Source organism: Staurois parvus, unplaced genomic scaffold (assembly GCF_062004578.1).
Source record: "Staurois parvus isolate SC_StPar_1 unplaced genomic scaffold, SC_StPar_1.0 ptg001598c, whole genome shotgun sequence".
Taxonomy (NCBI): Eukaryota; Metazoa; Chordata; class Amphibia; order Anura; family Ranidae; genus Staurois; species Staurois parvus.
The window spans coordinates 267,599-374,764 of NW_028319394.1; the positions used below are offsets into that span (position 1 = coordinate 267,599).

The following is a 107,166-nucleotide window of genomic DNA, read 5'->3' on the forward strand; positions in this document are numbered from 1 at the left end:
TTTTTTCAAAATTGTCGATCAAAAATGCACAGGCGATCAAATACCACTGAAAGAAAGCTCAATTTGTGGGGAACAAAAGGACATAAATTTCATTTGGGTGCAGCGTTGTGTGACTGTGCAATTGTCAGTTAAAGTAACGCAGCGCCGCAACACAAAAAATTGCCTGGTCAGGATGAAGGGGGGATCCTCAGGAGGGCAAGTGGTTAAAGTCAAGATCTTTCCTGAACCTGGACCAGCTGAGTGATGTCAGCTGACGGGGTTTCAGAAAATGGGTCATAGGAGTGCTGAACGAACTGCACTACTGTGATTCCCAGGAGAAGTAGAGCCAAACGAGCTTTACTCCTTTAATAAACCCTTAAAAAGAAAAAAATATGACACTCACCTCAGTGACAATGTAGACCAAATAAGGGAGAGCTTTGTTCATTTTGCGTTCTGTCTCTTTCCATTTTCTCCTTCACTGATTCTACCTCAAGTGCGACTCACAAATCCTTGCTCTTCATCATCTGAAATGCAATCAAATAATTCATTACTTGGATAACTTAGTAAAACATGTCATCTGTACAACAGAAGACCCCATTTCTGTGTGGAAGAGGGATAAAAATAAAATTAAATCTGCAGCCTATTGGTTCCTTTCCCCTGCATTAGTGGCCAAAGTAGTGAAAGTTACCCCGCTGCATTGGGGATCACCTACCTGATTACAAGACTTTATTTACATAGTTACATTGTTAGTCTGGCTGAAAAAAGACAAAAGTCCATCCAGTTAACCATTAAAAAAAAAGTTAAAATCCTATACCCACAGTTGATCCAGAGGAAAGCAAAAAACTCAGCAAAGCATGATCGAATTTTGCTCCTGCAGGGAAAAAAGTTGCTTCCTGATCCCCCGAGAGGCAATCGGATATTCCCTGGATCAACTTTACCTATAACTGTTAGTATCCAGTTATATTCTGTGTATCTAGGAAAGAATCCAGGCTTTTTTTTAAAGAAATCCACCGAGCTGGCCAGAACCAACTCTTGAGGGAGTCTATTCCACCTTTTCACAGCTCTCACTGTGAAGAAACTTTTCTGTGTTTGGAGATTAAATTTCTTTTCCTCCAGACATAAAGAGTTCCTCCTTGTCCTCTGTGATGACCTCAGGGGGAATAGCTCTACACCCAGTTCACTATATGAACCACTGATGTATTTATACATGTTGATCATATCGCCCCTAATCTCCTCTTCTCTAGAGAGAATAAATTCAGTTCCTCTAATATTTCCTCATAGCTGAGCTCCCCCATGCCTTTTATCAGTTTAGTTGCCCTTCTCTGTACTTTCTTCAGTTCCCCAATGTTCTTTTTGTGAATTGGTGCCCAAAATTGAACTGCATATTCCAGATGAGGTCTTACTAATGATGTGTACAGGGGTAATATGATATCTCTCTCTGGAGCCTATACCTCTTTTAATACAAGCGAGGATTTGGTCGCTTTAGAAACCGCAGCTTGGCATTGCATCCATTATTAAGCTTGTGATCTACCAGAACTCCCAGAACCTTCTCCACCATTGATTCCCACAGTTGTACCGCCCCCTAGTATGTATGATGCATGCATATTCTTAGTCCCCAAGTGCTAACCTACATTTATCAACATTAAACCTCATTTGCCACATAGCTGCTCAATTAAACAGTGCATTGAGGTCAGCTTGTAAATTGGAGACATCCTGTAAGGACGTTATTCCTCTGCACAGCTTGGTGTCATCTGCAAAGACTGAAATGGTATTTTTAATCCCAGACCCTATATTGTTTATAATTATATTAAAAAGTAAGGGTCCCATCACTGAACCTTGGGGTACACCACTAACAAAGCTAGACCATTCAGAGTATCTCTCCCTTTCTACTGGCGCATTCCCCTTCCCCCTAAAGCACGCACACATCACTCCCATACTCAAAAAACCCTCCCTGGACCCCACTGACCTGAACAACCTTAGACCCATCTCCCTGCTGCTATTCACATCCAAGCTCCTTGAGCGCTTAGTCTACAATCGCCTAAGCGCCCACCTCACTGACAACAACCTCCTTGATCCACTACAGTCTGGCTTCCGTCCCATACACTCCACCGAAACCGCCCTACTCAAAATCACTAATGACCTGCTAACCGCCAAAGCTAATGGCCACTACTCAGTCCTCTTACTCCTTGACCTTTCCACGGCCTTCGACACAGTTGACCACCCCCTCCTCCTTGATAAACTACACTCCCTCGGCATCAGAGACTCCACTCTCTCCTGGCTCTCCTCCTATCTCTCCCAATGCTCCTTCAGCATAACCTATAACGCTACCACCTCCCCCTCTCTCCCCCTCTCTGTTGGGGTCCCCCAAGGCTCTGTCCTCGGGCCCCTTCTCTTCTCCATCTACACCTCCTTCCTCGGCAAACTGATACACTCCCATGGCTTTAACTATCACCTCTACGCCGATGACATGCAAACTTACCTCTCCACCCCTCAACTCACCCCTTCAGTCTCCACCCGTATCACCCACCTGCTGAATGACATATCAGACTGGATGTCGCTCCACTTCCTCATACAGAACCTTTCCAAAACCGAGCTCCTAATTTTCCCCCCAGCCCGCGCCCCCCCCCACCCTCTCCATAACGACCAACAATGCCACCATCAGTCCCACCCCGCAAGCCAAAGTCCTAGGTGTCACTCTAGATTCAAACCTGTCCTTCCAACCCCATGTCCAATCATTAGCAAGCTCATGCAGGCTCCACCTCCGCAACATCTCCAAAATACATACGTTCCTAACCCCAGACACTACTAAACAACTCGTTTACTCCCTTATTATCTCACGTCTGGACTACTGCAACTCCCTCCTCACCGGCCTACCTCATCACAGACTATCCCTGCTTCAGTCTATCCTGAACTCAGCAGACAGACTCATCCACCTTACCAACCGCTCCTCTTCTGCTACCCCCCTCTGTCATTCTCTCCATTGGCTCCCGATAGCCCAACGCATCAAATTCAAACTACTAACACTGACATACAAAGCCATTCACAGCGCTGCCCCAAAGTACCTCACCGACTTGATACCCAAATACCACCCAACCCGTAATCTTTGCTCCTCACAAGACCTCCTACTTTCTAGCTCCCTGGTCTCCACCTCCCACGCCCAACTGCAGGACTCCCCTATCCTCTGGAACTCACTACCCCAATCCATCAGACTGTCACCTTCCCTCCTCACCTTTAGGCGCACCCTGAAAACCCATCTCCTCAGGGAAGCCTACCCCACTCTCACCTAACTGCCGATCTCCTCCACTCCTCCTACCACTCCATCCCCCACAGCCACTTCCTCCTGTGCCACTATCCCCTCCCTCCTAGATTGCAAGCTCGAAAGAGCAGGGCCCTCGAACCCCTCGTGTATTGTTTGTTGCTGTATTGTCTCATGTTCTGTCCCCCACTATAATGTACAGCGCTGAGCAAACCTTTTTGGCGCTATATAAATACTGTATAATAATAATAATAATAATAATTAACAGCTACTCTCTGAATACGATCTTTTAGCCAGTTTTCTATCCATTTAGATACAGATTTTTCCAAGCCTGTAGACTTTACCTTACACATTAGCCATATTATTATTATATTATTATACAGGATTTATATAGCGCCAACAGTTTGCTCAGCGCTTTACAATATAACGGGAGACAATACAGTAACAATACAGTTCAATACAAGAGCGATTTTAGGGCCCTGCTCCTTGGAGCTTACAATCTAGGAGGGAGGGGCTAGTGGTGCAAAAGGTAGTAACTGTGGGGGATGGACTGGTTGGAAGAGTAGAAGATTCCAGTATTAGCTGAGGGCAGGATAGGCTTCCCTGAAGAGATAGGTTTTCAGAGCTCGCCTAAAAGTGAGCAGAGAAGGTGATAGTCTGATAAATTGGGGTAGAGAGTTCCAGAGGATGGGGAAAGCTCTGGAGAAGTCCTGGAGACGAGCATGGGAGGAGGAGACAAGGGAGCTAGAGAGTAGGAGGTCTTGTGAGGAGCGGAGAGTACAGTTTGGGTGATATTTAGAGACAAGATTGGTGATGTAATTTGGGGCAGAGTTATAAATGGCTTTATACGTTATTGTTAGTGCTTTGAATTTTATTCGTTGGGCAACTGGAAGGCAGTGGAGGGATAGGCAGTGTAGTGCCTTTTGAAGTTATTTATCAAAAACATAACTTTATTTCAACAGCCAACCAGCCTAGCCATCTGTTAAGGGTTAACTCTTTTTGGTCGAAATTCAAAGGACCCTCTAATGAAGTTACATGCAGACAATGGGTGGAAGGAGCTCTTTCCAGAGACAATAGACTGTTTGACTATCTACAGGTGGCCCAAGATAGACAATCCTGAGAAGTTTAAGTTGGCGACTATGAGACTAGTTAAAATGTATATTCTCAACAAATGCTATTTATCCATTGGGGTTGGGGAAAGTGCATCTACAAAAGTTAATCAGACAGTCAAATAAGACGTTGGACCTCTAAACATTGAGTCACCACACCGACAGTTAACAATATATGAGACCATACTTGCAAGTCTGAGAAGAGTAAACAAAGCCTTGAAAAGAGTGATGAGTCAACAGTCTTTTCAAACTGTTTTTTTTCAAACTACAAGGACAACTGGTTGTTGCCCTATTATCTTTACAATGGACGTAAACATCAGTATTGTGTCATTCTTAAGACTAAAAGTTAAAGCTTGGAACTTATATTTTACCCACAAAGACATTAACAAAAAGAGACATTATTCCTACTCTTTCTGAAACAAAAATACATTCAGCAATGGGGATTGTATATCACTAAATTGAGTATGAAATGATGAAAAGTAAGATATATTGTGAATTAGTATCAGTTGTATGTTTTATCAGAAAACAAATGCTTTCACACAAGTTTGTATCTCAGGGAAATGAATAACTGAATACACATATATCTTCTATAGTTCCTATCCAGGACATTATAGGTATAATCAAATATATATATCTGGATGAGACGTATATTTAATACCTGAAATCACCTTGAATTCCACCCGAGGTGTGAGTCATCATCAATACTCAAATTGTTCTATGGTACCTGACTGTCACCTCGCGGACAGGTGAGAGATAGCTTAGGTACATACACTTCTCGACCGGCCAATCAAAAGCCTGTTGGGAGGGTCTTTTAGAACAATAGTTTAGATGGTATAAAAAGCCATGCACCTGATTTAGAAAAAAAAAAAAACCTGAAAAAAAAACCTCACTAAAAAAAAAGACTGACTGAAAGACTCACTGAAAAATCTCACTGGAGCCAAAGAAAAACAAGCTGAAGAAATCAGACGAGGCTGAAATCCATCCCTGCTGAATAACCACTCTTTCATCCTTTCAAACTTTTAAAAACTTTTTACTAAACTTCTACACTCTCTAAATTTCTCCCATCCTACATTTTCCAACACTGCCTATCTATCACTTGCCCTGTGGCCATTATTCTGAAGGCGTTTCCATTGCCAGCTGAATCCACTGGGAAGGTGTCATAGTCCAAGTTCTGGGTGTGGTGAGACTGTCTATATTTAATATTGTATTGCATATTTCCTATGTGTTTAGAGTGATAAGAATTACCTTAGAGTGATAACAACTGCAGTGGGTATTCACATATATATAGAGAGATCCTGTATTACTGTTAGATATTGTTGGTGTCATATTGCAAATTTACATATTTCATAAATTATTAAATATTAGTAGTTAGAGTATAATTTATCAGGGAATATCTTCTCCCATTCCTATGGCCACGTTATGAGAGAAAATAACCTCTGAGATACTCTAAATTATCAGTTATTATTAAATTTAATTTTTAATCATTATCATCTAGAAAAATTGTTATCTTGTTTATCATTATTTAGAAATATTGTATTGTGTATGATATTGGTATAGTATATCTTTGATCGTGTGTACCAGTATTCATTCATCACCAGTCTTTTGCGTTTTGTGTTAATATATATATAATTTTTGTACATAAATAAATTTATATATTTATCTATTATAAGGCAAATTTTGTGTGTATGGTACGAAATCACACTGGCTAAAAGAATTCAAGGTATAATAATAAGTGGTGATCAAATTATCAAGGTGTCCAAATTATTGGTTCACTAAATATTTGCCGTATTTTAACGGCTGGAGGCACTGTAACATTTCATCTAAGGGAAATGGACACCGCCCTTCATAAATAGAATAAATCCTTACATAAACCACCACAGCAGATAGGGGTGGCAGATACAGAATGGTTAGTTAGGTGGATGAGTCTGGCATCAGCATTCATGATAGACTGAAGAGGGGATAGCCTGCGAAGAGGTCGGCCAATGAGGAGGGAGTTACAATAGTCAAGGAGAGATATAACAAGGGAGTGAATAAGTTGCTTAGTAGTTTCCGAGGTTAGGAATGGTCGTATCTTGGAGATGTTGCGGAGGTGAAGTCTACATGATTTGGACAGCGATTGGATTTGGGGCTGAAAGGACAGATGGGAGTCTAGGATTACACCTAGTACCCTGGCATGAGGGGAGGAACTGATGACTGTGTTATTGATCTTGATGGAGAAGTCAGGGGAGGGGGCACGGGCTGGGGGGAATACTAAGAGCTCAGTTTTGGAAAGATTGAGTTTGAGGATGTGGAGTGACATCCATGCCGATATGTCACTTAGTAGGTTAGTAATGCGAGTGGAGACTGAAGGGGTGAGGTGAGGAGTAGAAAGATAGATTTGTGTGTCATCAGCATAGAGATGGTACTTAAAGTCATGGGAGTTTATCAAGTGACCAAGGGAGGAGGTGTAGATGGAAAAGAGAAGAGGTCCAAGGACAGAACCTTGAGGGACCCCTACAGAAAGAGGGAGTGAAGAGGAGGAGGCAGCGTTATAGGTAACACTGAAGGAGCCCTGCGATAGGTAGGAGAACCAGGAGAGAGCAGAGTCTCTGAGGCCAAGAGAGTGGAGTTTTTTGAGGAGGAGGGGATGGTCAACTGTATCAAAAGCCTCTGAGACGTCAAGTAGTAAGAGTACGGAGTAATGGCCATTGGTTTTAGCAGTTAGTAGATCATTAGTGAGTTTTAGTAAAGCAGTTTCAGTGGAGTGTAGAGAGCGAAAGCCAGACTGTAAAGGGTCAAGAAGGTTGTTGTCGGTGAGGTGGGAGCTCAGGTGATTGTAGACTAAGCGTTCTAGGAGTTTAGAGGTAAATGGCAGCAGGGAGATGGGTCTTAAGTTGTTCAGGTTGGTGGGGTCCAGGAAGGGCTTTTTAAGTATGGGAGTGACAGTCACATGCTTTAGAGGGGAGGGGAAGGCACCGTTAGAGAGGAAGAGATTGAAGATGTGAGTGAGGGAGCATAGGATGGAAGAAGAGGGTAACTGTAGTAGTTGTGAGGGGACAGGATCCAGGGGGCAGGTAGTGAGACGGGCTTCTGAGAAAACCTTAGTGACCTCTTCGGTAGTAGTGAGGTCAAAAGAGGAAAGTGTTGAGGGAGGTTTAGTATAACGTATGCTAAGTGGGATGGATGTCTGTGCAGTGGCGATGCCCCTATAAATTGCGTCAATCTTGTTTTTGAAATGATTTGCAATCTTGTGAGCAGTGAGTGAGGTACTGGGTGGAGGTGGAGAAAGTAGAGCGTTAAAAGTAGAGAAGAGACGACGAGGACTGGATGAGAAGGTATTAATAAGAGTGACAAAGTAGGCTTGTTTGGCAGCATGAAGGGAGGAATTGTATGTTAAGAAAGCAGATTTATATCGGGTGAATGCTTGGTGGGATTTGGATTTACACCACAATCGCTCCAGCGCATGACTATGTCGTTTAAGATTTTTGGTGTGGTCAGTCTGCCAAGGTTGTAATGGTCGGGGCCTGATGCTTTGTGTTGTTAGAGGAGCAACCGAGTCTAATGCGGATGAAAGCAAACTGTTGTAGACAGCAGTGGCCAGGTCAGGGCAGGACAGGGGAGAGATTCTGTCATAGAGTTGGTCAGTGGCAGAGTGGAAAGGAGCAGGGTTCAAGTTGTGAAGGTTTCTGCGGGTAATTGCCGTTTGGAGGGATAGGTGTGTGAAGGTGATGAGATTGTGATCAGAGAGAGGAAAGGGGGTGTTTGTGAGGTTGTAGGGAGTGCAAAGATGGAAGAAAACAAGGTCTAATGTATTCCCATTAAAGTGAGTGGAGGACTGTATACACTGTGCTAATGCAAAAGATGAGGTTATGTTGAAGAGTTGGGATGTTGCCGGGTTGTTGACATTAATAGGGATGTTAAAATCTCCAAGAATGATAGCGGGTAGTTCAGAGGAGAGAAAGTAGGGTAGCCAGGCGGAGAAATTGTCCAGAAAGCTGGACACCTGTCCAGGAGGCCGATAGATCACTGCGATCCTCAGAGAAATGGGAGAAAACAGCCGGATGCAGTGAGTCTCGAAAGAAGAGAAGGATAGAGAGAGAGCGTTAGGGAAGACTTGAAAGGTGCTCAGTGGGGATAGAAGCAAACCAACCCCACCACCTTTCTGACCACTGGGTCTGGGTAGTGTGTGGGGAACTGTGTAAAATGCTTCTGCAAAATCCAAGTACTGTATACCACAGCCACCCCTCTGTACAAGGTTTTGCTTACCTCCTCATAAAAAGAAATCAGATTTGTTTGACAACTTCTGTCTTTCATGAATCCATGCTGTCTGTTGCTTAAAATATTTTTTTCCAGCAAGAACTCATCTATGTGGTCTTTTAATAAACTCTCCATTATCTTCCCAACTATAGAAGTTAAACTAACAGGTCTATAATTACTTGTTAAAGATTTTGTCCCCTTTTTAAATATAGGCACCACATTGGCCTTACGCCAATCCAGTGGTACTATGTCAGTCATTAAAGAGTCCCTAAAAATGAGAAACAATGGCTTTGAAATGACAGAGCTCAATTCTTTAAGGACCCGTGGGTGTATGCCATCTAGTCCAGGTGCTTTATTTACCTTTATTCTGTCTAAATATTTTTGGATCATATCAATTGTAAGCCAATGTGGATCATCTGGAGCTGTGTCAATACCATGTCCATTATGGACAAGAGCTCCCCCATGCTCCTTTGTATACACAGAGCTTAAGCAGGTATTTAATAAATTTGCTTTCTCTTTGTCCCCAGTCACCCACTCTCATTATTTTATAAAGGGCCTACATGCTCGGACCGAACCTTTTTTCTATTAATATATTTTGAAGAATTTTTCGGGTTTATCCTGCTATCTTTTGCAATCTGTCGTTTTTTTTTTCAATTTTTTGCGGCCTTGATTTTCTTTTTTGTATATTCTGTTATATTCTTTGTAATGTTTAAACGATGATAGCGTTCCTTCATTTTAACATTTCATAAAAGCTCTTTTCTTATTATTTATTGCTTTTTTAACTTTGGCCGTAAGCCACATAGGTTTGATTTTTAGCCTTTTAAACTTGTTGCTCATGGGAATATATTTTGCAGTCTGTTCACATGCAGTCTTTTTGAAGAACTCCCATGTCTGTGTTGTGTTCATCGATGCTAATATTCCCTCCCAGTCTAATTCTTGGAGAGCAGCTCTTAGCCTTGGAAAAATTAGCTTTCTTAAAGTTGAGTGTTTTTATTTTCCCATATATGCTTGTTGTTTACAGCTAACAATAAATGAAATCATGAAAATGTTGAACTAGATAGTGTGGGATTTTCAGGGTGCAAATTTACAATGATAAACACATTTAAAAACCACAATAAATTTTATTTAATCTTACAAAAAAAGGGGAAAGAAAAAGAGAAAATAATTACAATACTGTAAAAACAAAAATTGAAGCTTGGCTGTATTGTTGCAGTAATTCCCTACATGTTTCGCCGAACAAGGGCTTCTTCAGGGGAGAGAGAGAAAATCTTCAATCGCAATACAGTCTACAATATATCAAAAAGAATATACATAAACAACGGAGTTATGACATACATCCACACAATGAACATGTTTTTTGTGATTTTACAATTTCTTTTATCCTGCCTATCCATCACCCCACAGTAAGGACCGATTAAAAAAAGTTGTTATATTTTAATACTATGCTTATGAAATGATAAACATAAATGCTATAATATTTTGCTTAGTCTGTACATTTTTTATCTATTGTAATAAAATTAAAGAATAAATGCTATTATTTGCTAGAAAATTATTCTGATTTAGGAACCCACCTTGCTCACTCGGATGTTACTTACAATCTCTAGTGTTTGTAACTTATGCCATAATGCGTCCCTAGGTGCAATTGTACGGACGCCCAGGGCGTAGCTGCACCTGAAGATTCCTTTTCCGATGTGCTCGCCTAAACACAACTTGCAAACCATAATTCCGGCCCCCTTTTACTTAGATTTGGAATTGTTGTCTTTTAGGCTTAATTATTTTTTGTTTGGATTGGACCAAAACAGGCTTATATAGAAATGATTGGATGTCTTCCTTACATGGTATAAATGGATTTGTTTTTTTTGTTTGTATTTCTTTTCTTCAGCTGTCCTGCTTAGGTGTTGCTCCTATTAAGAGATCTGGCTGTGTTTTTGTCGGCTTCAGTTTGTGCATGCGCAATAGAGACCTCACGCATGCACAGTTGTATGTCTGACTTCTGCACCCGGCCTGTGACGTCACAAGTCGGCCGGCGTGGAAGGTATAAATTATGGCGGGAATAAAGATATGGTACTTTGGCTAATCAACTGTGCACATGTAGGATCTCTTGAGACGTTTTGAGACCCCCTGGAGGTAATTTGAGAGACTTGTGTTGAGGGGAGGGCTTCAGGAAAATGGTGACTGCTCAGTCACCTGGGTGATTCTGTACACTGCATTGTTTCGAGTACGGTTTGATTTTTACAGCTAATATTCTATGAACTTGTGACCTCTCCTGACATCTAGTGGCTGAATTGTATATTAACAATTTGAGTCAAAAACTGTTTTTTTGCTTCCTCTATTGCCTGAATTGTGATAATTTAAAGGTAAATTCATTTTTCATTTATTTTTTAATTATTTCAATGACTTGACATCACACCTGGTGTTCTCTCTCCCTCTATCTGATTCTTTTTTTGCCCCATCTGGTAGAAATGTAATTATTAATTTTCGCTTATTTATACCTATGTTTGGATGGATATTTGATCCCTATTATATCCTCTACAATTGCACGGATGCATAGGCCAACTAAGTTCTTTGATAGTGCATTTTCATATGCGGTAGTAGCTCCGTGAACCTGACATCTAGGGTGACCCGGCGTGTTCTTTTATACTTTTGATTATTATGTTCATTGTGTGGATGTATGTCATAACTCCGTTGTTTATGTATATTCTTTTTGATATATTGTAGACTGTATCGTGGTTGAAGCTTTTCTCTCTCTCTCACACCTGAAGAAGCCCTTGTTGGGTGAAACATGTAGGGAATTACTGCAACAATACAGACAAGCTTCAATTTTTGTTTTTTACAGTATTGTAATTATTTACTCTTCTTCTTTTCCCTTTTTTTTGTAAGATTAAATAAAATTTATTGTGGTTTTTAAATGTGTTTATCATTGTAAATTTGCACCCTGAAAATCCCACACTATCTAGTTCAACGTTTTCAAATTCCAGGGATGTGGTGCAATTTATTATCTTGTCACTCACTCACCACATCCTAACAATAAATGAAATCATGTTATAGTCACTGCTGCCCAGATGTTCTTTTATATGGACATTAGTAATAAGCTCTGCATGGTTTGAGATTACCAGGTCCAGCAGAGCACCATTCCAAGTTGGGGCTTCTATGAATTGTACCATAAAATTGTCCTGTAGTAGGATGATAAATGTTTGCCCTTTTACTGTTCCTGCAGTACCATTACTCCAGTCAATTTCCGGGTAGTTAAAATCCCCCATTATTATCACTGTCCCAGCCCTTGCAGCCCTTTCAATCTGTGCAAGGAGCTGAGTCTCCACCTCCTCATTAACATTGGGAGGCCTATAACAAACTCCAATGATTACCTTTGTAGTACACACCCCCATATGCAGTTCCACCCATGATGCTTCAGCCTCATCACACTCTCCATCAACTAGGTCCTCTTTCACACTCGCTCTGAGATCACTTCGCACATAGAGACAGACACCACCACCTTTCCTTTTTACCATCTCTCCCCGAAAGAGAACATCGTCAGGAATATTAATGGCCCAGTCATGTAAAGAATGAAGCCAGGATTCAGCAATACCAATCAAATCATAGTTCTCTTCATGTACCAAAGCTTACAGCCAGGGCTGCTGATAAGGGGGTACCACCGGGCCTCCTGTAGGGGGCCTGGGCTCTGCCACAGAAAAGGGGGGCCCAGACAGCAGCTTCAGGCTTCATGTAGGATCACATGTACAGTCAGTGCATACACACTGTTCCCCTGTGTACATGGCTCCCGGGTGGTGGTAACATTATTCCTGGGCTGAGGGGGCTCCATCAGTTCATCCTGAGGGTTGGGAGACAAGGGGGACTTTTATTTCTTTTTCGGGCACCTGCGGACCCAGCAGCAGCAGAAGTCACAGGAACGGTACAGTAATTACATGACACAATACACACCTTTCCCTGTGCCCTGACCATTGCCTAGACTATGTTCAATTATACAGCAGGGAGCAGCCAAATGAGATCATCATTGTCATGATGATAGTCACACAGTACAGGTGCTTTGAGCCACAGCACCTGTACTATGATTATCATGATAATCGTGATGATTGATGAGCCCTGGTTTACACTGGAACCGTTCAAATCACTGCGACTCATGTCACAGCGACTTTGAAAAAGGTTCCTGCACTAATTTTTTCCGATTTCATTGCGACTTGCATTGACTGGTAAATGGAGTCGCAAGCCGCAGTAAAATCCTAGGTACAAATCTCTCTGATCTGTGGCTTTGAAATCACACTGAAGTAGCACAATTTCAAAGCCACAGTGGTGTGAGTCACATGCATCCTTAAGCCAGCCATAGATGTTGATCGGGGAATTGATCGATTTTTGCAAAATTTGCATCATGTATGGCCTGCCTATAACAGGCTGGGGAAAATAACTATCCTTAAAGACAAAGCTGCATATTTTTTTAGGTGGGTAGGCGGGGTAAGGGGGGTGGGGCAGGGTTGGGGTTTTGGGGCCCCATCAGGTAGGCTGTATGGAGCCCCATGATTGCTAACAGCAGCCCTGCTTCCAACTCACCTATTTTGCTTGGCAGACTTCTGGCATTGGTGAACAAATACTTTAATTCTTTTAAACCTTTTGCACGCGTATGTTGCATGTTTTTTATTTTTCTACAAATGGTACCAGTTCCAATGGTTGTTTGCAACATGGGAACCTTCTTATCATCTGCCATAGCCCTCCCCTCATCTTTCAACATTCCACCCACCAATAAGGACTGACCCCTGCCTGATCTGTCTACCCCATTCTAATCCAATTCTCCCTCCCCCCTCGATCCTAGTTTATATACTCCTCCAGCCTTCCCATAAGCCTCTCCCCCAGCACAGCAGACCCCCTTACATTTAGGTGCAAACCATCTCTAGCATATAGGTTGCACCCCAATGAAAAGGTTGTTTGTAACATTGGAATCTTCCTACTTCACAAAAGTACATAAAATGTCAATTTGCAGTGAACAACAGTGCAAATATCAATATTTAAGCTATAAACATATAGCTAGTGCAATTAGCAATCTGTTTAAGTTATATGAAAAGTGAAAAAAACATATTTTTCCATTTCCATGAAGGTCAGGTTGATATAACACAGCAGTGTTGTCACCTTCATCCATCTGGAGAAATTTTCCTTCAATTTCAGTCCCATAGCCAATTAGCCATCACCACAGAAATAGAAGGGAAATCCCAGGATGAAGAGAGCAAAAATCCCCTCAATTTCTGTTCTGAACTTGGTGGAAAAGTGAACAGGGCAAATGGAGGGTATTTCTCCCCAGCAGGAGCACAGAGACAACATTAAAAACTGACATATCAGTTACCAAAGAGACAGTAATGCTAATGCTTGGTTAAAAAAAAATGTGTTCAAAGAGCTTGCTGCAGTTTTCAGTATGACAGGTGTCCTCGTGTGATGGTTTCCCCTCACCACCCGTTCCAGTAAAAACTGCTGCAATAGACCAATTTCCACAGAACTAATTAATTAAGGTGCGGGGGGGGGGGGGGGGTTATTGATATAACAGGGAACCTGTATATCAGTGCACCCCTTACTAGTGGTTCACCAAAATTAAAATTCTGGTGCCGAAACCAAAACTTCATAATGCACTTGGCCGAAAACCGAAATGCGCAGTTTTAAAATATGAATATATATATATATTTTTAAAATACACTTTGGTTAAAAAAAAAATTCAAAAAAAAAAAACAATATATGCCCCAATTTCTTGTAAAATAAGAAAGAGGATGTTATGGCAAGTAACTAGATACCCAACATGTCACGCTTTAAAATTGTGCACGCTCGTGGAATGGTGTGAAACTGCAGTACTTAAAAATCTTGATGGGTGATGCTTTAAAAATTTGTACAGGTTAGCAGTGTAAAGTTACAGAGGAGGTCTGGTGTGAGTATTATTGCTCTTGCTCTGACGTAAGTGGCAATACCTCACATGTGTGGTTTGAACACCATTTACATACGTGGGCATGGCCTATGTATGCGTTCACCACTACATGTAAGCACGGGGGATGGGGGCACTTTAAACTTTTTTTTAAAATTAATTTAATGGGGGTCAATAAGACTCCACATCTCTCCTCTGCAATGTAAAGCATTCGATAAAAAAAAAGCATTGATCTAGTGCCTTAGAAAAAAAAAAATGGCTGGAAAGGGAAGTGACATCGCTGCGGACCTCCAAGGGCATAGAGATGCGTGGCAGCCATTTCTCCTTTCTCCTTCACTCATCTCTATGCCCAGCGCTGAGATCGATGGTTTCTCAGGTAAGGCTGAGAACTACCGAGCGGCAGCGGGCGGCGGCGAGAGGCAGGGTTTTTTCGGCACCTGTATCGGTGCTTATTTTTCATTTCGGCCAACAGCCGAAAGGAGTGTTTTCGGCTGAAACGTTTCGGCCACCGAAATTTTGGTGCATCCCTACCCCTTACCTAACTCAATTCAGTCCCTCCTTACATCAGTGACCCCCCTCAGACTGGACTGGTAGCACTGTCAATGACCTCCTCTCAGATGCTCAAAGTAGGGTTCAGTGAGATGATCCTCTCCGGACTCCAGCTTGGCAGCTCTGGTTCTCTGGTTCCATTGGATATTCTCTCCACAGTCAACATATATCTGACTCCTCCTGTGACCCCTGTGCTAGCAACGTTCTCGCTCTTGACTCCTCTCCAGGCTCCTCTTCAGAGATTGCAGACATCATACAAGAATTGGTCAGAGATTGCAGACATGATACAAGAGATATTCGAAAACTGTGGACATGATACAAGAGATGGTCAGAGATTATGGACATGATACAGAAGACGGTTAGTGAATGTGGACACGATACAAGAAATAGTTAGAGATTGTGGACATGAAACAGGACATGGTTAAAGGCTGCAGATAGGATACAAGAGATCATAGAAACATGTGCAAAAATATATATACTTTGAAATGTAAGGGCACCTACGTCCAAAGCCTGTTATACAAAGGACATTTTTTGGTTGAGGCCGAAAGTACTTTATTACAATGTTAAAATACAAGCATTTACAAACATGTACCAATAATATGCCCACACAATTTTCATAATTCTTTCATAACGGGACTAATGTTACTGAAAACGAATACAAAACGCCAGAGAGTACAATCTAGAGCATAAAAATTACCCACTTCTTCTCAACATGTTTTGCAGTTATTCCATTTTTTCAGGAGAAAACAGAGAGCAGAACATCTGAAAAATGAATGAATACAACATAATACATGCATATAATACTATATCTACAATATACACATGAACCCAGTTTTCAAGTGGGGCACCTAGGCTTTCCCAGACAGGAAACCAGCTACTGAAGAGCTGGGGCATAGATAAGGGGGGGTCATGGTGGTCTGAACCCCCCCAGAGCAGTGTTACTGACTGTCATATCAGAGGGGTGAAACCTAGGGCCGGACGCCAGATTGACTCCACCGCTGTCACTAACATAACAGAGCAAAGCCAGCAGCGCTGAATAGAGGGTGGGATCTGCCTGGGTTAACTTTCCAGGTTAGCCATCAAGTGACCGTTTACTACAATATGCCTGACAACACCTTGACATGGGTCACTAACCTTTTTTGTCGCATTGCCGCAGTAAAGGCTTCTTTCTGGCAACTTGACCATGCACCTAATTTTTTCAAGTATTGTCATATTGTGCTCCATCAAACACACCATCTTTTCCAAGAGCAGCCTGTATTTGAGGTTGCTTGTGGGTTTTTCTTTGTATCCCAAATAATGCTTCTGACAGTTGTGGCTGCAATTTTTCTTGGTCTACCTGACCTTGGCTTAGTATCAAGTGATCCTCAAACTTTCCACTTCTTAATAAGTGATTGAACAGTACTGATTTGCATATCCAAGGCTTTGGATATCTTTTAATATCCTTTTCCATCTTTATAAAGTGTCTTTACCTTGTTATGCTGGTTTTTTGACAGTTCTGTTCTGCTTCCCATGACTTAGTATCTCGCCTGCTCAGTGCTTCCACATAAGAGCTAACAAACTCAGTGACTATTATACACAGACACTAACTGCAATTTAAAAAGTCACAGATATGGGAAATGAACCTTTATTTGCCATTTTAACCAGTGTGTGTCACCTCGTGTGTCTATACAAAGGCCATTCCATGGTATGTAAACTTTTGATCAGGGCAACTTGGGTGATTTCTGTTATCATTATGATTTAAAAATGAACCAAACAACTATGTGATAACTAGAAAAGCTACAATTTCTGGGGAAATTGTGTGAAGTGTTCTTGCCTCCACCAGTAGTCTACAACTGGAGTGGACGGAGTAACTGGGTGGAGTGGCTTGTCACTCTGCTGCCTGCTCACACACCTGGGTTCCTATGGCAACTCACTCTACAGCAAGGGCAGAGAAGAGCGGTAAAAAACAAACTGCTCCAACTTGCTCACTTCACTGGCGGTTGCCATCTTCAAATGCATCTTTGATGCATAGTATGTCTCTGAAATATGAAATATTAAAAATGAAGGCACAGTCGCAGTTTAGAAATTGCCCTTCAAATTTGAGGTGGTTAGAGTGGAGTTTCAATGAATGTCAATGGGCGGCGTGAGTTGCAAACAAATGGTCATATTGTAAAAACTATCAGGACTATGGCTTAGCCGTGGACATTTTTAGTGGCAGCAGTGATAGCTGAACGTTTTGATATAAGATTTGTGTAGGTGGGCTTGAAAATGAGGGAGTGATGGCAGTTTAGAAATCATGTCCTGATTTTTCAGCTCACACTCTAGCTTTTGTCAGCTCCCACTCTAGTTTTGAACATTCCGCCATTCATTCCTATGGGACCAATTTCACCACAAAAACGCCGATATTTCGTGAACCATTTGGCGAATCGTTCCACAAAGTAATAGCACACCAATCGGGAACAATTCGCACGTTTCGGTATATTACTGTCTATGTAGTGTAAAAACTGTGGGAGGAGTTAGGGTGGTAAATTTGGCTATTATAATAATAGGAATATATATGTGAGATAACAGTAAGTGGTCTTGCCATGCAAGAACACTTAATAAATGGCTTCATATGATTACTATCCTTAAATAAAAGACTTCTTTTGGCATGATCAGTCATATTTTCAATATCAATTCAAAAATTTCACGATGTCTGCCAGGGTATGCAAACTTTTGAGCACAATTGTATATGTTTTAGCATCTAGATCAGGACAACCTGCAGATCTCCAGCTACCAAAGTACCAGCTTGTCCACTTCACCCACACATTTGGTCTCCTGGTCATAGTGGGTACATCCCACATCAGAGACCAATGTCTATAGTTAGTGTCATCGTAAACATTCAATGACACTTAAGGTGACTAATGGATTAGTGATTTCTGTTATCATTATGATTTAAAAAGGAGCCAAATAACTATGAGAAAATAAATGGCTTCATATGATCACTATCCTTAAATAGAAGACAATTATTTGGCATAATCAGTCATATTTTCAATATCAATGCCCAAATTTCACAATTTCTGCCAGGGGATGCAAACTTTTGAGCACAACCGTATATAATAATACTCAATCTGTGGCTACAAAAAATTTAGGAACTCTTGAAAGAGGAACTGCAGCCTATCTAGCTAAAGTTTTTTTATTTCTAGTCTATATGACCTGGCAGAGGCCCATGGCACGTCTATGCATGTGCAAAACTCTGCAAGACTCCATTGTATGCATGGAAATACCTGTATGTCTCTGTCTGGCCCCAGAGACTGGCAAGGACCTACTGCTTTCCAGACATGAATTTGGGTTTTGTGGGATTGCACAAATGTGTACACACGCTGCAGCTCTCTGCCATGCGTTATAGACCTGACAGAGATCCCCATCATATCTTCGCCCATGTAAACTATATGTAGATATCCTACTTCATATGTCATCCTCGCCTAGGTGAGCATACAAGCTTTGAAAGGACGGGTTTCTCCCATTTAGTTTGCTCTTTTAATTAGGCTGGCCATACATTATACAATTTTCTTGAGAATTTTGCTTTAGATTTACCAAAAACCATAGAATATGAGGTCAAACCTGAACAACACTTTCAACTGTATCCAATTAGGCAGGCCCTTGCTTTACATAGTGGAAGTTAAATCTAAAGGAAAATGGGCAGAAATTGGACAGAAAATTGTATAGTGTATGGCCAGCCTTATAATGTCCTCCAAAAAGCCAGCAATATATCCAGAGCATATATTGAGAGATACCTGAACCCAGATGTCTGTTCACGTCTGAATGATGTGTCCTGCATTTACTGACAGTCGCATCCACCAGAATACAGCTATTGGGTTTCTAGGGGACATGTTTGAACACAAGTTTCCAGTGGTACATTAGGATTTTTAAAAAGGTCTTTGGACCAAAATATTTCTTAAATCTGGTGGACATAAAGTTACTTGCAAAGGAGTCGTGTGGGTACACACATGTGCGTTGCAGATTGAAGCTCAGATATCACAGCTAAGTGACACAGTAGTTGTTCAGCGGTTCAGGTTAGTTTTAGATCAGGTTCAGGTCAAGATTTTATCCTGTTCACAACTGATGACGTGTGGTTTAGAAACAGTTCCCATAGAATTCAATAGCCTGTTAATCCGCACCTGAACCAGACTGCACTGCTCAGAAATCGGACAGGACTCTTTTTCAATCCGCATTGAATCAGCACTGCCAGTGTACAGGACATACAGTATGTGAACAGGCACCATAGGAAGCAATGTTATTTCACTTGTCATGCAGATTGGATGTGGTTCAAACCGCATCCAATCTGCATATATGTGAACCAGTACAGTACATAAACAGTTGGGGACTGGGGATTGTAATTACCAAGAGCCCTTATGGAGCAGACCAATATAGAGTGCTGTTGGGACGTTTAATATGGGAGTAGTGTAATGCACTAACATCACACTTCATTACTGTTCTGTTAACTATGATCCTGTTTTTTCCTCCTATGTGCCCAGCCCTTTCTATTAGTGTTGTCTTGGGTATTGACCTACTACATTTCAGCCATCTGTGCTATGTAAGGATTGCCCTGTGTACCTCCCTTCCCTTGAGCAATTTCCTTCCCCTTTAACCCACAGCTCCTTGCCTCTGGGTGCTGGGATTGCATCACTGCTCAAGCCTCTCTCTTGCTGACCTTCATTCATGCATTTCACCATATTCCTTTGAATAAGTATTTTGTTTCCTGTAGATGACACTGAAAATCTGTATAAATTGCCCTTCATACGCACGTGTGTGTGTATATATATATATATATATATATATATTTATTTATTTTTTTAAATACCAATCAGCAATAGGTAGGCAGCAAGTAAATCTGTTGTCCCTGAAATTGTTGTGTCGAAAGCAGAATAAACGGGCAGTGCAGTCTGTGGTGTGTGCAGCTGTGTATCCGCAGACCATCCAGAGTGCCCATGCTGACCCATGTCCACTGGCAAAAGCTCCTACAATGGGCAAAACAGCATCAGAACTGGATCACGGAGTAATGGAAGAAGGTGGCCTGTCTGATGAATCGCGTTTCCTTTTACATAGTAATGGGCTGTAAGTTCGACTCGAACATCGGCCATTCATGTGTTCTGCGAACACATGAATGGTAAGGGCATTTGGCAGGCTGTTCACCTGCCAGGTCCCACAATGCACTGCACTTTCACAGTGTATTGTGATTGGCCAAACAATGCAACTGACCACAGGTCGTCAGGTGCAATGTTTTGGCCAATCACATCACAATAGTTACCCCTAGCTCCGCCCGATTGTTCACATTTGACCGGCAAAGGACTTATTACAAACGTTTGTTTTTTTTATGTTAAAGGAATTTTTAAAAAGTCTGGTCTCTTTATTTTTTACTCAATTTAACCCTTTAGTGAATGGGTAGGGGTACAAGTACCCCTTACTCACTCACAAGGAGGGGGGCAGAATCATTATTTAAAGGGGTACCCTGATGGTAATGAGCTCCCCTGCCTGCAGACCCCCACAACCACTGGGTCAGGGTTGTGGGGAAGAGGCCCTTGTCCCCATCGGCATGGGGACACTGTCCTAATTTAAAAGGCATGTGGCCTAAAGGGCCTGGTATGGCTTTTAGGGGGAACCCCACGCACTTTTTAAAATATCTTTTACTGTAGAGTCCCTCCAAACCATCCTACCAGACGTAAAGGATTAGGTTTTTTTTCTAAATATTACATTTCACTTTTTTTTTGCTAAAGCAGGTTCTATACATTGTACAGATGTGAAAGTTTGCAGATAGTTTAAGAGAACCCCCCAGGCATGATATTTAAAGGTTTTTTTTTTTTTTTAACTGTAGGCAATGAAAAATGACTACCCCTTTAAAAATAATACTTTTGTAAGTTTTTTTTTTCACTGATTTATGTACCTCAGGACCGTACCCGAGTCCCCACACCCCTTTCATGGCCAATAACTTGTATATAAGCCTTCAAAATGGGCACTTTTGAATTTACAAGTTCGAGTCCCATAGACTTGCAATGAGTTCGAAATTCAGGGGGGGGTGTTCGGCCCATCACTATTTTTACATTGTGTGGATGGTTGGGTGCATGAATATAAACAAATAATACGGCGCTATATTAAAACAGGCGACTCAGTGATATATATCCCAAGTATGCAAATAGACTTGAACACAAATAACTGACATCAATGTGGGGTGAAGCGGACAACTAGGAAAATGACATACATAGAGGTGACATGAATAAATTGGTGAAATAGTGTCCTTATGTGTCACACAAACTCCATGCAGATGTGAATTGCAGTGTGCCAATCCTCTATAGCTGGGGTGCCCCCTCACCTTCCTGCCCAGGCCCCCAGGGACCAAAGAGCCTTGTGTAATAGATGGAATATTCCTCCAGATAGTAGATGGATCCCTCTTGCAATGGTGCAAATCCCTCCTCTTGGCTATAACATAAGCGGTGGATGAAGTCCGTGGTGTCTCTCCAGTGTATGGCCCTCCAGTATGGTCCCCAGTGAGGCAAAAGAGACTCGTATAGTGTAAAACCTTTTATTATAAAACAAAGAAGACTAAAAACTACTCACATAGACCTGAAAGCAAGCAAGCCTTTACACCACTCCAGGGGTGTACTGTGATTCGGAAACCGGAGCACCAAGATGGCGCCCGCGCCGGATATGACGTCAAGCCGTCGATCGTCAAAAGCTCCTCCCGCTGGCGTATCTACGCGTTACGTCACTCTCGCACGTGACTTGGTTGGGTGCATGTGTGTGTTGCATACCTGGGGAAGAAATGGCATCAGGATGCATTATGGGAAGAAGGCAAGCCAGCGGTGGCAGTGTGATGTTTTGGAAAATGTTATGGGAAGCCTTGGGTGCTGCCTTTTCATGTGGATATTACTTGACACATACCAGATAGAGAGAAAACATGTGGCGCACACACCTAGTGCATTATCCAAGGTTTATTGTAGGAATGAAATAATAAAAATATACTCACAGACGAAGCATGTATCTAAAAAGCATAGAAAAATGACAATGGCCACAACGGCGGGCAAGGTGTTCTCACTGTCAGTGCGGTCAAATGGCTGACGCGTTTCGGGGACGAATCCCTTTCCTCAGAGCTGATGACCAACCTGTATGGAGGTCAAGTAGTAAATAACCAGGGCTAGATGCCTTGGGAGCAAAGCTCAACCTCCTCTACTTGTTATAAGATGAGGGGTTGGAGGGGGTTATTTAAAGTGCAATCTTTTGTAGTTTTTATAAACGCATATACATACATATATATATACGTATATATACCACCTTTCTAAGCATTGTTGCTGACCAAGTACACCCCTTCAGGGAAACTGTATTTTATAATGGCAGTGGCCTCTTTCAGCAGGATAATGTGCCCTGCCCCACTGCAAAAATGGTTCAAGAATGCTTTGAGGAATGCAATCAGTTAAAGGTGCTGATTTGGCTTCCACATTCTACATATCTCGATCCAATCTAGCATATGTAGAATGTGCTGGAAAAATAAGTCTAATCCATTGAGGCCTCACCTCACAATTTACATAACTTAAAGGCTGTTACTGATGGCTTGGTGACAGATACCAAACTGTATTTTATAATGGCAGTGGCCTCTTTCAGCAGAATAAAGCGCCCCGCCCCACTGCAAAAATGGTTCAAGAAAGCTTTGAGGAATGCAATGAGTTCAAGGTGTTGATTTGGCTTCCAAATTCTGCAGATCTCGATCCAATCTAGCATCTGCAGGATGTGCTGGAAAACTAAGTATGATCCATGGAGGCCTCACCTCACAATGGGTCAGGGCTGTTTTGGTGACAAAAGGGGGAGCTATTCAACATTAGGTGGGTGGCCATCGAGATATACTTAAATAGACCATGCAAAATGAGCCACTTATCTAGTTTGCAGTACTGACATTTTACATGTTTAACCTGTCACATTAAGATTTAAAAATTTTGCTCTCATGAGATGACATACAAAACAGGGAAGTGGAAATTCCAGTAATTTGTGTTAGGTGCAGAATTTCAGTGCTGTTTTTAGTGCTCAAGGTGACTTTCGTTTTTTATCACATGCTGTATATATGTGCTACTATATGTGTGTTCTGCCTGACACACCCTCACACTTGTCATCTATTGTCTGTGCAGGTTTAAAAAATGTGGTCTTTGATATACAGTTGTGTTCAAATGTTTGTATACCCTGTCAGAAACTGAAATATTGGAATTGATATTGAAAATATGACTGATCATTCCAAAAAACAGTCTTTTATTAAAGGATAGTAATCATATGAAGCCATTTATTTTCACATAGTTGTTTGGCTCCTTTTTAAATCGTAATAACAGAAATCTAACAAATAGCCATGATTAAAAGTTTCCATCCCTTGGAATGTTTGGCCTTGGTACAGACACACAAGGTGACACACACAGGTTAAAATGGCAATTAAAGGTTAATTTCCTACATCTGTGGCTTTTAAATTGCAATTATTATTATTATACAGTATTTATAAAGCGCCAATAGTTCGCTCAGCGCTGTACATTACAAAGGGGGACAGAACATGTGACAGAACAACAACAATACAATGCAAAACATGAGGGGATCAAGGGCCCTGCTCTTTCGAGCTTACAATCTAGGAGGGAGGGGATGGTGGCACAGGAGGAGATAGCTGTGGGGGATGGGGTGGTAGGAAGAGTGGAGGAGGTTGGCAAGTTAGCAGGGGGTGGGGTAGGCTTCCCTGAAGAGGTGGGTTTTCAGGGTGCGCATAAAGGAGAGGAGAGTAGGTGATAATCTGATGGGTTGGGGCAGGGAGTTCCAGAGGATGGGTGAAACTCTGGAGAAGTCCTGGAGGTGGGCATGGAAGGAGGAGACCAGGGAACTAGAGAGAAGGAGGTCTTGTGAGGAGCGGAGTGTGCGCGCTGGGTGGTACTTGGATAGTAGGTCAGTGATGTAGTTCGGGGCAGTATGGTGGGCAGCTTTGTACGTCAGTGTTAGGATTTTGAATTTGATCTGTTGCGCAATCGGAAGCCAGTGGAGGGATCGGCAGAGGGGGGTGGCGGAAATGGAGCGGTTGGAAAGGTGAATGAGTCTGGCAGCCGTATTCAGGATCGACTGAAGCGGGGATAGCCAGCGACGAGGCAGGCCAGTAAGGAGGGAGTTGCAGTAGTCGAGTCGTGATATGATGAGGGAGTGGATGAGCTGTTTAGTGGTTTCTGGGGTTAGGAACGTGCGTATTTTGGCGATGTTGCGGAGGTGGAGTCTGCACGAGCTTGGTAAAGATTGGACTTGGGGCTGGAAGAATAGGTTGGAGTCCAGAATGACACCAAGTACTCTGGCCTGCGGGGCGGGTTTGATGGTGGCGTTGTTGGATGTGATGAAGAAGTCAATGGGGGGTGGTGTCAGGGCTGGGGGGAAGACAAGAAACTCTGTTTTGGAGAGGTTCAGTTTCAGGAAGTGGAGCGACATCCGGTCTGATATGTCGCTCAGTAGGTGTGTGATTCGGGCAGAGACTGAGGTGGTGAGGTGGGGGGTTGAGAGATAGATTTGTGTGTCGTCGGCATATAGGTGGTAGTTGAAGCCGTGAGAGTGTATGAGTTGGCCAAGGGAGGAGGTGTAGATGGAGAAGAGAAGGGGCCCGAGGACGGAGCCTTGAGGGACCCGAACAGAGAGGGGGAGTGAGGGGGAGGTGGTAGCATTATAGGTAACGCTGAAAGAGCATTGTGACAGGTAGGATGAGAGCCAGGAGGGAGCAGAATCTCTGAGGCCAAGAGAGTGTAGTTTTTTGAGGAGGAGGGGGTGGTCGACTGTGTCGAAGGCCGCAGAGAGGTCAAGGAGTAGGAGCACTGAATAGTGGCCATTAGCTTTGGCGGTTAGCAGGTCGTTGGAGAGTTTAAGTAGGGCAGTTTCGGTGGAGTGTAGGGGACAGAAGCCGGACTGTAGGGGATCGAGGAGGTTGTTGTTGTTGTTAGTTTCTGTTTATAAATAGTATTAGAGTTTGTAAGCTCTCACATGAATGCACTGAGCAGGCTAGATATTGAGCCATGGGGAGCAGAAAAGAACTGTCAAAAGACCTGCATAACAAGGTAATGGAACTTTATAAAGATGGAAAAAGATATAAAAGATATCCAAAGCCTTGAATATGACAGTCAGTACTGTTCAATCATTTATTAAGAAGTGGAAAATTCAGGGATCCCTTGATACCAAGCCAAGGTCAGGTAGACCAAAAAAAGATTGCAGACACAAGTGCCAGAAAAATTGTTTGGGATACAAAGAAAAACCCACAGGTAACCTCAGGAGGAATACAGGCTGCTTTGGAAAATTACGGCATGGTTGTTTTGGAGGAGCACACTACAATACTTGCACAAAAATTAGCTACATGGTCGAGTGGCCAGAAAGAAGCCATTACTGTATCAATGCCTCAAAAATGCCTGGTTACAATATCCCGACAACACCTTGATATGCCTCACCAGCCTTTTTTGTGGCATTGGCGCAGTACAGGCTTCTTTCTGGCCACTTGACAATGCAGCTCATTTTTGTCCAAGTATCTGTGTATTGTGCTCCTTCAAAACAACCACACCATCTTTTTCCAGATAAGCGTGTATTTCTCTTGAGGTTACTTGTAGGTTTTCCTTTAGAACTTGAACAATTCTTCCGGAAGCTGTGACTGCAATCTTTCTTGGTCTACTTGACCTTGGCTTGGTTTCAAAAGATCCCAAAACTTTTCAGTTCTTAATAAGTGATTGGACAGTACTGATAGGCATATTCAAGGCTTTGGATATCTTTTTATATCATTTTCCAGCATTATAAAGTTCCATTACCTTGTTACACAGGTCTTTTGACAGTTCTTTTCTGATCCCCATGGCTCAGTATCTAGCCTTCATCCACGTGAGAGCTAACAAACTCAGTGACATTTTATAAATAGGCATTAATTGCAATGTAAAAAGCCACGGATGTGGGAAATTAACCTTTAATTGCCATTTTTAACCTGTGTGTGTCACCTTTTGTGTCTGTACCAAGGGCAAACATTCCAGGGTATGTAAACTTCTGGTCAGGGCTATTTGGGTGATTTCTCATATCAATATGATTTAAAAAGGAGCCAAAACAACTATGTGATAATAAATGGCTTCATATGATCACTATCTTTAAATAAAAGACCGTTTAATAGCATGATTAGTCATATTTTCAATATCAATTCCAAAATTTCATGATTTTTGCCAGGGTATGCAAACTTTTGAGCACAACTATATATGGATTTCCTTTTGGCTACCTATACCTTGTATACTAGTTTCTGTGTTCTATGAAAGTGTTGCCAAACTGGAATGTAACTCCAGGCAATTTTATTTGTTTTCTGAAAGCAGAACTGGTGCATTTTTTTTTAACTTCAATGCTTTCTGGCATAATGTTTTGTTTAGATTTTTCAAATTATATTATACTATGGAAGGGTTTAAAATGTTGGATCCAGCATCATCATCTCATATATTTTCACTGCAATCCTGGTTTCTGCAGAATTAGTTATTTAACATTGTAAAAATACTGAATTAGTTAAAACTTCTCCTATAAAAGTGTTTTATAGTAATGTATGCAGTGAAAAGAAGTACCTTTATCAAAACTGGGGTTAATTTACTAAAGGCAGATATAATGGGCACTGCAAGTGCAGTTGCTCCAGAGCTTAGTAAATGAGGTACAGCTTGACTTAGCAAAGACTACCCAATCACAAGCAAGGAAAATTTAAAAAAAAAACTGCATTTTTGCTTTCACATGCTTGGATGATAGAAGTTTCCTCTCGTTTCAGAGCTTCCCCTCGGGTCTAGAGCAACTGCACTTGCAGGGCACAGTATATTTGCCTTTAGTAAATCAACCGCTTAAATCTCTATGGCCGCATAATAAAAAGAATATGAATGTTCTTGAATATTCTTTGTCCACCAACCCCTCCCCACCCGTAATTACTGCCAAATACATTTTTATATGGTGAACACCGGTGCCAGTACATATTGACCGTTTGGTGACCACTGAATGCACCTTGAAGGTATCTTTAAAATTTTTTTACCAATCCATTAGTCACCTTAAGCGTCATTGAATGTTCATGATGACACCAACTATAGACAGCATTGGTCTCTAATGTGGAATGGACCCACTATGACCAGGAGACCAAATGTGTGGGTGAAGTGGACAAGCTGGGACTTTGGTAGCTGGAGATCTGCAGGTTGTCCTGATCTAGATGCTAAAACATATACAGTTGTAATCAAAAGTTTGCATACCCTGGCAGACATCGTGACATTTTTTAATTGACTAATATGCCAAAAAGACAGTCTTTTATTTAACCTCCCTAGCGGTATTCCCAAGTGTAGCTCGGGGTAAAATGTCAGTACCAAAAGCGGAAACCCCGAGCTACACTCGGGCTTACCATGCGGCGCTGCATAGGGAGTCCCTGCAGAGCTTACCTTGTCCTTCGCTCCCACGATGTGTCCCCTGCAGCATCCCCGGCCATCTCCTCTGGCCGATGCCGGCATCCGGCTTCTGTGTTCCGGTCCCTGTGACGTCGGGACGTACGGGTGCCGGCGGGAAATTTGAAAATTTTTAAAAATGTCATTTTTTTCCAAACAAATTTTACATAGTAAAACATTGCTGTTTCAACCCATTTCACATACATATTGTCCCTAGTGCTTTGTCCTGTGCCCTGCTTGCATTTTGTCTGTTCTTTCTGCCTGGAAACTGAGAAACGTCCATGGCGTCCAAAAAGCGTCCTTTTAGGTCAAAAGCGGGTTTAGATCAGCTAGAGAACAGCGATAGTAAATCAGAACCACTTGCAAAATTGAGTGATGATTCGTGGGGAAATTCGTCATCAGACACTGAAAACGATTTTGCGACTTTGCTCAGCAATGTGCAAACTTGGCGCTTTATTTCAAATTTCAGTGTTTTCGGTTTGATTATATTATTGAATTAAATGTATTATTATTATATTATTATTTTTTATGATTATTTATTAAATTATAATTTATGATTTCGTGTTTCAAATTTTATCCTACCCGGGATGTTTAATAGACTCTTGTTCGGACAGATTTCAGTGAGTTATTCCTAAAAATTACAGCCTAAAATAAAAAAAACGACATATTTCCATGCAAAATAATGGTACCGCTTTCAGCACCAAAATCTGAAATAATCATACCGCTAGGGAGGTTAAGGATAGTGATCATATGAAGCCATTTATTATCACATAGTTGTTTGGATCCTTTTTAAATCATAATAACATAAATCACCCAAATAGCCATGATCAAAAGTTTACATACCCTGGAATGTTTGGTCTTGGTACAGACACACAAAGTGACACACACAGGTTAGAATGGCAATTAAATTTAATTTCCTACATCTGTGTCTTTTTAAATTGCAATTAGGCTAGGTTCACATATGTGCGGGTGGTGCCGCTGCGGATCTGCACAAAAATCCGTGCAGCCGCACTACCCACACAGAAGAATGGGGACCCACGGGCGGATACCATTAATTCTAATGGCACGCAGCCCGCACTGGAAATCGCAACCGCACTGGGAACCGAGGTTCCCATGCGGGCTGCGGTTTCCAAAGAAGTACAGGGACTTCTTCCCTGCGTGTCCCAGGGCACGGGATTCCATTCAAATGAATGGGCTCTCGAGCCCGTGCAAAAGACAGCCCACAGGAACGTGGATTTGTGAACCAAGGGTAAGTGTCTGTGTATAAATAATCAGTTTGTTAGCTCTTATGTGGATGACCTGAGCAAGCTAGATACTGAGCCATGGGGATCAGAAAAGATCTGTTAAAAGACCTGCATAACAAGGTAATGGAATGTTATAAAGATGGAAAAGGAAATAAAAAGAAGTCCAAAGCCTTGAATATGCCCCATCATCTTCTGGGACCTGTCACGTGCCACACAAGACTTCGGGGAGGGAGGACAACTACCGCTTACGATCGCCTAGGCAATCGCAGTGGAAGTGGGTACCTGTCAAATTCGGGTACCCATTCCACTGACCCCCCCCTCTCCCCAAAGGTGTCAATCCTTAATGGGAAGTGGGGGACCAATCTTTAAAGCGGAACTTCCCCTTAAGATGCTGGATCTTATATTTCTTTCTCTAAATTCATATTAAGAGACAGACCTTATATGCTTACTGCCTTCATATCCAGCGGACTACACAATAGCAGCACTTTTTCGTGGATTGAAGTGCATTGCATCAAGTTAGGCAGAGCACTCATTGGCTGTAAAACACCTCAACACCTGAAAATGTTGGTCCTGCTGTATTTTATACTGCAGTGCACACTGAGGAGAAAGTGGGGGTAAAACAAGCCTCATCATTGGTGTTCATAGCAGTAATAGTAATTGCCCACATTGATGTCAATTGATAAAGTAATGTCCCCCTGCATTGCTGTCTGTGACTGCAATAATTACACCTATATTGGTGATCAGTATTGTGCTATTTAAACCCCCTTCATTGGTGGTCAGTGGCAGTTTTACTTAACTTGTTTCCTCCTTGTTCATTGTCATTCAATTTAGCCATTAGCCGCCCGGCCTATAGCCATTTGGCGGTCGCAAAAATGCTGCAGCCTTCCGGGTGCACGCCATTTGGCGTGCTCCCGCACATGCGCAGTTCGCGCGGTTGCAGAGCCGCGCAGCAGTGCGATCTGTCACCGGCCGTGTGCCTCGGACACGGCCGATGACAGATCTGAGTACCGGCCCCCGTTGCCGGTACCATGTGACCTGCTGTGACTAATCACAGCAGGTCACATGACAGTTGTATACAATGGATGGCTTCATTCATGCCATCCATTGTATACTAGTGCCTAGCTGTGAATGGTCACAGCAGGTCACATGCACATGTCATGCGATTAGCTGTGGCCAAATCACAGCTAAGCACAAAAAAAAAAACCTGAATGAATCGATTTCATTCAGGTAAATGCTTGCTTATAGCAAAGTAATTCTTTGCTATAAGCAAATTGTATAAAAAAAAAAAAAAAAATCTGATCACTTCCCCAAAGTAGTACAATGTTACTTTGGTAACATTGTACTACTTTGGTCATAGTAAAATATGAAAAAAAAATCTTAAAAAAAAAAAAAAAAAAAATGTAATTAAAAATAATAAAAAAATAAAAAAAAAACATATATTTTTTTTTTTCATACTGTCACCAGTCAGTGTCCCTGTTCACCGCCATGTCAGTTATATGATGACGCTGTACTGCACTGGTGACAGTATGTAAAAAAAAAAAAATAGTGAAAATAATTTTTTCATTTTTCAAAAAATTATGAAAATAAAATACAACTTCAAAAAACTCGCCATTCCTCTTATGAAGTACGTCGGACTGTCTACTCTGCAAAAAGGGGTCATTTGGGGGATATCTGTACTATTATGACATTCTTGGACCTCAAGAAATTAGATTGGCTGTCAGTACTTCAGGACTGATCAATTTTCAGATCTATACCGTAGTTTGTGAACGCTATAACTTTCCTACAAACTAAATAATACATCTTAATTTGGGTTATTTTCACCAAAGACATGTAGCAGAATACATCTCGGCCTAAATTTATGAAGAACAATTATTTATTTGTAAACTTTTATAACAGAAACAAAGAAAAACGTGGGTTTTTTTTCAAAATTTGTGGTCTTTTTTTGTTAATTTAGCAAAAAATAAAAACCCCAGCGGTGATTAAATACCACCAAAAGAAAGCTCTAGTTGTGTGAAGAAAATGATAACATTTTAGTTTGGGTAAAATGTTGTATGACCGCGCAATTGTCATTCAAAGTGTGAGAGAGCGCTGAAAATGGCCTGGGCAGGAAGGTGTAAAATTGCTCGGTATTGAAATGGTTAAGAGGGCACTTCAATGCCCACCAATGTATGGAGGCACGTCATAGTGACTGCCAATTTGGTGTTCAGTGGTTAGGTGACCCCCTCACATTGGTTAGGCATGGTCAGTCGTCACAAAGCGGAAGATTGTCACAGGTTCCAACTGAGTTTTCAAACTGCCTTCTTCCCACCTGTATACAGCCCTGCCCTATCACTGATTCAGTGGGCAATGCGCTGACAATTGCAAGCTAGGGGTGGGAATAATGGTTGGGAAAGGGTGGGACCAGCAGGTACAGTTGGCACTAGGAATGTTGGTGGGCAGGCGGCAAGGCTAGTGGGCAACACTACGGTTGATACTGCTTAAACCCTCTAGTCTCCAACTGGTGATGGACCCAGCCCAAAACATGGCTGGCCTCACATAGGAACCACCAGGCTGTGCATTGGGCACCAGGGATATTTACAATGTGAGGAATAGTATATGATCATGTAAGGCACTTAGTGCAGAAGATAAACCAGAAATTTTATGTTTAAAACGAAAAAGGCAGAAAACTTTACTGAACATGTATGCAATAAATAAATCTGTCCTGAATTTTAATTAAAAGCTTGCTGTGCTTTCTACTTCAGGAGATTTGTAATCAAAGGCCATACCGACAAAGGAGAAAGGCTGAACTGGTGAAGCTGCAGCAGACTCATTCTGCTCTGAACTCCAAGGCTCTGTTTTATGAAGAACAAGTAGACTATTACAAGAGTTACATCAAGACTTGCCTGGACAACCTGGCAAGCAAGGGCAAGTGAGTACCAAAGATATTCTTTCTGTGATTTGGGCGGGCTTGGTTTGACTTGTGTTTTCAACACAAATAGACTTATTTTTTTTAATTATATTTAAAAAGTGATGTTTCGTTACCAATATCAAGCAATCAGATTTTAGAATTGGTCACTTTCAGAACTTAGATGATTTGAAATTTGGTTGCTGCTGACTGCTTTTTTTTTTTTGCTTTTTAAATATTAGATACTTTCTCCTTTTCTATAAAAAAAAACACAGAATTGGGAAACATTCAGTTTATTTTTTTATTTCTTAAATTCAGAGTTTCCAAGAAACCAGGAGGGGTGAAAAAGAGCAAGAAGATATCTCTGAAATATACGGCAGCCCGGCTCCATGAGAAAGGTGTGCTACTGGAGATTGAGGATCTACAAGCAAACCAGTAAGTGTATACCAGCCTGAGTGACTTTATACATAAAACCGTGCCCTTCATTCAAAGATATTAGACTGCAAATGGAAGATGTGCACACGTACCCGAACTTCATGCTGACAAGCAATCTACTTGATGTTTTTTTTTATGGAAACTAGAATAAGTTAAATTGCAGAGGTCAGTCCATCCATGGGATAGACATGTGGCAGGACAAAGATTTTGAAGTGGAATATCTGTGTTTTCAAGAGCCACTGAGGCACGTTCCATTGAAAAAAAAACAAAACAAACACTCTCTCCAACCCAGTTGGTGCACTAACGAAGTACTTTGAGCCCGGGTTCACACTGATGCAGTGCGGGATTTGCACTGGTTTGTGTGCAAATTCTACACCTCATCATATTCGCACCCCGTTCATACAAAACGCTGTGGGTGTGTATGGTAACAGCACCCCGAAATCGGTTTGCAAAACATGGTGAGATGTGCAGAATCAGATTGCATAGGTGTGAATACCCATGAAATCCAATTCTAGTGCGAACAAAAAAAAAGGGTCCTGCAGCTTGCCCAGGAATGCAGTGCGGTTTCTGTGTGAATCACATGTGATATACCACACCGCATAAGTGTGAGGGCTCAAGGGGAAAAGTAAAGGACCAGTCTGTCTTGAGTATGTTTTTCATCAATCACTATAATGTAACTTTTATGCAGTTAATGCAAAAATACTTTATTAGCCAAAAGGGTTTTTTTTAGCATTGCCTCTTCCAATAAAAAGCAGTTGTAAGAAAACTGTAGCTGTCTTTATTAGGCCAGCCTCTGTATTTGTCAGTCTTTTTTGAAGTCCCTTGTTCATCTATCATCTCCCTGCTGCTATGCTGTTGACTGTACCTTACCCTGCCCGACATTCCAAAATACACTGACTAAAAAGCATGCGGGAGGTATAAGTGAAAATAAGTATCATACATAAGACTGTTAGCAGTTTGATTTTGTACTATTGGGCAATTACTGAGTAGTTCCATTTCCTTATGCCCGGTCAAACCGGTGCGATTTCAGGTGCAATTTGTGAATTGAAATCGCATCTAATGAATGTGAATTTCAGTGTCTTAACATGTGCGATTTGCTACAGCGTGATTTCTAAAGTAGTTCTTGCATTACCTTTTCTTCAGTTTTGTTGCAATTTCACATACATAGAATATAATGGAAATCACACTGCAAATTGCAAGAAATTGCTGAAAATCTTTACAAGTAGCAATAAAGTCTTCAGAAATCAGACCTGAAATTACACACAAATCGCACGATTTTAAATTGCAGTGGTGTGATTAGAAAGTATTCAGACTCTCATTTACTTTTCTCAATTTTGTCATGTTGCAACCTGATACTACAGTTTAAATAATTTTTTTCATTAATCTACACTCAGTACCCCATAATAACAAAATGAAAACAGGATTTTAGAAATGTCTGTGAATTTATTAAAAATAAAAAACTGAAATATCACATTGGCATAAGTATTCAGACCCTTTGCAGCAACACTTGAAATTTAGCTCAGGTGCCTCCCATTTCTCTTGATCATTGCTGAGATGTTTCTACACCTTGATTGGAGTCCACCTGTGGTAAGATGAATTGATTAGATGTGATTTGGAAAGGCACACACCTCTCTATAATGCAGGCCATAGACGGGTCGAAAATCGGCCGATTTTTCAGCCGAAAAAAGAAAAAAAATCAGCCGATTTTCACACCGTTAGTGGGTTAATTGGTCGGCCATTTTTCGGGGTTTTGGCACTTTTTTTATCGGTAAAGTTAGGAAAAAATCAGCCGATTTTCCCGGCAATGATGGGCAAATCGGCCGATTGTTTTACCAATAAAAAATCTGCACATGAGCCGTGACCTGCAAGAAGAAGAAAAAATAAGAAAAAGAAGAATTCCAGTCCGCTATTATATTTTATATGAAAAGTATTGCGGTTGCAACAATGTATCTATTTGTATCCGAATAAAAAACAGCTGTATCCGAAATGGATACATTGTTGCAACCGCAATATGTTTTCATGTCAAATATAATAGCTGTGCTCTCTGCAAGGAACAGAAATAATTAAATGCCGGCCGTAGACGGGACGAAAATCGGCCGATTTTTTTATTTTTTACCATTGGTGGTAACGGCGGCCTATTAAACGACCGATTTTTCGTTTTTTTAAAAATGGCCGGTTTTCGACCCGTCTATGGCCTGCATAAGGAGGGTGGTGCGGCTGCGGATCCGCACGAAAATCCGTGCAGCTGTACCACCCGCACTGAGGAATGCGGACCCGGGGGCTGGTGCCATTAGTTCTAATGGCACGCTGCCCGCACTGGAAGACGCAGCCGTAATGCGAACCGAGGCTCCCATGCGGGCTGTGTATTCAGAAGAAGTGCAGGGACTTCCCTGCATGTCACAGGAGTCCATTCAAATGAATTGGCTCTTGTGCCCGCGCAAAACGAAGCCCGCACGGCTGCATATATGTGAACCGGGGGTAAAAGGCCTCACAGTTTACAATGCATACTGTATCAGAAAAAAAAGCCATGATTCAAAGAAACGGTCTGTAGAGCTCCGGGATAGGACTATTGCAAGGCACAGATCTGGGGAAGGCGATAAATCATTTCTGCTGCGCTGAAGGTTGCCAAGAGCACAGAGGCCTCCATAATTCTGAATTGAAAGAAGTTTGGCACAGCCAGGACTCTTCAATGATCTGGTTGCCCGGCCAAACTGAGCAATCGGGGAAGAAGGACTTCTGTAAGAGAGGTGACCAAGAACCTGATGGTCACTCTGATTGCTCTCCAGAGATCCCATTACTGCAGCCTTCCACTGATCTGGGCTTTATGGCAGAGTGTCTAGACGGAAGCCCCTTCTTCCACACTAAAATTACACTTCATTACTCTGTTAACTAGGATCCTGTTTCTCTCTTGTTTACACACCTAGCCCATTCTGCTAGTGTTGTCTTGTGTATCTACCCACTGGATTTCAGCCATTTGTGTTATGAGAGGATTGCCCTGTGTACCTCCCTTCCCTTGAACAATTCCCTTCCCCTTTAACCCACAGCTGCTTCCCCTCTGGGTGCTGGGATTGCATCACTTCTCAAGCCTGTCTTTTGCTCACCTTCCTTCTTGTATTTCACCAGATCAACAAAATGTTTCCTAATAAGCATAAGTTAGTATACATTTCACCTTTTACATTAAAAATTAAGTTTACTCTCCTGAGATAACAAGACAGGGAAGCAGAAATTCCAGATTTTGTGTAATGCAAGCCACACACAGGTCGAATTCTGTAAGAATTTTCTTTCGAAAATTGGAACGAAGAATTTTCATTCGAATTTCGCACCATTAGTTTCTAATCATTGATGGAAGAATCATGCGAGAAACTTAATCGAAAAAGAAGCATGAGCTGTGGCCTGGAAAGAAAAGAAGATTCCCAGCCACGAAAATTCTTTTCTTTAGCAACTTGAGGTGAAATTGAAGGCTTGGTTGGTCAAATTTCAAAATCACTGGTGGCACCATTGGATTACAAAATGCACAAAATTTCCGATTTTCTAAAGAAGGTGCAGAATTTCATTGCTGGTTTCAGTGTTGAAGATGAATTTCTTTTTTTTATCTCATGCTGTATATATGTGTTGCAACACTGTCTGTCTGACACACCCCTCACACTTGTCATCTGTTGTCTATGCAGATTTAAAAATGTGATCTTTGAAATATCTCCTATGGAAGAAGTTGGTGATTTTGAAGTGAAAGCCAAGTTCATGGGTGTTCAAATGGAAACATATATGTTGCATTATCAGGTAATCTCATTGGAGTTTTGTTAACCCATTATCTGTACTATTTGCTCATGGTCTGCCAAAAAATGAAAGACTGCACATTTCCAATATAGCAGAGAGATGTCTAGGTTATTATAACTCTGAAGTTACGATTCATGTGCTTACTGAAAAATTAAACCAGACTTAATTGCTTTTTTTTCTTTTTTAAATTAAGTCGCAATACTACTATATAACTTTTATAAAGATAAATTATGATTTATAGAAAGGGGAAGGGACACTTTTCATGCCTTTACTATTCATTACTGCATGCCTGTATGTGTGTAGAGGTAAGAAAGATCATTCATTTGATATGGGCTGCCAAAGCACCATAGCAGACCTTTGTAATGCACATGCAACGGTTTTTTTTTTTTTAATTTGCAGCACACCACAGGACCCTAATAACATTTGTGCACTGTAGCGCCTAAAATGTAGGTCTTTTATGCATTGGGAATGTGCATTTCAAATTTAAAATGTGTTTTACCGCAAAGCAAAGATGTGAATCTTTGAAAGTGTTTTTTTTTCTCCTCACAAGAATGACCATTGAAGTGTTTGTGTAGGGGTAGTGTGAAAATATATATTATTTTCTTAAAGTGATTTTAAAGATAAGTTTCTCTATTTTATTTTTAAATCAAAAAACTTGTTATACTTACCTGCTCTGTGCAATGCCTTTGCACAGAGTAGCCCCAACCATCCTCTTCTCAGGTCCCCCGCCGACGCTCCTGGTCCCTCTCTCCTGCCAAGTGCCTGCATGACAGCAGTGAGAGCCGAAGGCTTCCAATGCTTTCTCAGGTGTAGGGAAATATCGGCTGAAGCCTATGCTTCTTTCATCTACTTCTGCCCCCAGGCCCACTTAGGCAGTCCACAAACTCTATTTAAAAAGTTTCAGTATGAAGATGCAGCAAGCACTTTGGGGGGGGGGGTTGATTGTGAACCCCAGGGGTCCTTGGGTAGTTTGTGTCTCAGGAATTCAGGTTCAGAGAATGCCTCTTTCTACTCACAGGCTAATCCTTTTTTCCTGTGGCACCCCCTTCCCCTATATGGTTTTGCTCACTGGAGAGCCACTATTCCTGGGGCTACTGTCTTGCCCTTCAAAACAGTTTGGGCATCATCTGCTGCCACGTCTTCAACAAGAAGGAGTAGGGAGTCCTTTCTGCGTGAAGGAAAATAGTCTGGTTCTTTCACTGCAGCAGGTATCCTCTGAAAAGAACAGAGTATATCCTGATGACTTTGTGAGACCTGTGCACCTGCAGATAGGTCCCCTTCCTTTGACTGATCATCAGCTTCTTAAGAAAGGTTCTTCAGATGCTTTGTTTTGTTCTGCCCTCAATGTATTGCTTTTAGCTGTACTACAAAGATATCTGTCCCTTGCTCCATGATGTCCGATACTTCTCTAGATCTGAAGGATCGGGGGCTTTCCTTTTTTTTTTTTTTTTCTCCTCCATATCTTTATTTAACAATAAAACAGAGTACAGAGATCATACACAACAATGGTAAAAAGAAAAGTATACAGGGATTTCCGTGTACAACATCATAATTATAATGTCCATAATACAAATAGTAGACTTTGTAAAACACAGCAAATAAAATTATGAGCTTATTTAATCCCCCGGCTCAGCAGAAAAATAAAACATGGCACCTGCCCCGGTCTATAACTGGCTTATGAAGCAAGGACTAAGTGAACCGGGCAACGCATATCCGTAATAAAGGAAAAATGGTTCAAAAATCAACTCGCCAGCCAGCTTGCTCAGCAGAGCTGTACAGACTGAAGAGAGGAAATCCGATACCATATGTGCCATGTTACACGTGGCTCTCTGCACTCATTAACATTTTTAAAAATGGGTGGGGGTAAACTCACCTGAACAGCGTGGGAAAGGATACAATAGCGTGGGAAAGGATAGATGCCGTGCTCTTACTTTCGGGTCCCATAAGACAAGTTGTGTTCTGCTAACATTACAGGGTTTAGATCCAAGTTTAGTAGGGCTGAATAATCAGAGCAGACATTTTTTTCAAACATGTATCTCTTGTGCTCTCTGTTGCAACCAAGTCTTCCATTTCATTGATTTCCCTGATTTTTGCTAGCCATACAACATTCAAGGAGGCATACCATTGTTTCCTTGGGAGCTTTCATAGATCCAGCGCTTGAGGTCAGGGATAGACAAGGCAGTTTCTCAACAGGATCCTCTGAAATGTAACAACAGCACCTGTGCATGCCAGGGAGCATGTATGAGCGCCAGTGGTCCCCTTCTCACCAGTATATGGGGCTATGCTTTCGATTCCATTTCCTGCCTACCCTTGTGGGGGGTGCCTTCTCTTCAGTCAAACCCTTGAGTCACATTGACTTTGTGGAATCTATCCCTTGGATTCTCTGGTCTCACTCTTTTTCACACCCGATGGCTGTTTGTTTTTGCTGCTCAAGTTTTCCCTGGTAAGTGTCACATAGCCAGTTTGGTTGTCTAGCCAGACCTCTTCTTTAATGCTTGACTTTGTGTCGTTTTGATTCTAGACAGCTTAGTCCTTCCCATGAAGATTGGCTAGTCTTTCTCACCTGGACCTGGTTTGTCCTAATTACTTCTTGGGACTTTTTCCTTCCAGGGTTTGTCCCCATTTTCTGTTGATCACATCCAGTTGTGTTTTTATTTTCTTTTGTTACTATAGTTGTTCCATCTGTTTTAGTGGGTAGTGGTTGATCAGCTTTTAGATCCATGTTTAGCATTCCTTTCTGTTTGGTGCAACTCTCTGGCAGTGATCTCCAAACTGTGGCCCTTTGCTTGCCTTTATCTGGCCCTTGGGGCACTATTCCACCAACTGAAACCAATGATGGAGCACCATTCCCCCTACTGACACCATCAATGGGGCACTGTTCTTTTTGTTATCAACAATGTGGCACTATTCCTCCTATTAACCACTTGTCCTCCAGAGGATTTACCCCACTTAATGACCAGGCCTCTTTTTGCTACTCGGCGCTGCACTAATTCAACTGATAATTGCGCGGTCATGCAATGCTGCACCCAAACAAAATTTACGTCCTATTTTTCACACAAATAGAGCTTTCTTTCGGTGGTATTTGATCACCTGTGCGCTTTTTATCTTTCACGCTATAAACAAAAAAAGACCAACAATTTTGAAGAAAAACTATATTTTTTACTTTCAGCTATAAAAAATATATAGTAAACTCAAAGTTAGTTATAAATTTAAGCCAAAATGTATTCTTCTACATGTTTTTGGTAAAAAAAAATCCCAATGAGTGTATATTGATTGCTTTGTGTGAAAGTTATAGCGTCTACAAACTATGGTATAGATACTGCAATTTACGCCATTTTTTTGCTATACAGCGCTGCGCTAGTTTAACGGACAATTGTGCGGTCATGCAATCGATACATAAATGAAATTTATGTCCTTTTTTTCACACAAATAGAGCTTTCTTTCGGTGGTATTTGATCGCCTGTGCGGGTTTTTATTTTTTGCGCTATAAAAAAAAAAAAGCTGACAATTTTGAGAAAAAAAAACAATATTCTAGAGTTACTGCAGCCCTGCTCTCTGTCAGTGATTGCCGCTAATCGGTGGGACACAGCCGGTAACTGACACCCGTGGCCGTGATCGGCGGGACAGGTAGGGCGGTGGCGCGCCCCCTACCTGTTTTGCAAACACGTTTTAAAACGTGGTTTTGCCCAGCCATGCCGCCCTGCCAACGTATTTCTACAGTGGCTGGGCGGCATGTGGTTAAAGCCAATGATAGGGCACTGTTGCCAGGGCATTTTCTACTCCCACTGGCCACAGTCCAGCACCCCTAAAGGCGGAAGGACAGCAACCTGGCCCTTTGCTTAAAAAGTTTGGAGACCCCTGGTCTTGAGCATCAGGCTGATTCTGTGTCCTTCCTTGGTTGTCTGGCAGGTTACTCTATCGGGTAAGAGGCTTAGCCTAATCAAGTGTCAGATGTTGGTCCTTCAAGCATCTCTTCCCCAGTCCTGTTGGGCTTGTTAGAGGTTGTTCCTCTGTAGCACACCACATTTGGGTGTCCCAGCAGCATCTAAATTGTGTGTCTCTCAATGGGCAAGAAAAGAAGTAGGAATGCAGAGTATCTAGCAGCCAATTGAGGGACACAGGTCCTACCATTCTGTGTTAATGTTCAGGTACTGCTTGCTACCATCTGAGGCATGCTTTTGTAGATGAAGGGTTATCATGAGGTTGGTTTACAATTTGTTGGTTTTCCAATGTTTAATCTTCCTGCGGATAATAGTAGAACCTGACAGCATCTGAATTTCTGTGTTCATCAATCAATTCCAAGAAATAGATTTTAGCAGTTTGCAAAAAGATCATATTAACAAGAGAAGAGAACAGAAATGTAGAACTGAAGGGTTTTTTTTTTTATATATATATAGTTTGCAGAGATTTCCACACCATTCTACCAGTGGGCTCAACTATTGCTAGTTTTGTTACTGACAATGATACCCTGTAACATAGCTCAATGAATGTGCCAGTACGTGTCCAGATCATCCATGTAAAGGTCTGCGTGTGTATCCTAAATTTGTATGAAAACAAGACATGTATTATGTGTTCTCCAATCAACTTTGCAGATTGAATGCAGGCTTTTATACCAAGTGTTCACCTTCCTGATTTTCCCCATTTGCACTTTCAGGACCTTCTCCAGCTGCAGTATGAGGGTGTTGCGGTTATGAAGATGATTGACCGAGCAAAGGTCAATGTAAACCTTCTCATCTTCCTTCTAAACAAGAAGTTCTATGGAAAGTAAAGTCAGAAGAGCCTTCAGAGCTGGTGGCGCTAGTGGAAGAGGCACCACATTGCCTTCCTGTCATCAATAAAGACACAATGGCTGCAAAACTGCGCAAAATGCTTTTGTACACATTAGGAGCTGTATGCCTACACTCTGCCAGGACTGTATTTTACTCTGTGATGCCATCTGTGGTGACTACAGTGTTAATGAAAATTTCTCTTGGAGGTAACTTAGAATAGAAGAGGACTGTTCTAGTGAATCACTTGCTGAGGAGGAGCCTAATCGTGGCGGTGTGAGAGAGAGCGATGTGAGCGCTCTCCGCAGGATAACCGCCCTCCTTCCCTTGACGTTCCCCATGGAAGCTGCTAAACTCCCCGCCTGAGATCTTACGGCAGAGGGGGGGTCCTGAGAGTGAAGTGGAGGAGACGGAGCTGCGGGAGTTCTGGACGGTGAGACGGCTGAGAATCTCTCACCTCTGACTGCTGGGAGTGCGGGTGACGGGAGGTGGTCACGTGACCCGCCGAAGGGCAGTACTGGGAGACGGAGAAGCCGGCCGGCTTCCTGAAGCAGAGGGAGACCCTGGCTTTCCGACCCAACAGAAGAGGAGGGAGAGAGAAACGGCTGGCTTCCTTTGAAACTGAAGCCGCTCGGGCAGAGAGATTTACATGACCGTCGGTACCCACGAGAGAAACGGAGAGAGAGAGAAGAAAAGAGCCTCGGAAAACCCCCCCTTCACCTCTCCCCCCCCTCCTCTTCTAACCCCTCTCCCCCCCCTCCCCTCCTGAGCTGAAGGGAAAAGGAGCAGAGCCACACCAGAATGCTGACAGCCTCACTGGAACGAAGCAGCGGGAAGGAGGGTGAGTGAGACTATCTGGATTATATATTAAATCTGTTTATGGATAGCTTCTTGGTGTGGCAGAAGAAATATATATAGAGAAAAAGGGGGAACCACCAAATAGCTTGAAGAAAGTAGAATTTACCTAAAGGACTTATTATCAGTATATATCTTAAAGTTTAAAAAGAGAACTCGGATACAGTTAAAAATATGAAGAGCAAAAATAGTAAAGGGAATGCCCCTAAACACGCCCAATCAGGAACAATTAGAAAATTTACATCTCAAGGTAATGTGACCCCAGAAAGAACTCAGGGGGCAGGTGAAAAAAGTATAATGGAGAACAGTATGGATAAAAGCGCCAGATCTCCAGTAGAAATGGATAATAATCAACAAATATTAGGAGAAATAGAGTCAAAGGAAAATGAAGGAGAACTACAAATCCCAAATAAAAAGGAAATGGCGGAAATGTTTAAAAATTTGGAAAAATCAATTAAACAGGAAATGGGAATTATTCGGAAAGATCTGGGACATCTCTTGACTAGAGTAGAAGATACAGAAGAAAAAATCAATAAACATGCTCAAACTCTTTCTGAACTGAATAATCAGATACTAGAGATTAGGCAAGAACAAAAAAAACTGGGATATAAACTGGAGATACAAGGTAACATACACAGGAAAAAAAATCTCAGGATAAAAGGAATTCCGGAGCTCATACAAGATAAAGAATTAAGAGAGACGATACAAAAAATCTTAAACTCCATTATGGGTAGACCTAGAACAGAGACATGCATATTGGACAATATATATAGATCAGGAAAGGCCCAACGAGATCGGGCGGAAGAGAGACCGAGAGATGTAGTGGTTCAATTTAATAAAATTGGAGAGAGAGAAGAAATATGGAAGAAGACAAAAGGAAGATATAATATTGAGTATGAAGGGAAAAATATACAAATCTTTGCAGACTTGACACCTGAGACATTATGGAGAAAGAGATCACTGAGACCCTTAATAGAACAGATGAAAAAACAAAACATACAGTATAGATGGAGCGGCTCAATGTGTCTAATCGGATGGAAGAATGGAGTTACTGCATACCTGAGATTTCCTGAGGATTTGAGAGACTTTTTTGACAAACTTAACATTCAAAAAGTAGAGGTTCCAGGTTGGGAGGTTGAGGGAGGGGAAAACGTCGAGGGAAAAGAGCAATGGCAGCAAATTAGAAGAAAGAATAAAGAAGGGATAGAAAGGGGAACATTGAGGGAAATGGAGGGACGGTGAACCGTACAAGGTTAGAGTTCAACCTCAGGGCCAAGATCCAAATGTGACAGTAAGCTCACAAAGGATTAGATGGTAAAAAATAGGCCTGATGGGAGGGGGGGGTTCGAGGGGGGAGGGAGGAGGGAGGGGCAGGGGAGGGGGGAGGTGAAGAGGGAGGGTAGGGGGGGGGGAGGAGGTAAAAGATGGTATAGGGGGAAGGTTTTAAAAATACTCTGCATAGGGACGAGATGTACTCAAGAATTATGGAAGATATAAAATTTATAACATATAATGTAAAAGGGTTGAATAGTCCTGGGAAGAGATTTAAGCTATTTAAGGAGTTACAACACAGAGAAGCCTCGGTAGTTTTTTTACAGGAGACGCATTTTGAGATTAAGTCAAATATCAAATTAAATACTAGAAACTATCCAACATGGTTTTATGCAGACTCCCCAATTAAGAGAGCCAAAGGGGTGGCAATTGGGTTCGCTAAAAACGTAAGGTGGGAGGTGGAAGAGAGAGAGACAGATCCTGAGGGGAGATTCTTGTTTCTGAGGGGCAGATTACAGGAAATAGAGTGTACAGTGGCGAATATTTATTGCCCAAATAAGAGACCGGAGGTATACCTGAAAGGGATATTAAGAAAATTGAGGGACTTTAAAAAGGGAAGACTGATAATGGCGGGAGACTTGAATTTATGTCTAGATCCACAGATGGATACAACATCTCGTGTGCAACGAGAGGGAGGTAGGTCTATGAAGACTTTGAAGAAGGAGATATATGAAGGGCAACTAGTGGATATATGGAGGATAATGCATGGAAAGGAAAAAGACTATACTTTCTTCTCTAATGCACACGAGATTTATTCAAGACTGGACTATATAATGGTAGAACATCAACTTATCGAGAGGGTGGCCAAAGTAGAAATAGAGACAATGACTCTCTCAGACCATGCCCCAGTTATAATGAAGGTGAGATGGGGGAGACAACTGACAAGGGGGGTGGGATGGAGATTAAACGAGGCCCTTCTATTAGATCAAGAGATCGATCAGCAGATCAGACGGGAAATGGAAAGATATTTTCAGGAGAATGAAACAGGAGATGTTTCAATGGCCACTGTCTGGGAGTCCCATAAGGTATATATTAGGGGTATATTGATTGCGTTAGGAGCAAAAAAGAAAAGAGAAAGGAGTAAGAAAATGACAGGGCTCTTAAAAGATATAAATGACCTGGAACAGATCCATAAAAACAGAATAACATGTGAGATAAGACAGAAGATAATAGGAAAGAAGAAAGAATTGGAGATATTAATGGAAGAAGAGATGAGGAGAGTACTTAATAAAGTTGCAGTGGAGAGGTACAGATGGGGAGATCGTCCAGGAAAATATATAATGAAGGCCCTGAGAAAAAAGAAAACTAGAAATTACATAGAAAAAATAAGAAACCCCAAGGGAGAAATGGCTCACTCTACTAAAGAGATTGGGAAGGTGTTTGAGGAGTATTACAATAAGTTGTATAATATTAAGTCTCAAAACTTAGTAAATAATAGTGAAAATGAGAACAGAGAAAAAAGAAAGGCATATCTAAAAAATGCAGAACTACCAAGGATAGATAAAGATCTATTGAAATCCCTGGAATTAGAAATCACACAGGAGGAAATAAAAATAGCACTAAAAGACACTAAGGTGGGGAAAAGTCCTGGCCCGGACGGATACACCGTGAGGTACTATAAAAAATATAGTGAACTATTGATACCAAAGTTGAAGGAATATATGAATGCCCTGGGGGGAGAAATGGAGATTAGACAGGAATCCCTACAAGCTCATGTAACACTTATACACAAGGAAGGGAAGGATCCTACTCAATGTTCAAGTTATAGGCCAATTGCACTCCTAAATGTAGATACAAAGTTATATGCGAAGGTCTTAGCAAATAGGATCAAAGACTTAATGCCAGAATGGATCCAGGGAGATCAGGTTGGCTTTGTGTCAGGGAGGGAGGGTAGAGATAACGGAATTAGAACTCTGTTGTTGATCCAGAAAGCTAAGAAAGGGAAAACCCCGGCAGTGATTCTCTCGATCGACGCTGAAAAAGCTTTTGATAGAGTAAACTGGAGCTTTATGATGGACACCCTAGAGATCATGGGGGTAGGTAGTAGAATGAGGGAATGGATAGGAAAATTGTATAAAATGCCATCCGCGGTTATTTTGGTCAATGGTGAAAAATCGGCACCTATAAGGATGTCAAATGGCACTAGACAGGGATGTCCACTGTCCCCTTTGTTGTATGTGTTAACATTGGAACCCTTACTAGAAACAATTAGGAGGAATGTAGATATAAAGGGAATACAAATAGGGGAAACGGAACATAAGGTGGCAGCTTTTGCAGACGATCTGTTGTTCTATGTGGGTAATCCTAGGATAACACTCCCGAATTTAATGAAAAGCTTAAAGGAATATGGAGAAATATCAAACCTAAAAATCAACCCGACAAAAACTGAGATCTTGAATATAAATCTCCCGAATGGTGAGAAAGAAAAGATAAAAAAAGAATTCCCTTTTACATGGAGAGATAGAGAGATAAAATATTTAGGAGTCAAACTTTCTGCTTCATATTCAAAATTGTATAAATTAAATTATATTTCCCTTTTAAACGAGATTAAGGAGGAACTGAAGAAATTGGGAGGAGGAATCCCCTCCTGGTTAGGACGAATAAATCTGATAAAAATGATAATTGTACCCAAAGTTTTGTATAAATATCAAATGATCCCAATAAAACTCCCAGAAGCATTTTTTAAAGAAATTAAAAGGATGATAACAAAATTTATATGGAAAAATAAAAAACCTAGAATATCGTATGATTTGATAAGTAGACGAAAAGAGAGAGGGGGACTGGGAGTGCCAGACTTTGGGAGATACTATAATGCTGTAGTTTTAGCAAGAATTTATGATTGGACACACAATAAAAGGGGGAAAAGATGGGTAAAGATAGAGAATGACTTGAGCGGAGTTGACCTGAGTAGAAACATATGGGCACCAACACAATATAGAGGTTTAAAAGAAACCACGAGCGTGTTTACATTGAACGTTTTAAGGGTTTGGGATAATTTACACAAGTATATGCACTGGGATTTTAATTCACAATTAATGTCACTAAGGAATATAGAATACTTCCCACCAGGTATTGAAGGGAGTATGGGAAAATGGATTAAAAAGGAAGACATTCAACTAAGGGATATTATGGACGGAAAGAAGTTGAAAACATTGAAAGACTTAAAAAAGAGTGGAAGGGAACTTTTTATTAAGATTGATGAGTGGAAATATCACCAATTAAATCACTTTGTTGAGAGTCTTCCGAAACCCATAAGAGGGAGAAAGGAGTGGAACATGTTTGAGAGGTTACTGGAATCACGGGGAGACGGAAAACGGGGCACGGCAAAAATTTATAAAATTCTTACCGAGTTAGCTACGGAATTAAAACCAAGCTATATAGAAAAATGGGAAAGGGATTTAGGAGTGGAGATAGATGAGGATAAACAGAGGAAGATATATAGACTCACGCATGAGAACACTAGTATGAGAGAGGTGGAGGTAAACTATAAAAGTTTAGTAAGATGGCACATTACACCAATTCTAGAGCACAAAATAGATATAGAGAAAACACAAGAGTGTTGGCGTGGTTGTGGAAAGATTGGTACATGGTTTCACATCTGGTGGGAGTGCCCAAGGATACAAAATTTTTGGAAGATAACAGTCAACTTAATTGAGAAAATCTCAGGAATAAAGATAGGATTAGACCCACAAGTGTGTTTACTACATAAAACAGATTTACCAGTGAATAAATATAAAAACTCGGGTATATGGTACTTTGTGAACGCAGCGAAGGGGTTGATACCCAAATTCTGGCATAGCTTGGAAGTTCCGAAAGAGAAGGATTGGGTAGAAAGAGTAAATCAGATTAGTAGGATGGAGAAACTATACTATACCCAGGAAGATAAGATGGAGATATATAACAGGAGATGGGAAAAATGGGAAGATTTTGTACACCATAGGAATATATATGAAGAAATGCCAGGAGAAGATTCTTAATTTTATATAGATGGAAGTAAGAGAAAAATGCAGAGTGGGAGGGAGGAGGGATGGGGTAGGGCATAAGGGTAGAGGGAAGGGAAAGGAAGAAAAAGGAGGTAACAGAAAGAAAATAAGAGTAAAAATATTATATGAGAATGTAGATGAAATGCATTATGCTCTTCTTTCATGTTCCCCTGATTTTTTTTTCTTTTTTTTTTTTTTTCCTTTCTCTTTTTATATGTAATTATAAATGTGAAAATTTAATAAATATTTGAATAAAAAAAAAAAGAAGAGGACTGTTCTAGCAGAGTCGCAATAACTGCATATTTAGATACATATTATAAAATGTATTGTTTAATGTAGTTTACAGTGATTGTTCTAGTATCTTCCAGGGTCACTATTTGTTGACTGTTTTTAAACATGGAATTGTATGATCCATATTGAATAGTGCAGGCACTTTTTTGCTTTATGGGCTGTGATGTTCTAGGCACAGATATTTTTATACCTAAGGTATCCATATACAGTAGCCTATTTATACATAATCCTTTTTTTTTTCTGTTTAGCCTGTGCTCCCACTGTTCTCAAACGTCTAGTCATTGGCTACTGTTAAACATCAGCTTTTGCTTTTTCTGGTGTAGGCCAAATTGTCATGTAAAATCAGTTGTCAAAACTCTTAGCCAGACGATGGTTTATTTTATTCATGTTCCTTTTCAACACAATGATGATGATTGCACTATTCCTTGTAATGGAATATATCCAGTTCTAAGGATTTCCTTTGGCTACCTGTACCTCATATACTAATTTGTGTTCTATGAAAGTGTTGCCAAACTGGAATGTAACTCCAGGCAATGTTCTTTCTGAAAGCTGAACTGGTGCATGTTTTCATTTTGGTTTACCTTCAATGCATTCCTTACTTTCTTGCCCCCTAACCACAAATGCAAAAAAAAAAATGGAATTTTGTGCAGAGTGGCCACCTTGGAGTAGTAAAACTGCTATAGGGTGGCTGGGAAGTGGTTATTCCTTTTTTTTTTTTTTTTTAAATACACCACTTAGAATTCTCATTTTACCCTACAATGAAAGGTGCAATTAGGTTGGTTAAACCCCAGTGTGGTTGTATGAGTGCATGTAACTACAAACGTGGTTGTAAGCTCAGCTGGAACAGCGGTTAACTAGGTGGCAAGCCACTGATCTGCGGTGCCTTGAAAAAGTATTTTTACCCCTTGAAATTTTCCACATAATTTTCATCATGACCAAAAACGAAATGTATTTTTCACATAAAATCCCAATAAAATACATTTAAGTTTTTGGCTGTAAAATGACACAAATGTGGAAAATTTCAAGGGGAATGAAGACTTTTTCAAGGCACTGTATGTAAAATGTTTTAGAATACACTGATAATATAAACAAAAGGAAATAATAGAATTTTTCTAATTAAGTGAATGTGACTTTTTCATTATAAACCTTCCCACTTGCATCTTTTGTATTTTACCTGGATCAGATGTGCATTGATTGTGTAGCTTCATGGTGTCATTTGTTGCCACATATGCGCACACTATAGTAGAGTTAGTGCCGGTTCACATACAGTTGTGTTCAAAATAATAGCAGTCAGACATCACTAACCTGATCAATCACTGTTTTTGGTAGAAATGATATTTCTACATGGCAAATAATTTACTAGCAGGTGTAGTAGAGTAATAGAAATCCAACAGACCCAACAGTCATGACATGCATGCTGCTGATTCTGTGTAACTGAATCACTAATTGAAAGGGGCATTTTCAAAATAATAGCAGTGTGGAGTTCTATTAGTGAGGTCATTCATTCTTTGAAAAACAGGTGGCAGTTATTGCCCTTATTTAAGGAAGGAAGGCAGCAAATGTACATGCTGGTTACAGTGCATTTCTCTCTGAAATTCTGAGGAAAATGGGTCGTTCCAGACATTTTCCTTGATTAAAAAGTTGATTGGAGAGGGGAAAACATATAAAGAAGTGCAGAAAATGATAGGCTGCTCAGCTAAAATGATCGCAAATGCTTTAAAATGGCAACCAAAACCTGAAAGTCGTGGAAGAAAGCAAAAAACTACCATTCAAATGGATAGAATAGTCAAAATGGCAAGGACTCAGCCAACAATCAGCTCCAGGAAGATCAAAGAAGGTCTAAAGTTACCTGTGAGTACTGTTACAATTAGAAGACGCCTATGTGAAGCCAAGCTATCTGCAAGAAGCCCCCGCAAAGTCCCACTGTTGAAAAAAAAGACGCGCTGAAGAGGCTACAATTTGCCAAAGAGCACATTGACTGGCCTAAAGAGAAATGGCGCAACATTTTGTGGACTAATGAAAGTAAGATTGTTCTTTTTGGGTCTAGTGGCCGGAGACAGTTTGTCAGACGACCCCCAAACACTGAATTCAAGCCACAGTACACTGTGAAGAGAGTGAAGCATGGTGGTGCAAGCATCATGATATGGGGATGTTTCTCATACTACGGTGTTGGGCCTATTTATCGCATACCAGGGATCATGGATCAGTTTGAATACATCAGAATACTTGAAGAGGTCATGCTGCCTTATGCTGAAGAGGAAATGCCCTTGAAATGGGTGTTCCAACAAGACAACGACCCCAAACACACCAGTATACGTGCAACATCTTGGTTCCAGACCAACAAGAGTGACGTTATGGAGTGGTCAGCCCAATCCCCGGATCTTAATCCAATAGAAAACTTGTGGGGTGACATTAAAAATGCAGTTTCTGAGGCAAAACCAAGAAATAGAGAAGAACTGTGGAATGTAGTCCAATCATCCTGGGCTGGAATACCTGTTCACAGGTGCCAGAAGTTGGTTGACTCCATGCAACACAGATGTACAGCAGTTCTCAGAAACAGTGTTTATACAACTAAATATTCATTAAGTGATTCAAAGGAAAGCAAAATCGTCAAACATTTTTCATTTTATATAGTGAATGTTTGAGTTTGTAAAGAAGAACACAAACACTGCTATTTTTTTGAACAGTCTAATATTCACTTTTCTTCAATTTTTTTTAGAGGAACAACACAAATTTGATATTTTTCTTCATGTTTTGATTTGGAATAGAATGTGTAGTGTTCCCAATGCATTTGTGTGTATGGAAATAAAAGCTATTAGAAGGATTTTGAGCTTTATTCACTTTTTTCAACACACTGCTATTATTTTGAACACAACTGTATATATGGATTGCAGGTGGTTTGAACCGCATCCAATCCGCATGACATGTGAAAAAACATTGCTTCCTATTGTGCCTGTTCACATATGTCCAATGCGGATTCAGTGCGGTGTGGAAAAGTCCGTTCCGATTTCTGAGCAGTGCCTGCAGGTGCAGATTACAGGCTATTACCTTCTGGGGAACCATTTCTAAGCCACAGATGGGTGAATAGGATAAGATCCTGAGCTAATCCTGTCCTGAACCTGATGTAAACCTGACATGAACCGCTGAACAACTACTGTGTCAATTAGCAGTGAAACCTGAGCTTCAATCCGCTCTACACGTGTGAATCAGCTCTAAATCTTGACATTTTTGTGTCAGAATTTTCTGTTGTGTTCAAACATGAGGCATGCAGCCTGGCACTGCACCAAATAGTGCATGGCCTCTGTCTGTAACCTGAAAACTGAACCATCCTGTGAAGAAACTATATATCCCACAGTCCCTGGGTATCTCAGTCTGGTGCTGTGCAAAGGAGACCTACACAGTAATTAGATCTGACACAGACACAAGCAGGCAAACCAAACAACAGATCACCATGCCGAAGGATGTGTTTTATCACATTAGCACTTCCACATTTGTGATACAACAGGAATAAAAAAAACGAGGGCTCTAACATATGAGCCTGAAAGCATGGGCATGCGGACGCCATCCCTAATTTAATAAAAAAGAAAAAAAAAAAAACTTCTCCTCAGGAATAGGTAGGAATTAGGTTAGGGCCCCTTTAAGAAATCTGACAGAGAAAAACGCAAGAAGAGAATAACCACGTGACCTTAGAAAAAGCGGGAAAAATCATGTGACCTGGAACATTCTGGAATTGTTTGGGGCTCATTATATACAGGGCACTTCGTAACAGAATTCTCACAGTTGGTCAGAGTTGGCCAACAGGTTGCAAGGAGCTATAATATTAAGGAGCCGGTTTGTGCTAATTCTGACCATGAAGACCCTCATGAGGCAAGTTTTGGAGCAAGCCAGGAGCAGCGGAGGAGAAGAATGGCTGTGGCGCTGCCTTGATATGGCAGCCGAAGGGGAAGAGGGGAAGGAGCGGGAAGACACAGAACAGGGGTTGGAGAACTCACCGAAGCGCTGTCAGAGGAAGAGCGGCCGAATAGAGCCTGTCACAGAAGAGCGAGTCTCGGCACGGTTCCAGTGGTTGACCAGCATCATCAGCAGGGCAAGAGGAGTCCGGCTGGGCATCGGAAGAAACGGTGGTCGGAAGAGCAAGCCAGCATGAGAGGAGGAAGAGACAGGTTCCTTCGCTGCCAGGAAGAGTAAGTATTCATGGAAGTCGAGCATCCCTCGGAGCTGAAAGTGAGGCTGCGGCCTCCGAAGTGGTTGCTAGGCAACAACCTCAACTGAAGCTGAGTCAGGAAAGCCCGAAGAGAAACGAGCCTGTGCATGCAATACCGACTTTATCCAGTGGTGGCAACAGAGGTCAGCACAGGGATCCAGAAATCGAAACAGCGACATCTTGTGGAAATGATGAGATTAACAGCTTATTAAAAAATATTAGATTTCATTACAACACTTACTAATAATTTAAACAAAAATGTTAATAGTGATAATTTGTTAAAAATAGTAGTCATGCTAATGTGTGGGTTAATAAGGATAGTAATGTTAATATTAATGATAAATTGTCCAGTAATTTAGGTAGCATGAGTATAGAAAAAAATAATACGGGAATGAATATTAATTCGCCAATACCAGAAACATGTTTAAAAGAAGTTTTGCTATGTGAAATATCCCCGCTAGGATATCATTTATCAACGCAATTAAAAGAAAAAATATGGAAAGGAGAATTTGTGGTTATTCTGTCATTGTTACCCTCAGCAAAAGATTTCACAGGCAAAACTGATAGAAAACCCGACGATGAAGACAGGCGTAGACCAATAGCGAGATCATTTCATAATTGGCTGCAAGCTTTTGCAATATATTCTAGCGTGCTAGGGGAAAAACACCCAGAGCATTGCAGTGGTTTATTCCAACATTTGGAACAAGTTTTAGAGGCCTATAAAAATTTTGGAGGATTAGGATGGTATCATTACGACAAATCTTTCCGGCAAAAACTATCTATATATCCATCACTAAAATGGGGTATGAAGAATGTAGGCTTGTGGCTAAACTTAATATTACCTCAAAAACAGACATTTCAAAAACCACAATCTTCCATCACAGTATTCCCTTATATAAAAGGGATATGGTTACGCATTCAATGAAAGTCAATGTAAGTGGGCAGGGTCATGTAGGTACAAAACACGAATGTTCGCATTGTTCAGGCCCACATTCATTTCTTAAAGGTTTCAAAAGAAACATGGCTTTTCAAGGACAAAAGAGAGAATGTATCAAAAGGCAGCACACCAGTGAATTTGGAAAACATGCGTCAAAGTTGGAAATATATCCAAACAAGGAGACAGTTAAGTTTTTAAACGGATGGTTTTTTGAATGGTTTTTGTTACCAATATTTTCAGGTTATGGATGTAATATTGTTGATAATTTAAAGTCGGTAGATCAATTTCACATTGTTAGAAAAAAATTAGAAACAGAAATAAAAGAAGGACGCCTGGCTGGTCCTTTTAACCTCTTCACACTGGCCGAACGCAAATGTGCGGCCTCCCGGCGTCTGGGCCTAGACGCCGAGCGGTCGCACATTTGCATTCTATTAAAAAAGGACATATGTGACGAGAGCGCACACCCTGCCGTGCTCCCAGCACACATGTCCGATACTCACGGAAAGGTCCCGATCTCCTCTTTCGATTGGGACCTTTCCCGATCATGTGACCGCCGCATCACAGCGGTCACATGACCCTGAACCCCGCCTCCCGGCTTCTGAAACTCTTAAAAGGGCCGGGAGGCGCCGGCGCAAAGGGGTTAAGGAACCACCTTTTCATAATTTTAGGATATCGCCACTGGGTAATATTCCTAAATAAGAACCGAATACGTATCGGCTTATTCACCACCTATCATTCCCAAAAGGCTTTTCTTTAAACGACAAAATAGATGAAGGATCAGCATCAGTATCATGTTGCACGTTTGAAGGAGCCATTCATAAAATAAGAAAGTTTGGAAAAGGAGCATTGCTAGCCAAGGCAGATATAAAGGCAGCATTTAGGCTATTACCTATTAACCCAGAAGCATTTAACTCATTGGGTATCCATTATGAAGGTCAACTTTACTACGATAGATGTTTACCAATGGGTTGTTCACTGTCTTGTGCGTATTTCGAAACATTTTCAAAATTCTTACAATGGGCTATTGAAAAAGAATCAGGCCAGAATGGGAGAACTCATTATCTGGATGATTTTTTGTTTATAGGCCCAGCATTTTCGACAATATGTGTAGACATGCTGCAAATGTTCAGTAAGGTAACGCAGCATTTCGGTATACCATTAGCAAATGAAAACGATTTATCCAACCACAAAATTGGAATTTTTAGGAATACTGATAGACACAGAAAAATTTGAATTTCGACTGCCAAGAGGAAAAAATTGACAACAATAAGAGGGTAAAAAAAAGTATTATTAATAGAATTACAGTCATTATTAGGCCTACTGGCATTTGCATCCAGAATAATGCCAGTGGGAAAAATATTTTCGTGTACGCTTTATTTAGCGATTTCGGGTTTAAATCTCCTTTCTCACATGTAAGATTAACCTGTGAATTAAAGGAGGATTTAGTAGTGTGGTTAAAATTTTTTGAGGAATATAAAGGTTGTTCGTTTTTTCAGGATGAATTTATCTTTGCAACGGATTTTGAATTGTTCACTGATTCAGCTGGCTCATTTGGTTTTGCGGAAATATGGAAATCACATTGGAGTTGTGGTAAATGGCCATCAAAATGGATTCGAATGAATGCAACAAAGAACATACCGTATTTTCCGGCATATAAGACGACTTTTTACCCCATGGAAATCTTCTACAAAGTTGGGGGTCGTCTTATATGCCGGGTGTTGTGTTGAATCCATACCGGTACTTCCGAGCTGACGCTTCTGCGCATGTCTTCGGTAGCAGTAGACGATCGCCGATCACCATTCCTAGCAGAACTGCATGAAACTTCAACAAGGTCGGATGCAGCAGTTGAGTGCTCGATTGAGCTGGACTGAAACTGTGACATGCAGAAAAGGGATACACATCGGCTAGCAGCAAGATGAGTATGCCCATGAAGATGTGTATCCCTGACGCTTCTGCGCATGTCACAGTTTCAGTCACAATCAATCGAGCACTCAACTGCTGCATCCGACCTTGTTGAATTGACCCCTTCATGGCAATATCTTAATGAAATACGGTAATTAGCTAAGCATTATAATCATAATAATAATGTCTTCACTGTGGCAGTTCTGTGCAAACTACGGTACCGCTCGGATCATCTTGGAGACAGGGAGGGCTGGGCAGGGAGAGCTGACCCACCCAATCCAAGCAGGCTTTGTATGCAGTGTGCACAAAAAATACATCGCTTGCCGTGATTTGTTGGTTGTTGTATACTGGGTTGGATTGGCGATTCTGAGGGAAGGCAGGGGGAAGCAGGAGCATCTGCACTTCAACCAATTCGAATGTTGGAACAGCGCATCTCTAATGAAGTTTGGTGTGCATCTTATATGTGGTGAAAAAACAGAGTCTATCTGGTGAGCAGATACATGTGGTGGTGAATACAGTACAGCACCAGTATCTGTACCGGTTCATACAGTACAGCACCAGTATCTGTACCGGTTCATACAGTACAGCACCAGTATCTGTACCGGTTCATACAGTACAGCACCAGTATCTGTACCGGTTCATACAGTACAGCACCAGTATCTGTACCGGTTCATACAGTACAGCACCAGTATCTGTACCGGTTCATACAGTACAGCACCAGTATCTGTACCGGTTCATACAGTACAGCACCAGTATCTGTACCGGTTCATACAGTACAGCACCAGTATCTTTACCGGTTCATACAGTACAGCACCAGTACATACAGTACAGTATACAAATGGATAACAGTCAAGACCCCATCATGGCTCCACCAGCAAGAAGAAAGAAATATGAAGCCAGTTTCAAACTTAAAGTTGTAAACTTTGCCATGGAACAGAATAACTGTGCTGCTGCAAGACAATATGGAGTAACAGAAAAGATGGTTCGGGACTGGAAAGCAAATGAAAAAGCATTAAAGTGTATGCCAAGGGGTAAGTGTGCATTAAGAAGAGGCACCCCACATTGGCCAGAACTCGAAAAACATGTAGCAGACATGGTGAATAAGCATCGCCAAAACGGTTATATAGTGACCCGAAATAAAATACGTTTGTTTGCACTTCAGTGGGCCAAATCTAACCCAGATCACAGCAACAGATTTAAGGCCACTGTATCCTGGTGTACTAGATTCTTGGAAAGGCATAATATGACACTTAGGCAAAAGATGAAAATTGCACAAGAATTACCTGCAGATCTTGATGCCAAAGTAAATAGTTTCCATCGATACGTAATACAACAGCGCAATAAACATGGCTATGCGTTAAGTAGTATCGGAAATATGGATGAAACTCCAATGAATTTTGATATGGTTGGAAATAAAGCTGTCCATCCAAAAGGTGAAAAAACAATTTTAATTAAAAACAACAGGACATGAGAAGTCCAGTTTTACAGTGGTACTAGCATGCACAGCTGATGGTGCCAAACTGAGACCAACGATTATTTTTAAAAGAAAAACAATGCCGAAACTCAAGTTCCCTGTTGGTTGTTTTGTACACGTGAATGAAAAAGGCTGGATGGATGAAGAAGGGGTAAAGCTATGGCTTGATAATGTATGGAGCAGGCGACCAGGTGGACTTATTCAAAAACGTAGTCTACTGGTGTGGGATATGTTCAGGGCTCATTTAACTCCCAGCACCAAGCAAAGGCTTGCAAGAATAAACACAGATGCGGCAGTTATTCCTGCAGGATTGACATCGTTGGTACACCCACTGGATGTGTGCCTAAACAAGCCATTTAAAGATCGCATTTGAGAACAGTGGAATGAGTGGATGGTTAGCGGCGGAAAGTCATTCACAAAAGGAGGAAACATGCGGGCTCCACAGCTGGATGTTTTGTGCAAGTTTGTCATAAAAGCCTGGAATGATATTGATGCAGAAACAGTAATCAAGTCTTTCAAGAAGTGTGGCATATCAAATTCATTAGATGGTATGGAGGATGACTACTTGTGGCAAGATGAAGAGGAAGCCGAAGCTGAGACCACACCATCTGATACGGAATTAGATCCATACGATGACTGCCTTACAAATGTATCACAAGATGTCATTGATGTACTTATGATATCAGATGACAAACAGGAGGATTTTGAAGGCTTTTAAAGGGAAACTGTCACACCAGCAAAACCTTGCAGTTATGATGGGCGTTGCTGACTCGCCAGGAACTTGCTCTCTCTCTATTGTTTGTTATCTTCCTCCTATCATCATCAGTTCCAGTTTGGTTGACTGCTTAGAAAACAAACAGCATGGCAGCTCCCATGGGTTTATTGTCTTATCCTTCCTTTCAGCTTTAGAGTGAATTAGGAAAAGTTTAATCCACTTGCACTGTTTTATGTTTACATGTTTGATGACAAACAGCCTTTGTTTATAAGTGACAGTTTTCCTGCTAGGTATCTGCATGTCATAAGCATTTGAATTAAAATGACCATATTGAAATCAAATCTGATGTTTTTTAATTTTTATTTGGTGTGCGTTGGAAGAGGGGTAGTCTTCCATGGCGAGTATAGCCCAAACCCTATATTTTAACAGGAAAAGTAGGAGGTCTTCTTATACGCCCAGTCGTCTTATACGCCGGAAAATACGGTAGTTTTGCTAGAACTATTTCCTCTAATAGTAGCGTTGGAATTATGGGGAGAGCACTTTTCCAACAAAAGGCTGTTAGTACAGACAGATAATAAAGGGGTTATGTATGCAGTATATTGTTTATCATCTAGGTCAATTTTGGTGGTAAAATTGCTTAGATATTTAGTTTTGAAATGTTTAAAACTTAATATTTGGATTAAAGCAAGATATGTCCCAGGTAAAGAAAATCAAATAGCTGACGCCTTATCTCGATTCCAGATATCAAGATTCAGACAATTATTTCCAACAGCAGATTTAAAAGGGTTTCGAGTGCCCAGATCACCTGTGCAACCGGATTTAAACGTACTGATAAAGGCCATAAAAAATTCGGTATCCAACAGCACATGGGTTGAATATTCATCTTCATGGAATAAATGGAAGCAGTTTTCCAGAGAATTGGGTTATCAGTTCAATTGCCCATCTGAGAATACAATTCTTTCTTTTTTGTGCTCATTCATGCACATGAATTTTGCTTATAGCCATATAGTTAAAATTCTAGCAGGAGTTTCCTTTTTCCTCAAGTAATTTTCCAGCATGTACATCATTCTTTTCGGTGAAACAAGCGCTCAATGGATATAAAAAACAGCATTATTCTCCAGACACAAGACATCCCATATCTATCGAATTATTAAAAAAGTTATGTAGGATTACCAAAGAAATTTGTTTTTCAGACTCCAAATCTATACTGTTTAACGTGGCATTTATTCTAGCATTTTTTGGAGCATTACGCATATCAGAACTATTGCCCCCAAATAAAAAAAGAAATGTCTGGTCTACTACTACAAAATGTGACGGTTTTGGAAAATGGAATTAGTTTGTTTATTCCATTTTCAAAAACAGATCAGGCTGGAAGAGGAAAATGGATCAATCTTTATACTTACTGTATAATAATAATAATACTTGGGGAGACATGGATATTTGCCCTTTTGTCATGGTAAAAAAGTATTTGAATATTAGACCGGTCAGCCTGGGTCTTTTTCTGGTGCATGCTGATGCATCAGCTGTAAGTAAGTCTCAATTTAATGCCATTTTAAACAGCTTCCCGCCCTGCCACTGTATATATACGTGTGCAGGGCGGCACTCAGGCGCAAAACCACGTTTTAAAACGGGTTCCGCGCTCCCGATGTTTTCACCAGCAGGGGGCGCGTGCGCTCCCGCCGACCCGCGGGTGACACCATTCGATCCCGGAGGGATCAATCATTAGATTTCAGCCAGTGATGTCTGGCTGAAATCAGATGATTGGTCCCTGTCCTATCCTGTCCTTTGTTGAAGTTTACACAGGACAGGATATGATGTCATTCTTCTCTGCCTGGACACATTCCGTTCCAGACAGAGAAGACGACACAGTAAAAATGAGTAAAACAGCACATACCCACAGTTAGAACACACCTAGGACACATTCAACCCCCTGATCGCCCCGCCCCCCCCCCCCCAGTTAACCCCTTCACTGCCCTGTCACCAGTGTCACTGATCAGTGAATCGATTTTTACTCATCACTGTATCAGTGTCGCTGGCGACTTCCGATAGTGTTAGCGTCCCTCCCAGATAGCGCCAGATTGCCCGCCAGTACACCAGTAATCCCGTTTAACCCCTTGATCGCCCCCCCCAGTTAACCCCTTCACTGCCCTGTCACCAGTGTCATTGATTACAGTGAACAGATTTTTACTGATCACTGTATTAGTGTCACTGGTGACTTCCGATAGTGTTAGCGCCCCTCCCATATAGCGCCAGTTTGCCCGCTAATGCACGGGATTTTTTTTTACCAAAAACATGTAGCAGAATACATTTTGGCTTAAATTTATGACTAACTTTGAGTTTACGATATATTTTTTATAGCTGAAAGTAGAAAATATTGTTTTTTTTTCAAAATTTTTGTGATTTTTTTGTTTATAGCGCAAAAAATAAAAAGCGCACAGATGATAAAATACCATCAAAAGAAAGCTCTATTTGTGTGAAAAAAAGGACGTAAATTTCGTTTGGGTACAGCATTGCATGACCGCACAATTATTTGAATTAGTGCAGCGCCAAAACAGCAAAAAAAGGCCTGGTCATTAAGGGGGGTAAATCCTCAGGCGCTCAAGTGGTTAAAGAAGGCATTAACAAACTAGGTCTTATACAATTTAAATTCACATCTCATTCGTTTAGAATAGGCGCAGCTACGCAAACTGCAAAAATGGGCTTGGATGATGAAATAATAAAAAAATTAGGTAGATAGGAGTCACAACGTTTCCAATTATATGTTAGACCTAACCTGTCTGTTTATTTCTTCAGGTGATAGAAGATATATATGGATACTGGGACATTCATTTGTCTACTGGGCTTTGAAAAGAGCGGCTCAGCGTTCATATTCAGCTAATTTAACAACGGATCCTGCAAAATCTCTAATTTTATGGAAAGGAATACGTGGTCTTAAATGGTTTAACTTGTTTTTTCATCTTTCTAAGTTGTTTGAAGTTTGGCCTGCACCTCAGATATTAATCATACACCTTGGGGGAAATGCCATAGACAATGAGAAAACTCTAGAACTAATGTTCATGACGTAACGGGACTTACACCGTTGCCACTTACCATCCCCGAATACTACCATTATCTTTTCAGAAGTAGTCCCTAGACTTGTATGGTTAGTTAATCCTCAATTAAAAAAGACGACTAAACAAGTCTATGGAAAAATTCATGCCTCTGATAGGTGGAATTTCATACCATCACACGGATCTAGAAGGAGGAGTTAGTGGCATTTATCGTTCAGACGGTGTGCATCTATCAAACGTAGGTATAGATATCTTTCATTTAGCATTACAAAATAGTATAGAATTGGCCTGCGGCTCTTGGGTAGGCCGGACGTTGTAAATAGTTTGGCTGGTGGGGTCTTATTGATAGAATTATTTCAGATAGCTCGAGTCCTAAAAGACTGAGCAAGTTTATTCCTGGTTGATAATTAAAATGTAAAAGTTTTGAATAAACGATATTGCAAATTTAATTTATGTTGTGTGTAATTACCAATAAAAGTGCCGCAGCCAAAATTTTATGCCAAAAGAAGAAATATTGTGTATGTGTCATTATTTAAATAAGTGTAGTTATTTCGGGGATGAGGAATAACGTGCAGCCTGCATTTCCATGCACAGGACCCTGTGTGACCCAAAACAAGTAGTTGCCTGTCCTAAGGGACAAGTTAGGTGTATGAATACATAGACACAGGAGAACTGATCAGCCTATCATTACAAGCAGGGGCGGACTGACCATTTGGAAACTTGGGCACTGCCCGAGGGCCCGGGGTCAGTAGGGGGGCCCCATGAGATGCCCGTGGTACCTTTTTCATAGGCTTTTTTGAGTTTGGGCAAAGACACAGGGGCCCCATGATCCCCTATTGCCCGGGGACCCCATGAGTTGTCAGTCCGCCCCTGATTACAAGGTGAGATAAACAGAAAACACAAGGTGTAGAATTACACGAATAACTATTTGAAAGCGTACAACATATTTAACAAAGAATAAAGTATGTTTAGGTATGTAGTTGCACGTGTACCTGGCTACAGCAAGTGTCATGGCCCTCTATGCTTCAATGTCAGGCCAATCTGACAATTCCGGTAACTGTTGAAACTTGCCTGCTCTCTGCTGCCTGGAGGATGATGAAGACGAGGTGTTACTCTTAAAAACTAATTTCTCATAATCCTTTCGTGACTCCTTGCAAGTGGAAAACTAGCAGGAACAGTCTTGGCTCCCCATCTGATGCGGAGGCATCTATCCTGGCTCCAGAAATCCCTATGCATGGCCCTTTTCACAGCAGCTCCAGCCTGATCACCTGAAGCTCTGACACCTGTGACTGGTCCTGCTCGGATATATTCCTGCCATCCTATTTTACACTTGTGAGCGCATATAAATGTGTTGACCACTTGCCCTCCTGAGGATTTACCTCCCTTCCTGACCAGGCTTTTTTTTGCTATTCGGCGCTGCACTATTTCAACTGATAATTGGGTGCAGCATTGCATGACCGCATAAACAAAATTTATGTACTTTTTCACACAAATAGAGCTTTCTTTCGGTGGTATTTGATCACCTGTGTGCTTTTTTATATCATGTGTGAGACTTTTTGGGAGCCTAGCCACATACAGGAGCCTGAAATCCAATGACCACTTTGAAAGCCTGAAGGTGCGTAACTTCCTCATTTCACCTCCTAACTACCTAGCACAGTTTTGGAGGCCCTGACATGCCAGGACAGCACCAACCCCCCCAAAATGACCCCTTTTTGGAAACTAGACACCTCAAGGAATTTGAAAGAGGCATGGTGAGTATTTTTCAGATCTCATTTTTTCCTCACAAGGTTTTGAAATATAAAAAAAAAAAAGTTTCTAAAAACGCGTGGCAACAAACAAGATCTGCAAAGCACTCACCATGCCTCTTGTAAATTCCTTGAGGTGTCTACTTTCCAAAAAGGGATCATTTGGGGGGGTTGGTGCTATCTTGGCATTTCAGGGTCTCCGAAACTGTGATAGGTAGTCAGGAAGTGTAATGAGGAAATAAAGCCCTTTAAAAGCCTGAAGGAGCATATTGGATTTTGGGGTCCTGTACTTGGCTAGACTGCCAAGACGTCTCTCACATATGGTATCCCCATACACGGGAGCAAATAGTTTGGGGTGTCTACTTTCCAAAAAGGGGTCGTTTTGGGGGTGGGGGCATTTTATGCCCAGCATTAGAAGTTTATGCCACACATCATTCACTCTTCTAACCACCTGAAGACTAAGCCTTTTCCGACACTTCTCTGTTCACATGAAAAAAAATCAGTATTTTGTTCTAGGAAATTACTTTGAACCCGCCAACATCATATATTTTTTAAAGCAGACACGCTAGTGAATAAAATGGTGGGTGCTGCAATTTATGGCACATAGTACTCGAGCAGCGATTTGTTTTTTTAAAAATACACTTTCTTTACTTTTAATGCACAAAAACACAATATATTGGCCAATTATTTGGTAAAATATAAAAGATGATGGTATGCCGAGTAAATTGATACCAAACATGACATGCTTTAAAACTGCGCATGCCCTGTGCAATGGCGACAAACTGCATACATTTTTAATATCCATAGGTAATGCTTTAAAAGCCTTTACAAGCTACCATTTTAGATTTACAGAGGTCTAGTGCTAGAATTACTGACCTTAATCTGACTTTTGCAACGATACCTCACATGCATGGTGCAACCGATGTTAACATACTGGCACGGGATCAATGTGGGGGGGGGGGGCGAGGGTGCTTTATTTTTTAAGTTATTTTGATTTTTTACATTATTTTTACACTGTCCTTTTCATTTTTTTGATCACTTTTAATGCTATCACAGGGAATGCAAATATCCCTTATAACTTCAATGGATATTGTCATACATTCATTTTTGAGAAATCTGGGGTCTATGAGACTCTAGATATCTCCTCTACTCTTACATTATCTAATCTCACCAAGATCGGTGTGATCAGATGCTTTCCCAATTTACAAATGGCGCTGTTTATATCCTGCGAAACTGAAGTGATGAAATGCTCGTAGCTTCTGATTTCTTAGACTATAGAGATGATTGTCACCATTCTGGTCTCCAATCAGCTCTATGGTCAGCTGGCAGAAACACCCGCTGCATTCTCAGGTTCCCCCGAGAAGGCCGTGGAAGGCAGCGGGGGAGGGGGGCATCGTCTCTCGCTGCTTGTAAAAGCAATCTTGCAGCTAATTAGCCACTAGGATTGCTTTTACATGAAAGCTGATCACTGGCTGAAAAACATTATACCAGGATGATGCCTGCAGCACCAGCTTGTACTACACTTGTGGGACTTGCCACATCACCAAGTGATACTGCAGTGCTAGTATGTGAAAGACCAGGATGTACTAGGCTGCTGGTGCTCGCCAGTTCACCAAAAGGTAGAGTGGCACTAGTACTGGCACTCTGCTGCATATGAGAGTCATCATGCAATTGTAACATCTCAGCAACCTGGGATTGGGGTTGGGTACGCCTGATCTTAGCAGAGACCTCTTCTCCATCATCTGAGCTATCTGTCAGGATGCAGCTGTTGTCTATAGGTTCGTATTTTGAGGCTGATTGTGTCAGGGAGTCTTCCCCTTCGTTCTCACCTGACATACTCAGAATCCTGTAGGCCTCTTCACTAGAGTACCTTTCCATTGGCATTTTGGCCACTACATTTATAGGTACCTAGTGCGCCCCACGGTAAAAGGAGCACCTAGCTGTCAGGGACTGCTTGAACCACTACAAAAAAATGTACCAGCAAGTGCTAACAGAGATCAGGCCTGATTCTACAAACACTGCGGTTTTGTGTGCAATGTATCAAGTGACAGTGACCTACTGACACTGCACTTGCTGGGGGAGAAGGGGGCGGTAAGCGTAGGGGCCAAACGCAGGTGCTGGCAGGTATCGGGGCTGATCCCGCTAATACTGCGTTTTTGGGGACGCTATACTAATGTGAACACTGGTATAGTGCTGATCTGATCAAAGATATTGATCCATTCAAAGACTATACTAGCAATGGAGGTTTATAGTGTATGTGAGTGTGCTCCTGGCAAACAAGGGGTTAAATGGGATTACTGGTGTACTGTCAGGAAATCTGACGCTATCTGGGAGGGGCACGAAAACCGTGGGAGTGCAAATCACATACATATATGTGATTTTATGCACCCGTGCCGCCCTGTATTTCTACTATAGGGTGGCGCGGAAGCGATTAAACATGTCCAGTAAAAAAAAAAAAAAATTAAAAAGTAAAATTTGGTCATAAATTTAGTCCAAAATGTATTCTGCTCCATGTCTTTGCTAAAATAAAATCCCAATAAGAGTAAATTAATTGGTTTACGTGAAAGTTATAGCGTCTAGAAATGGCGGTATAGATACTGGAATTTATTTTCTTTTTTCTATAAATAATGACGGCGATCAGCGACTTATAGCGGGACTGTGGTGGGCATTCTGACACTGGGAGGAACTGACTTGGTGTCACTGATATCCCCAGTGACACCAATAGAGTGATCAGTGCTAAAAAAAAAAAAAAAGCACTGACACTGTACTAATGGCACTGGGCAAAAAAGGGTTAACATAAGGGGTGATCAAAGGGTTAACTGTGCGCTGTTTTACTATGGGGGCGTGCTTACACCCGGAGCAGTGTGCCCGAGCCGACGGGGAGGACGACTGTTAGTAAACAAAGTAGCCCTCCTCCCCGTCAGTGATTGTCGGTAATCACCGGGTGCTGGCAGGTAATCATCGGCCTGGGCCCGCTGATTGACAGCCGTGGCCGCGAATGGCGGCGTGGGTAGGGCATGAACGCGGCCTGCGCGCACCCCCTACTTGGAAATGCAAAATCACGTGTACATACGTGTTTTTATGCACCCGTGCTGCCCTTTGGCAGCATTTCTGCTATAGGGCGGTAAGGAAGTGGTTAATTGGTGTTTATAAGTGGACTTGCAGTCCAAGTTACCTTCTTTGTGTGTCTTTCATACAATATGGAAATGTAAGAACCGCAGTCATATCATTATGGCTAACTGTGCTCTTATTTCTAACAATAACCCTAAATATCCCAAAAAATTAAAAGTCTGCAGCCCCTGCGGAGCAGGCACCTTTCGCTGAAAAAGAAAGTAAAAGTCTCCTAAACAAGATACAGAAAAAAAATCTGAAAGCTAAACCCTGGAATAACCAAATCTTGTCTAATTACCAGAGGCGTGTGTATTCTTCCTTCAATCTTTGTGTGCTTTGTGTATCTCTGCCACATCTGTGCAGCAATCCAGTGTGAAATGTTATCTCTGTACAGCAGCTTTCTGTAAAATCTTTAGTGGGAGAGGCCTTCTGGGTACCTCTCACAGCTCTAGACTCCACACAGCCTAGCGATGGGACTGCTACTTTTGCAAGGTAATAACCAAGTTTGCAAAGACATTTGGTGCACACAAAGTGAACTTATATCCTTTGTGACTATTGAAGAATAAAGAAAACAAATATAGGTTTATGTGTAGCTTTATGACCTACAGGTTATACCAGGGGTCCTCAAACTATTTAAACAGGGGGCCAGTTCACAGACCTTCACACTGTTGGGGGGCCGGACTCTAGTTTGAAGAAGAAAAAAAAAAAAGAACAAATTCATATGCGCACCACACACATCTTATTTGTAGTGGAAAAAAACTGGAAAAAAACAATACAATATTTAAAATACACTGTACTCTAACGCACTGGACACCACAATGCACAGTACACTGTGATGCACTGGACACCGCCATTAACTGTACACTGTGATGCACTGGACACCGCCATTAACTGTACACTGTGATGCACTGGACACCGCCATTAACTGTACACTGTGATGCACTGGACACCGCCATTAACTGTACACTGTGATGCACTGGACACCGCCATGCACTGTACACTAACGCAACGGGCACCGCAATGCACTGTACTGTGTGACGTACTGGACACCGCAATGCACTGTACACTGGACACCGCAATGCAGCGTACTGTGTGATGTACTGGACACCGCAATGCACTGTACACTGGCACACTGGACACTGCAATGCACTGTACACTAACGCACTAGACCAGCCTTTCTCAACCAGGGTGCCTTGAGGTTTCTTCAGGGGTGCCTTGGAAAAAGGTCTAAAAATTGCCCAAAACTTGTACACAAGCCAGCGGGTGGAACAAGCCTTTTAGTAACACAAAGCCACAGGTTTTCATTGTGCACCATTAGGACCTTTTAGCCACCAGTGCCTGACAACCAATGACATCATCAGTTGATAAGGAGGATGTTGGTTGCCTGCACAGTATCTTGGTTTGACCCTCTCCCGCCCCTCTCGGTCTGTGCTGGGGGTCACATCTCAGTGATAGAGAAAAACTGAGGGAGAAGAGAAACATTGGAATACTAGTCAGTACCAGTGTGCAAAAGTGTATTTACTTTGGAAAAACAAATCACCTCTAATGTTGGGCGTCCTATGTATGCGGATGTTGCTGCGTTATATAAAACTATTAGAATACTTTTATACATTTCAGAATAGGGTGCCTCAGGATTGTCCATAATTTCAAAGGGTGCTGTGACAAGAAGGCAGGAAGAACTAAGGGATGTGTCCAGGATGGAAGGTATATTTGCCCCAGGTTCATGTTATACACGGACTGTTTCTCCTGTTGTGCTGTGTAGTGAGCCGTTTTAGGTCACTGATGATTTCATTAGCTCAGCTGTAGCGAGTTGAGGGCTCTGGGCTCTATAAAACGCCCAGGCTGCTTAGAGAGGATGCTCCAACCTGGAACCAGTTTGCTGTGCAGGACAGACTGGGGAGCAACCAAACCATCCTGTGGTGAGAGATAATCTGTGTGATCTTAGACTGTGTGAACACTCTGTGTCTAAGCAGCAATAGGCTGTATTCAGACAGCTAGATAGGAAACCTGTGTTTGTAGTTAGATGCCCAGCAGGGCAAGGTTTTATTTTCTGTTTGTATTTTTTTGCTGTTTTGACTATTTGCACCGTGTGTTCACCCGACTTGTAAATAAAGCACAAACTTTTCACCAAGATCCTGCTGTCGTGCTGAGCCTCTTTCACGGTGTTCTGACCCATCCAGGGGGCCAAGCACAACCCGCTACTGGGTTAATCCCTCACATATGGTGGAGGATGCAGGCAGGTGAAGCAAGGCCAGCATGGAAGAGATACTGAGACAGCTTGCTTTGGCAAATGCAAGTCAGCAGAAAACAAATGCAAGTTTGCAACAGAGCCTTGCAGTCCAGCAGCAGGTTTTGCAACAGAGCCTTGCAGCCCAGCAGCAGGTTTTGCAACAGAGCCTTGCAGCCCAGCAGCAGGTTTTGCAACAAAGCCTTGCAGCCCAGCAGCAAGCCCCGGAACAGGCGTAGGCACGCCTTAGGGAATCGTTGGAATGGCAGGAACAGATACACCAACAGCAAATTGCAGCCATCATGAAACAGCTTCAGCAGAGTGAGCAGACTGAGGCTGGGAGTGATTTTACTACCATACCATCTTTCCGTGTAAGTCACCTGCTGCCAAAGATGTCTGCAGATGAGGACCCTGAGATGTTTCTGACCACTTTTGAGAGGACAGCTGAAAAAGAAAGTTGACCTAAAGAGCAGTGGGCTGGACTAGTGGCCACCCCACTATCTGGCGAGTCCCAAAAGGCTTATTTTGACCTTGAGCCTGAGGAAGCCAAGAACTAGGATCGTTTAAAAATGGAAATTTTGGCGCGGCTGGGCGTAACCCTGGCTGTCCGGGCTCATCGGGTACACAACTGGAGTTATCGACTGGGAAAACCACCCGATCCCAAATGTATGACCTTATTCATTTGACCAGGAAATGGCTGCAGCCAGATACACTGTCTGGACCAAAGATTGTGGAAAGGGTGGTGATGGACAAATTTCTGAGGTCTCTCCCTACTACCTTGCAGAAATGGATGAGTCATGGAGATCCACAAACAGCAGACAAGCTTTTGGACCTTGTGGAGAGATATCTAGCGACTGAAAATCTTACGTCTTCCCTCAAGGAATCACCGACTTTCCACCCCAAGACCAGACCATCCCCAGCAATGGGTAACATTGCACCAAGGGATGGGGGTGGAGAGATTGGAAAAGGGGGAACGAAAGGTACTTTTGGGACTGTTTCCAATATCTGGCACAAGCGGCCTGGAAAGCCAAACCCGCCAGAGGTGAGCAGAAGGATAATCTGTTACCGCTGCCGGGAAAAGGGACATGTAGCAGCAGATTGCCCAAGTACGGATGAACCAATGCACTGTGACTTTCTTACTGAGAGACAGCAGTCCCCATTTGCAACTGTTACTTGCACTGCTGAAAAGGGAAATGAGAAACCTTTATGCAAAATGGGTATTGATGGTAAAAATGTTGTTGCATTGTTGGATTCAGGTAGCCTGGTTACTTTGGAAAAAACTGAATTGGTAACGGGAAAAACCTTGCACCCTAGAAAATTGGCAGTCATTTGTGTTCATGGGGACACGAGAGAGTATCCAGTGGCAACAGTGTCCTTTGAGACCTCCCTCGGTAACCTGTGTCATCAGGTGGATCTGGTTCCCCAACTGCCACATGACGCCATTGTGGGGAGGGATTTCCCAAAATTCTGGGAGCTCTAGAATGGCCCAGATTTCCCATTAAATGGTCCTTCAGAGCCTGAAGGTTATCCTAGGGAATCCTCTGAGGGTGAGGATTGAGCCTGTGTTTCCCTTGCCAGTATTAGCAGGGAAAACAGAGCCTAGGGAGGAGCCTACAACCCCTAGTGTTTGACTTAGAAGTACACAGGGAAAATTTTGCCACTGAACAACTGAAGGACCCCACATTACTAAGGGCCCGAGAGAATGTAGTAAAAATAGAGGGGGAATCCTTTCTATGAGTGGATTCATCTGGTGTGCTGCATACTACACGGATAAACAAAACTGTGATGATTGTACAGGGGAATACACCACAAGTGCTGTTGACCATACTAGAGATAATTGGTCACCTACATAGGGTGAGTGTTGGTCCATGTGGGGCACCAACAGTACTGTTAAGTGGAGCATGTTATTACAAGTACCAAACCACTGGCCCTTTTCACACCTTCGTATTAGCTTTTTGAACTTTTAACTTACATATTCTTTGGTTTACTTTATGTTTATCGAATGTATACACAATGTTGTAATATGAGCAGTTTGCATTTGATTATTTATGGTACACTGTGTTGAGGTTAACACATATTTAACCCCTTGCCCTACTGAGGATTTACCCCCCCCCCCTTCCTTACCAGCCCATTCTTTGCATTACAGCGCTGCGTTACTTTAACTGACAATTTCGTGGTCATGCAACGCTGAACCCAAATGAAATTTACGTACTTTCTTTCCCGTGAACTGAGCTTTTTTTCCCCTGACAGCATTTTGCAGTGAAGGACCCTTGCTCTTTCTGTGGAAGCAGCAGTTGTTCTGCAGAGGACAGACCTATAGCTTTGGGATCAGCGACACTCATGCACCTTGCAGATTGGAGAGTTCTGTCTCTGACTCAGCAGTGGGTGTATCAGATCTCTGAAAGGCAACCGTTGCCTCCACACAGCGAGAAAGGGTCCTTCTCAGCAGCATTGCAGGTAGTGGACCAAACTAGGGATGCACCGAAATTTCAGTGGCCCGAAGCGTTTCTGCCAAAAACACCCCTTTCGGCCGTCGGCCGAAATGAAAAAAAGCACCGATACGGGTGCCAAAAAAACCCCGCCCCTCGCTGCCGCCACTCGGGAGTTCTCAGCCTCACCTGAGAAACCATCGATCCCGGCGCTGGGCATAGAGATGAGTGAAGGAAAGATGGCCTCCACTCATCTCTATGCCCTTGGAGGACCGGAGCGATGTCACTTCCGGTTACGGACATTTTTTTTTTTTAAAGCACTAGATCAATGGGTTTTTTTTTGATCCAATTCTTTACATTGTAAAGGAGAGATGTTGGGTCTTATTGACCCCATATCTCTCCATAAAGAGGACCTGTCACTAATTATTTCTATCACAGGGGATGCATGCATTTCTTGTGATAAGAATAAAAGTGATAACAATTTTTTTAAAGGGACAGTGCAAAAAACAAAACAAAAATAAATAAATTAAAAAAAAGTTGAAAGTGTCCCTGTCACCCCACGTAGTGGTGAACGCATATGTAGGCCATGTCCACATATGTAAACAATATTCAAACCACGTGTGAGGGTATCGCCACGAACATCAGAGCAAGAACAATAATTATCGCACTAGACCTCCTCTGTAACTTTACACTGCTAACCTGTAGAAATTTTTACAGCATCACCCATGGAGATTTTTTAAGTACCGCAGTTTCACACCATTCCAAGAGCGTGCACAATTTTAAAGCATGACATGTTGGGCATCTATTTACTCGCCGTAAAATTCTCTTTCATATTTTACAAAAAAATTGAGGTATATATTGTTGTTTTTTTTCTAATCAAAGTGTATTTTTTTCAAAAAAATATATATTCATGTTTAAAAATTGTGCATTTCGGTTCTCGGCTAAGTGCATTTTGAATTTTCATTTTCGGCACCAGAATTTTCATTTCTATGTACCACTAGACAAAATATTTTTTTTTTGTTACAATACTTTTGTTTTGAAGCATCCAAAATGTATTTAGCTGATTTAAATTGAAGAATGTGTTGACTTTTACATTTTCAAAAGGAAAACAGATATGGCAATCCCCTGTAATTGTCTCAAAACAGCAACTTAAAGTGATTCTAAACCCATTTTATTTTCTTTAAAATAATAAACATGTCATACTTACCTGCTCTGTGCTCCCCTCGGGTCCCTGGCTCCTCCCCCTTTGCCAAGTGTCCTCATAGCAAGCCACTGGCTATGGGAGCACTCGTGCAGGTTCACTGCAGAGCCAGCTCTGAGTGTCTATTGACTCACAAAGCACAGCCTGGCCCAGCTTCCTCCTCACTGGCCAATGGCTCCCGCTGCTGTCTCTGAGCCAAAGACAAAGGAGAGAACAGAGAGATGGAATATTGATTTTTGCTAAAATGTCATCTATCCTTCTAGTGTATGATCTGAAATTACTAAGAATAAAAAGGAGCTCTGGATAGGCAGTGGATTGCTGCTGACAATGTATGTGTGTTTTGGTTATAGAACTAAACTGCCCGAGTGATGCCTGCTGTAGTACTCTAGTGATAAAACATGAAAAGGAACCATGGCTTACCTTGCGCCTATGATCACCAGGTAATCCAGTAACCTGAGAAATGGCTTTTTCTTCTGCCCCATGGTCCCAACTTCTTACTTAATCATCTCACACACTGCTTAGCTCACTGGACCATCACTGATCAAGGAGAAACCAGCAGAAACCTTAAACCAGGAGAAAAATACACAAAAAGAAACAACAAAATATATAAATACATTTCACACATACCAGCCTTTATATAATATTAACCTCAAACATATGGCTGAAATATTTATACAGGTCTTATCTGACAAAGGACTTATATTTCTATCCCTCCAGTCCTGAAATCTACACAGCTCTGCCACACAGCACAGTACTGTTTGTCAGAGCAGGAACCCCATTTTTCTCTGCTGCAGATAACTAACACTTACAGGTCTTGCCTTTCCCCTAGCCTATGACTGAACAGTAAAGAGAGAAGCAGAAAGCCGAATCTTTCTGTCACTTCCCCTTCTCCTCCTATCAGCACATGAGCACAATCAACTGGTCCCTTGCACTGCTGCAGCACCCCCCCCCCTTAGTCTGATCTCTGCTGACTTCAAGAAGCTGATAATAAATCAAATTTCAGTTACTGTTTGCATTTAAAAAAAAATAATTTATAGATATATTAAAGGGAGCTCCACCAAAAGGGGCAGCTCTGTTTGTCTGCCTCCTACCCCCTCCACTGCCACATTTTACACTTTTTTTTTGGGGGGGGAGCGGGTCCCTGGTTCTAGCATGCCCTCCTCCTTCCCCCCACAGTCTTCTAGGACACTTTACAGGTCCAAGAAGACTGCCGGACCATTCGGGAGGTGCAGTACACCTCGTGCAGTGGGCACCCAGCTGTGAAGCCAAAAGGTGTCACAGCTGGGTGACCACAATTAAGATGTCAGCTCAAGGGGGGGGGGGGGGGGGGAGACAAGTGGGTGAAGGGACGGCATAGGCGAGAACATCACTGATCCTGCTAAGAAAGAGTTCAATGTTTTAATAGGGGTATAAAGTAGAACTATAGGCAACATTTCTTTTTCATTTTGGACATTTATAACCCCCGTCAGTTTTATTTTTTGCCATCTGTGTCCCATTGGGGAGATTTACCTTCACTTCCTGTCCCATAGCCAAAACAGGAAGTCAAAAAAATCCCTGAAAATTAAGGGAATACTTTGGGGTCCCTCATTGGAAGATTTCCCCTCTATTACTTTTCTGGGGACAACACAAAATTTGGGATTTTCTTTTACATTTACCTTCGATGATAATGGCAAACAGGACACATAGAGAGGGGGGATCTCTCAGGGACAAAGACAGCAATAAAAACCTGACAGGTGTTCTAATCCCTCTCCTCTCTACCCCCCAAAAAAAAAAAAAAAAAGTTTTTCCTTTAGTTATACATTAAGGCTTTCTAATCCCAAGAATTAAAATACTCCATAATACTTGCTGCCGGTATTCTCACCTTCCAAAGCCCTTTAGTTCACGGGTAAGTTCACCTTTTGATAAAAAAAAAAAAAAAATGCACATTTTATATGCAGGTAAAAAAATGTGCATTATTTTTTGCTGCCGAAGCCTGGAAAGCATTGCACCAGCGATAGGCAGATCACTGATGCCATGCAGGTCTCCTGCAGATCTGTCAGTACATCTGCTCACCCCATACAGGATGTACAAGCAAGCAGATATACTGACAGAAAGACTGAATGAACTATCCCAGTGCTCCACAGTGCCGTGGTAGTTCATTGAGAACTACAAACTGACAGCCGCTAAGTCTGTCGGGACTAGTAGTTTCTCATTCACAGAGGAGTGATGTGACCAGGCAAATGGAGCCCCGCACGGCCACATTTTTTAAACATTTGACAGCTATCGGGGAGAAGATCGCTCACTAGCTGACAAAGCTGGTGATCTGCAGGGAGCGGGGGCCAGTGCTTTCATAACATGTTACACTCTGAATATGGGGGTAACATGTTACAAAAGGTGAATTAACCTTTAACCACTTGCCCTCCAGAGGATTTAACCCCCTTCCTGAGCAGGCCATTGTTTTGCATTACGGCTGGTCAATGATACGGTGGTATTTGATTGCCTATGCATTTTTATTTTTTGCACAATAAAAAAAAAAAAAGTGACGATTTTGAAAAAAAAAACCAATATTTTTGACTTTTTGCTATTAGACATTTAGACATGTCCAGTAAAAATTTTTTAAAAATCACATTTCATCACAAATTTAAGCCAAAATGTGTTCTGCTCCATGTCTTTGCTATAAAAAAATCCCAATATGTGTAAATTAATTGGCTTACGTGAAATTTATAGTGTTTACAAATGGCGGTATATATACTGGGTTTTTTTTTTTTTGTTTTTTACTAGTAATGACGGCGATCAGTAACTTATAGCGGGACTGCAGTGGGCATTCTGACACTGGGTGGAACTGACCTGTTTTCACTGACATCCCTAAGAACACCAATACAGTGATCAGTGCTAATAAAAACCACTGACACTGTACTAATGGCAGCTGGGAGGAAGGGGTTAACATGTGGGGCAATTAAAGGGTTAACCTGTGTTCTGTGTTACTATGGGGCTGTGTGTTAGTGCTCTGCACAGCCATGCAAAGCAGTGGGCAGGAGCTGACAGGGGAGAGAACTGTTTTGTTTACAAACCATTCCCCCCCCCCCCCCTTCACTGTCGGAGATGTTCGGCAATCACCGGGTGCCGATGAGTAAACACCGACTGGGACCCGGTGACTGATAGCTGCAGCCGCGAATGGTGACGCGGGTAGGGCACATGGGCGCCCCCTACCTGGAAATGCAAAATCAGGTATATACACGTGATTTTGTGCACCCGTGCCGCCTTGTAGCAGTACTTCTGCTATAGGGTGGACGGGAAGAGGTTAATACAATACTGATGTTTACCTTCCTGGGGACACCTCTGGCACGTGTGCATTCTAACGAATATTCTCAGTATCCTAAAATGCTGCGATGTGAAGACACCTTTGCTCTAATGACATGATCACAGATCTATAGTATAGGTTCTCACTCTCACAAGCCTTCCTCTGTTTACTTCCCGAAACACCATGTGACAAGCAACATCACAGGGGCTGTGTCATCACTTAGGCTACTTTCACACTGACTTGCGGCAAAAACACATATTTCACACGTTTATACCACGGTTGCTGTGCGTTTTGTGGTGTGTGTTAAATGTGTTGCATTGCAAAGCATATTGGTGAATAGCTGGTTGTTAAGGACGTCATCAGGTACTGGCTTCTTAACCATTTGACAACCAGCCTATAGCCGAATAAAGGCTACAGCGCAGTTGTCCAGTTCTGGGAGGGCGTCATACGACATCCTCCTAGAACGCGCCCTCCCGCGTGCCCCCAGCAGCGCGCATCTGGTGATCTCTGTGATTGCTGAGTACCAGCAATCAGCCATCTGCTGATTGCTGGTACAAAGCTTTACAGGCTCCTGAAACAAATAAATAAGTGCACATTTTTTTTCCACCAGAAAATTTTAAAAAAAAAGTGCTTTTATTCATAAAAAGTGAACTTATCCTTTAACTAGCAGCTATTGATTGGCTGTGAAGGATGCCGGTGGGCGGCCACTTCTTAACAACCAGCACATTTCTGCCACATGACCTAAAAAAACGCACCCTGGGTGAGGACTGGTTACACTCTGAGGGCCGGATGACACCAGGACGGCCCAGGAATGCGGCACTGAAAGACTTGTGGAAGAAGTGGGAGGACTGGAGAACTCGGACACTCAGGGCATTGTTGGCCACAACTTGGGGGCCAGTCACACAGTTTTGTTTTTCTTTTATTTTGATTTCAGTGAGCTGTACCCTGTGCAGGCCTGGGGGGGGTCAGCCACAGTCTGCCTCCCCAGTGTTCTGGGGGAAAACTGGGGGAGGCAGGTGGAGGGAAACACTGGGCTGGGGGGGGGAAACTGGGGGAAAAGGTGGGGGGGGGGAAAAGGTGGGGGGGGGGGGAAACGCTAAGGGGGCAGGGGGGAAGAACGCTAAGTGGGCGGAGGGGGGGATAAAGCTAAGTGGGTGCGGGGGGGATAAAGCTAAGTGGGTGCGGGGGGGATAACCCAGAGGGTGTGGAGGGGGGGGGATAAAGCTGAGGGTGTGGGGGGATAAAGCTGGGGGGGGATAAAGCTGAGGGTGTGGGGGGGATAAAGCTGAATGGGGCGGGGGGGATAACGCTGAGGGGGAAATTGGGGAGATGCTGAGGAGGCAGGTGGGGGGGACGCTGGGGGGCAGGTTGGGGAGCCCCAGCTATATCTGTGCCTCTTATTCCCCCACCTTCTCCAGACATGACCTCCTATCAGCCTTTTTATACAGACAATCCCCCCAGCCTTCTCCACAAAGCCCCCCGGCCTCCTCCATCCACCTACCCAGCTCTCCTGCCCTCTGTCCTCCTCACCTGCTCAGCTCAGCTCCCCCCGGGAGGCCATCATCCCCACCCCGGCCGTTCCTTTCCTGTTCCCCTCTCAGCTGCTCCTCTCCTCCGCCTCCCATAGACTTTACATAGCTAAAGATGGCCGCCGTTTTCTCTGTATAGAGCCGACTGGGAAGGGAGACATCTATGGCGAGGAGCGGTATTACACCTGAGAATGCCATCTTGTGGCAGAACTCAATAATAACCATTGAATGGCCCCAATCCTGTGTAATTCAGTGTTCTTGCAAAGATCACTTATTGTTATCTCACAAATATATTCTTATTCTTATAGCCAAATTTGCCACGCTAACTCCTCCCACAGTTTTTACACTACAAAGACAAGTAATATATCAAAACGTGCGGATTGTTCCCGATCGGATTGCTATTACTTTGTGGAACGTTTCGCCGAATCGTTCACGAAATATCGCGGTTTTTGTGGTGAAATTTTCCCATAGGAATGAATGGTGCAACTAGAGTGAGAAATGACAAAGCTACAGTGTGGAAGGAAAAATCAGAACATGATTTGTAAACTGCCATCACTATGTCATTTTCAAGCCCACCTACACATATCTTATATCAAAACGTTCAGCTAACCCTGCTGTCACTAAAAATGTTCACGGCTAAGCCATAGTCCTGATAGTTTTCACAATATGACCATTTGTTTGCAACTCACCCCTCCCATTGACTTTCATTGAAACTTCACTCACAGTCACCTGAAATTTTAAGGGACATTTTTAAACTGCGACTGTGCATTCATTTTTAATATTTCAGACACATACTATACATCAAAATTTAGGTCTGGTTCTTGTGATTCTAACAATATAACCCTTTTCACGGTAGCATTTATACTTTTAAAACTACAAGTGTTTGAAGATGGCAATCGCCAGTGAAGTTGGCAAGTTGGAGCAGTGTGTATATAAAAATGCCTCTCAGAGTGAGTTGCCATAGCAACCCAGCTGTGTCAACAGAGGCTCCGCCCACTCCTCTGCCCTTGCTGTAGAGTGAGTTGCCATAGGAACCCAGGTGTGTGAGCAGCCAGCAGAGTGACAAATGCTACTCCGCCCACTGCACTTGTAGACTACTGCTGCAGGCAAGAACACAATTTCCCCAGAAATTGTACCTTTTCTACTTAATATTAGATATATTTAAGCTGTTTTCAGGTACTCCGGCATCAATTACTACCAGGATGCCGAGATCTTCACGACGTCCATCTCGTGGAAGGCCATCACGTCAGGAGGGCGGAGAGTCTCCCATAGCTCATCGGACGAGGTCCAGAGCGCAACATCGGCAGAGAAGGGAGGACGCCGCCATCAGCCGAAGCCGATCTCCAAGAGACCGCAACAGGGCTGCTGAGCACCACCCAGAGCCACAGGGAGCACCGGCCATGGAGCCACAGGGAGCTCTGGCCATGGAGCCACAGGGAGCTCTGGCCATGGAGCCACAGGGAGCTCTGGCCATGGAGCCACAGGGTGCACCAGCCATGGAGCCACAGGGTGCACCAGCCATGGAGCCACAGGGAGCACCGGCCATGGAGCCTCGCGGCGAGGAGCAGGTAATCTGTACCATTTGTTTAGCAGATTGTGAAGATGGAGACGCCAATACTACCCTACCCTGCGATCACCAATTCCACAACCGCTGCCTCCAACAATGGGTTGAACAGAGTGCTACCTGTCCCATGTGCCGGGCGAACATTCCTATCGTGCGAGGGAACCAGGATTTCAACCGTATGAGAGAGTTTCTAGATGACAATGGAATCGACTACGTGATCGATGAGGAGAATGGTATTATAGAGATCTATTATTAATATTATCAGCTTAGATGTATTTATTGTATTATATATTTTAAGAGTTTTCCTGTCTTGTAGAAGTTATAGTATTTAATGCTTTAAAAAAAAACCCAAAAAAACAAAAAAATTTAAAAAAAAAACAAAAAAAAACAAAAAAAAATATAGTTGTTGAATATTATTATTAGTATTATATATTTTAAAATATGTTCTTTATTGTAGTAGTCTAAATATTATTATAATACTGTATTTATATAGCGCCAACAGTTTGCTCAGCGCTGTACATTACAATGGGAGACAATACATGAGACAATACAGTAACAATACAATAAAATACATGAGGGGTTCGAGGGCCCTGCTCCTTGGAGCTTACAATCTAGGAGGGAGGGGAGAGTGGTACAGGAGGAAATAGCAGTGGGGGATGGAGTGGTGGGGGGAGCGGAGGAGATCAGCAGTTAGGTGAGGGCGGGGTAGGCTTCTCTGAAGAGATGGGTTTTCAGGGTGCGCCTAAAGGTGAGGAGGGTAGGTGACAGTCTGATGGATTGGGGTAGTGAGTTCCAGAGGATGGGAGAAGCCCTGGAGGCGGGCATGGCAGGAGGAGACCAGGGAACTAGAGAGTAGGAGGTCTTGTGAGGAGCGGAGAGTGCGATTTGGGTGGTAGATGGATATCAGGTCGGTGATGTAGTTTGGGGCAGTGTTATGAACAGCTTTGTACATCAGTGTTAGTATTTTGAGTGTTATGCGTTGGGCAATCGGAAGCCAGTTGAGGGATTGGCAGAGGGGGGTGGCAGATACGGAGCAGTTAGTAAGGTGGATGAGTCTGGCCGCAGAATTCAGAGTAGACTGAAGCAGGGTTAGCCTGTGTTGGGGTAAGCCGACAAGGAGGGAGTTACAGTAGTCAAGTCGTTATATGATAAGGGAGTGAACGCGTTGCTTTGTAGTTTCTGGAGTTAGGAATGTGCGTATTTTGGAGATGTTGTGGAGGTGGAGTCTGCATGAATTTGTCAGCGATTGGATCTGGGGCTGGAAAGACAGATTGGAGTCTAGAATGACACCAAGTACTCTGGCTTGCGGGGTGGGGCTGATGGTGGTGTTGTTGGTCGTGATGGAGAGGTCGGGGGGGGGGGGCGCGGGCTGGGGGGAAAACTAGGAGCTCGGTTTTGGCAAGGTTTACTTTGAGGAAGTGAAGTGACATCCAATCTGAAATGTCGTTCAGAAGGCTAGTGATTCGGGCGGAGACTGAAGGGATGAGGCGAGGGGTAGAGAGATAGATTTGAGTGTCATCGGCATAGAGATGGTAGTGGAAGCCATGGGAGTTTATCAGGTGACCAAGGGAGGAGGTGTAGATGGAGAAGAGAAGGGGCCCGAGGACAGAACCTTGGGGGACCCCAACAGAGAGGGGGAGTGAGGGGGAGGTGGCAGCGTTATAGGTAACGCTGAAGGAGCGTTGTGATAGATAGGAAGAGAGCCAGGAGATAGCGGAGTCTCTGAGGCCGAAAGAGTATAGTCTTTTGAGGATGAGGGGGTGGTCGACCATGTTGAAAGCCGCGGAGAGGTTGAGGAGTTGTAGCACTGAGTAGTGGCCATTGGCTTTAGCGGTTAGCAGGTCGTTGGTGAGTTTGAGTAGGGCGGTTTCAGTGGAGTGTAGAGGACGGAAGCCAGATTGTAGGGGATCAGGAGGTTAAAAAATAGAAAACATAAAACAGTGCAGCGCTACAAATTCCTATACAAATGAACATATATTATATGCTAATCCAATATATCTTATCCCTTGTAAGAATATAGTACTGTGGTCACTCCCAGTGACATCTAAAATACTATGTCCTTGAGTGTCCTAATAAGTGAAACACAACAACTCTTCATGCAGGTGCTCCAAACTGAGTGTGAATCCACAGTGACAGGGGTGCCCCCTCACCTTCCTGCCCAGGCCCCTCAGGACCAATGAGCTAAAAGTGCCTCTTTATGTTCCTCCAAAACCATGGAATCCTCCTCAGCAGTAGTGGTGGGACTCTCCTCCTCTGGTAGGTTTTGTGTCCAGTTAATACCTCCCGGTACTAGGACAGGTGCCTCTCCATAACAATCCCCAGTAAAGCCAAAAGATCCAACATAGTGTAAAACCGTTTACTTTATTAAAAGCCACACTACAGTTGTCTACTCACACTTATGCAGCTATTCATCAGCGTTTGTTACACCACACCATAGGTGTACTGCCTGTGTGGATCCTAATAGGGTGCACCAAGATGGCACCCACGCTGGATATGACGTCACTGCGCGGTCCGTTTAGGCCCCTCCCACTGGTGTATCTACGCGTTACGTCACGATTGGTGCACGTGACTTCCTCAGGATATCCTGAGGAAATCACGTGCACCAATCGTGACGTAACGCATAGATACGCCAGTGGGAGGGGCCTAAACGGACCGCGCAGTGACGTCATATCCAACGTGGGTGCCATCTTGGTGCACCCTATTAGGATCCACACAGGCAGTACACCTATGGTGTGGTGTAACAAACGCTATTTTAGATGTCACTGGGAGTGACCACAGTACTATATTCCTACAAGGGATGAGATATATTGGATTAGCATATATTATATGTTCATTTGTATAGGAATTTGTAGCGCTGCACTGTTTTATGTTTTCTATTTTTTGACTGTGTTTGGTGCCTGGGTTGTGGCACTTAAGTGCTGGCTGCTTAGCGTTTTAACGGTATAATAGCACAGGGGGTACTATATATTAATAGGATCAAGGAGGTTGTTGTCGGTGAGGTGGGAGCTTAAGCGATTATAGGCAAAGCGTTCGATGAGTTTGGATGTAAATGGCAGCAGGGAGATGGGTCTAAGGTTGTTCAGGTCAGTGGGATCCAGGGAGGGTTTTTTAAGTATGGGAGTGATGTGCGCGTGCTTCAGAGTGGAGGGGAATGTGCCAGTAGAGAGGAAGAGATTAAAGATGTGAGTGAGGGAGCGTAGGATGGAGGAGGAGGGTGATCGTAGGAGTTGTGTGGGGACAGGGTCAAGGGGGCAGGTGCTAAGGCGAGCTTCAGAGATCTTAGTGACCTCTTGGGTGGTAACGGGGTCGAAGGAGTGGAGTGTTGAGGGGGTTTTAGCGTGAGGAATGTTGGGTGGGGTGGAGGTCTGGACAGTGGTGAGGTTGAAGGAGAGGAGTGTCGAGGGGGTTTTCGTGTGAGGGATGCTAGGTGGGGCGGAAGTCTGAGCAGTGGTGATGTCCCTGCGAATTGCGTCGATCTTGCTTTGGAAGTGGTTAGCAATCTCGTGGGCGGTGAGTGAGGTACTGGGTGGAGGTGGGGGCAGAGAGAGCAGGGAGTTGAAGGTGGAAAACAGCCGGCGAGGAAAATATTTATATTTGTTGGCACATTTCATGTGTGCCCACCATTAGAAGTGGGTGGATGCAGGGAGGTTTCTAATGGTGGGCATACCACCACACACTTTTCCTTGAAGAGATATTTCAATTATAAAGTTGTTTTATTGAGTTAATGTTTTATTGTTAACCATTGTTGATTTCTTTGCAGGAATGTCAAACTGCAGCACTGACCTGTTTATTCTGACAGCAACAGGGTCTTGCTTTCAGAATAGACATAGGTAGGTGTGTGCAGTGCTGTCGGATGAGATTTTTCATCCGCAGTTAAAAAAAAGAGCATATATGCCGAAGCATGGGGGCCTGGGGTGGCCAGTGGGTGGATGGCCCCTATGCTTCGGTATATATATTTTATATTTGTTGGCACATTTCATGTGTGCCCACCATTAGAAGTGGGTGGATGCAGGGAGGTTTCTAATGGTGGGCATACCACCACACACTTTTCCTTGCAGAGATTTCTTCTCTTTTTTTTCATTCAGCCCACAGGCTGCATAAAGAAAAAAAGAACATAGCATATACACCCAACAAGGACCAGCGACGTACTGGTACACCACTGGACTTTGAATGGTTATACCAGGGTGATGCCTGCAGCTGCAGGCATCATCCTGGTATCATTTTTTTCAGCCGGCGATGGGCTTTCATGTAAAAGCATTCCTAGTGGCTAATTAGCTGCAGAAAATGCCCCCCTCCCCCTCCCTGAGATAGCATTAACAGTGATCAAAAAAAAAAATTAAAGGGACAGTGTAAAAATAATTAAATCAGAAAAAAAAAAGGAACCTCGCCCACCCTCACCTGCGGTCGACAGCGTTGACCCTGTGCCAGTATGGAAACAGCGATTGCACCATGCAGGTGAGGTATCGCCACGAACGTTGGATCAAGGGCAGTAATTATAGCTCTAGACCTCCTCTCTAAATTTAAAATGGTAGCTTGTAAAGGCTTTTAAAGCGTTGCCTATAGATATTAAAAATGTATGCAATTTGTCGCCATTGCACAGGGCATGCGCAATTTTAAAGCATGTCATGTTTGTTATCTATTTACTCAGCATAGCATCATCTTTTATATCATACCAAATAACTGGCCAATATATTGTGTTTTTGTGCATTAAAATGTAAAAAAGTGTATATTTTAAAAAACAATTGCGTTTGAAAAATCGCTGTGTAAGTACTATGTGAGATAAAAAGTTGCAGCACCCACCATTTTATTTACTAGGGTGTCTGCTCTAAAAAAATATATAATGTTTGGGGGTTCACTTTAATTTTCTAGCAAAAATACTGATTTTTTTAATGTGAACAAAAAGTGTCAGAAAAGGCTTGGTCTTCAGGTGGTTAGAAGAGTGAGTGATGTGTGGCATAAACTTCTAATGCTAAGCATAAAATGCCCCAAACCCCCAAAATGACCCCTTTTTGGAAAGTAGACACCCCAAACTATTTGCTGAGAGGCATGTTGAATCGATAGAAGAATTTATTTTTTTACCACAAGTTTTTGGAAAATGACAAAAAATTACACAAAATTGTCATTTAAATCGTTTCTTGCTCACACATGCCATATGTATATGTGGAATTACTCCCCAAAATACATTCTGCTACTTCTCCCGAGTATGGGGGTACCACATGTGAGAGACACGGGCTGGGGGGAAAACTAGGAGCTCGGTTTTGGCAAGGTTTAATTTGAGGAAGTGAAGTGACATCCAATCTGAAATGTCGATCAGAAGGCTAGTGATTCGGGCGGAGACTGAAGGGGTGAGGCGAGGGGTAGAGAGATAGATTTGAGTGTCATCGGCATAGAGATGGTAGTGGAAGCCATGGGAGTTTATCAGATGACCAAGGGAGGAGGTGTAGATGGAGAAGAGAAGGGGCCCGAGGACAGAACCTTGGGGGACCCCAACAGAGAGGGGGAGTGAGGGGGAGGTGGCAGCGTTATAGGTAACGCTGAAGGAGCGTTGTGATAGGAAGAGAGCCAGGAGATAGCGGAGTCTCTGAGGCCGAAAGAGTATAGTCTTTTGAGGACGAGGGGGTGGTCGACCATATTGAAAGCCGCGGAGAGGTTGAGGAGTTGTAGCACTGAGTAGTGGCCATTGGCTTTAGCGGTTAGCAGGTCGTTGGTGAGTTTGAGTAGGGCGGTTTCAGTGGAGTGTAGAGGACGGAAGCCAGATTGTAGGGGATCAAGGAGGTTAAAAAATAGAAAACATAAAACAGTGCAGCGCTACAAATTCCTATACAAATGAACATATAATATATGCTAATCCAATATATCTTATCCCTTGTAAGAATATAGTACTGTGGTCACTCCCAGTGACATATAAAATACTAAGTCCTTGAGTGTCCTAATAAGTGAAACACAACAACTCTTCATGCAGGTGCTCCAAACTGAGTGTGAATCCACAGTGACAGGGGTGCCCCCTCACCTTCCTGCCCAGGCCCCTCAGGACCAATGAGCTAAAAGTGCCTCTTTATGTTCCTCCAAAACCGTGGAATCCTCCTCAGCAGTAGTGGTGGGACTCTCCTCCTCTGGTAGGTTTTGTGTCCAGTTAATACCTCCCGGTACTAGGACAGGTGCCTCTCCATAAGCATCCCCAGTAAAGCCAAAAGATCCAACATAGTGTAAAACCGTTTACTTTATTAAAAGCCACACTACAGTTGTCTACTCACACTTATGCAGCTATTCATCAGCGTTTGTTACACCACACCATAGGTGTACTGCCTGTGTGGATCCTAATAGGGTACACCAAGATGGCACCCACGCTGGATATGACGTCACTGCGCGGTCCGTTTAGGCCCCTCCCACTGGCGTATCTACGCGTTACGTCACGATTGGTGCATGTGACTTCCTCAGGTCATCCTGAGGAAGTCACGTGCACCAATCGTGACGTAACGCATAGATACGCCAGTGGGAGGGGCCTAAAGGGACCGCGCAGTGACGTCATATCCAGCGTGGGTGCCATCTTGGTGCACCCTATTAGGATCCACACAGGCAGTACACCTATGGTGTGGTGTAACAAACGCTATTTTAGATGTCACTGGGAGTGACCACAGTACTATATTCCTACAAGGGATGAGATATATTGGATTAGCATATATTATATGTTCATTTGTATAGGAATTTGTAGCGCTGCACTGTTTTATGTTTTCTATTTTTTGACTGTGTTTGGTGCCTGGGTTGTGGCACTTAAGTGCTGGCTGCTTAGCGTTTTAACGGTATAATAGCACAGGGGGTACTATATATTAATAGGATCAAGGAGGTTGTTGTCGGTGAGGTGGGAGCTTAAGCGATTATAGGCAAAGCGCTCAATGAGTTTGGATGTAAATGGCAGCAGGGAGATGGGTCTAAGGTTGTTCAGGTCAGTGGGATCCAGGGAGGGTTTTTTAAGTATGGGAGTGATGTGCGCGTGCTTCAGAGTGGAGGGGAATGTGCCAGTAGAGAGGAAGAGATTAAAGATGTGAGTGAGGGAGCGTAGGATGGAGGAGGAGGGTGATCGTAGGAGTTGTGTGGGAACAGGGTCAAGGGGGCAGGTGCTAAGGCGAGCTTCAGAGATCTTAGTGACCTCTTGGGTGGTAACGGGGTCGAAGGAGTGGAGTGTTGAGGGGGTTTTAGCGTGAGGAATGTTGGGTGGGGTGGAGGTCTGGACAGTGGTGAGGTTGAAGGAGAGGAGTGTCGAGGGGGTTTTCGTGTGAGGGATGCTAGGTGGGGCGGAAGTCTGAGCAGTGGTGATGTCCCTGCGAATTGCGTCGATCTTGCTTTGGAAGTGGTTAGCAATCTCGTGGGCGGTGAGTGAGGTACTGGGTGGAGGTGGGGGCAGAGAGAGCAGGGAGTTGAAGGTGGAAAACAGCCGGCGAGGAAAATATTTATATTTGTTGGCACATTTCATGTGTGCCCACCATTAGAAGTGGGTGGATGCAGGGAGGTTTCTAATGGTGGGCATACCACCACACACTTTTCCTTGAAGAGATATTTCAATTATAAAGTTGTTTTATTGAGTTAATGTTTTATTGTTAACCATTGTTGATTTCTTTGCAGGAATGTCAAACTGCAGCACTGACCTGTTTATTCTGACAGCAACAGGGTCTTGCTTTCAGAATAGACATAAGTAGGTGTGTGCAGTGCTGTCGGATGAGATTTTTCATCCGCAGTTAAAAAAAAGAGCATATATGCCGAAGCATGGGGGCCTGGGGTGGCCAGTGGGTGGATGGCCCCTATGCTTCGGTATATATATTTTATATTTGTTGGCACATTTCATGTGTGCCCACCATTAGAAGTGGGTGGATGCAGGGAGGTTTCTAATGGTGGGCATACCACCACACACTTTTCCTTGCAGAGATTTCTTCTCTTTTTTTTCATTCAGCCCACAGGCTGCATAAAGAAAAAAAGAACATAGCATATACACCCAACAAGGACCAGCGACGTACTGGTACACCACTGGCCTTTGAATGGTTATACCAGGGTGATGCCTGCAGCTGCAGGCATCATCCTGGTATCATTTTTTTCAGCCGGCGATGGGCTTTCATGTAAAAGCATTCCTAGTGGCTAATTAGCTGCAGAAAATGCCCCCCTCCCCCTCCCTGAGATAGCATTAACAGTGATCAAAAAAAAAAATTAAAGGGACAGTGTAAAAATAATTAAATCAGAAAAAAAAAAGGAACCTCGCCCACCCTCACCTGCGGTCGACAGCGTTGACCCTGTGCCAGTATGGAAACAGCGATTGCACCATGCAGGTGAGGTATCGCCACGAACGTTGGATCAAGGGCAGTAATTATAGCTCTAGACCTCCTCTCTAAATTTAAAATGGTAGCTTGTAAAGGCTTTTAAAGCGTTGCCTATAGATATTAAAAATGTATGCAATTTGTCGCCATTGCACAGGGCATGCGCAATTTTAAAGCATGTCATGTTTGGTATCTATTTACTCAGCATAGCATCATCTTTTATATCATACCAAACAACTGGCCAATATATTGTGTTTTTGTGCATTAAAATGTAAAAAAAGTGTATATTTTAAAAAACAATTGCTTTTGAAAAATCGCTGTGTAAGTACTATGTGAGATAAAAAGTTGCAGCACCCACCATTTTATTTACTAGGGTGTCTGCTCTAAAAAAATATATAATGTTTGGGGGTTCACTTTAATTTTCTAGCAAAAATACTGATTTTTTTAATGTGAACAAAAAGTGTCAGAAAAGGCTTGGTCTTCAGGTGGTTAGAAGAGTGAGTGATGTGTGGCATAAACTTCTAATGCTAAGCATAAAATGCCCCAAACCCCCAAAATGACCCCTTTTTGGAAAGTAGACACCCCAAACTATTTGCTGAGAGACATGTTGAATCGATAGAAAAATATATTTTTTACCACAAGTTTTTGGAAAATGACAAAAAATTACACAAAATTGTCATTTAAATCGTTTCTTGCTCACACATGCCATATGTATATGTGGAATTACTCCCCAAAATACATTCTGCTACTTCTCCCATGTATGGGGGTACCACATGTGAGAGACACGGGCTGGGGGGAAAACTAGGAGCTCGGTTTTGGCAAGGTTTAATTTGAGGAAGTGAAGTGACATCCAATCTGAAATGTCGATCAGAAGGCTAGTGATTCGGGCGGAGACTGAAGGGGTGAGGCAAGGGGTAGAGAGATAGATTTGAGTGTCATCGGCATAGAGATGGTAGTGGAAGCCATGGGAGTTTATCAGGTGACAAAGGGAGGAGGTGTAGATGGAGAAGAGAAGGGGCCCGAGGACAGAACCTTGGGGGACCCCAACAGAGAGGGGGAGTGAGGGGGAGGTGGCAGCGTTATAGGTAACGCTGAAGGAGCGTTGTGATAGATAGGAAGAGAGCCAGGAGATAGCGGAGTCTCTGAGGCCGAAAGAGTATAGTCTTTTGAGGACGAGGGGGTGGTCGACCATGTTGAAAGCCGCGGAGAGGTTGAGGAGTTGTAGCACTGAGTAGTGGCCATTGGCTTTAGCGGTTAGCAGGTCGTTGGTGAGTTTGAGTAGGGCGGTTTCAGTGGAGTGTAGAGGACGGAAGCCAGATTGTAGGGGATCAAGGAGGTTAAAAAATAGAAAACATAAAACAGTGCAGCGCTACAAATTCCTATACAAATGAACATATAATATATGCTAATCCAATATATCTTATCCCTTGTAAGAATATAGTACTGTGGTCACTCCCAGTGACATCTAAAATACTAAGTCCTTGAGTGTCCTAATAAGTGAAACACAACAACTCTTCATGCAGGTGCTCCAAACTGAGTGTGAATCCACAGTGACAGGGGTGCCCCCTCACCTTCCTGCCCAGGCCCCTCAGGACCAATGAGCTAAAAGTGCCTCTTTATGTTCCTCCAAAACCGTGGAATCCTCCTCAGCAGTAGTGGTGGGACTCTCCTCCTCTGGTAGGTTTTGTGTCCAGTTAATACGTCCCGGTACTAGAACAGGTGCATCTCCATAAGCATCCCCAGTAAAGCCAAAAGATCCAACATAGTGTAAAACCGTTTACTTTATTAAAAACCACACTACAGTTGTCTACTCACAGTTATGCAGCTATTCATCAGCGTTTGTTACACCACACCATAGGTGTACTGCCTGTGTGGATCCTAATAGGGTGCACCAAGATGGCACCCACGCTGGATATGACGTCACTGCGCGGTCCGTTTAGGCCCCTCCCACTGGCGTATCTACGCGTTACGTCACGATTGGTGCATGTGACTTCCTCAGGTCATCCTGAGGAAGTCACGTGCACCAATCGAGACGTAACGCATAGATACGCCAGTGGGAGGGGTCTAAAGGGACCGCGCAGTGACGTCATATCCAGCGTGGGTGCCATCTTGGTGCACCCTATTAGGATCCACACAGGCAGTACACCTATGGTGTGGTGTAACAAACGCTATTTTAGATGTCACTGGGAGTGACCACAGTACTATATTCCTACAAGGGATGAGATATATTGGATTAGCATATATTATATGTTCATTTGTATAGGAATTTGTAGCGCTGCACTGTTTTATGTTTTCTATTTTTTGACTGTGTTTGGTGCCTGGGTTGTGGCACTTAAGTGCTGGCTGCTTAGCGTTTTAACGGTATAATAGCACAGGGGGTACTATATATTAATAGGATCAAGGAGGTTGTTGTCGGTGAGGTGGGAGCTTAAGCGATTATAGGCAAAGCGCTCGATGAGTTTGGATGTAAATGGCAGCAGGGAGATGGGTCTAAGGTTGTTTAGGTCAGTGGGATCCAGGGAGGGTTTTTTAAGTATGGGAGTGATGTGCGCGTGCTTCAGAGTGGAGGGGAATGTGCCAGTAGAGAGGAAGAGATTAAAGATGGGAGTGAGGGAGCGTAGGATGGAGGAGGAGGGTGATCGTAGGAGTTGTGTGGGGACAGGGTCAAGGGGGCAGGTGCTAAGACGAGCTTCAGAGATCTTAGTGACCTCTTGGGTGGTAACGGGGTCGAAGGAGTGGAGTCTTGAGGGGGTTTTAGCGTGAGGAATGTTGGGCGGGGTGGAGGTCTGGACAGTGGTGAGGTTGAAGGAGAGGAGTGTCGAGGGGGTTTTCGTGTGAGGGATGCTAGGTGGGGCGGAAGTCTGAGCAGTGGTGATGTCCCTGCGAATTGCGTCGATCTTGCTTTGGAAGTGGTTAGCAATCTCGTGGGCGGTGAGTGAGGTACTGGGTGGAGGTGGGGGCAGAGAGAGCAGGGAGTTAAGGGTGGAAAAGAGCCGGCAAGGAAAATATTTATATTTGTTGGCACATTTCATGTGTGCCCACCATTAGAAGTGGGTGGATGCAGGGAGGTTTCTAATGGTGGGCATACCACCACACACTTTTCCTTGCAGAGATATTTCAATTATAAAGTTGTTTTATTGAGTTAATGTTTTATTGTTAACCATTGTTGATTTCTTTGCAGGAATGTCAAACTGCAGCACTGACCTGTTTATTCTGACAGCAACAGGGTCTTGCTTTCAGAATAGACATAAGTAGGTGTGTGCAGTGCTGTCGGATGAGATTTTTCATCCGCAGTTAAAAAAAAGAGCATATATGCCGAAGCATGGGGGCCTGGGGTGGCCAGTGGGTGGATGGCCCCTATGCTTCGGTATATATATTTTATATTTGTCGGATGAGATTTTTCATCCGCAGTTAAAAAAAAGAGCATATATGCCGAAGCATGGGGGCCTGGGGTGGCCAGTGGGTGGATCTTTTATATCATACCAAATAACTGGCCAATATATTGTGTTTTTGTGCATTAAAATTTTAAAAAGTGTATATTTTAAAAAACAATTGCGTTTGAAAAATCGCTGTGTAAGTACTATGTGAGATAAAAAGTTGCAGCACCCACCATTTTATTTACTAGGGTGTCTGCTCTAGAAAAATATATAATGTTTGGGGGTTCACTTTAATTTTCTAGCAAAAATACTGATTTTTTTAATGTGAACAAAAAGTGTCAGAAAAGGCTTGGTCTTCAGGTGGTTAGAAGAGTGAGTGATGTGTGGCATAAACTTCTAATGCTAGGCATAAAATGCCCCAAACCCCCAAAATGACCCCTTTTTGGAAAGTAGACACCCCAAACTATTTGCTGAGAGGCATGTTGAATCGATAGAAGAATTTATTTTTTTACCACAAGTTTTTGGAAAATGACAAAAAATTACACAAAATTGTCATTTAAATCGTTTTTTGCTCACACATGCCATATGTATATGTGGAATTACTCCCCAAAATACATTCTGCTACTTCTCCCGAGTATGGGGGTACCACATGTGAGAGACATTTTCGCAGTCTAGCCAAGTACAGGACCCCAAAATCCAATAAGCACCTTCAGGCTTTTAAAGGGCTTTATTTCCTCATTACACTTCCTGACTACCTATCACAGTTTCGGAGGCCCTGGAATGCCAGAATAGCACCAAACCCCCTCGAATGACCAATTTTTGGAAAGTAGACACCCCAAGGAATTTTATAAGAAGCATGATGAGTATTTTGCAGATCTCGTTTGTTGCCAAAAGTTTTTGGAAGATGAAGAAAGAAAACAAAAACATATTTTTTTCTTTTCTTTTTTTATATTTCAAAACCTTTCCAGAAAGGGGTCATTTGGGGGGGGGGGGGGTTGGTGCTATCCTGGCATGTCAGGGCCTTCAAAATTGTGATAGGTAGTGAGGAAGTGAAATGAAGAAGTTACGCACCTTCAGGCTTTCAAAGTTGTCATTGGATTTCAGGCTCCTGTATGTGGCTAGGCTCCCAAAAAGTCTCACACGTGTGGTAACCTCATACTCGGTAGAAGTAGCAGAATGTATTTTGGGGGTATAATTCCACAAATACCCATGGCTTGTGCGAGAAATAAATAATTTAAATGACAACTTTGGGTACAAAAAAAAAAAAATGTTTTTGTCATTTTCCAGAAACTTGTGGAAAAAAAATATATCTTCCATGGACACTATATGCCTCTCAGCAGATAGCTTAGGGTGTCTACTTTCCGATAAGGGGTCATTTGGGGGTGTTTGTTCTATCCTGGTATTTTAACACCTCAAGAAATGTGATGGGCTGTCAGAAAGTAAAAGCTGTGCAAATTTCAAATTATCTATACCATAGTTTGTAGATGCTATAACTTTCACACAAAGCAATCAATATACACTTATTGGGATTTTTTTTATTTTGTTACCAAAAACATGTAGCAGAATACATTTTGGCATAAATTTATGATGAAATTGGAGATTTGTGGATATTTTTTATGACGGAAATGAAAAAATATTGGGTTTTTCAAAATTTGGGGTTTTTTTTTGTTTATAGCGCAAAAAATAAAAAGCGCACAGGTGATCAAATACCACTGAAAGAAAGCTCTATTTGTGTGAAAGAAAGGACATAAATTTTGTTTGGGTGCAGCTTTGCATGACCGCGCAATTGTCAGTTAAACTAGTGCAGCGCTGTATAGCAAAAAATGGGATAAATTACAGTATCTATACCATAGTTTGTAGACACTATAACGTTCACACAAAGCAATCAATATACACTTATTGTGATTTTTTTTTACCAAAAACATGCAGCAGAATACATTTTGGCTTAAATTTATGACTAACTTTGAGTTTACGATATATTTTTTTATAGCCGAAAGGAGAAAATATTGGTTTTTTTTTCAAAATTTTCGTGGTTTTTTGTTTATAGCGCAAAAAATGAAAATCACAGAAGTGATCAAATACCACCAAAAAAAAGCTCTATTTGTGTGAAAAAAAAGGACGTAAATTTCATTTGGGTACAGCATTGCATGACCGCGCAATTATCAGTTGAATTAGTGCAGCACCAAAAAGCAAAAAAAGGCCTGGTCATTAAGGGGGGTAAATCCTCAGGAGTGCAAGTGGTTAATATTATATATTTTAAGATATTTTCTGCTCATAGTAGTTAATGATTAAAAAAAAATACAAAAAAATATTGTTATTGTATATTAGTATTATTATAATGATATAATTTAAGATGTGCTCTGGCTTGAAGTAGTTATAATAGTTTGTGCTTTAAAAAAAAAAAAAATATATATATATATATAATTTTTATTTATAATATTATCAGCTTAGATGTATTTATTGTATTATATATTTTAAGAGCTTTCCTGTCTTCTAGAAGTTATAGTATTTAATGCTTTGAAAAAAAACCCCCAAAAAATATATATAGTTATTGAATATTATTATTAGTATTATATATTTTAAAATAAGTTCTTTATTGTAGTAGTCTAATAGTTTATGCTTAAAAATTACTTTTATTGTTATTTTTATTATTGTTATTATTATTATTATTATTATATATTTTAAGATATTTTCTGCTCATTGTAGTTAATGATTAAAAAAAATACAAAAAAATATTGTTATTGTATATTAATATTATTATGATGATATATTTTAAGATGTGTTCTGGCTTGAAGTAGTTATAATAGTTTATGCTTTAAAAAAAAAAATATATATTTCTTTGCAGGAATGTCATTCAGCTGCAGCACCGACCTGTTTATTTTGACAGCAACAGGAACTTGCTCTCAGAATATACATTAGTCAGTGTGGGATGAGATTTTTCATGCGCAGTTAAAAAAAGAGCATACGGTATATGCCGAAGCATGGGGGCCTGGGGTGGCCAGTGGGTGGATGGCCCCTATGCTTCAGTATATATATTTTTTTTTAAATTGTTGGCAGAGATTTCTTCATCCACATCGACCGATGTGAATAGAGGAACCTGTTAGTTTATTTTTTTTTCGTTTCATGCGTGCCCACCATTAGAAGTGGGTGGACAGAGAGGTATATTCTAATGGTGGGCATACCACACACTTTTTCTGGCAGAGATTTCTTCTTTTTTTTTTCATTCAGTACACAGGCTGCATAAAAGAAAAAAAAACATAGCATATATACCAAACAAGCGATGTACTGGTACATCACTGGACTTTGAGTGGTTATATCAGGATCCTTGTATAATTATTTTCAGCTGGCGATCAGTTTTCATGTAAAAGCAATCCTAGTGGCTAATTAGCTGCAGGATTGTTTTTACAAGCAGCGGGAGAAGATGCCCCCGCTGCTTTCCACTGCCTTCTCAGGCTTTCCCGTGCCATCAGGGGAAACTGAGAATGCAGCCGGTGTTTCTGCCAGCTAACCATAGATTTGACTGGAAACCGCCATGGTGCCAATCATCTCTGTAGTCTAAGAAATCGGAAGCTTACCAGCATTTGATCACTTCAGTTTTGCAGGATATAAACAGCGCCATTTGTAAATTGGGAAAGCATCTGATCACACCGATCTTGGTGAGATTAGATAATGTAAGAGCAGAGGAGATATCTAGAGTCTGATAGACCCCAAATTTCTCAAAAATTTATGTATGACAATGTCCATCGCAGTTATAGGGGATATTTGCATTCCCTGAGATAGCATTAAAAGTGATAAAAAAAAAATGAAAGGGACAGTGTAAAAATAATTTAAAAAATCAAAATAACTTTAAACTTCATTAAAAATTTATTTTTTTCTCCACAAGTTTTTGGAGAATGACAAAAACATTTTTTTTTACACAAAGTTGTCACTTAAATGATATATTGCTCACACAAGCCATGGGTATATGTGGAATTACATATATAAAATACATTCTGCTGTGTCTCTTGAGTATGGGGGTACCACATGTGAGAGACTTTAGCAGTCTAGCCAAGTACAGGACCCCAAAATCCAATATGCTCCTTCAGGCGTTTAAAGGGCTTTATTTACTCATTACACTTCCTGACTACCTATCACAATTTAGGAGGCCCTGAAATGCCAGGATAGCACCAATCTCCCCCCCCCTTTTTGAAAAGTAGACACCCTAAGAAATTTGATAAGAAGCATGGTTAGTATTTTGCAGATCTCATTTGTTGCCACAAGTTTTTGGAAAATGAAGAAAGAAAACAAAAACATACTTTTTTTGTTTTTTTTATATTTCAAAACCTTGTGAGAAAAAATTAGATCGGCAGGGTTTATTTGGGGGGGGGGGGGGGTTGTGCTATCCTGGCATTTCAGGGCCTCCGAAACTGTGATAGGTAGTGAGGAAGTGAAATGAGGAAGTTACACACCGTCCAGCTGTCAAAGTGTTCATTGGATTTCAGGCTCCTGTATTTGGCTAGGCTCCCAAAAAGTCTCTCACACGTGGTACCCCCACACTCGGTAGAAGTAGCAGAATGTATTTTGGGGTGTAATTCCACATATACCCATGGCTTGTGTGAGAAATATATCATTTAAGTGACTAGTGACTGGTATTTTAGCGCCTCAAGAAATGTGATGGGCAGTCAGAAAGTAAAAACTGTGTGAATTCCATTCTCTATACCTTAGTTTGTAGATACTATAACTTTCACACAGAGCAATCAATATTCACTTACTGGGATTTTTTTTTACCAAAAACATGTAGCAGAAAAATAGCACAAAAAAATAAAAAGCGCACAGGTGATGAAATACCACTGAAAGAAAGCTCTATTTGTGTGAAAAACAGGAAGGAAATTTCATTTGGGTACAGCTATTTTCTTCTTGTAGTAGTTAATAATTAAAAAAACAAAACAAAAATGAAACAACAAAAAATATTATACCATTATTGGTATGAGCAGGGGCGTATTTGCCGCGTGGCAAACTAGGCATTTGCCTAGGGCGGCACTTTTCAGGGGGGCGGCACAGCGGCAGGGCCGCCATGGCTGAGGGACCGGCTGCAGAGGAGAGCGGAGTGGTGGGTGGATCCCCGGTGTGCGCTCAGAGCGCGTGAGGGGCGGGGCCCGCTGTCAGTGTGCCGGGATCTGCAGAAAGGCCAGAAGGTGCCGCGAAGGAGGAAGCAGAAGAGGACGAGGTCAGAGGGGCGGAGCCCGCCCGGTCCTTTGCAGCTGCCGCCAGAGATCGTGGGGGAGAAGGGACACAGGCACAGGAATGATCCTGACACCATCTGGAGGAGCCGCTGCTGGACAGGTAAGTGCTTGGAGGACTGGTGCTCCCTCGGTCCTGTCTCACTGTCCCCTGATACACTGCCCCCCACCTGTTCTACTTCCCTCCCCCATACCATTGCTCTCCATCCATCACACTGCCCCCACATGTCACCCTGCCCCACACCTGTTCCACTTCCCCCTTCTGTCCCCCACATTGTCCCACTACCACCCATCTGTCCCCACTACCACCCATCTGTCCCCACTGCCCCTCACCTGTCCCTCTGTGCTCCTCCTGTCCATCTGCCCCTCACCTGTCCCTCTGCGTTCCTCCTGTGCAGCTGCCCCAATCCTGTCCCATGCCCCCTGTCACGCTGCCCCCCACCTATCCCTCTGCGCTCCTCCTGTCCATCTGCCCCTCACCTGTCCCTCTGCGCTCCTCCTGTCCCACTGCCCCCCACCTATCCCTCTGCGCTCCTCCTGTCCCTCTGTGCTCCTTCTCCTGTCCCACTGCCCCTCATCTGTTCCACTGCGCTCCTCCTGTCCAACTGCCCCTCACCTGTCCCACTGCGCTCCTCCTGTCACAGTGCCCCTCACCTGTCCCACTGGCCTCACCTGTCCCACTGCGCTACTCCTCCCGCTGTCCCGACCCTGTCCCATGCCCCCCCCGTCACGCTGCCCCCCATCTGTCCCTCTGCACTCCTCCTGTCCCACTGCGCTCCTCCTGTACCACGGCCCGTCACCTGTCCCACTGTGCTCCTCCTGTCCAACTGCCCCTCACCTGTCCCACTGCCCCCCACCTATCCTTCTGTGCTCCTCCTGTCCCACTGCCCCTCACCTATCCTTCTGCGCTCCTCCTGTCTCTCTGTGCTCCTTCTCCTGCCCCACTGCCCCTCACCTGTCCCACTGAGCTCCTCCTGTCCCACTGCCCGTCACCTGTCCCACTGCCCCTCACCTGTCCCATGCCCACTGTCACGCTGCCCCCCACCTGTCCCTCTGCACTCCTCCTGTCCCACTGCCCCGCACCTATCCTTCTGCGCTTCTCTTGTCCCAATGTGCTTCTCCTGTCCCGCTGCCCCGATCCTGTCCCATGTCCCCCTGTCACGCTGCCCCCTACCTATCCCTCTGCGCTCCTCCTGTCCAGCTGCCCTGATACTGTCCCATGCCCCCTGTCACGCTGCGCTCATCCTGTCCCACTGCCCCTCACCTACCCTTCTGCGTTCCTCCTGTCCCACTGCGCTTCTCCTGTCTTGCTTCCCCGATCCTGTCCCATGCCCCCCTGTCACGTTGCCCCCCATCTGTCCCTCTGCGCTCCTCCTGTCCCACTGCCCATCACCTGTCCCACTGCGCTCCTCCTGTCCCACTGCCGCTCACCTGTCCCACTGCGCTCCTCCTGTCCCACTGCCCCTCACCTGTCCCACTGCCCCCCACCTATCCTTCTGCGCTCCTCCTGTCCCACTGCCCCTCACCTATCCTTCTGCGCTCCTCCTGTCCCTCTGTGCTCCTTCTCCTGCCCCACTGCCCCTCACCTGTCCCATTGCCCCTCACCTGTCCCACTACGCTCCTCCTGTCCCACTGCCCCTCACCTGTCCCACTGCACTCCTCCTGTCCCACTGCACTCCTCCTGTCCCACTGCCCCCCACCTATCCTTCTGCACTCCTCCTGTCCCACTGCCCCTCACCTGTTCCACTGCCCCTCACCTATCCTTCTGGGCTCCTCCGGTCCCTCTGTGCGCCTTCTCCTGTCCCATTGCCCCTCACCTGTCCCACTGCGCTCCTCCTGTCCCACTGCCCCTCACCTGTCCCACTGCGCTCCTCCTGTCCCACTGCCCCTCACCTGTCCCTCTGCGCTCCTCCTGTCCCTCTGCCCCCCACCTATCCTTCTGCACTTCTCCTGTCCAATGCCCCCCCGTCACGCTGCCCCCTAAATGTCCCTCTGTGCTCCTCCTGTCCAGCTGCCCCGATACTGTCTCATGTCCCCAGTCACGCTGCCCCCCACCTGTCCCTCTGCGCTCATCCTGTCCCACTGCCCCTCACCTATCCTTCTGCGCTTCTCCTGTCCCACTGCGCTTCTCCTGTCTCGCTGCCCTGATTCTGTTCTATGCCCCCGTCACGCTGCCCCCTACCTGTCCTTCTGCGCTCCTTCTGTCCCACTGCCCCTCACTTGTCCCACTGCGCTCCTCCTGTCCCACTGCCCCTCACTTGTCCCAGGGGCGTATTTGCCACGAGGCAAACAAAGCATTTGCCTAGGGCGGCACTTTTCAGGGGGGCGGCACGGCGATGTAAGTATAATTGGTGTCAGTGGGAGTAATAGTGTCCCATCATTAGTGTCAGTGTGGGAGGAATAGTTCCTCTCATTGGTGTCACTGACACCAATGAGGGGGCACTTTTCCTCCCACTGACACCAATGATGGGGCACTATTCCACTGACACCAATGATGGGGAACTATGCCTCTGGGCCTCTCACTGACACCAATTATGGGGCGCTATTCCTCCCACTGATACCAATGATGGGGCACTATTCCTCCCCCTGACACCAATGATGGGGCATGATTCTCCCACTGACACCAATGATGGGGCACGATTCCTCCCACTGACACCAATGATGGGGCATGATTCCTCCCACTGATACCAACAATGGGGCACTATTCCTCACACACTGACACTAATGATGGGGCACGGGGCACGATTTCCCATTAAACTGCACGGGGTGTGATCTTCCTTTGAATTGCACGGGTCACGATTTATCACTGAAGTCTATGAGGTGCAATTTCCCATTGAAGTCTACAGGGCGTGATTTCCCTCTGAAGTCTATGAGGATTTCCCATTGAAGTCAATGCAAAGCAGTATGTGAACCAAGGTGCCAGGAAGCAATTTCTAATCCTGGGCCTGGGATTTGTTGAGCCCTGTACAAATGTAAATCTTATATCTCCAGGGCTTTTTTTTCTCAGAGAATAGGTGCAGGAACTCAAATCATCGAGCGGGTGTGGCCTAATTTTACAGTGGGAGTTAAAGAGACATTGTTGCACCAATGATCTCTGTATGCTATACTGCAGGGGTTTAAATTTCGAGTCCAGACCTACTAGCCGGTCACAAAACTTATTCCCCACCAGTTGCCCCACCCAACCTTGCCCAGGTCCACCCCCAACCCCGCCCCAACCCCAACCAAAGCTTATGAAATTACATTTTTCTTTAGAATAAATAGTCCGAAATATAAAACTGTACACAGTAATGTATATCCCAGCTCCCCTGTACTCCATTATAGTGATATGACATGTATACAGTAATCACAGTAATGTATATCCCAGCTCCCCTGTACTCCATTATAGTGATATGACATGTATACAGTAATCATAGTAATGTATATCCCAGCTCCCCTGTACTCCATTATAGTGATATGACATGTATACAGTAATCATAGTAATGTATATCTCAGCCCCCCTGTACTCCATTATAGTGATATGACATGTATACAGTAGTCATAGTAATGTATATCCCAGCTCCCCTGTACTCCATTATAGTGATATGACATGTATACAGTAATGTATATCCCCCCTCCCCTGTACTCCATTATAGTGATATGACATGTATACAGTAATGTATATCCCCCCTCCCCTGTACTCCATTATAGTGATATGACGTGTATACAGTAATGTATATCCCCCCTCCCCTGTACTCCATTATAGTGATATGACGTGTATACAGTAATGTATATCTCCCCTCCCCTGTACTCCATTATAGTGATATGACGTGTATACAGTAATGTATATCTCCCCTCCCCTGTACTCCATTATAGTGATATGACGTGTATACAGTAATGTGTATCCCAGCTCCCCTGTACTCCATTATAGTGATATGACATGTACACAGTAATGTGTATCCCAGCTCCCCTGTACTCCATTATAGTGATATGACATGTACACAGTAATGTGTATCCCAGCTCCCCTGTACTCCATTATAGTGATATGACATGTTCACAGTAATGTATATCCCAGCTCCCCTGTACTCCATTATAGTGATACGACATGTACACAGTAATGTATATCCCAGCTCCCCTGTTCTCCATTATGGTGATATGACATGTAAACAGTAATCATAGTAATGTATATCCCAGCTCCCCTGTACTCCATTATAGTGATATGACATGTATACAGTAATCATTACTGTATACATGTCATCACTATAATGGAGTACAGGGGAGCTGGGATATACATTACTGTATACATGTCATATCACTATAATGGAGTACAGAGGAGCTGGGATATACGTACATTACTGAGTAATGTATATCCCAGCTCCCCTGTACTCCATTATAGTGATAGGACATGTTGTATACAGTACTTACTGTCCCCTCGAGTCCCCCGCGGCGGTGGAGAGGGTGTCTCCTCTCAGCGGAGGAGAGCAGACCTCTCCTGCACTTGTCCCCTCGGCGGCGGTGCCGCAGAAGTCGGAAACCGGAAGTTATAAACCGGAACTTGGCTTCACAATGAGGCTTGGAGCACAGGTGCAGTCGCTCCAAGCTTCATCTGTGCTCGCCGCTCTCCACAGAGGAATTGCTCCTCACATTTGGCGAGCGGGCGAGCGGCTTTTTCAAGCCCTGCTATACTGTATGTATGCTGTCCCTGCCTACCAAGTAAAAATCTTCCCCAGTGAAAACTTTACAAATTGTATTCCCTAAAAAAGCAAAACCCAACACTCACCTATGCACCTCCTATCCACTGCTCACCTCTCCCCCATGTCCAAAGCTCTCCTCTGTACCACTGTTCAAAGCTCACGCCTGTCCACAGCTCACCTCTGTATCCCTCTCCAAAGCTCACCTCTATATCTTTGTCCACAGCTCACCCGTGTCCCTCTCCAAAGCTCACCTCTATATCTTTGGCCAAAGCTCAGCCCTGTATCCCTCTCCAAAGCTCACCTCTATATCTCTGTCCAAAGCTCACCCCTGTACCCAAGCCCACAGCTCACTTCTGTACCCTTTTTCAAAGCTTACCTCTGTACCCCTGCCCACAGCTCACCCCTGTATCATGACCACAGTTCACTTCTGTACTCTCTCTATAAAGCTCATCTCTGTAACCCTGCCAAAGCTCATCCCATACCCTGTCCACAGTTCACCTCTGTACCCTACCCACAGCTCAACTCTATACCCCTGTGTATGGCTCAACCCTGTACCCCTGTCCACCTCTCACCCCAGTACCCTGCCCATAGTTCACCTCTGTAACCTGCCCTCAGCTCACCTCAGTACCCCTGTCCACCTCTCACCCCAGTACCCTGCCCGCAGCTCACCCCAATACCCTGGCTGCAGCTCACCTCTGTACTCCTCTCCAAAGCTCACCTCTGTACCCCTGCCACAGCTCACCCCTGTACCCTACCAACAGTTCACCCTTGCTCGCAGCTCACACATTTACCTCTGTCCACTGCTGACCTTTGTACCCTGCCCGCAGCTCACTCCTGTACCCTGCCCGCAGATCACCCCTGTACCCTACTCGCAGCTCACCCCAGTACCTTGCCCAAAGTTCACACCCTGTACTCCTCTCCAAAGCTAATTTCTGCACCCTCCAGCAACAGAAGAATTGACTTTTATGCTAAAATAAATATTAAAGTTAAACTTTCACCAGTCTTATCTCTGCCCTCCACTCTTTTCTCATCAATTCTTACTTCTGCACCCCCCCCCCACCTAATCTGCCCACACATTAAAAGGAAGGGAGAGCCAGAATAGAATTGCCAGGCTTAGTAGCTGATAAGCTGGAGGGTGGTAGGGCGGGATGGCTTACTAGCTGATGAGCGGGAGGGAGGGCACTGCACCATCCCCATTCAGAGGCGCAGAGATAAAGAGGCTAGTTAGAGCTGAAGCTGCAAGTGCTTAAGTCACTCGAATTAATGATTTGACTGCCGTGAATTCCGTCTGCACTGTGTGCAAAGGCAGGGAGAGCTGTAGAGAGCCGCCTGCTAGTTTAGCTCAGCTGTGCTGTCACAGGGGAGCCGGGCAGTAGATAGTGGTGAGCACAGGGCTAGTGTTGGAAGTAGCGGAATGCCATTCCGCCATGTTCCAGCTGAAAAAAAGCCCTGAATATCTCACTTTACTAGTTTCTTCCCCGGCTAGGAACACCAGGACCTGGAAATTACATTTTACATGCCACTTCTGGGTCATTAACAGAAATGGAAGATCCATTTACTGATCTTCCTCCCATCTACCCAGCGGCACACAGCATGCTGGTTCTGGGTTCACCGATTGGGTGTAGAACCTGGAAATCCAGTGAAAGCATGTGCTAAGATTGCTGGTGGGGGGATATCAAAAGAAAAGATTTATAGCCACCTTTTAGGAATAGTTCACCTTTCCGCCAAATCTGTCAATGCATATGTTCACCTTTCACAAAAAATAAATAATATATATGCATATGTTATTTAATACGTTTCTATGGCTTTCATTTTTTTTACTCTTTTTCTATTCAACAAAAAAAAAAAAGGATCGTGATTGGCCGGCTCTAAGGGGAGGAAGAGGCCGGATTTATTTTTTAAGCATCTTGCAAAAAAGAGAAAGGAGTGTGATTGGCCGGCTATGAAGGAAGGAGGAGGCCAGATATTTTTTTTTTTAAGCAATTTAAGAATTAACAATTATTTCTGGTATGCAGGAGATTTTTGTCCAGAAAAAAAGCGTGGCAATGGGCGCAAAATTTGCACCTAGCCTAGCAAATATTTTCATGGCGAGATGGGAACATGAAGTAATTTTTGGGAAGGTATGAAAAGGGTTAAGAACATGGAAGTGATTTATAGATGATATCCTGGTTATATGGAGCCACTACAGGTTTTTTTTAAAACACGTAGAAAATAATCCACACGGCTTGGGTTTTTCCCAGACTATAAATGTTGAATCAGTAAATTTTCTAGATTTATGTATTTTTAAAGATAATCAGAGATTATATACCAAAACATACTTTAAGGAGACAGATAGGAATGAATACATGCCTACCTCCAGTTGTCACCATCCACAATGGATTCAGGGGATACCGAAGGGGCAGTTTAGTCGCATAAGGAGAAATTGTTCGAGGGTTACGGATTATATTGATCAATCTGAACTGATTAAACAAAGGTTTGTGCAAAAAGGGTATGATCCAGGTAGATTGGAAAAACAGATTTGAAATCAGTAAAGAATACATGGGAAACAGAAAGATAAAAACACTAAAAGAAATGAGACCTAAAAAAGAAGAAAAGAAGATGGAATTTGCTTTTATTTCCAACTTCAGTTGCCAGTATGGAGATGGAAGGGATTATGTGTAAGTACTGGCCTATATTAAAAAGGGATAACATTTTGGGCCTATTGTTACTGTCAGGGATCGTCCCCTGGCCTGCTCCCGGGTCATCACCTGCCTACAGTCATCTCAAGACCCACCAGGCACTCAAACCACTCCTGGCTCAGTGCCCTCTGTCCCCACTATCAGGGGCTCCGAGCGGGCGTAGTAAGAGGATGCCCTCCTCTCCACATCAGGCTCCCCAACCAGGTACGTAACAGTACCAGAAGGCCATGTCGGAGCCTTAGAGAAGGGCCTCTCCTCTAGAAGAAATCTGTCAGCACATTGCGGCACTGACACAAGCCGTCAAGGGCATGCAAGAGGGATATAACCGATTTGAAAATCGTTTTCAAACCCTATCTGTAGCCTCACTTTCTGCCAGCGCCACAGCGACATCTGTTCCAACTGTCGCTTCGGGAGCTATGATGAACCCTGCAGTGATGCTGCTGCCCCCGGAGCCAAGGGTCCCCACACCCGAAAGGTTTTCTGGTGATCGCAACAAATTCAGGGCATTACGCAACGCATGTGAACTGTATTTTGCATTACAACCTCGCACCTTTTCATTAGAGGCAACCAAGGTGGGGTTCGTGATATCACTCCTCCAGGGAGAACCACAAGCATGGGCTCACAATCTGCTGGAAAAGGAAGACGTCAAGTTAGTTTCCTTAAATCGCTTCTTCGAGGCTATGGCTCAGCTTTATGACGATCCCCAGCAATCTGCATCAGCAGAAGCAGCTCTCCATTCCCATTAGCAGGGCAGCTGAGGACTATGTGACGGAGTTTAGGCGCTGGAGCTCCGATACCAATTGGAACGATGCTGCCCTACGCTATCAGTTCTGTTTAGGCCTTGCTGAACCCCTTAAAGATGAGCTAGCCTGTGTAGGGGTACCAAACACACTGGAAGAGCTCATTAATCTTGCTATCCAGATTGACCGCCGGCTTAGGGAACGAAGACTGGAAAGGTCTGCCAACCAAGTCCGCCCTATGTGGATGCTACCCAGGGCACCATCTCCAGCAAACATGGTACCACCTAGTCCTACCACACCCAGTGTTGAAGAATCCGAACCAATGCAAATAGGGTTGCTACGAACCTCACTTACTCCGGAAGAACGCCAACGCCGTGCCTCTATTACGGAGAACCCAGCCATTATGTATGAAATTGTCCCGCAAAGCTATGTAAGTCTCTGACTATCCTGCCTGCTAAACTACCACCTGCAACCATCAACCCTGCTCACAATGCCATTTCTGTCTCATTCCAGCTTCCGGAAAGACCCCTGCCAGTGTCCGCTATCATTGATTCCGGGGTCTGCAGCTGCTTTATCGACTCAACTTTCGCCCTGCAACATCAGATACCCTTAAAAGCCAAAACGCAGAGACTGACAGTATACTTGGCTGACAGATCCAACATTAAATCTGGGGCAGTCACTCAGGAGACCATTCCGCTACCCATTGTAATACCTCCATCTAGTCACAAGGAACTACTATGCCTGGATGTTATTGCAGCACCACTGTTTCCAGTTATCTTGGGAATCACATGGTTACAAGCCCACAACCCCAGCGCGAATTGAGTATCTGGTGAAGTGGACTTTAAATTGGCCTACTGCCACAAGCATTGCTTACCTCAACTTCCTGCTCAACCTGTGCCCCTACTGTGTATGGACATTGATGCTGAGGTATGCCAAATCGTTCCTGCAGCCTACCATGACTTCCTGGATGTTTTTAGTAAACGTGGTGCAGACACCCTTCCACCCCACAGACCCTATGACTGCCCAATTTAACTGCTACCCGGGGCTGAGATTCCCTTCGGTCGGATCTTCCCACTGTCAGAGCGTGAGTTGGAGGCACTGAAAGACTACATTGATGATAATCTAAACAAGGGGTTCATCCGCCCCTCCACCTCCCCAGCAAGAGCAGGTATCTTTTTTGTAGAAAAAAAAGATCATTCCCTCCGTCCACGTGTAGACTACAGCAAGTTGAACAATATTACGGTTAAAAACAGCTATCCCTTGCCATTAGTCCCAGAACTAATCCAAAGACTCAGGTCCGCAACCGTATTTACCAAGTTGGACTTAAGAGGGGCATACAATCTCGTATGAATCCGGGAGGGAGATGAGTGGAAGACAGCCTTCTGTACCAGATTTGGGCAGTTCGAGTACCTAGTCATGCCCTTTGAACTATGTAATGCCCCTGCAACCTTTCAGCACCTGGTAAATGACATTTTCAGAGACTTCTTAGATAATTTTGTGATAGTCTACCTGGATGACATTCTGATTTTTTCCACATCTATTGAACTTCACCGAGGACTTGTGCAGAAGGTCCTCGGTCGCCTCAGACTACACAGACTATATGCAAAGCCTGAAAAATGCGAGTTTGAACGCCAGAGCATTCAATTCCTAGGATTAATTATATCCTCTGAAGGCTTTAGGATGGACCCCCAAAAAGTCTCTGCCATCCTGGAATGGCCTGCACCATCTGAAAAAAGAGGAATACAACGTTTCATAGGTTTCGCAAACTTTTATAGGAGATTTATCAAAGGATTCTCATCTATCATTGCTCCTATCAACCAACTGACCAAACAAGGGGTCTGATTCTGTTGGACACCAGAAGCTCAAAGCGCTTTTGACTCATTAAAAGGACTATTTACTTCAGCACCCATACTAAACCATCCAGATCCAGCACTACCCTTTGTGGTAGAGGTAGATGCCTCGGAGAATGTTGTTGGGGCTGTCCTATCACAGCGGCAAGGCCTGCAACTCTTACTTCATCCAGTTGTCTTTTTTTTCCCGTAAGCTATCCCCTGCGGAGAGAAACTATGATGTAGGGGATCGAGAATTACTTGCCATCGAGCCAGCTTTGGAGGAATGGAGGTACCTTTTAGAGGGAGCAGCACACCCCATTTTGATCTATACCGATCACAAGAATCTGGAGTACCTGAAGACTGCGAGACGTCTAAAACCCCGACAAGCCAGGTGGGCACTTTAGTTTCGCCAGGTTTATATTTCACATTACCTACAGACCAGGCTCTAAGAATATCAAGCCCAATGTTCTGTCTAGGATGTCCAATGATCCTAAGGATCCTCCTACCCCTGATACGGTGCTCTCAGCAGGCAACTTCTGTCTTTTACAAACAGACCTTTTTTTACAAATTCAGCAGGCATCTTTAGGGGCTCCTTCCCCACCAGGAGTAACTCTATCCATTAGAGAAGGTTTACTCTGGTCAGTAGACAAGATCTTTGCACCAGAAAGTATCCGATTGGTCATTTTGGGGCTATGTCATGACCATCCCCTGGCAGGACATTTTGGGGTCCACAAGACTTTAGACCTAGTGCAGCGCCTGTTCTGGTGGCCTGATTGGGAGAAGGACTGCAAAGCTTATGTAAATTCCTGCCCCACATGTATATGTAACAAGGGCAACAGAAGCAAGACCTGGGGATTGAGGCCCCTACCAGTCCCTGTTCGACCTTGGGAAATTATCTCAATGGATTTCATTGTAGAACTGCCACCATCAGAGGGATGTTCGCCCATTTTTGTCGTAGGGATCGTTTTTCATAAATGGCCCATTTTATTGCCATGAAGGGAGTACATTCTGCAGCTGAGACTGCCCAAATCTTCATAAGAGAGGTGGTGAGGCTCCATGGTGTTTCAGGGAACATTGTCTCGGATCGAGAGGTACAATTCACTTCAAAATTCTGGAAAGCACTCTGTGAGAAGTTGAAAATGGGACTCTTTCTCTTCCACTTATCACCCTCAGACCAACGGGCAAACGGAAAGAACCAACCAGACCTTGGTACAATACATTCACTGTTTTACGTCATTTCCCCAAGATGACTGGGTATCAGTTTTATCCTTGGCCGAGTTTGTATATAACAATTCAAAACACTCGGCCACGAAACAGTCCCCCTTTTTCTCTAATTATGGATTTTATCCTGTGTTTCTATACAAAATAGTGCCTGAATCATCAATTCCAGCGGTCCAAAACACTTTTGAATTCCTTCAGCAAAACAACAAGGTGCTACAGGAGACAATCACAAAAGCTCAACTGGACAACAAAAGATTCTTTGACAGGAAAAAAAAGGGGGACCTGGTCCTGGAACCTGGTGAGGAAGTATGGTTGTCAACAGCCAATTTAAAATTGACTTATCCCTCAAAGAAGCTAGGTGCCAAGTTCGTGGGACCCTTCCCAGTAAAAAGAAAGATTAATGACGTAGCATACGAGCTTACATTACCGGAATCACTAAGGATTCACCCGGTATTCCACGTATCACTGCTCAAAACCTTTTCCTGGCCGGGGATTGGGGCCACCTGAGCCAGTGATCGTCAATGGTGAAGAGGAATATGAGGTAGAGACAATTATCGACTGTAGAAAGAGGAGGAACCAGCTCCAATATTTAATGAAATGGAAAGGATATGGACCTGAAGACAATTCATGGGAATCGGAATCCAACATCCACGCTAAAGACTTAATCTTGGCAATCAGACGCAGGCATCCAGAGAAAATGGCCCAGTTGGCATCCAGAGGCTGCCCTTGGGGGGGGGGGAGCTGTCAGGGATCGTACCCTCGCCGATGCACATCTATGCGCCTGTGCCGGATCCCTGTCAGCTGTGGCAATGCACATGGGAGCATGCGGTTACACACATGCGTACTGGCGTGCACATCATTGCAAGGCGGGCTATTTAAATCACCAACACACTTTAGCCTATGCCTTCTGGTCTACAACATCCTGTACTCCATAACCTGATTCTGTTGCCTATATCTGATCTGACCCTGACAAAGAAAGAACTCCGCTTGCACCGACCCAGCTTATCCCTGACTATCCGCTTACCTGCTCCCTTGTACCTGATCTGTCCGATTGATCCTGACTTGGCTTGTCTGACGCTGCTGCACCTACGTTCCTGTATCCGTATCTGGCCTATATCCTGGTTACCGCCATACCTACCTGCTGCTGAAACTACGTTCCTGCATCCGCACCTGGCCTGTATCCTGGTTGCCGCCATACTTACCTGCTGCTGCACCTACGTTCCTACATCCGCACCTGGCCTGTATCCTGATTGCCGCCATACCTGCTGTTGAAACTACATCCCTGCATCCGCACCTGGCCTGTATCCTGGTTGCTGCCATACTTACCTGCTGCACCTAAGTTTCTGCATCCGCACCTGGCCTGTATCCTTGTTGCCGCCATACCTACCTGCTGCTGCACTTACACTCCTGCACCCGCACCTGGCCTGCACTCGGATCGTCCGAGTCATCACCTGCCTACAGTCATCTCAAGACCCACCAGGCACTCGTGCCACTCCTGGCTCGGTGCCCTCTGTCCCCACTATCAAGGGCCCCGAGTGGGAGTAGTAAGAGGACGCCATCCTCTCCACGTCAGGCTCCCCAACCAGGTACGTGACAGTTACCAAATAAACCTGGGTTTATATATAGAAAGGCATCGAATCTACGGACCAAGCTGGTTAAAAATATAATTTCCCCTCCAAGGAAAAATCCAATTAAGATGTTTGATCTCAAAGGGTTTTTCCCATGTAAAAAGTGTAATATTTGTAAAACAACAGGGATGAAAACTAGGAAAATAGAGAGCTTTATGTCACAGGTCACGACAAAAGAATTTAAGATTGATTAGTTCATAACATGCACTACCCCTTATGTGACCTATTTATTGGAAACTTCATGTAAACTTCAATATGTAGGCAGAACGACTAGGTCACTGTGTAAAAGACTCAGAGAACATGTCTCTAATATAAAGAAGGGGAAGAAGGACCATCATTTGTCCAGGCATTTTAGAGACGTCCACAAATGTGATCCAACACAATAACGATTTTGTGGAATAGATGAAGTGGAGGGACACTGGAGAGGAAGTAACAAAATTATAGAAATCTCTAGAAATGAAATGTTTTGGATTTTCCAACTGGACACTTTGAAACCTAAAGGTCTGGATGTTGATCTGGACCTTAATTGTTTTATTTCAGACACATAAATAGTTTTACTATATATTATATTAAATAGGGATTTAAGTCTAAATTTTCTAGTTGTCCACGTCCCATCTCCCATACCCAGCTCTGGGATATTAGCATACTGGTGGAGTGTAATGGTAATTACTATTTATATTCTAGACGGGCTTTAAGCTCAGTACAGAGATACCGTTTGCATGACGGGTTCTATTAGTTTCTAGTCTATTTTAGAATAGATATTTAGGGGATTAGGAGTAGTTGCCTTTCCACTGGATTAGAGGTATTTTAGATGAACGTTTGGTATTTTAATACATGGTACCGTATTTGCCGGCGTATAAGACGACTGGGCGTATAAGACGACCCCCCTACTTTTCCTGCTAAAATGTAGTGTTTGGGCTATACTCGCCGTATAAGACTACCCCTCTTCCAGTGCACACCAGTGGGAGGAATAGTGCCCCATCATCGGTATCAGTGGGGGGAATAGTGCCCCATCATTGGTATCAGTGGGGGGAATAGTGCCCCATCATTGGTATCAGTGGGGGGAATAGTGTCCCATCATTAGTATCAGTGGGGGGAATGGTG

General features: G+C 43.1%; 2 long non-coding RNA genes and 1 pseudogene across 2 annotated transcripts; 1 reads left to right on the forward strand and 2 right to left on the reverse strand.

Moving 5' to 3' along the window:
* Positions 1 to 382: 382 nt before the first annotated feature.
* LOC149435145 (uncharacterized) lies at positions 383 to 23,279 on the reverse strand. Its single transcript, XR_016308546.1, has 2 exons — positions 15,030 to 23,279; positions 383 to 503 (listed from the first exon to the last, which is right to left on the reverse strand). It is a non-coding gene; the product is annotated as an uncharacterized LOC149435145 (long non-coding RNA).
* Positions 23,280 to 33,448: 10,169 nt separating this feature from the next.
* Positions 33,449 to 74,933, reverse strand: LOC149435146 (uncharacterized). The gene is made up of 3 exons (XR_016308547.1): positions 74,832 to 74,933; positions 70,442 to 70,584; positions 33,449 to 33,607 (listed from the first exon to the last, which is right to left on the reverse strand). It is a non-coding gene; the product is annotated as an uncharacterized LOC149435146 (long non-coding RNA).
* On the forward strand, positions 51,314 to 52,357 carry LOC149435147 (uncharacterized; annotated as a pseudogene).
* Positions 74,934 to 107,166: the final 32,233 nt, after the last annotated feature.